At 48.5% G+C, this 144,179-nt stretch overlaps 2 protein-coding genes across 4 annotated transcripts in view; one reads left to right on the top strand and one right to left on the bottom strand.

Moving 5' to 3' along the window:
• Positions 1–57,079: 57,079 nt before the first annotated feature.
• GLRX3 (glutaredoxin 3) lies at positions 57,080–98,571 on the bottom strand. Of its 2 annotated transcripts, XM_036923823.2 has the most exons (11): positions 98,421–98,571; positions 93,178–93,286; positions 73,529–73,603; positions 72,268–72,469; positions 66,870–67,042; positions 66,572–66,633; positions 64,858–64,915; positions 63,111–63,163; positions 60,514–60,553; positions 60,331–60,423; positions 57,080–57,354 (listed from the first exon to the last, which is right to left on the bottom strand). In XM_036923823.2, the coding sequence occupies exons 1-11, from the start codon at positions 98,495–98,497 to the stop codon at positions 57,304–57,306; spliced, it is 993 nt and encodes a 330-aa protein (XP_036779718.1). In that variant the 5' UTR covers positions 98,498–98,571; the 3' UTR covers positions 57,080–57,303. The 2 variants fall into 2 exon arrangements, with proteins under 2 accessions (XP_036779718.1, XP_036779727.1); XM_036923832.2 differs by lacking the exons at positions 63,111–63,163; positions 64,858–64,915.
• Positions 98,572–117,641: 19,070 nt separating this feature from the next.
• C8H10orf143 (chromosome 8 C10orf143 homolog) overlaps positions 117,642–144,179 on the top strand; it is a 108,003-nt gene continuing 81,465 nt past the window's right edge. Inside the window, exons 1-2 of one of the 2 annotated variants that reach the window (XM_036923845.2) lie at positions 118,049–118,626; positions 119,493–119,532. In XM_036923845.2, coding sequence (XP_036779740.2) covers positions 118,532–118,626; positions 119,493–119,532 — 135 coding nt within the window. In that variant the 5' untranslated portion in view covers positions 118,049–118,531. Of the gene's footprint in view, positions 117,830–118,048; positions 118,627–119,492; positions 119,533–144,179 lie in introns of those variants that run through there. The other variant, XM_057506490.1, reaches the window with a different exon arrangement.

The raw sequence follows: 144,179 nt of genomic DNA, 5'->3' as shown, positions 1-144,179 counted from the left end.
ACAGTTTATTAAAAAATACGGGCTATGCCAGGAAAAAGTAATATTGTATTTTATGATTAGTTCGTACTGGGAATTGTTACATAGTTCCATGCCTGTTTATTATATAACTACAGATTGCAATGATACATTTTGTAGCTTATAAAGTTCTGAACAAGCAATTTTTACATAGCTACATTTAGTAGGTTGGTTTTAAAAAAAAAAAACTCATGTTAAGAAGAGAGAAAATAAGCCTTTGGGAGAATTACAACCACAATTTTTATCACATAATTTCCCTGGAACCTGACGGCACCTGTTTTAACAGTGCTTGCTCTGACACTCACATGTATCAAGCAGTTCTGAGCTTAGATCACTGGGTCACTTGCTGGAATTAATCCTCATGCGGCTTTTATAAAACCAACAGGCAAGTGGTCAGCCCCAGGGGCCCTCTCAGGATTACACAACTGTGGGCAAACGTTTCTGTTCATTCACAAAAGTCCTTGAGCATCTCCCATAGTTGGGCACCATGGTGGACACTGGGCACCTGATTCTGAGTGAAAAGGCACACAGGACCTCTGTCCTTGCAGACATACAGGTGGAGAGGGAACAAACAGCATTCAAACAAGTCACGCGCTGTCACGCAAATGTACAGCTGAGATCACTTCCAGAAGCAGATGCATGGGCCATCAGGACCCAGAAAAGGCTATCCGTCAGTGGCCAACCAATTCCAGATCCCCCCTGGACTCCATCCTTGCTGGTGGAGTGGAGTGTACGAGTCTACAAATGTAAAGCAGCTTACATGAACAGTAACGATTCAGTACAAAGTGGTTCGGTGCCCCAAGGAGCTAATTCTCTCGTGGCAAATACCTAACCTGTTTAGGACAGCATTGATGGAGGAGATAAGAACTGTATCACATCTTCCAACAGAGCCCTGAAGCCCCTGTCGCGGCGCACCCCGTAAGCCTGCTCACACTGCCGTCTCCAGAGCACTGCGGTTTCCAGGAGGCCTTTTCATAAGAAGTTAAAATGAACTACTCCCTTGGTCTCAGGATCAAGCACAGCACAAATAAGATGGTATCAGGCAATGCTCTGCCCTGAGTTTTAATAAGAAAGTCAGCTCTGTTTGTTGTAATGCCCATCTTGAGACACGTGAACTCAAATGGAAGATGATACACACATCGCCTTTAAACACACCCGAATGCCGAGGTCCTCCAGTCACACAGTATTGTTTCCTTCATGAAGGACAAACGCTCAGTTATCCAGGCAGCTCCCTGGGGGGACCTGGAGGGATGACAAAAGAGGGGTCCCTCTGGAGCGAACTCCAATAACAAGCATTTTATTTCAGGGCAAGTTTTGAGCAATCACCAACCATATTTTAGCAACACTGCCTCCCTCTTAGAGCTGGGTGTGCCCAATTCCAAACCCACTCCAGAGGTTATACACAGATTTAATTTGTTTCCAGAGAATCAGAGCTCCTTAGCCCCAGTGTGGGCCAGGAAGGGGCTGCAGAAAGTGTGCACAGTCACTTCCACAGTGAATACACTCACTTGGTGGGAGAGGACAGCTCTGACCTCTCTGTCCCTACAGCGCCCCAGAAACACAACTGGGGGGGCAGGGAAGGTGAAACCTGAGCCCTTAACACAATAGGAGAGATACCCAACCTGTGCCCAGCAAGACCCCAGGCCACATGTTCAGTAAGCTCCATTTCTGATCAATGGTCAGACCTAGTTGTCTCTGTCCCCTCAAATCAAGTGCTGCTCAAAAGTACATGAAAAAGAGGGGAGATCACCAGCAGATTTGTGATGCCCTGCTCCCCAAACCAGACTGACAGGCAGCCAGACTCCCATCATCCCAGGAATGGAGAGAGGCTGCATCTCGAATATGAGTCAGCCCTGCAGAGAAATTCAGAGGGTGACAGCCACTCTACTACTGTCTGAAAATGTGACAGCTGCTGGGGTTGGCACATCTCCTCCAAGCTGGGATTCACAAAATACAGGTGCATATTTACATGTACTTTCAAAAATAAAAGCAAAAATATGATAAAACCATTACTTTATCAATTATATTGTAAATGTATAATTATAAATAAGCTAATTTTACTACCCATAAAAAACATTGGCTCTAGGGTGGAGGTAAGAGGACATGAAGGAAGCAGAGAGGCAAGGTAGGCTTTTTTCCATATACCTAGTTTCATATTTGAATTTGGGACTATACAAATATTTTCTATTTTTAAAAGGATACATAAAAGGGTAAAAAGTAAAAACGTCATCCCTAAAAATCAAAACACAGAAACAAACTTCACAGTAAACTGAGTTGGTGGCATAACCACACAGGGGAAAAATTACTTCAAATGAACTTGAAGTACATACTTTTGACTATTCATGAGTCTTTAGGTCAATATACTGCCTGGGGGTGAGAAGGAATCTTGCCCTGCATTCAGGGTAAGATGTTTACTAATAACAGTTGTATTCATGGGGGATTACTCACAACTATTCACTTCCCCCACCTGCTGCTGGACATCCCTCCCTCCTCAAACTTAGGCCCTGGTGACATGGTTTGCAGGGTCCACCCTGCTGAACTCAGGATGGACCCTGCAACATGACTGATGTGACCAAAAACAGGTGGGTGGAAATGACATCTGTTTTTCTCCACCATAACAACTGACCATGTTCCGCAGAGGGCTGCACCCACCTGGGCCTTCAAGTGAAGACGAGGAGGAACAGAACCACAGCCTAAGAGACAGGCATGGTGTGGGAGCAAGTGATAAGCCCTCAGTACAGCAAACCATGGAGTCTGGGGGCTGTTCCCACCACATGACCTACCTAACTCTACATTTGGTTATGCAAAAAGTAGCATAATTGTTATACACAATAAGGAACATAGTATAATTGTGCTGTTAGGAACCAAGATTTCCAGTGCAAAAGAGATATACACGTATAATTCCTTTTGAGTAATTGAGTTTAAGACCTTGTAACTTTAATTTGAATTGCACATATTAGTATGAACTCAGGTTTTTTTCCTTCCTAAAAACTATTTCCTCTATTCTTTGAAAAGGCCTAAAATCAATGAGTACCAGTACCAATGAGCACCTTTAGCACTCAGATTATGGTCTCTAAATACCATTTCTCTCTGAAAAGAATCAAGGCTCTTCAGAAAAATGGCTCACTACAGGTCTGGAGCAAGAAATGTTCGAAATGAGTTTGAGAATATTTTATTGACCTTAAGGAACATACACATACACATACACACACACACACACACACACACACACACTCACACAGAGGTCACTGGGATTTCATCTTAATTATAGGAAACAGCTGGATGGGACTCTCACTAGCCAAAGAAGAAAAAGAATGAGCATCAGAAAGATTAACATTAAATGCAATGTAGTGCCTTAGAGTGAATATTACAAAAAAAGGATGCTGGTGAAAAAAACTGGAGAAATCCAAATAAAATCTGGAGTTTAGTTAATACAATCATGTGCCCATGTTGTTTTCTTAAGTCTAGCAAAGGTACCATGGAAATGTGCAGATGTCAGCATTAGGGAAACCATGTGAAGAGTATAGAGGGGCTCTTTGCACTACCCTGGCAACTTTTCTGTAAATCTGAAGTTATTCCAAAATAAGTATATTTTTAAAAATATAAACAACTATGATGGACTTAATTAAAATAGATAGAAGTTTATGGGACATAACTATACTGAAAAATATTTCATTGACCCTTTCTGAAGACTGATAGGGAAAACAACTCATTTGTGTGAATTTTAAGAAATAAAGGGAAAGAATAAAGCAAGTTATCTTACCTCATTTGTAGGACCTGGGTTTCAGGTGACTCAAGTAGTTGAACAAGATGTCTTAATTGCCAGTGCACAAGTTAGGAAGTGCAAAAGAAATGAAATAATTTTCAAATTACCATTGCCATTATAACTATTATGGAAGGTATGGAAATATGATAACATCTAGAAAAATTACAAATGCAATTATTTTTTGATCTATTGCATCTATAGAAATCTATTTTAATGCTTATGAGACATATGCACCAAGCTCTTTAGTGAAGTATAATTAGTAACAGGAAAAGACTAGAATTAACTTAAATGTTCATTAGTGGAGAACATTCAGTTGAACAATGGCACATTCACAAAATGGGATATGACACAGCTGTGAAGTAAAATTAGGACACTCTTTATGTACTTACATGGAATGATTGCCAGGAAATTATTAAGTGGAAAGAAAGCAAAGTGGACAAAAATACATATGGTATATTCTTTGAAGAGAGATGGAGACATTTTTATAATATGTAAACATATACTTGAACATATAAAAATAAAGCAAATAATAAACTTATTTAGTAAATGAAAGAAAAGGAGTGACACACAGCAGCAATTCACCGGAGAATTCCGCTTTATTAGGGAAAGGTGCTGGGTTATATAGGAAGGGGCATGGGGTGATTGAGGTGTCGCTTCTACGGGGCTGGTGGCTATTGGCTAGGTGCTGGGATTAGGGGGGCGAGGGGTGATTGGGGTTCAGGTGGCGCCAGCAGGAACCGAGGACCCGGAAGAGAAGCAGGAGGCTCGCCATCTTATGGGTGGGGGCCCTTCAGTAAATAAATGTTTCTCTTAATAAATTAGAACATTTAATGGCTACTTTTGGAGGGAGACAGAACAGATTGGAGGCAACAAGGAGAAAAGCCAAATTTTTATGAGTACATCTTATTTCCTTTGGAAACAGGTAAATATTTAATAAGTAAAAATTACATTAAAAATCAGTCCCTAAATTCCAAAGTAAGTTGAACCACATGAACATAACTGTTTTGACTGAATGGCATAACTTCTTTGAGGGGAATTATTTCAAGTAATTTTAAATCACAGCAAGATAACCATACATCCCTAATGGGATGTCGTCTATAGGCAAAATGCACCGCGGGAAACTCTTACGCTGGTTTTAGGAACCGGATGTCAGAGGCGGCACCAGCCCGGTGGGGGAAGCCGCCTGCAGCAGCGTTGCTCACGCGCCGGGCTGTACGTGCGCCTGTTGTGGAGCGAAGCACGTCAGTAATTTGTTGGTGTGACTGGGAAAGGACATTTTCAGCACTGGAGAAAGGGAGATACAGATAGAAGACTACAGAGGTTAAGTAAAAATTCTGTAGTTTTTCATTTTGATTGGAAGTACTTTATCATTTCTTTGTTGCTGAACACATTTGTGTGATTCCTGGCCAGACCACTGAAGGGTCTAAAAACAATGGCAACCCAGTAGCAGTATGTATCCCCACCGCCCCATCTCTTACAACGCCATGTCCCACTAACGCCAAACAACACCTCTTAGGAAAATGCTGATAGCTGAGGAGAAAATGTACATGCCTGGAACATCCTGTCTTAGCAGAGAGCAAAGATGTTTGTTATCAAAGACTGGGGTCACGTCCGCATACTCAGGGCCCGGCGTGAAGATGCTCCCATAGCCAAAGATGGGACAATTCTGGAATCAATAAAGATAACAACTGCAACAGTTTAAATGCGTCAAACTGTTGAAAGCCATAATTTTATAACAATGATTTTGTAAAACTCACTGGTCACCTTTGAAACATGCTGGAGAACCAAGCTGCTATTCTGAAAGCCCACAAACAGAGGGAAGGACTCAGGCACTGACACCACCCCTCCCGGGCGGAACCTCTCTCATGGTAGCTAAGTAGTTCATGAGAAGTTTCTTTTGTACAGGTAGCAACTGTGATGAGGGAAGAATTATCGCCAGGGAAGATCATCAATCCTCAATAAATTAATGGATTTGGGCAATGATCACCAGGGCTTATAACATCACAAAAAGAGGATCAGACAGCGTTGCCTCTTTATGGAAATGCACGCATCTCCCTATCACTAAAAGAAAAAAGAAAAGAAAAAAAAACCTGAGTATGATTGAAGCTCTAGATCTAGTTACCAACTTCCAGGAAGTACAGGAGACTTGCAAAACACATGCATACACAGTGCATAAGGTCAGCAAAATCCAAGCTGCTGGAAATCCTAGAGGCCCAATTAAATGGGGTTTTCAACAAGTCAGCAACCAGAGGTGAGAGGCAGGGAGGGGAGACCTGGGGAAGAACACGGAGGAAGCAGGGCAAAGAGAGGAACGAGGCCTCTGCAGATGGAATTTGATTTGCACACCACCCCTGGGAAGCCTCCTTTGCACAAAGGACAGAGGCGGAGCTGAATCCACACTAGACTCTGAGTCTAACTTCCGACCTGCAGGAGAAAGGGGTGATTACCGGGCTCACTCAACAAAACCACCAAACACAGTCACCACCCGGGAACGTGGGAGCTGCTGGAGGCCTGAGGTCCCAGTCCTGGCAGCACGTCCAGGGCAGGAATGATGGGCCAGGGGAGCCATTCTTTAATAAGCCCCTTGATAGACACGGCAAATAAATGCAACGTGGACACCATGCGTGGCTCCTGATTAAAAATAAACCAACTGTAAAAATACATTTTCTTAGGAAATCTGGGGAAATTGAAGAAGGTCTGGGAATAGATTACATTAAGAAATCATTGTTAATTCTGTTGAATGTGATCACGGAATTGTGGTTATGCTTTTGTTAAGACCTTATCTGTTAGAGGCAGATATTGAAGTATTGTAGGGAGAAACCACGACGTTGGAATTTGCTCTAAAATATTCCAGGAGAACGAACAGGCAAACAAGGAGAGCCAGTGCTGATGGGTGCCGGAGCCAGGTGATGGGGCAGGAGGGCCCTCCACCCGTCTCTCTGGAGGGGCCACGTGCAGGGCAGTACATGTCCACCCCTGTCCCCAGTTCTCACCTGGCCGTCAACTTGAAAACATCTGTAGCTCAGAACAGAGCTGCCTGACTCCTTCATGATGGGGTTCAGAGAGCACAGCACATATCTGGGGCTAAAGATGCTGTCCCTACAGCCCCAAATCCCACCATGGCTCACGTTCTCCTTCGGGACCTGAAGTTTCTCCTAGAGGGAGCCACCGAAGCGTAAAACCTGGCACAGCTCCTAACACTTGTGGAGGTGCCAGGCAGCAAGCTGAATGAAATTCCACTGAAAAAAGACTTGAACAGAGAGTGTCAGGGAGGGATCCCCGGTGGCAAGGGACACAGTCCTGCTCACTGTAGTCAGTGCAAAATCCACCAGAAGGAAAGGGATTCCTTGCAAGGAGCAAGGACACAGGTGTCCACAGAACTCCAGGGCAGCAGACAGGGGACTCTGGGCCCGGGACCATGCTGAGGTGAGCCCTGGGCAGCCGGGAGACGCCTGACCCTGGAGAAGAGTGCCCAGCCCCGTCTCCCCCCACCACTACCCTTCTCCTTCAGCAGCACTTTCCCCTCTGCCCCTGAGACCCAAATCCAAGCCCCTGCCCACACGCGTGCTCCATCTGCCCAAGTCCACAGTGAGAACGCAGGCCCACAGTCACCGCAACAAGACCCCACACCCCTTTCTGGGTGGAGCTGCTGACCGTGAAACACAAATCCAAAGGTTTGACCTCCTTACTAGAGGTTGTGACCTCCAGGAAGAGGTTACATGGGAGGTGGCAGGTGAAGGAGGAGGTGACTTAGGGGGCAGGTGAAGGAGTTAGTTTGCTTTTGTAATTCAAAGCAATTCTCAACTCTGCAGTTAGCAAACCTTCAAAATACACTGTGCCTGCCACCAATACCACAAACACTTCTGCAACAAAAAGCACACAGTTTCTGTTTCCCTTAAAATGTAGCCAGGCAGAGAGAAATGCTTAAGGAAGTAATGGACCGGGAAGTTCCTGTACCTAACACAGCTCTGCATTCCCTTCCTCTGTAGCGGTGTCTGCAGATTCCCGGACACGCACTGAGGCATCCGCTAAAAGCATATAAAGCTCCAGGAGGAAACGCCACACTGCCACGCAGGCCACCTCCTCAAAGACACAAATCGCCGGTCTCAAGAAATCCAAAAAGTCAGGAAAAGAGGCAGAAAGGTTCAAAGCACACAAAGAAGAGATGGGAAATAGAAGATAAATAAGACAGTAGACTAAGCCCAAACCTATTGATAACTGCATTCAATGTAAAAGGCCAAACACTTCTATTAAGGACAAACATGTTCAGACTTCAGGAAACACACAGACCCACCATATGTCATCCACCAGAAATCCCCATGAAACAGAAAGTGACCAGAGTCTGAGGCGTGCAGCCTCAGCTTGATTGCTCTCTCTAATGGGAGACTCACTACCCTCGAAGCGGTATGGGTTCACACGGCCAGTTGACAAGTGTCTCCTTATCTCATGCTTAAGTTCCCTCCTGGTTGCCTCCCCCAGTTTCCATGTTGGTCTTGACTGGTCAATGTGAAGGGAGAGGCAAACAGGGCAGGAAAAAGGAAGAGGGCCCAAGGGGAGCTCTGGCCCGGAATCACACCCCCAAGAGGAAGCCAATCGTGCAAATCCCAGCGGGCAGAGGCCAGGACAGGAGAGAGCATGTCACGCCAGGAGGGGCCCAGCACAGGCCTGGGTGCCAGGGCCACCCAGATTGCACGCCAAGGGGCCCGTCCTTCCCGAGGCTGCCGCTCTGCCCTCTGCCTTCCCCAGGCCGACTCGGTGAGACGTGCCCATTGCACAGTCTGACCGCTGCTGTGTGTGCACGAGAACAACTGGCCTGCAGAAAGCATGTGTGTATATATGATGCTTTCTTCAACTTTGATTTCTGTTTCCTTAGAATGACCTACAATACACTGAAAATATGCACCATGAAGGCCCAGTCTGCTTCCACGGTGTTCCAGCTGCTACAAATACCTGCAAACCTGGTTGCCAGAGCCAGTGCTCTGGCCAAGTGCCCATAAAGCGTAAGTGACACAAACGGCACCTGGGAAGGAACAGCACCCAGAGACGTGAGGCACATTCTCCTGAATTTGTGTCCCAGATGCACCCTACAGCCTCCAAGGACCAGCCGACGGCCGGGTATGCGAAGCCCCGGCCAGGAGTCCTGTTGCGGGTTGTGTCCATCTGCGGATTTGACCACAGGCTCCATCCCACACCACCACGCCTCCTGCATCAATGTCTTCCTCACTTTCTGGAGCCCAGATCGTAGGGGGTGACATTTAACATCGTCATTCCTGGGACGGGCCTGACTTGCTGGCCCAGCCCAGGACCCACCAAGGACCAGGCTCTGCCCGGGCTTGTGTGCAGAAGACCTGCCTTGCAGGACATAGTGGACAGGAAGCACTGAGCGCAGACACACGCACGGAATACATCCTGGCCCCTGGCACTGCCATCACTGCTGGCAGCCCTGCCCACCCACAGCCGGGCCTCACCATGGCCTCCACGACACCCTCAGAGGATGCCCAGCCCTCTGCTGGCTGTCACTGCAACCTGGCTCCAGGCCTGCCTCCACCTCTCCCTGCAAGGCTCTTACCCCGTCCCCTGGAAAAAGAATGCCAGCATCGACTGCTCTGAACTCCTGCTGGAACTGAGGGGGTGAAGGACATGAGTGTCCAGCTCTGTGACCGTCACACTGGAGACGCTTACGACACTCGCCAGACACGGAGCCTGGACATTTGTAAGCATGGACTGTGTTATGAGAGAAATTCCACAGCAAACCTCAGCCTCTGATGTCCTGTTAATTTTAAAAGCTCTTCTGTTTGTGTTTAGGAGACATGCCAGCTTGGGGAAGAGGCTCCTACTCCAGCATGAGAAATGTATTACAAATGATGGAGGAAAACGTGGTTTCCGACCACTAGGAAAACAAACTATACAACTGCCAAATACGAGATCTGGGACATTCCAATGCAGAACAGAGCAAGGAAAACAGTTTTTGTGCAAAAACTAATTTACTCTGTATCTATATGACCCCCTTATATGCATAAGCTTCAGAAGTGGGGGCCTCAGCGTCCCCATCTGTAAAATGAGGGGATGACAGTTTCCTGCCCTCACCACTGTAGCTTAGCATCTGACACACAGGCACAGGGCCATTCAGTGGGCATGGGAATCTCTTCGAAGCCTAACAACCTTGCCAAGTAGGACCACTGTCCACTTCTAACAAATCAGAAAGCTGAGACACAGGACATTAACAAGATCTCTGTGCCTCACAGAGTTATCACTTTGCAGAGAAAAACCAGGAGACCACGTTGGTCCAAGTCCCAGGGTGCAGACCAGGCCCACCTCTCCCTCCTCAAGGTTAGGAGTCGGTGGAGAGGTGCATCTGCCCACAGCCCCACAAAGTCCAGGATGCAGCAGCACCAGCTCCCCCGTGCATCCCCTGTGCTCCCCCAAGATCCGCTGCTGCCCCACTTGCTGGTGAGGGGAAATGCCATCCCTGGCCACCCAGCTCTGGCTTCAGGAGCAAACCCCTGGGGGCGGCGATCAGTGGTCCCAGCTCCACTTGGCCGGTTTCTGCGTCTCTAGGGAATAAGGCCGCCTCCAGACGGTCTCCTTCAGCCTCCCTCACACCCAACCCCCATCCCAGGTCTCCTATCTTCTATTGCCTCCAGGTGGGGGCTCAGCTTCCCCTAGACTGGCCTGGGCAGCAGGTCCCAGGGAGTGGGGACCAGCACTCAGACCCCAGGCACTGCCCACCGGCTCCCCTTCAGGTGCGTGGGAAAGCAAGGAAACGAGAAGGGGCAGAAGTGGGGGGATGAGGGAGCCCCCCACCCCACTGCCCACACCCCTCTGCACCTGAACAACTGCCTCCTTTCCCTGGGGTGCAGCCACCTCTCTGGGAAGTCCTACTGTGACCTGGTAAGAGGGACCTGCCTGTGAAGAGCTCTCAGTCTGTGTGGGTCCCAACTATTATGTGTTCAGCCCCAAATAAAACTAATGGGTGTGCATTTTAATTGGCAACCTGTGGGCCACAGGTGCAAATCAACTTCAGGTTAATGGAAAGGAAGAACTAAATGAACAGACCTATTTCTCACTCACTAAGACCCAACAGCATCCAGGCTGCAGCCCTGACTTACAAAACTGGATGGCCAGACAGAACCGGAAGGAGCCGGGACACGAACAGGTCCCAGGGCCTTGGCACATTCTCTGCCACAGCATTGGTGTTAGCTGGGCTCTCGCCCCACCCTCCTCAGGCCCCCAAATTAGCCCAAACCCTTGGTGATAAGGTGACTCACAGAGCTCTGGTTTCTGGATTAAGCTGACAAGTGTGTTTAATTTGAAAACCGGCATGAATTACTCCTGGTAAAACTTTCAGATGAATCCTTCTTTGATGATTAAGAATCAAAAGCTGATGGATAAATAATGCAGGTGCTTCACTGATACAAACCCAACATGAGAACATCGGACAATCATGTCAGGGAAGAAAGAAAACACGGCTCCTCAAGGCATCCCGTCACGTTTAATCAAGCCCTGACACCTGCCGAAGCGCAGCGGCCCTGCTCACAGCTGCAGGCAGACAGGACAGGCCCCAGGGCCACAGAGCCTGGACAGCTGACCCCAGCGGGCTGCCAGGTCCCACAGGGACTCTACAAGGGCCAGCCTTCCAGATTATGGCCTCTCCTCCCTCTGAAAGGCCAGCTGCTTCTGTGCATCAAGACATCTAAGAATTTCAGCTTCTTAAGCCGCAGTTCTGCCAAAACCAACTCCCTGAACCCATTAGGAGCGGCTGCCAGTCAGGAGCCACTCAGGGGCCCGGGGTTAAGGGTCAGAGAGTGGAGCAGGTCACAGCACTGCTGCCTTAGCTCTGCCAGGAGGCAGGTGCATGTGGTCAGCCGAACGAGGCCGGGCCTGTAGAAGAGCCCAGCCAAGGAGCCTTCCCAAAAGGGGCGGCCAGCAGTGCCCTCAGAATCGGGGCCAGTGCAGGGTCGGGGCGAGGCCGAAGGTCTAACGTGCTTCAGGGAGAACAAAGGGTGGAGACCAGAGAAAGGGTCTCAGGGCGAGAAATGCGTGAATTTCATGGCAGGTGGGATCATGTCCCTAATGTGTCCTGAGGCCCAGAACCAGCAGATATGGGCCTCATGTGGCAGGAGGGACCCCAGACGGTCTTCCTGGCCCCCCCAGCCCCCTGGGACTCCTGTCTGCCCCAGGAGCAGAGATCTTCTCTGGTGTCTATGGGACAGTTTCAGGGCCTGGGTGGCTGACGCCACTGGCTTGGACAGCGTCCTTTCCAATCAGGGGGATTCAGCAGGCAGAGCACTGGGTGGGGGGCTTCAGTGCCTGCGCCAGGAACCCAAGGCTGACACAAGGATCTGATGTGTGGTTTTAGGGAGATTGAGGCAGGGAGCCTGGGGGGTGCAGACCCTCCCCAGCCACGGGGTAGAGGTGAGTCAGGTGGACCGTGGGGTCTGTCCCTGGGTGAGCCTGGCACCCCAGCCCACCCTCTCAGCCAGCCCTTCTAATCTCTCCACTCCAGGCCCAGGGAATGTTAATGACACCAGCATCTGCTCTTTGGAGGAGAATTTGCATTTTAAAAGGCCCTGGGGACAGTGTTGCCTAAACCCCAAGAAGGGATCTCCCATGGGGAAAGTCAGGTGCCCAGTGCGCCTGAGAAAGAGGAGCTGTGCTGGGATAGGGCCTCCTTCGCCTCCGGATTCCACCCTCTGCTCCCCTGCCCTGCCCCTCCCCTCTCCCAGCACCCCCAGAGAACCCAGCGTGCCCCGGACAAAGCCCACCAGCCTGGACCCCTCCCCCAGCACTGGTAAACATGCTGGGAAAGCCAGCCCAAGTGTGGGATACCCACAGCCAAGACCCTGACAGTGCTATTGGGGCCTTCAAGGACAGCAATGTCTGGATGGTGGTCTGCTTTGGAGGCTTCTATCAAAACAGCAAGAATGAAATTAGCTGCTTAGTGGGGCAATATTAGTTCAGCATCAAACAGACAGACAATTGCCACTAGCCTTTAAATGAATGCTTTCATCCGGAGCCACTTTCCTGTCTGGATCTAAATAAGTGATGAGGGCGTTAATAAAAACACAGCTATTTACCTCAAAGAATAGAATTTCAAATCCCACAAAACAGTTGCTGGCATTTCAAGCTTTGATGAGAAAAGAACAAGTTTACACCAATTGTATTTTCAGTATGTGAATTAAACTAATAACAAGTAACTGTGTTTGAGTTTTCTAATCTAATAATGAAAAAGCTATGTTTGGCCAACTATTTAAAGTGCTTGATGGACTATTTTCTATGTTTTATTTGCACACTGAATAAACGCAGACTAACAATTCAAGGTTTTGTGAACTGCTCAGAATGCCATGGCTGATGAGCTCTGTGAACGTGCAGACATCCCACTGTCATTCACTTCTGCTGTCTAGAAAAACCAGGCCATAAAAGTCTACTTAATCAAACTTCCCTCCATGTGCTTGCTTTTTTTTTTTAATGACACTTAGGAATCTATACACTGAGACTCTCGTTTCAACCATCGATAGTGAGACCATCTGACTAACTTCCATCAGATAATCAAAAATTGAAAAGAAGACAATTAGCAAAACTGAATTCTGAAACTCACATAAAAACATCAGAGACGATTCGATTTGATTAATGGGCATTACTTTTTTTAAATCTGCCACTCCTAAACTCTGGGTCGTTTGGGCTCCGTGCTCCACGCTGCCTGTAATACAAGGAGCTCAAACTGCACAACCAACCATATTTCATTTCTTCCATCCGTAGCCTGAGCTTAAGAACACCATGCAATAAATCTTATTCCATTCCTTGAAGCTGGAGATAAAACAGTAGTTCTAGTGATCTATTGCTGCCTAGAATATCATCCCCAAAACATAGGGGTTTAAGGCAACAAGAAGGTTTATTCCTTAGACCCGAGGTCTGGAGGTTGACAGGGCTCAGCTGATGGTTCTCACTGGGGCCTCTGTGCTTGCTGCTGCATTCACAGCTGGGGGGACACCACACACCGCCTCTCCATGTGCTCTCCCTGCCCCACAGCGTGATGACCAGGCGCCAAGAGCCAGCTTCGCGAGAGCCGGGTGCCAGTCTGCCACTCTTGATGACGCAGCCTCCCAAGTCACAGAGTGCCAGTTCCACTAGACCACCATCCCATCCAGGGTCAAGGAGAGACCCAGGCCCCATCAGTTGATGGGAGGGCCACCCTCGCACGTCAAGGAAAATACGTGGGAGGGGTGGCCCCACTGGTCCTTAGCGTAAGCCGCCACTCCCAAGTTGCCAGCCCGTACCTCTGAATTCAACTTCAGACCCACAGAGCCACCATCAGTCCATCTCCTCATGTGTGTCCCACAGGCTGCTCAAACCCCACTCCTGAGTTAGGGGCTGAGCCATGTCCCCCAGAATTCATATGTCAAAGCCCTAATCCCCAGGGCCTCAGAGTGTGACTGCATTTAGAGACAGGGCCTTTAAAGAGGTGATTAAGGTCAAATGAGGTCATTCAAGTGGGTCCTGATCCAATACGACAGGTGTCCTTCGAGGAAGAGGACCCAGGCTCCCAACACCCGGGGCTGGAAGTGCAGAGAGCCCCTACCTACCAGGAGGAGCCCGGAGGAGAGTGCCAAGACAATCAGTAATTAAAATGGCAAAGAGTAAAGACAGAGAATCTTAAAAACAGCAAGAGAGAAACAGACAGTAACACAGAAGGGGAACTCCAGGAGGCTATCAGCTAATTTCTCAACAGAAACTTCACAGGCAGGAAAGATTCAAAGTGCTGAAAGATTCTCTGCCCAGCAGGACCATCACCAGAAGCGAAGGAGAGGTTAAAGTTTCCCAGATAAATGAAGGTTAAAAGAATTCACCGCCACTAAACCAGCCTTACAGGATACGTTACAGGGACTTCTGTAGATGGAAATGTTTTTAAGTCTACATATTTCTCATCAGTGGAAATAAACCTACAGTAAAGGTAGGAGACCAATTACTTACAAATCAAGTACAAAGTGCAAGAACCAAAAGGAGTTGAATCATCTAGGCGCAAAATCAGTCAAGGGACACACGAAGATGTAGATGATGGCATCTTACACATAGGGAAGTGTGAAGGATGCAGAAGAAGAAGGAAGTAGTACTTCAGAATGTGTTTGAAATCGAGAGACCATCAACTTCATACAGACTGTTACATGTTTAGCGAACTGTGTGAGCCCTGTGGTAACTACAAGCCTAAAGCCTATAATAGATACAAACAAAAAATCTTTAAAAAAGGAATCCAAGCACAATACTAAAGAAAACCATCAGATCACAAGAGTATAAGAGAGGAGGGAAGGCACAGAGAGGAACTACAAAAACAACCAGAAAACAATTAATACAATGGCAGTAAGGACAAGGACACTCACAGAGGGAAGACCCCTGAGGACAAAGGGAGGAGATGGCTGTGCGCAAGCCAAGGAGAGAGGCTCGGGGAGCCGACTTGGGGCACCTCGGTCTTGGACTTCCAACCTCCACGACTGGAGACAGTGCATTCCTGTTGCTTGAAGTCTCCGGTCTGTGGGGTCCGTTACGGAGGCCCAAGCAGCTCACACCACAGGCAAACCCAACTCTAGATGGCGCTGCTCCCCCCCACAGGCAGCTGACCCCCCGTTCCTGCAGCACCACCACCCCATGCTGCATCTGAGCCCGCCCCCCCACCAGAAATCCCTGCTGCCCAGCTCCAACCCAGACACAGACCAAAGGGGCTGCCCCTGCACCTGCTCCAATCCACCCAGAAGCCCACACAGCCCTGCTCAAAGGCAAAGATGACTGCAGCCCCCCTCTGATTCACACTGCTCCCCACTGCCTTTGGGAAACCTCCAGGCACCCGAGCCATGTGCTGGGGAGGTAGGTGAGCCCACCCAGGGCAACCAGCTCTGTCCCAGCCCCACCCCATGACAGCAGGCTCCTGCATGAGCAGCCAGACCTGGGAACCTGGGCTGCCTCAGCGATGAGCCCGCTGCAGAGGGTACCAGGATGATAACCATCCCACCACATTGCTCCACCTCCCCAACAGCCCCCCCATGCCTGTGCCTACACATCCTGCAAGGGTGGGCACTGGAAGTCTCTTGCCAGGCACGCCAGGATGAGTGAGCCCTGGGGCCCTTCCCAGCCCTCCACTCACTTCAGACCCGAGGCAGCCGAGCAGGGCAGCTCAGGCTGGGTATCCCCCCCACAAGCCTTCTTCTGCCCCCAGCTTCCCCCAAGTCATCAAGGCCCCACAGGCCCAGGCACAGCCCAGAGCTGCACTCACGGGCATTTATCCCACAGAAACAAAGACCTATTTCCACACAGAAATCCAGACAGAGTGCTCATAGCAGCTTTATTCACAATTGCCAAAACTTGGTACAACCAAGTTGCCCTTCAGCAGGTGACTGGGTGAACAAGCAGTGGTCTGTCCATGCCACAGGATCCTTCTCAGGGGTAGAGAAGGAACATGCTGTGGATCAGGCAACACCACAGGCCAGCCTGAGGGAAAGCAGGCAGACCAAACAGGCCGCATATTGTATTAGCATCACAAACAGGCAACAACCAGGGATGGCCGACAGGTAAGTGTGTCAGGTGTTGGGGAAGGACGGGGTGATAGCTACAAGGTGACTTGCAAAGGGTTGCAACTATTCTGGATGGAAAGCGAACTTCAGCATATGCAAATCTGTACAAATCAGTCAAGAGTATGGAGGATCCCAGATGGAAAGTCAGCTGTGACAAATATCACACTCGATATGATATGATGATACGATACAATACGATACGATACGATATGATATGATCACCAAGGGGAGGAAGGAGCTGACCTACAAAGCTCTGGAGAATGGGGTCCTGACTGGAAACTGTATGGCTCAAGACAAAAGGGACCTTACACAACACTGTACTCCACCTGGCAGGGGCATCTGCCCCAGGAGTTGGGCTACCAATGCTGAAACGGCTTCTCACACACACAGGAGTGGAACGAATAGATAAGTGGGCAGTGGACACACAGCCAGGGTCCTCACCGGCAGAGTGGAGAGCTACAAAGAAGCAAGGGAAGGGCCAGACGGACCAAGTGCTCCTGGACCAACATCTGAAACAAAACACTATGAGCCATGGGTAGGTTAGTACAGACCCAGGGGACACAGAAATAACTGTAGGAATGTGAATGTGCATGGGTGAGTCTAAGCGCATGCCTCCCCAGCTCTGCAACAGGACAGCCTGGGAGCAACAAAGCTCCAGTAGCAATAAGCACACTCAGTCTCCAGGTCTTGGTCTCTAAATGCCATCCCCCAATTTTTAAAAGGAACCAGGACTGCTTGGAGAAATGTCCAGTTCTAGAGTCAGGGTAGGGATCATATAAAATGAGCATGGAACATTTTATAGTGTCAGAAGGAAGTACTCAAAAAACAAAGGGACAGGAACATGTCAAAGTTCTCCCAATGGCCAAAGAGGAACCATTTGAACAAAAAATAATAAGACCAGTTGGACAGAACCAAGATGGTGGCGTGAGTAGAGCAGCAGAAATCTCCTCCCAAAACCATATATATTTTTGAAAATACAACAAATACAACTATTCCTAAAAGAGAGACCAGAAAACACAGGACAACAGCCAGACAACATCCACACCTGGAGAAACCAGCACCTCGCAAAGGGGGTAAGATACAAGCCGTGGCCCTGCGGGACCCGAGCGCCCCTCCCCCCAGCTCCCAGCGGGAGAAGAGTCGGAGAGGGAGGGAGACGGAGCCCAGGACTGCTAAACACCCAGCCCCAGCCATCCACACTGGAGCACGGACACACAGTGTGTGCGTGGGGGGCCCTGGATACTAGGGAAACAGGGCAGCAAGACCTGTGAGCGGGTCTTGCAGCCAGTGCCCCTGGGACAAAGAAAAGCGAGTGCTTTTTGAAAGTCTTAAAGGGACAGGGACCCCACAGCTGGATGGAAGCGTCCAGGGACACTTAGCCCAGCTGCTGGGAATCCTGGGGAACTCCGGGTGCCCTAACCCCCTGGGTGGCAGCGCAGCTCGGAGGCCCCTCACAGAGATAAACAGCCTTCCACCCGTTTCCCCTCCGATGTGGCTCCGCCATAGTGGAGAAGCAGCCTGAGGCAGCAGGGCAGAGCTTCTTTCACAGAGGCTGGGCAAGAATTAGAAGCCCTATCTGCGTGCAGCTGCCAAGCACAAGCCGCTAGGGGTTGCTGTTCTCCCAGGAGAGGAGGGCCACAAACCAGCAAGAAGGGACTTTCTCTTGGCCAACACATGCACCAGCTCCCCACAAATACCTCTATCACCATGAAAAGGCAGAAGAATTTGATACAGACCAAGATCACAGAGGCAAACCCTGAGAAGGAGATAGACCTAACCAATCTCCCTGAAAAATAATTAAAAATAAAGCTCATAACCATGCTGATGGAGCTGCAGAGAAATATGCAAGAGCTAAGGGATGATGTCTGGAGGGAGATTTCAGAAATGAAACAATCTCTGGAAGGATTTATAAGCAGAATGGACAGGATGCAAGAGGCCATTGATGGAATAGAAACCAGAGAACAGGAACACATAGAAGCTGACGCAGAGAGAGATAAAAGGATCTCCAGGAATGAAACAATGTTAAGAGAACTGTGTGACCAATCCAAAAGGAACAATATCCGTATTATAGGGGTTCCAGAAGAAGAAGAGAGAGGAAAAGGGATGGAAAGTATCTTAGAAGAAATAATTGCTGAAAACTTCCCCAAACTGGGGGAGGAAATAATAGATCAGACCACGGAAGTGCACAGAACCCCTAACAGAAGGGACCCAAGGAGGACAACACCAAGACACATAATAATTAAAATGTCAAAGGTCAAGGACAAGGACAGAGTTTTAAAGGCAGCCAGAGAGAGGAAAAAGGTCACCTACAAAGGAAAACCCATCAGGTTATCATCAGACTTCTCAACAGAAACCCTACAGGCCAGAAGAGAATGGCATGATATATTTAATGCAATGAAACAGAAGGGCCTTGAACCAAGGATACTGTATCCAGCATGACTATCATTTAAATATGAAGGAGGGATTAAACAATTCCCAGACAAGCAAAAGTTGAGGGAATTTGCCTCCCACAAACCACCTCTACAGGGTATTTTAGAGGGACAGCTCTAGATGGGAGCACTCCTAAGGCTAAACAGATGTCACCAGAGAAAATAAAATCACAGCAAAGAAAGCAGACCAACCAAATACTAACTAAAGGCAAAAAATAAAATCAACTACCCACAAAAGCAGTTAAAGGAAACACAAAAGAGCACAGAATAAAACAACCAACATATAAAGAATGGAGGAGGAGGAATAAAAAGGGAGAAAAATAAAGAATCACCAGATAGTGTTTAAAACAGCTCAATAAGCGAGTTAAGTTATACAGTAAGATACTAAAGAAGATAACCTTGAACCTTTGGTAACCACGAATCTAAAGCCTGCAATGGCAATAAGCACATATCTTTCAATAATCACCCTAAATGTAAATGGACTGAATGAACCAATCAAAAGACACAGAGTAATAGAATGGATAAAAAAGCAAGACCCATCTATATGCTGCTTACAAGAAACTCACCTCAAACCCAAAGACATGCACAGACTAAAAGCCAAGGGATGGAAAAAGATATTTCATGCAAACAACAAGGAGAGAAAAGCAGGTGTTGCAGTACTAGTATCAGACAAAATAGACCTCAAAACAAAGAAAGTAACAAAAGATAAAGAAGGACATTACATAATGAAAAAGGGCTCAATCCAACAAGAAGATATAACCATTATAAATATATATGCACCCAACACAGGAGCACCAACATATGTGAAACAAATACTAACAGAACTAAAGGAGGAAATAGAATGCAATGCATTCATTCTAGGAGACTTCAACACGCCACTCACTCCAAAGGACAGATCCACCAGACAGAAAATAAGTAAGGACCCAGAGGCACTGAACAACACACTAGAACAGATGGACCTAATAGACATCTACAGAACTCCACATCCAAAAGCCCCTATTTACAATAGCCAAGAAATGGAAGCAACCTAAGTGTCCATCAGTAGATGAATGGATAAAGAAGAGGTGGTACATATACACAATGGAATATTATTCAGCCATAAGAAGAAAACAAATCCTACCATTTGCAACAACATGGATGGAGTTAGAGGGCATAAATAAGCCAGGCAGAGAAAGACAAACATCAAATGATTTCACTCATATGTGGAGTACAGGAACAAAGAAAGACTGAAGGAACAAAAAAGCAGCAGACTCACAGAACCCAAGAATGGACTAATAGTTACCAAAGGGAAAGGGACTGGGAAGAATGGGAGGGAAGGGAGGGATAAGGGTGGAGAAAAAGAAAGGGGGCATTACGATTAGCATGTATAATGTGGGGGGGCACGGGGAGGGCTGTGCAACACAGAGAAGACAAGTAGTGATTCTACAACATCTTACTACACTGATGGACAGTGACTGTAATGGGGTTTGTGGAGGGGACTTGGTGAAGGGGGGACCCTAGTAAACATAATATTCTTCATGTAATTGTAGATTAATGACAACAAAATAAAAATAATAATAATAATAATAAATAAGTCACATAGGATAAAATTATAACCCAAAACAGGAAATAAACATGCAAGAGTCTCTACTGATGTAAATAAATGTTTGAATAAGTAAACACAAAAAAGATGTGTTCCTTACAGAAGAATTTCCAGTAACTCCTGTAGCTATCATTTCCCCCCCCCAGGAAGCTGAGCGTAAGTCCCCTCCCAACTCAGTGTGGCTGGACTTAGTCACTTGCTTCTGAAGAACAGAGTCGGGAGGGGGCAGTGACATCAGGAGGAAATGTGGCCAACGCTGCCCTAGACAAGAGTCAAGGCTACATCACCGAAGGGAAGTCGCATCAGAAGGAGGCGCCCTCGGCCATGGCGGGGTGAGAACAGCTCATCCTGGTGGCGGCTCTTCCCAAAAGGACTGTGATGCCCCATGACACGCGGGGAGAGATTCTGCAAATTACGCGGCCAATATCCCAAAACTGCTTAGATGGTTAAAAACAAGGGAAGTCTGGGAAACCACGACAGAGCAGAGATGGAGGAGCCGTGACACCAGACGCAGTGTCGCCGGCACATCCTGGGTCAGATCTTGGAAGGGCGCTCATGCAAACACCAGCGCACTCCGGGTGACATGCCCACAGGGACATCTTAGTCTTGACGAATGTACACAGCACAGCAAAGAGATGTCAGCTTTGGGGACCCAGGGTGAAGGGCAACCGAACTCTGTACTGACTCTGCAGCCTTTCTGTAAACCTGAAAGTGTTCCAAGGTGGAAAGGGAAAAGCACAGGGGTGTGGCATACGTGGGGCTTCTCAAAGGCTGGTTTTGATGAGAGCTGTTCTTGCCTCTTTCCCTAAAATGATCAAAGATAATTATCAGAGTCTCCGCTCAGCCCCTCCCTGCCTCTTCCGCATCCCCCCATGGAATGTCATTCCCTAAGCCGTGTTCACACAGGCCACTGGTTCAGCCGATGAAATCAGGGAATCAGGTAGACCTTTTAGAGAGAGAGAGAGAGAGAGAGAGAGAGTGTGTGTGTGTGTGTGTGTGTACTTTTGCAAATAATTCAATCAACTAGTTAAAGATGGTAGGTTCTGACACCACATCAGGCTAACCAACTCTTCCAGGATCTTTGTGAATGGATGATCAGGTGTAGCTTCCTGGGAAGATGGGTGTTTTAGTCCTTTTGGTCTGTGATAACAAAATACCAAGACAGGGTGGCTTATAAGCAACAAAAATTTACTTCACACAGTTCTGGAGGCTGGAAGTCCAAGATCAGGGTGCCAACGGCATGGATTACTGGGGAGGGCTCTCTCCCAAGGCACAGACAGCTCCTTCTTGCTGTGTCCCCACATGGCAAAGGGGCTGGGAGCGCTCCGTGGCCTTTTTTATTAGGGCACTAATCCCATTCACGGGGGCTCTGCCCTCAGGACCAAACCACCTCCCAAAGGCCCTGCCGTCCTCAACCCGCACCATGGGGCTAGGATCTCAGCCTGTGAATCTGGGGGTCAGCAAGCATCCAGAGCACAGCATGGGGGGAGGGGCACCAGTCCTCTCACGATGTGTCCTTGTCACTCAGCAAGCTCCTCAGGGACTCCGCAGTCACATCGGAGACGAGACCCAGGGGACAGGCAGAACTGGGGCAAGGGACAATTTTATAAATGGCACTCTAGTTTTAAAAGGATCTAAGATGTAAATTGCATGGTTGCAAATCTCTCTTTGACTATTTATAAAATGTGTGACTCAGAGCAAGTCTCTGCAGCCCTCTGGGCATCTGCTTCCTCGGTGGCGTGAGGACGCCAGGACCACATGCTGGGGCCCCAGGCGCCCCCTGCACACAGTGGCCCTGGGCATACGGAGAGCGGCTGGCGCTGCCCCCTGGGTGCAGGGCCCCGAGAACTCATGTGGACACCCCTTTTGTATGACATCTGGAGGTCAGCTACCTAAGAACCATGGCCTCCCAGAGGCCAAACGCCCGTGCAAGCCTCTCTGGGTGTCATCACCCCGCACTGAGGTTCCGGCTTTCGGCCACTGCAGGCCACCTGCCTGCCAGGTCATGCTCCCACGACCTGCCCCTGGACCTGGCTGTGCGAACACCTGGCCAGGTACTGACCACACGTGAACACAGCACAAACAGCAGGCAAGGGTCCGCACTGCTGTGTCACCAGGCAGGCCGTGACATCCAAACGGGGTCTCATCTGGAACCGCGGCAGAGCCGTCAGGAGGGAGTGCGCACCCCAGCAGGTCCCGAGTGCTTGAGGGAAACAGAACTGAGAGGGTCAAATAACCAAACAGAGACCAGTGAGGCCCGCAGAGGCTGGCCCGCAGCCATGCAGTTATCACCGCCAGGGCCAGGGCCAGGGCCGAAGCAACCTGGACTCAGAAGGAGGGGCTGCTCAGGGGAGATTCCGCCAGAAACTGGCAGGAAGGCAAAGCAGGAGCAGGAAGGACCACCCCAGCTGCTCTCTCCCCCCGCCCCCTAGTCTCCTGCGGGCCTCTCATGGGTTGCACCCAACTGAAAACTAGCCATATGGGGAGAAGCCCCAGGAGATGCCCTCTACAGTGGTCATCCTGCTGGGCACCAACCAGGGCAGAGAAAGGAGGAGGGGAAACGGGGCCGGGGCAACAACCAGTGCTTTCTGTGGGTAGGCGAGAACTGCCGACCGGCAGGGACTCAGAGCTGCAGCTGGTGGAGGCTGGCTCCGTGACAGGATGCGAACCAGTGGGCATAAAACACATACATCAAAAGATATGGGGGGTCATGCCAACAGGCTGAGGTCTCAGGATCCTTCACTTGCTTCTTTAAAGCTGTCTCTACTTCCCGAATTCTTACAACAGGTTATCATATTTTACAGTCAGAGAAAATAAATATGTCTAAAATATAATATAAAACATACACACAGGGCAACAGATATTTTATATTGAACCATATGAAACTGCTGTTTTTGTACATCAGGATGGTTGAATGTCCATTCAACTTACACACACATAACTCCATGCAGGTACACACACTCTCATGCACACACATATCCTAAGCATCCTAAAATCAAGGCTACTAAACAGAAAACACCAACCGGTGTCTACAGCTCGGCAAGCCAGTGTGGTTGTGTTTCTACAGATGCACTTGTTTAACCAAGACATTCTGGCCATTCAGCAAACCACTGGCACCTACGGGTAGATTCCAGAGCTTGAACTCCACATCACTATGCTGGCTCATTACCATCCTCCCCGACTTAACAGCTGCAATGACTCAGGAAATGAAACCTGAGCAAAGATGCCCTCCTCTTTAGCAGAACTGTGCTCCCCTTCTGCTGTGATAATTGGCAGAAGGTCCATGTTGTTCTCCAATGTGTCCGTGGCCCTGCTCAGAGCCACGGCCTGGCCGGCTGGCAGAAACCCCCACCAGGGCTCAGGGCCTTTAGGAGAGCCGGCCTTCCCTGCTCCACTCAGAGCATCGCAGCCAGAGTCACGGAAAACATCACATTATTAAAAAGATATACTTGTGACAGTAAGTCTATAACATCCCCATGATTTTGCAGGAAGTTTATGGCACGAATACTTTCTAAGCCCTGAACAAATGTCTCCCTGGTCACACATTGTCAGGGAGCACAGAGTTGCTCTGTTCAAAGATAGATATTCGCTTCAGAAAGTTCCCCGCAGAAGAGATAGATGGGCAGAGTCCCCGTCAGGCCTGCTGCAGGAAAAGCACCCTAAATCAAAGCCTCAACCCGGCCTGCCCACCCGCTCCTCCCCTGGCCCCGTGCTGTCAGATGGGCTCACAAAGGCCCATAGACTTTCCCTCTGAGCCCATGATGTGCACCAGTCCCCACGACGTGGAAAACTCTTTGTCCTCATTCGCATGTTTCTCTAAAAACACGCAGCACCGGCTCACAGCCATCTCATCAGATGCTCCCATCCCGGCCGACCACCAGCGACCCCCTGGGCCCCAGGCTGGCCAGGCTGGCAGGGCCACGAGCATCTCCCTGGGGCACCTGCCCCCTCGGCTGGCCTTTCATCATATGGCGTCTGGTCTCTGTTATCACCCCACGTTTGCTGTGACGCAACGTTCCTCTCCAAGCCCACCTTAGAGGATATAAACCAGCAGGAGGCCCCAAGGGCGACTGTGGGTTGTGTCTCAGGCAGTCAACTTCATTTTGGAGTCTAGAGCCCCCCGTGGCTGTGACAGGCTTGTCACTTTCCAGCTGTGTGACCTCCAGCCACCTCTCTGTGCAAGGCTGGCTGATGAACCATGTGCAGGGCCTTCCTGTGGGCTGCCCTAACCCTACTCACAGCTCTTAGTGACCTTGGACAAGCCACCGACCCCACATGGGCCTCAGTTTTATCATCAGTAAAATGGGGGGGTTTCTGGGGTTCCCTTCTGCTTTCCATTTCATCAGGTGTGACAGGATCTTCCATTTCAGTCTCTAGACCCACCTTGTTTAAGAAAAAAATAAAACCACTTTCCACACAACTGGGCAAAATCCAGACACCACAATTCACTGGGCATAGTCATGGGCCCAGGTTCAGAGGGCAGACAGCAGGACACCATGGCTGGCCACAGCTTCCCAGCCAGGGAGGGGCCAGTGGGTCACCCCAGAAGTCCTGATGTGGCAGAAGACAAGAGCCTTTGTGGGCCACCACGGTTTCAGCCACTCCCTATAAAATCCCACGGTGATACTCACCAAGCAGGACTGCCTAGGGGCTTCCAGAGCAAAGAAACTCCAATACTCACCAAGCAGAACTCCCCCGAGGGCTTCCAGAGCAAAGAAACCCCAATACTTGCCAAGCAGGACTCCCCCAGGGGCTTCCAGAGCAAAGAAACCCCAATACTCACCAAGCAGGATGCCCCCTGGGACTTCTGGAGCAAAGAAGGCCCACATGTGAGACAGCCCTCTGGGCCATTAGAACTGACCAAGTGTCCACTAAGCAGCACAGGGCAGGGGCAGCAAGCAGCCCAGCCCCAGCACACAGAGGAGGTCCTACCGGGTCTCAGCGAGGCCCCAGAGGAGCCAGCAAAGAACGCTGCAGCCCAGGAGGGCACAGAGCAGCAGTGGTGAACAGTGGAGCACCTGGCCACCAGACTCCCCCACAGGGCTGGCTCCAGACAAACACGGTGCAGCTCAGAGTCCCAGGGTCCTGGAAACTATGGGAGCCACTGGCTGAAGAGCTGGCAGCTCCCAATTATCAGAAACAACTGTGTCCAGCAAAGGAGCCTTTCGGCAGGGCCCAAGGACCTGGTGATGTGATGGCCTCCCTGGTGACGGTCCCACGCCGGTGTCGAGTCAAGGAGAGGGCGCCCCCTCCGAGGGCCTGGGCAAGTGACACACAGCCTCCACTCCACTCGGCCGGGACAGAGAGCCTGGGCATCAGCGCAGGAACTGGCACAGATGGCTGAGAAAACCCTCTGCCTTTCTCCGCTCTCTGTCTACTGCCCACACTGAACACTCTGACACCAGATGTGGGTTTTCCCACACCCTGCAATCCTCAGACCCCAGCTGGGTGTCCTGCAATGTGTAGGAGGATCCTATGTACTTGGAGAAGGTGTCACACCCCCAAAATTATAAAGCTCAGTCTTACAAGACAGCCCCTACTTCAGACCCCAAAAGCAAGTCCAGGTTGTCACCTGTGCTTCTGACCCACTGGGTACAAACGTCCCATGACCCCCATGTCTGGTTCCATAATTTACTAGCATGCGGCTCACAGACTTAGAGAAACATTTTACTTACCAGTTTATTATAAAAGGATGTAACTCAGGAACAACCATGTGGAGGAGATGCACAGGGCAGGGCACGGAGGGCACCACCCTCCCCACACCTCTCCGTGTTCACCAGTCCGGGGCTCTCCCAACCCCGCCCTTCTGGGGTTTCACAGAGACTGCATTACGTCAGGCATGATTATTAAAGCACTGGTCTTTGGTGATCAGTTCAACCCCCAGCCTCTCTCTGCTCCTTGCAGTGGGATCAGGGAGACTGAAGGGGCCCGCCCTGTGGCACCCTGGCAGCCAGCCCCCTCCTGCAGTTATCTGGGGTCCCTCCAGAGGCCAGCTCACTAACCAAGACCCAGGTGCAACTGAAAGGGGCACGCTGTGAATAACAAGACACCCATTTCGCCTTTCTCGCTCTGGAGCTATTTCAGGAACCAAGGATGAAAGGCAAACATTACAACAAAAGAGGCACCTATTGCTCTAACCACTTGGGAAATGACAAGGGTTTGGGGAGCTGTGAGTCAGGAACGGGATGCAGAGGAAGCCAAAATACATACTTCTTGTCACCGGACAGCATCACACAGGGCCAGGCAGCCCGGGCCTCAGGGACTCCCCGGCATGGTGCTCGGCAGCTGTGCCCTCCCCCTGCTCTCCTGCAAAGGGGTCACATTCCCCTGGCTGCCCGCCCTGTGCTCCAGTCTTCCTTTGGGATTCATCCTAGTGAAGGAAATGCCAAACCCAAGAAGAGTTATAGCTTCTTCGGTCCCAGAAACCAGAGGGCTTACCTAAAATTAGACTCCAGTTGGTAATAAGAATTGAGGCGGCCCTATTCCATCAAGATATGGGAGAAGCCCAATTAACAGTGGTTGTAAACCCTATGCTTTTATGTCCCAGCCATAGGTTGGTCCCCTGTAAGGCATGGAGACTGGTCAGATGGCGTCCCTGTCTGGCCCAGGATGGAAAGCTTGCTATAAAAGTTAGGGACCAAAAACACTGATGTGGGCATATTTGTAGACACGCACACGCTCACACATGCACACACAGGCACACTCACTAATGAGAGCCCAAGCCAGCCTGCTCCGCACCCTTATTCTTCCGCCTTCTCAGCAGTCCCTGGCTGCCTCAGTTTCTCTGTTTTGCAGTGCAGGGTTTAAGAATGTCAGGAAGAAGAGAGCTAGCTATGGCAGCAAGCCCAGTGGCTTTGCTTCTGCCAGGCAACGGCTCTGTGCTGGGACAGAAGAGAAGACAGGAGGGAAGGCAGGAAGCAGAGGCTTCCAAGTGAAGGCAGCTAAGAGTGGAACGCTTGCTATGGGGCAGCAGGTAGCAGACAGGAAGGGGGGCCGTGGAGACTTGCTTTGTGGTAAGGATGTCCTTCCCTCCTCCTGACGCTCCTGGTGACTTGAACAAACAGCCACCATAGTCTGTCCGTCGCATTCACAGGCAGGGTCTCTCTCACCCCTACCTGCGGGCTGGCTCGGAGGCGCAGAGAGGTCTGGAATGAGGCCACAGAGACCCCCAGCTCCCACCTCTGCTGTCTTAGCACGCTGAGACCCCCACACCTGGAGAAGTCTGTGCCAGCTTCCTGGAGAACAGGGGATTTCGTAAGGAAAGACAGGAGGGCCCCGCCTCTACCTGGGCCAGCGGCTTCATCTGAGCCCAGAGAGGTTACGTGAAACACACACCAAGTCAAGCCTGCAGGTGACCCACAGATGGACCGACCCCAGGAGACAGACTCAGAACTACCTGGCCAAGCCACAGAATCATGAGAAACACTAAGTCCCTGCTTTTAAGGCCCAATGAATGGACAGCAGGCATGTCTGAGTGCTACCGGCCCCACCAAGGCCCTAGCCATGTCGTGCGTGAGGCCGGGGACACGCGCCAGCCATGCCCAGCAGCCTGGGGCCATCTGTGCTCCCTCCCCCCAGTTAGAGGGCTCTGCTGGTGGGAATGGAAAATGGTGCGGCTGCTGTAGAAAACAGGATGGCAGCGCCCCAAAAACTAAACACAACTACCATATGAGCCAGCAATTACACCTCTAGGTACGCACCCAAAGAACTGAAAGCAGGGGCTCAAACAAGTACCTGTACATCATGTCAGAGGTCCACGAGTCACACCAGCCAAGGGGTGGACGCAACCCATGCATCCACAGACAGGTGAATGCATGAACAAATCCTGGCCGTCCGTGCAGCAGGATAAGGGATATGATTCAGCCTTAAAAACATGTGAAGTTCTGATACAGGCTACGACACGGAGGTGCCCTGAGGATGTAATGAAGTGAGGGAGTCACAGACGGAGAAGCACGTGCGATCCCACTCACATGAGGCACTTAGGGTCAAACTCACAGAGACAGAAAGTGGACCGTGGTGGCCAGGGGCAGGGGGAGGGGTGGAGTCAGTGTTAGCAGGGACAGAGCTTCAGTTTGGGAAGATGGAAAGTTCTAGAGACAGACGGTGGCGGTGGTTGCATAATGTGATTTCGCATAATGTCACTGAATGGTTAACTTAAAAGTGGCTAAAATTTACTTGTAGGATTACATTTTATATTTATATGTATCTCATCACAATTTTTAAAAAAGAAGAGAGAAATGGGAGAAAGGCGAGGGCGAGAAAGAAGAGGAGGCCACACCGGCTAATGCACAGAGCACAGAGAAGCAGCAGAGTTGGGGGGAAAGGAGGCGCTCAGCCCCGGGGCCCAGGAAACCCCAAGGGCGCCCCAGGAGAAGAGCTCCTCTCAGATGGCAGGCCCCCTCTTCCAAGCCCAGCACGAGGGGCTCCTGGCAGCTACCAGCAATGGGTGGCCAGAGACACCCGCCCCAGGAGCGGTGCCCCGGAGCCCCGCCTGCCCCCAGCGCAGAGCGCCCCCACATGAGAGCGCCCTGCCTGCTGCCCAGCACCCCCTGGGCACCAAGACTCTTCAAGACTAAGCAGAGTCCAGAAAACAACACCTACCATGGGTTGTCTTTGTATTATAATTTTTAAAACCTGCATTCTTATCATAAGAAAGGCTTAAAACACACAAGAAAATGGAAGTTATTAGTAACCTCACCACCCAGAGATGATTCCTCTCACATTTGGGCACATGGTACACATTTCTGGACTTCAAGAAACAAGAATATGTCACCCCAAAATATACCACTCCAGCACCCTGATTATTTTGAAGTAAAGGCAGTCAAGAAATATAAGGTGCAAGAGGAATGCGCTGAACCCCTACCTCTCCTCCTGCGAGGAGATAACCTTCCTTGTTAGGCGCTGTCCCTGCAAGGGGAGGAGGGAAGAAGCAATTCTCAGCGCCCAGCCTGGGAGCCGACCCCTCGTCAAACTCGCCCGCCTCTTCCTTCTGCCCTGACCACGGGAGGCTGAGCCCCGTCCTGTCACTGTCCGTGCATGTACGGCTCCTTTTTCTAAATGGTATGGAAGCTCCCTGCTCTGGTTGCCTTGGGGAGATTCCCACGTACATGTAAACAGCCAACAAATCTCCCTCCCGTTACTCTGCCCACGTCAGTGTGAGTCTGAGTCCCAGCCAGAGACTCAAAAAGGGTGGCAGAGAATTTTTGCTCCCCTACAAGGCAGACACGCACACGTACATAGACCCACATGCAAGTACCTATACACATATTCAGGTATATTTATGTCTCATATCTAAACAAAATAAGATTCACTAGATCTACTCTGATGCCTTTTAAAACTTTATCTGTTGTAAGCTTTTCCCATAGGATGAGCTCTTTTTTTCGAATGTTGTATTTTAATGACTGCATAATAGGTCATTATATGGCTCCTATTTCATTTGGACTAATCCAAATGGACAACACTTGGGCTGCTTCCAAGTTTCCAATATTATGGACACTGCAAAGATGTATATCCTTACGGCTGAATCTCAAGCACATGCTAAGACATTCCTAGCTGTGAAATTTCTAGGTCAAGGGGTGTGCACAGGCTTCTTGGTGTCTGCCACTAAGACACCCTCCATAAAATGGTCCCAGTTTACACTCCAACACCTAAATGGAAATCAGCTGTGACTCAATTAAATTTGCTGCACAAAAGCATATGAAGCATGGCACTGGAACAGGAAGCCACGGCCCAGGGCCTCTGGGTCTCCGAGGGTGTCAGTCCGAAGCTTACCAGATTTTGCCATAACCGCAGAGCCGACATTTAGAGTGGACACACTGCCACAAGCCTCGAGGGCAGGCTCTGCCCAGACAAGAACAGCCCTGAGGGGAGGATACACAAGGCAGCCGTGCCCCCAAGCACTCTCAGCCGCTGAGGGCCCTGAGCTGCTTGCACAGCACCGCCAGTGAGCTGGCAGGCGGCCAGCCCCAGCCCTCGGGGGCACATCAAAGGCCCACCTCCCGGCTGCTCCTGCTGGTGCCAATGGCATTGATTTTGCATCAGAAGCGAGCGGGATCCTGTTTTAATTGCTGGTCTTGCAGCTGACCCCTGGGATGCATTATTCATGAAAGCTCTTCCAGGGCCGGGAGAATCTCGGGGCCCCAGGGTGGAGGATCAGGAGCCAGGCAGGGTCCAGGGGGTGGCAGGAGTCTGCCAGGCGCCTACCAGACAGCAGTACGCCTGGGGGCTCTCAGCACCGTCCTGCCCATGCCCACAGGTCATCCTTGTGACCGTTGACAGGACCCCAGCAGCTGACTGTGCATATGCTCAGGAGAAGCGGCGTGTCCCACCAGCACGGGGGCCTCCGTGACAACCTCAGCCTGATGGGGGCGCCATCCACCCGCTGCTGGCGCCAGAGTGCCTTGGTGGGCGTTTGAGGGCAGCCTAGGCCCCACCCCATGCCAGGCCAACTCAGTAGCTCCAGGGGAAGACCAGGGACCTGCATTTCAACAAGTGCCCAGGGGGCCAGGTGGCCACTGAACTGGGCGACGCCGTCCAAGAGGGAAGCTGCCGAGTCTCAGCTCTTCCCTCCCTTTTCCTAAAACAAACACTGCCCTGGTTTTACAGACTCCCAGACCCCCACCCCCACCCCCGGAGTCTCTGGGGATGGGACTGGAGATGATGCTCGGCCCACATGGGGACCCATCTGTTACACGACAGGCCGAGTTCAGAGGTAAGATGCGTAAAACATGTCCTAACCACTCCCTCCTGAATGCGTAAAACACAGCTCCTGAGAACCCGCTGCCCGTGGCGCGGCTGGCAAGCATGGAGGCTCCAAAGGTGTGCATGTCACCAGTGCCCCCTGGGGAAGCCAGCACGCTCCCACTGCGCCTCCCCAGGGGCTGTGCTCACCCTCCAATCAGGCAGTGAGGTGCTGACGCACCAGCCTTCGGATCCTCCTTGACTCCCATAGGCAAGTGACCCAGCCTGAGGGTGATGTCTGGGCACACGCACGGCCACCAGCCCTGCCCTGCTTCGCATTCAGCTGGTCACAGCACACCGTCCGTCACCCCCTTCTCTGCTCACTGCTCACAGGAAAGCCCAAAGCGGAATCCGCAGCGTGAGTCGGACATTCCCATGTGGGTCCCCAGGAAGCCGCTGCTCTTGGAGGGAACTGGCACCGGGCTGCCCCCATCACCAGGCGCCACAGGGCTCCCACTGCTGACCTCAGCAGGAGAGGTCCTCGGGGTCCTCTGCCAGGGGGAGTGCCTGCCAGTGCTCAGAGCCCAGATGGTGACCAGGTCCTGTGGGTTTGACCACTTCAATCCTCAAGGTGTTCCGTCCATCTGAGGATCAACTCCGAATTCTCCCAGGGACGCGGGTTTACCTGAGGGCACCTGTCACCCGCCTGCGGGTCGGGGAACAGCTGCCCCGTGGCACCACTCTAGGAGGGCCTGTGTGCTGGAGAGGCAGCCCCTCCTCTGACCTCAGATGGGAAAGCTGCCCAGCCAGATGCCCCAGCAGCACCAGCTCCTCATCCCTGGTGAGCGTTTGCCCTCGGTCCTGAAGGGTGCGTCCTCGACCTCACCCGTTAGGCCCCCAGCTGCTGTGGCCATGGGCCATGGGAAGTCCCAGAGCACCGGCACCCTGGCCCCCAGGAGCTGTGGGGCTCGGGCAGGTGGGGAGCATGTGGTCCGGAGTCACTGGGACATGCGTCTTCTCCAGTGCACGGTCCTCTCTGCCCCACCCGTGCTGGGGGCAGGGGGCAGCGGGGACAGGGTGTGAGCACCGCCCTGTCACTGAAGGAGGCAGTGAGCGGGTGAGGAGGCCAGTGCCAGAGGAGAGGTGGGGCCCGAAAATGCTCCGCCTGCCAAATAAGCCAGATTCTGAACTTCTGCCCTCTGTTCCTCTTTACACCGACACAGTCGTAAAATAAAATGTCTGCTATGTGTTTATGGAGGAAGCGGCAGGGGAGGCAGGACATGCGCCCACCGGAGAGGAGCCTCCTTGGGGTGGGGTCCTCTGGCATGGGGGGCACAGGATGAGAGGGAAGGAGAGGCCTGGAAGCTGAGGAGCCGGCCCCTTGGTGGGCAGAGTGGGCAGAGGAGCCGTTGAAAGGGAGGGCTCAGGGTGGGTGCCGCCTTCCTGGCAGGGACCCCTGCGGCAGGCCCGAGGACCTCATGTCACCCATGAGACTCATGTCTTACACAGACCAGTTAACCCGCCTGTGTAGCCACCAGGTCGCGTGCAGGGCCACCACCCACAGCCCAACCCTGTCCCCCGAGTCCCCTGTTGGTTTGGAAGCTTCTCAGGAACCAACACGTCCACAGAAAATCCCCCTCAACTCAGCCACTTGAAGCCAGAGCTGGAATAGAGGGGAGAGAGCTGTCCACACAAATTCCCCTGGGGGACCCCCCACCCCTGCCACACCAAAGTCCAGCCGAGGGGAGGAGGGTGCAGGCTGGCACCTAGCCGTGGTGGGCGTCTGTGGCCCTCCGCTCCCATCACCTCCAGCTTCCCTTGACCGCAGTATCCTGGCTGCTTACCCTTTGACCTCCACAGCCTGATAAAGCCCACCTCCCTCTCATCCTTCCACCACGAAACCACCCAAACTCTGGGTGTCACTGAGTGTCTGCAGGGGGGTATGCATCTTGGGTGGCCTCATCCCAACCCCCAGAACCTGCAAATGAGGCCTTATTTGGATGTGGGGTCTTTGCAGATGTGCTTAAGCTACATTCTCTTGAGAGGAATCACCCTGAGCTATGCGGGTGGACCTAAGTCTCTTTAAGGAGACAGAGGAGACGGCACAGAAACCTGAGCAAAGGCAGAGGCAGAGACGGGGGAAGAGGCCACACACCCAGAACACCTGGAGCAAAGGCAAGCGAAGGCCCCCTGGAGCCCCTGGAGGGGCCTCCCAGCACCTTGACTTCAGACTGCTGGCCACCAGAACTGGGAGAGGATGAATTCCTCACCTTTAAGACCCCAGTATGTGGCCATTCTTCACAGTGACCCTAAGAAACTCATACAGTTGACAGATGTACGGCGTAGCTTGCAAGAAAGCAAAGAGCTGTTGTTATATTCCTGCCCCAACAAGCACGTCTAGGAGAAGAAATAAGAAGAAAGAGTAAGAAAAACTATTTATCCTGAGCCAAAGGCAAATAGGAGAGATTCCTGGAGCAACACTCATGCAAGTCAGGGCAGAGGATGGGGCTCTGGTTAAAGCAGGGACCTGAAAACTCAAACCCCCGTGGGACAAGATGCCAGAGACTCCTTCTGAACCGCCAGTGCTGAACATGCAGAATCCCTTGTTCCGAGTCATGGTTTCCATGTCGTGGGACGGGGCTCTTATCACAGCTGCTGAACCACAGACCAGTCGGCCCTGGGAGACACCCTGAACTCCCGAGATGGGCACAGGGCTTGGTTCTGCGGAACCCAACACCAGCAAAAGGAGGAGAGGTGGGGGTCCTGCTCCCTGGGGCTGCCTCCCATTGGCCAGAGAGCACGGGGCCAGCTGCAGACCACGGGGCCGGAGACCATGGCGCCTGGACCCAAACAGTCCTGTCTGTGAAACACACACAATCCTCTGAGATTCCCATTGGTTTCAGGCCCTATTACCTTTTCACAGCAACAAATTTCTATTTTTTTTAAGTGAATGATCTCCAACAAAAGTGACAATGAAATATACATGAACATTATGGTACATGGCTTTTTAGCTAGAAAAATCTCCTCATAGTTAGAATGACTGCTTCAAAGGGTTGTATAGCTAGGAGCCATTTGATTAGGTTATGACACAAGAGAAACAACATTTGCAGAAAGCACAAATCTGATAACCATGTGTGAACCAGGAAAAACACTGTATTAGTCAACAAAAAAATGACATAGCTGAGCCCAAATACCTCTCCAAAGCCATGAAAATACCCACAAAATGAGGAGGCAGTGCACCAAAACCAGGCCCTGGGCCCCAAGCCTGGCTGAACACAGTTGTCCTGCCTAGGGGTATGTATGTCCCCTGCCCTCCCGGGAACAATTCCAGAGCCACGTGAGGTGCAGAGCACTCTGTGGGTGTGTCTGTGGCCTCCGTAGTGGCTGCATCAGCATTCACCAGCTCCATCTGCCCTGCCCGGCCTTCATGCCCCTACGGGCATGGCTCTGAGAGCCCCCTGGATGAATGCCATGCACTAAAGTCCTTACCTCAGAGCCAGCTTCCTGGGAACTGGAACTGTTCTGGCTCAGTACCCTCCTGTTCCCATTCCCAGAATCCACTCCCTCCTCACTCTCCTGAAGAATTCTGAACCACCGTGAATTCTCCCAGCTTCAAGTTGTTTTCAGACTGTGATATTAGGTCTATTTCCTTGGGTGCATTCTCCCACTTGTGTGGGAGAAACTCATGGCTGTATCTTTCTGTGATTTATAACTTTCTTTGGATCTTTTTCTGTGGAAATGTTTCCTCTCACCTGATTCTGCAAAAGCCTTAGCCTGGCCCTTCAGATTGTGTGGTTAAAGCAGCTCTTAGAATAAGCATTTGGGGCTTGAAAAGCCTTGTTCCCACTGCTCCACCTGGTCACCACCCCCCTTAACCCTTCCCTCAGCCTCACTCGCTGCCCAGGCCTTCTCTCCACTCCAGGGCCTGGGCGTTTTCCTCTTGCTTTTGAACCTGGCCTTTTTAATTTATTATGTATTTATTTTTAATAGTTTGCTTATCACCCACATGTGTCAGGGACAGAGAAGGAAGGATCATTCCTGGGTCCACTCCCCATGCTCGGCTTGGAGGTCCAGCCCAACTCTTCAGTAGACAAATTTTCATTAAAAGGTCCTTTTGCTTTTGAGTTTAAATCAGCCACCTCTTGATGTATTCATTAGTCCTAATCCACCCCTGGAAACCACCTAGGAGAGGTTCCATTCTTCTGTGTGATATCCTTCTAACAGTCGCTGATAGTGGTCCCCATGTCTTTGCAAGCTTAACAGTCCTAAAACACCACTTTGAAGAAATCCTTTCCTGGATGCACTCTCATTTGTCAATTGATATTTAATTCTCTTAATACAATTTTCTCAAGATATTTCTTACCATTTCGTTTTGCCATTGACAAGTCTATTTAGACTCTTAATTTCACTGCCAAAGTTCTTCCATGTGCAAAGAGTGATGAACCCACAGCCCAGCAGTGCCCCAGGATACCCCTAATGGATGGCCAGCCTGCCCTCTTGGAATATCCCAGATACCCAGAACTTGCCAGCCAGTTCCCAGACCACTGTGCAGACGTCAGTGGCTTTTCTTTCATTGAATCGAAATCTTCATCCAAATGAAAGATGAATGTATGAGAATGTCTGCTGCAACATTCCTTCTAATTGTAAAATCAGGATGAAGACCAGACATCTCAATATCGTTCAGGTAAGGAAATGCTTAGTTTAATGTCACTCATGCCAGGGAAAAGACAGGCTTGTAAGGGCTGACATGGTGTGCCTAATGACACCAACCGGTCCGGGACACGCTGCTACAGGGATGGGGGAGGTCAGTATGTGAGCACTGAGTGACTTCAAGGATATAAACAATTATGTATGTGTCCACATTTGTAAATACATAGGAAAAACCACGTGGGAAGTTGCCTGCCAGCAGCTGGCAGCGGCTCCCCCTCCAGAGACTAGAAAGTCCAGGCACAAAGCAAGCTTTCAGTTGGCTCTGTAAGTAAATGCTCCTACCTTGTCTGAACTTCTACGAGCCTGTATTTTGTTATTTATAAAGAAGGAAATTATGTTCTCCATGGCCACATGCCGATGAACAATAGATCTAATAGCCCACATCTGCAAACCTGTGCTGAGAGCACCATGTGCCCGCCCTCACTGAGCCTCAAAGCAGGACTGTCACCGTCTCCTTTAACAGGTAGGAAGGCAGAGGCACAGAGAGGTCAAGTAATTTGCCCAGGCCACACAGCAAGAACAGAGCTGGGCCAGGGAAGGCATCCCAGGGTCTGACTCAGAGTCCTCATACCCAACCTGTACCCCAACAATAGCCTGAATGTGTGCAGATGACTTTTGAGAACAAGAAGCTGTTGAGTGTCCAGACTGCGGCCCCTCCTCATGGGGCTGCCCCCAGTGCCCAGACCAGCACACGCCTCCCCCAGTCCTACATGGGCCTCGAGGACCGAGGTGACTGGGTCTCACTCGCCCTTGCTCATGAAACTGGCACAGTGCCTGACTGTAGAAAACACTCAATAAACCCACATTCCAGAATGTTCTAAAATGCATTCTATCTACACATTGATGTACATTATGTGTTAAGCACAAGTTCTGGAATTTCTGTTGTTCCCGAATCTGAGAGATGCACAAGTACACAGCTTAGTTCAAGTCTCGGAAATTCTTTAACCATATTTCATCTTTCAAACACTAACAGCTCCGGTTGTTCTGAGTTTCAGCGAGAGCTGAGTGCATGAGAAGACAGCTCTGGCTTGGCCACACCGGATCCCAGTTACTCCGTGTGCTGGCGTTTATCGCATGTTTTCCTTTACCGCCTGACAGGGGCGGCAGCTGTCAGCCCTGCAGAGTCACTGCCACTTAATGACAAATCAGAGCCTGACGTACCACAACCCCAAAGCTGCCCCAGGCTGGCCGAGTCCCCCGTCTGGGTTGCCTGTCACACCAGAGCTTCTGCCCAGTGACCCACTGGAAGCTTCTCCCCATTGGCAACCAGGTCTGTGCAGTCCCCCTGATGTGCTACCACTGCTGCCACCAGCCCTTCACACGGCTGCTCAGGGCAAGGTCACCAGCGCCCGCTCACCCGCCCACTGCAGAGTGCCTCCTCGGGTGAATGCAGTGCCTGCACAGAATATTCCTGGTGGCTTTATAAATGCTGGCTGGCTGAGTTAATTAGCAGAATGAAAACAAGGGTAAAGACAAAATGAGCTCAGGCTCTCACCAGGGCAGCAGGAAGAGGAAAATAAAGCCCTTCAAAGCCCTGATAGGACTCCAGCAGACCCATTTATCAGCGTCTGATTAGACACCATTCCTTTGGAAAATAAATCCCCATAATTCTTTCCTTGACTAGACCAATAAACTGTTCTTAAGTGTTTTTTGCTTAAAAGTTTTCCTAGTTCTCTGTCTCAGCTCTGAAACTAAACACCTACATTTAGGAGCTCAACCAGGCATGGAAACAGATTTTAAATTCCCTCTGTCCTCTGTCCTGCTGCAGGCCCCACTCACAAGCCCGGTCCTAGCCCTTTCTTCCCTCCCGTCCACTCCCAGGGACCAGAGAGGAGGAGGCCTGGCATGAGCCACACCCCTCCACTGACCAGCTGGGTGAGCATAGGCAGCATGGAGCTTGAACAAGCCCATGGTGGGAAAACAAGACAAACCTGTGTTGCAAATAACTAAAGAAACACCGCCTCTCTGCTGTGCCTGGGCACGTGGGCTGCCTATGCCTTGCCCACCCCCACCCGCTTGACCCTGTAGGCTCAGGGAGACAGACCTGTGGTTCAAAGGAAACGGTTGGATCTGTAGGCTCAGGCTTCTTACCCCTCCAAGCCTGCTCCCCCCTGCAAAAGAGTCTCAGTCACCACTCAGCCCTGCTATGAGGCTACAGTGCACGTAACATGCCCAGCTTGGCACCCTGAACACCTGGCCCTGGAGTGGCCCCATCACCAAGTCTGTGTGCCCTAAAAGGCAGACACTTGTGGCCCGAGAGTGTGTGAGAGCCAGGGCCCCGTGTGCAGGCCTCAGCCACTTCCTGCATGAGTCCTTACGCTCGGCTGTCAACAGAGAAGAACGTATTAACCCATATGTGGTGAGGATGCTTACTTAAATGCCAACATTGATGCATCTTTCCAATATACTAAAACCCCTAATGAAGATGTGCCCAAGATGAACAGACGCAATTAGAAAGAGGGCCTTTTTATTTCATTCGATACAGAATCAGCTTTTTATTGCACAATTTATAATACCTTCGCATTTTCAAAGTCAAGGAAGACAGAAAGGGGGACTCAGCACACCAGAGTGTATCATGTGTAATTATCTCTGGAGGAAAATGAGAACAAAAGTATGACATAAATCTCTGAATAGTGAAAACCCACAAGAACCAGGAAGATGTCCGTAAGTTTGCACTCCTAACAAGCATCTTCTAAACTGGCTTCATCAACCCTTTGATCTTCCAGAATGTGGTTAAGTCTCCTGGCCAGCATCTTCGATGTGAAATGACAATATGTAAGGCATCTGTAAGGGGAGGCTCTCAAAGGGCTTTCGCGGCCCTGGCCGCCCCAGTGAGGACGCCAGGCAGTGAGGAGCAGGGGGCCGCCTGCATCTGTGGGAGGCTGAGGCAGGACGCCCTCCATGCCCACCCGGGATACAAAGGCACCCAGGATGCAGCCAGAAGCCCAGGGCTGGTCGGCGGGCCACACGCGTGAGCACCGGCCTCTGCAGGAAGGACACCCTCCCTACCCACTGTGGCCGAGGCACGGAGGACGGGGCTCCCAAGGCAAAGGAGGCAGTGGCCCAGAGAGCCACGGGGACCCCAGTCAAGCCAGCAGTCCTGGGCTTTGGGCCCTGTGTTGGGACGACGGGGCTCCTTTTGGGGCCACCAGCTCGACAGCTCGCAGCCCGTGAGTACCAATGGGCAGCCGAGAGCTGCTGCCTGAGCACAGGTCTGTCTGGGCCTGTCGCGGGCCCGCGAAGGGTGGCTGATCCCCCACCAACCACCGCACGGCCACAGGGGGCATTCACAAGCCTCTGCCACCCTGAGCACCAGGCACGAGGCACAGGACTGGGAGGGCCACGGTGTCGGCCACAGGGAAGCAGCAGGCACCCGGCCACCATCAGCCTGGGGCCGGGGACGGCTTTCCGGGGCCAGTGCACCACCTCGGAGCCTCAGGGACGGAAACCACACGCGCCGTCCTCCTGCGATCCCTGTCACAGAGCACCACAAAGGACCCGAGGGCACGACTGTGACTTTCCAGAAGCCCTCTTAAAGGGCTCTGCTCATGACAAGGTCCTTCCATCTATTAAAATCCGATTAAGATTAGGAACGGTCATTCTCAGTTCTCAAGTGGAAGAAGTTCACTGTGGACACATGGGGCACCCGAGCCTCATTCCTCCTCCCAAGACACTAAGGGCGCTGCCAGCACCCTCCCAGCACAGAGGCCCAAGGGTGAAGACAGGCAGGGCCGCTGCTCCCAGGGAGGGCTTTTACTCTAAGCCCCCAAACACCAGGGTGAGGTCACTGCAGCCAGGGAGGCCGCATGAACCCTGGTACCCTTTCTGGGAAGTGCTCCCAGCCAGCTGAGGTCATGCGCCTTCCCAGGTCTTCACTGTGGGCATGAAGGCCCTGCCCACCCCTCTGGAGGGCGCCTCATGTCAGCTCCCTGTGGGTGCACCAAGGCCTCTGGGGCACTTGTGGGAGCCCCCGTCTGCCTCCACCCTTCCTCCACCCCCATGCTGGTGCTCAGAGGGTCCCTAATAAACCCCCCCAACACCAGTCTCATGTCAGCATCGGCTTCCAGGGCATGGCCTCCCAAGGTGGACCCTGAGATGGGATTTGGGAGGGGGCAGTGAGGACCCAGCTAAGTGGAGCAGGTCACTTAGCACTTTCAGGGTGCGGAGCTGCTCGTGAGGAACTGTGCATGTACCAGTGGGAACGGTGATGAGGGGAGCTCCGGACAGGGCTCAGCCCCGCCCTGGGCAGGTGACCCCCACACAGGCCTCGGGAACCACTGTAGGACCTGGGGTCCTCAGATGCTGCCGGTGGAGTGGCCCGCCTCCCACTGAGGGCTAGTGCTCCCCCTGCCTGCAAACCTCCCGGCTTCTGCCCTGTGGGCATTGTGCCCCCCCGGGGCCCAGCCTCTCCTCCCGGCCTCAGGGCCCGCGAAGGGCTCGCCCCAAGGAGGCCCTGGCCCCAGGCTGGGGTGCAGCAGCCTGTCCGGTTGGAGCTGGCCCTGTCAGTGGCCCATCAGGGCAGAAAGGCAGGGACCTGCTCACATGGGAGCATGGCCTCTGGATACAGGAGCTGATGCCCTGGCGAGACCCCGGAGGATGCCAGGAGCTTACACTTCAAACAGCGTCCGAGTTCATGACAAGCCAGCCAGCAGACGACATTTGCAGTGGGAGCGCCCACGCCTCACACGCACCGCGGCTCCACCTAACACCTGAGGCCGACCATCCAGCTCTACCGCGGCTCAGGGCCAACCTGACGCAGAGTGGACCGCGGCAGAGGGACCTTTCACCTCGCTGTGGTGCAGCACAGAGAACACAGCCTGGCCATGTGCGTGTACGGCGCCATTAGGCACACCCACAGTGCCATGCAGCAGCCCACCCCACCCCAAACTCTGCGTCTTGCCAACCTGGGTTCCATGCCTGGCAACATCATGTCCCCCTGCCCTCCACCAGCCACTGGCCCCCACCATTCTGATTTTCATTACATTCATTTGACTATTTTTGATCCGTCCGATAAGTGGAATCATACAGTTTTGTCCTTTCGTCACTGAGCACGATGTCCTCAAGGTCCATCCATGCCACAGCCTGGGTCAGAGTCCCCCTCCTTTTAACACTAGATAATATTCCAGCACATGGAGGACATGGATTTGCAAAAACGTAAAGGAGTCCTCAGCCTACAAGTTGCCTCAAGGCTGGCAGCGTCCTTCCAGTGGAGAGGCTGGTCCTGGGGCAGGGCTGCGGGTCACGGCAGCTGCGACCTTTGGTGGGTTCTCCTCCCGTCTGGCCCACCTGCCTGTCCTGGGCCACTGCACACACGGCCCTGAGAGCAGCTCTCAAACTAATAAAAGCAAATGGAGTATCAGATTGCTCCTAATGAAATTATGGGACTTCAGATGTTCACTGGAAGGAGAAGTTAATTTGAAGGATGGTGCTAATCTCTGGTCACCCTTTCAAGCAGACTGGCTTTGCACAGGGCCCCAGCCCCAGCTCGCACTGTCCAGGCAGCATGCGGACAGGCGGGGTAGGGGGCTGGCGCTGAGCTCTCCGGGGCTGGCCCTTCTGCCCAATGCCCAATGCCCGGCCCTCCTCCAGGTGGTGAGCTGCCGGGCTGCTGAAGAATGCCAGACACCCAGGCAAGCAGAGGGGCATTTCGCACCTGAGCCACACAGGCAGGCACGTGCCTGACTCTAAAGGAAGCAGCCAGGCGGCCAGGGGTGGGGGAGTGGGGGAGGCTGTCTATTCCTGGAGATTTCCACATTTAAGAAAGCCCCATAAACCATAACCCCTGACCCCTGCAGACTGGAGTGAAGACCCCTGAGTGGGTGGGCATACAAAGACACTGACTTCCCCGCTACAAGGGTACCTCAGACGCCTGCCCCACGTGCACGCTGCCCAGAGGTGGTCACCCCAGTCCTATGCACGTCACTAGGGGAACCAGCTGAGTGGGGCCTGCATTGCCTGCTGCACCAGACCCCTGGTTCAAGGCTGCCTCTCTCGCCCAGCGTCCCAGGGAGGCTCAGCTCACTGCTGCAGTGGGACAGGAGCTTCCGAGGCCAGGGAGGGTATGGCTCAGCTCTGCTCTGTGCAGTCCACGTGGGGATCCTGAAGCCAAGTAAGTTCCCACTGCCCCATTCTCCACGACACCCTCCAGCACCTGGGTGTGGCATCGGGTGGGATGTGTGCTTCCTACCCAGCCCCGCCACTGGGAACCTGGCAGGCTTGGGACAAGCTGCTCGCCCCCTCTGCCCTCGGGTTCCCCACACGACCGCCTCATGTCTGAGACCCTTTGACAGCCTCCTCTACTTGGAATGGCAGAAGCCCGAATGCCATGCGGACATGCTCTGTTCTTCCCGCCAGGGCCGGTCACTGGGTCAAAGGGGCCTCTCTGCCCTCCTCCTGCCTAGACGCAGCTATGGGAAGACAGGAAGTCCCAGCTCCACCATCAACCCAGAACAATGACAACAGTGGCACAGGGCACAGGACGGCCCAGTCCCCGGGGACGCGGCAGGCCCACAGAGGTGGGAGCAGGTCTACCTGCGTGTCTGAGGCTGTAAGAACTGTCACCACTCTGCCTTGTGGCCAAGAGCAGCCTGCCTGGCCTGCCATTTGCTCAGCACATTATGGTTCGGCGAGCCACCCGAACCCCACTGCACTGCAGAGGCCCAGAGCAGCCCTCCAAGGCCCCGTGGGCTCAGCAAGCACAGCGGCCACCAGGCAGTGAGGCTGGTCCTGTCCCCACATCACCCAATGCTGGCCCTCCCGTGGGGTCCCACCACCGTCTGGGCAGAGCCCAGGGTTCTCTCTACTCCCCAGCCAATCTTCTCCTCTCCCGCACCCTGCCCTCCTTCCCCACCAGGCCCACTGCCCTCCAGAGGGCTGAGCCCAGGCGGCCAAGGGACACAGACATACCTGAAGACAGACAGCTGCTGGAGATGGGGGACGGAGACACAGGGCAGCAGACATGGGACTGAGGTCAGAAAGGCCTCAACGTGCAGATACCGTGAAACCTGACGCCCCTCAGGCACAAAGCAACTAAACCTTGATTAAAGGTCCCTGACTTCTACCTGCCAGTGGCCATTGTAAATCCTGTGGAGGACTTTTATAAAGCCCTAAAGTCTCCTTTCCAAGGAAAGGCCACACTGAAAAGCTGTGCTCTTTTCAAAGTGAGCTTCAAGAATGAAGCCACCTTGGCTTCAGATGCAGCCTTCAGGCACAGGCGGCCGGGCCTTTGGCACCCCTGGGCACTGCCAGTGGTCAGAGCTGAGAAGGGGCAGCCAGGCTGGTCCAGGCCACACGAGCCAGGATCCAGCCTGGAACCTGGTCCCAGGGGGGTCACCTCACGGTCAGCGGGGCTTCTGGAAGTCAACAAGTAAAAGCGAAAGGGTGTTTTTAGGGGGGAGATTTTTGTATTTCTGTTTATGGAAAGAGCACTGCGAATGTGGCCTGATTTGGAAAGGGCGCTTCTGTCTGTCCACTCACCCGATGCTCTTGTTTCTACCTAAGTCCGTCATGCACAGTGTACTTCAGAAGAAGGGCACCCACTGGGTTCTCAGTGTTCCCACTTCAGGCCTCACCAACAGCCGTGGGATTTTCCCTGCAGCTACGCCTCACGGAGCCCTGATTCGGGAGCGATGCCGTTAAACACACTCCCCATCTCCAGTTTGTAGCTAAAACAGGACACATTTCTCAGACAGGTCCAAGAGCTACCAGAAAAGACCACAAATCTCCTTTGGCCAAAGACTGGGTGTATTTTTACAATTTCTACTTTGAGCTATATTTGAAATCAATTTTTGCACAGGTAGACAGCAAACCTGTGAATGAGCAGCCAGCCTTGGTCACCGTGCTGACTGGTGCTTTGGGAGAAGATGCCCCACTGTGCCAGGGCCACGAGGGCTGGCCAAGCCCCTGGCACCCACGCCCAGGGCACTTCTCCACGGCACCTGCCTGGCACGGTGACACCCGGCAGTCAGGTTGCGCCGTCACCAGTGTTTGTGCAGGAGCCCTTTTCTCAACAAGGTTTATGTTGAGGGTCTTGGCCATAGAACTATAACAAATCCGTTCTCAGTTTTTATGTCCTAATAAAGATTCTCCGGCTCAAACTACCTCTCCACACCTGGTGAGAAAGCTCTATTGAACCTGTCTGGTTTCAGTCGACACTGACGGTTTGGGGCAGACAGGAAACACAGGGGGCCAGGGAACTTCCTCTCCCTCTGGGGAGGGACAGCCCTGTCAGTCTCAGTAGGAGCCCAGCCCACACCAGGAACTGAAAGAAGACATGTCCCAAAGGGGCTTGCCCCTTCCCAGGCACGCGTGCATGCACACATGCATGAGTGTGGGAAGATACAACACACATGCATGCACACACACACTCTGGGAACACGCACATGTGGCATGATGCACGCACACACACACGGGCCTCTCTTCCTGGACTCCATGACTCCAGTGCCAGTCAGCCTCCTGCAGCCTAGCTGCCCAGGTCAGGAGAGTGGCTCCCAGCCCTGCTGCCACCCCACAGGCACCCTGGCAGGCCCACTGAAGGGCAGAGCCTCTGTCCCTGGAGCCAGGGTGGCTCTGCAGCTACAGCCTGGAGGCGAGGGCACCAGCTCCACCTCGGCACTGCACACCCCCACTCGCTCTCAGGCACGGTGAGGGAACAGGCCCCGGCTGGCCACAGGAGCACAGCCAGGCCATAGAGCTGAGGCCGTGCCGAGCAGCCGGCCCCCAGCTGACCCCATGGCTGCCCAGCTGGCAGCAGACACTACAAGGAGCAGTCAGGGCCAGGGGCACAGAGCAGGGGACAGGGAGGACACAGGCTGCTGTGCTGTGGCCACACGCAGCTGGCACAGGGGTGACAGTAAGCTGTCCTATTAACAAGAAACATAATTAGTACTGAGCACAATCCCAGAAAGGAGCAAGTGTCATTGAATCACCAGGTGCACAAGGTGGGGTTGGCCCGGCTCCCCCACTCTAGAAACAGAATCCTGCTGGGACATCAGGTAAGTGCCACCTACACGGTTGCAGCTTTGACACAGCGGGGCCTGCAGGCAGCAGACAGGCCTCTGAGCACACCTGGCGCTCAGACGGGTCCAGCCGGCCACAATGGCAGGGAGGCGGCCTGCGGGGCCTGACACAGGTGCAGCCTATGACCCGGGCTCACACTCCAGCAGGTCCTTCATCTCTTCTGCCACCTGACCAGCAGGTCACCGAGGTTGCAGCCCTTGGGCGCTCTCTCCCCAGGCCCACTGCCACCACGAGTCCCTCCCACCTGCACCTGGATTTCCACCCCGCACCCCCACACTGTTCCTCCTGCCACCAGATCTTTGCCCAGCAGTTTTGCTCCCCTCACGCCCCCCCAGGAGCCTGCTGGGCTCCCTGTCGCTCTGCAGGTCAGGTCCAGCCCCACACATATGTGAACGAGCCTCCCACTGCGGCCCACAAGCACTGGCCATGGTGCAGCTCCAACACAGGGCAGCATCTCTGCGGCACAGCTTTCAGGAGGGGGGCGGCGGCCGGGGAGGAAGGAAGCCTTGGGGGCAGCCGACTCAGGACCCCCATTCCTTCCTGCTCCCACATCTCACCCACCCATGTCACACTGGTCTGGAGGGCCTGTGTTCCCCAGGTAACCCTTCTATGGCCACCTCCATGCCCACCCCAAGCAGCCCCTGGGGAGGGGTCCCGGTGCCCCAAGGGCCATGCCTGCCTCTCCATGCCTTGGGTCCTTACCTGCTGTACCGTGCCAGCCTGTGTGCTGGGGATCCAGAGAGGCCAGGCCTCCTTGCCCTCCTGCAGCCCCGCGCTGCCCTCCCCTCCCTCTCTCTGCCCTGTGCCCTCAACACAAACTCAACTGTACTGTGACCGTGACAGCAGCGCCAGGCCCTGGTGACAGCCCTGCAGGGACCACAGCTCCCTGAGGACTGTATCACGGGTACATCGATGGCCACGTGCCACACGTCTCTGCTGGTGGCCATGCCACAGGACACCCAAACTCCACCTGAGAGACAACTCATGGCTCTGCCTCATGTGCCAGCAGCTGGCTGCCTTGCAGAGGCACCTCCAGGGCCCCACGTCGCCCAGGACCCTGGTCACCACTGGGGCCCAACCTCAGGGGGCCAGAGTGAGGAGGAAGGACCCGAGGGCACAGGCAGGGGCCAGAGAGAAGGCACGGGGCCCCAGCCCAGTGTCCCCACGCAGAGTGAGAGGTGGCTCACACACAAGAGGCAGGGGGAGGGAGCAGGGAGCTGACCAACACCAAGTGTCCACCTGTGCTGGGGACGCAGGCGTGACAGAGAGAGACAGACAGAGAGAAACAGAGGTATAGACAAAGGCAGAGGCAGAGACGAGACACAGAGACAGAGAGTGTCACTCCCAGGAAAGGAGTCCCATCCCGTGGCCATGTGCAAGAAGGTGACATGAGGTGGGCGGCGAGGGCAGCAGCCACTGATTGATCTGGGGGATCAAGACAAGCAAGGAGAGAACCAGAGGGAGGGTCAGAGGGCCCTGCAGTGACCTGGGGTGGGGTCTGCGGGTAGGAGAAGGGGCACAGGAGGCCAGAGAGAGCCCCGGCAGGGGTGGTCTACAGCAACTCCAAAGCCACATCAGTGCGAACCTGGGCCTTCGGGCAGAGCTGAGGAGGTGGCCTGGGGGACTGGGGAGGGATGTGGTCCGGTTTGAAAAGGCCCCACTGTGGCCACCAGGCAGCAGGAGGGAGCCTCGTGTGATGGGGTGCTCTCTGTCCTGATGGCGGAGGGGGGCACAAGAGCTTACACATGGGATCAAGCCACGTAGAATCGAACAGGCCCACGAGCACACATGCACACACACGAGGGCACATAGGACAGAAGGTCTGACTCAGGCTAGTGGGTCACACTGGTGTCACGTGCTGCCATGGCTGCCTCGTGTCCCTTGGGGGAGCCAGGACTCCTGTGTTATTTCTCACCATTGCACGTGAGCCTACACTTCGCTCAGGAAGTCTGGTCCCTGCCACCAGCCAGCACAGAGAGGCAGCCAGGGGGCCCCTGCAGGAGGCCTGGGCCAGGGTGCACAGCCAGGTCTGAGGCCCCCGGGACAGTTGTGGGGCCTTTAGAAGCAGGACTGATGGCTCCTGGGACTCTCAGAGAGAAGAGGAGAGGGAAACGCAATCCCCCAGGTTCCAGACTGAATCCCCCGCCAAAACAGCAGACTCACATGGAAACGAACCAAAAATAAAGCTCTGACAGGTCATCTGAGTTTGGGAACAAGACCAGTTTGCCAAAACAATTCTTCCCTCTTTAATTAAAATCCTTTATTAGCTGCTAAGCTAATACTGTCCCCCAAGACAAACAAGCTACTGAGCCCACATCCCTCAGCCCCGGCAGGCAGCCATCCAAGCAGGCCAGGTGGGCTCAGGAGGGCACTCCACAGACACACCGCCCTCAGGCTGTGAGTGTGGCCCAAACCCTGGGCTGGGAGTCCCGCCTGGGGACAAATCACAGACCTGTGTGAAGTTCACTGTGGGAAACGTGGAGGCCCCACAGACGCCCTCCGGCCAGCGATGTGCAAAGCCACCTCTTCCCCAAAGGTGCTTTACTGCGGGCCAGTGGAAGGCACGTGCCCAGGGGACCATCGGGGAGAGCAGGGCCTTGGCCCAGCGAGTCCCGGACTTGCTCCCCATCTTGTTCTCCTGAGCAAGGACACCGAAAACTGCAGGTTTGGGGTGTCACCAGGAGCCGGGCCCGACCCCCAGGAGCCCTGGACGCAACCACAGATGAGACGTGGGTCAGACGTGGGGCTGGAACAGCCAGAGTGGCCACCAGTCCAGGCCCAGCCCTGCCTGTGCAGGATGCCATGGAACAATGCATGTCCACCAGGCCCCCAGTGGCGGCCATAACCCTACTTTTTTCACTGCGTCTCAAACATCCCAAATACAGACAAGAAAAGGGACCCAAGTAACAAGAGCCACATGCACGCGCCAGCCTTCTCCAGTCTCAAAACCATGCTCTCTCCTCCAAGTATAAAATAAACACCCACGAGTCCACACTTGATACAAGTGACTGAAGAGATAAGTAGATGGGAGAAGAGTGAAATCACCCCAAATCTCCAGACAGAAAAATTCCAAGTGGTTTTTTAGATACGCTCCCCAAAGGCGCCCCTTACGTGGGGCTGTGCACAGTGATTTCCGTCCAAAGAGGACAGTATGGAGGGAGCAGGGTGGTGAGCGGTGGAGACACACGCGACCTCCCAGGGGTCAAGACCAGCGCCTGCACCGACAGCAGTGCCGACGTGAGGACCTCTGCCGTGACGTCACGAGGTGGGAGCATGCTCTGTGCTCTTCCTCCCAAAGTCCCACCGCCCCCTCCAATCACAACAAAAACCTCAGACAAATCCCCAAAGAGAGGCGCCTTACAAATCCTGGCCCCCACTCTTCACGCCGCCAAGGGCACCCGAACAAGGAGCGTCCAAGCAGCCGCCACAGCAGAGACGGGCCTAAGGGGACAGGCCTGATGTCACATGAGCTCCTGGATGGCATCTGGGACAGGGGCAGGACATTAGGAAAACGCTAAGGAAATCTGAAAAAGTATGGACTTCAGCTAATAACGTATCAATACTGGTTCACTAATTGTAGGACATGAACCATGCCAGCCTAAGAGGCTCTAACAGGAGTAACTGGGTGTGGGGATATGTGGGAACCCCTGGAACACCTGCCGAGTTTTTCTGTGAACCTACAATTAATCTAAAAAATAAAAATGAATTTTAATAAGCCAAACCCCAATTGTCCCACCATCCCCAAGGTCCCACAGTGGTGACCCTGAAGGTTTACTGGGGCACGACATGAAACTCACAGGGGCGCTGCCCCCAAAGAGGCCAGAGGCCGTGTCTGCTGCTCTAGGGTTTGTGTTGTCTCTGTGCACGGCCCGGCCCGGGCTCAGGGACCCCGGCACGGGAGTGATCACACGCTTGGCCCCCTGGAGCTATCGGAATAAAACAGGTGGGCCCTGATGAGAGCACAGAGGCAGGGCAAGGATCCTGGCTGGGCGCCCCTCCCCCACCTCAAGGGGCAGGTGGCTCACCTGCAGGACAAGCCCAGGTCCCGGCACAAGGCCAGGACCCCCACAGGGAGCCCACCGCGCACGGGCGCCCCTGGCGGCCTCTCCCCGAGGGCCGGGCTGCCAGCCGGGCAGCTCCAGCTCCACAGCAGCACGGCCCCCTCCGTGTCCTGGGCTGGAAAATGAGGTCGACGGTCTTGCCAAGGAAGGGGCCTTAATACCGGTACCGCCCGGCCTAGCTACGTAAGCGACAGGTGCACCTGCACAAGCGCACGGGGCGCGTCTCCCTCTGAGCTCCTCGCTCCGGGGTCTGCAAAGGCGGCGCAGGGACCGTCCTCTCCTACACGAGCGCGCGCACGACACGGCCCTGAGTGCGCACATGGCACAGGCACGTAAAGCATTGAGCGCGCACACGGCAGGACGCGCGCTCCGGGGCCCGGCTCCCGGGCGCTCCTCGGTCCTCGAGCGCCCCCTGGCGTCCGGCGGCCGCCCCTGCAGGCGGCTTAGGGCGGCTCCGAGCGCGGTGCGCGGCGCCCTCACGCGGACACGCGGCGTCCCCGCCCACCCCGAGGCCCGCGGCCCGCTCAGAGCGGGCCCCGCGCGGACCGCCACGACCCAGCAGCGGCAGGGAGCGCGCGCGACGGCCCGGCCGAAGGGGCTGAGGCTTGCGGGCTGTGGGGTGACACTCCCCATGTGTGACAGTCCGCGCCCGGCTGGTGCCTCCGTGGTCGCCGCGGGCGTCCGCCGGGCCGTGAGATCGGGAAGCCCTGCGGCCCTCGCGGCCTTGAGCACCGCACGCCGTCAGCAGGCCCTGGGGCTGGTGGCATAGGGTCCCAGGACTAGCTTCTGCCCGCGAGGCCCGCGGGCCAGGCGAACGGCTGTGCGTCTCCCGGGGACGCTCCCCGGCCACCCTTCCAGAAGGGAGGTGCACAAACCTACCTCTCCAAAAGCGGGGCGTCGGGGCCGGCCTCCCGGAAGTGGGGTGCCCTGGGGTCGGCCCGTCTGGAAAGTCGGCGCGCCGGGTCTGAGGCCTCCAGGGGGGCCGTGCCCGTGCCTGCGCAGTTCCTCCCGCGCGCCCCGACGGGAACCCCGTGGGCGGGCACCAGGCGTGGGGAGCGGGGGGGTCGCGTACACACCTGGGCGGTCAGGCGAGGCCGCCTCACTACCCTGAGGCCCGCAGGAGGGGACAGGTGGGCCTCTCCCAGAACTGGTCATTCTCCGTGCAAACGGAGTCCTCGGGGCTATTGGCAGGTGTGTCAGATAAGAGGGCAGGACTGCGCACATTTTAAGTTCTCTTAACATTCTCCTAGCTCGGTGTAGAACCTCGGGGTTCTGGCTTTAGGAGGCTGCTCCGTGGGCCCCCGCCGAGGTGCGACATCGCCGCTCTGAGGCCCCAGGGGCAGGGCACGCGCCCAGGACAACGAGCTCCGCGCGAGCCAGAGGGACCTGGCCCTGGGCAGTGGGCAGGACTTACCCTCTGAGGCCCTGGTGCCCCCACCGCAGCCCTGAGCGCAGCTCCTGTGATGAGCACGGCCCCTCGCTGTGCCCAGATTTGAGCTCCGGCTCAACCACTCGTTAGCGACTCTGCCAAATCTTCGACCCTGTTTCTCACAGAAGAAGTAGCCCCCGTGACACATCCCGATGTTCTGGGTCCTTAGCAGTTTCTGAGCCACGCGCACTGTGCTCCCTGCAGCGCCCAGCCTTCGGCAGATCGCAGCTCCAGAAGCTGTTCCTCTCCTAAGAGGGGAGGCAGGTCCCTGAACCCCACTCCTGCACCCGCCAGGGGCCCCATTAGCACTGCGGCAGTCCCAGACCAGCCCTGCGCTACTCAGTGACTACACACACCTGGGGAGAACTCTGGAGCCAGGTGACCCCAGAGCCGAATCCCAGCTCCACCTGGTAGTGTGCGGTCGGGGGCAGTCGGTGCGTGCCCCAAGTGAAACGCGGTTAGACACACTCACCTCAAGTGATTTGCCCTGTGGGGTATTTAGGACTACCTGGGGAGTGGAGCACCAGACAAGTGTTAACTGGTGCTACGCCACACCATTCACACGGGAATGCCAACAGCTGGATCCAGAGGGCACACTAAGGGCAACCTGTGTGTCTCTAGGGAACAGCTCTGATCAAGTTCAAAGACTCATTCGCAGGAACAGTGCTTACACTAAGTGGTTCTTTAACAGAACCTCCAGGAAAGCCCAGTGGGGTCAGGTCTTGACCCTCCACCCCGTCATCCCCAGACCACACCTTCTGAAGCAGGTGGCTGCACAGGCCTGTGCTCCCGGAAGGGCTGTAATTGGATGTGCTGTCAGCATCCTTAAATCCTTAATAACTTATCTTTGGATTCATGTTTCCTAAGTGAAATCCAGTGGGACAGTAGAGCGAGCTCATGATCACAGGATGCGTGCAGTACCCGCGTCCGCCTGTGTTCCTCCCACCCTATTAGCACATGGCTCTGGAGATGCCTGGTGAGCACAGATCCCAGTGGCCCCCAGTGCCACTGAGTGGCACCCAGTGAGTACAGGTGGGTGTGTTACACTATGACCAAGGGGCAGGCAGCCCCCAGCCCCGGGCAGCCGTGCTGCCGTTCAGACCAGAACATGCCTCACACATGGAAAGAAGGCAACAAGGTTTGAAGAAACAGGAATGGCCAAGGAGCCTCTCTCCTGTCGGACTTGTCGCCCCCTGTACTAGCAGGCCACCTACACCAGACCTGACAGAAGCAAAGGCAGGAGGGCCCCCTGCCTCCCTCACTCAGAACTGGAGGCCGGGTGTTGAAACAATGTGCCTGTCACAACTTGTGGTGGGCCCTGGGCGCATTCTCTTCCTGACCCGGACGGGCTCTCTCCGTGAGACCTCACGGAGCACAGTTCGGGAACGGAGGTCAGGATGCGCAACATGGAAGCTGACCCGGAAAACCCGGGGCTGAGCCACGGACCACCTCCTGAACGCCGCCCTCCTCCTCGGCCGCTTCCCCTCAGCCAAGCCCGACAGCGGGGCTAGTGCAGGGCGCGCAGACTCCGCCCACCAGGCGCCGAGGACTCTGGGACAAGTGCCCCGGGTTGTGCGGGACACAGCAAGCCGTCCACTGCTGGCCTAGGGACACCTGGCTTTCAGCCTGCCCCACAGGGCCGTACCCTGGAGCCTTCCTCTAGGGCTGAGCAGATGGGAGGAGGATGGGGAGGGGGCAGGGACGGAGGAGCTTTCTGAGGGCCCCCAACCTCCATTTTTCTTTTTATCATGGTCCATTTTTAAAACACAAAGCAGAAGCTGTTTGAACTTATAAAAATACCAAGCTCCCCTTCTTCCTGCAGGGACATCCACACCCAGGTTCAAGGTCCTGGCCGTCCCTGAGGAGCGCACACTCCCGCAGAGAAGCCCTTACCTGGGCAACATGGCAGGCATCCCCAGGTGCCCCCAAAAAAGAGCAGGCTCTCCCCTACTTCAAGCAGAAAACCTGTAACTTTCTCCTAATAAAATGGGATGTTTTACAAAGAAAGAAAATTCACTATCTGCAAATAACCCTCTAGATGAAGGTGGGGTGGCACAAGAGAGGCCTTTCAGTGGCATAGTGCCAAGTCCTGCACTTAACTTTTAAAAAGCCCCAATACTCACCTTCGTGTTTACACGCCACATTTCTGCAGGGAGGGTGCCAGGGGATGCGCTGGCACGGCCTCCTGCAGCACGCTGTTAGGGGGCGTTGTGTAATTTCCTTGGTTCTTGTCCCCACTGCAACAAAGAATTGAAGGGCAGAGACACAGTAGTGAAGCACAGTAAAAGTTTTATCTCAAGTTACTTAAATAGAGAAAAAGTGCGGACGATCTCAGGAAGGAGAGGTGCCCTGAAAGGTTTACGTTTTAAAGAGAGAAAGTGCACACTTGGAGAAAGACGAGTGTGAGCTGCCTCATAGAAGAGGCGCACTGGAAGGCTGAGATGAAGTTTTAAGGCTACACACTTAGAAAGTGCAGGTGACCTCGGAGAGAGGAGTGCACTGAAGGGTTGGGAAGGAGTTTTATTAGTTACATACATAAAAAGCATGGGCAACCTTGGAGAGGTGTGCACTGAAAGTTTTGGGGTCTGGGGTTTTATAGGCAGTTGAGGATTTTCAGGAATGCGGACCTGCCAAATTGTCCCAGAACGTTCATCTTTGTTAAGACACTTTCTTTTTTTTAACTTAACACAAGAAACTTACTGCTTTGATTCCTTTCCAGGGTATCAGCTTCTGTCTGGAAGCATATCATTCAAGACTGTCTGCCCTGCCTCCAGTGTGGGTTGAGCCATCATCCGTTTGATTAAAATGCAATCTTAGGGCCTTTCATCAGGTACTAAGGTGAACCTTACAATGGTATGTGCTAACTGACACAATGGGAGCACAGGCTATGCCGGGATCCTTTTCTTTATCTGGGGAGTATTCAAACTTCTAGGCTAAACTTCCTGGCCTTCTGAGCTTTCTATTTTTAACTAGTTAACTCTGAGGTCCTGGGCTTTACTGGCCTTACTATCTCCACCCGACTCATACCTGTTTTCCTGCCTACCACTACCTTGCGGCCAAGACAGCAGCAGCGTCAGGCTGGGGCTGTGTCCCGGTTCAAACCCCAGCCCCAGCGCGAGAGCTTGGCAAAGTGACTCCTGTCGCCCAGAGGACGGTGGGGCCTGAGATGAGCAGGTGTGGGAAGCCTGGGCACACGCCCAGCACACAGGCAGCCCTGACCGCCCTCCTCACCAGATCGTGACTGTGCCGGAAGCCAATCATACTCATGTCGCCCGACTCTTGAGCAACCGTAGATGTGAAAGCTAGATGGGAAAAGCCCCAGGAGTCTGAGACCAGAGTGGGATCCCCATCACAAAACCGTGTTTGAAATCGCCCGTTCTGGTGAACAAGGCATCGGTAAGTTACTCCAGCTTTTACACATTCCGAGAATGAGATACACATTAAAAAGTGAACTCACCTACAAAGAACTACATTACTTTTATTTAGAAAAAAAAAAGGATTGGACATTAGTAACAAGTATCAATTACCAAATTTTTTAAAAACCGATTTCAATTGAAAATCAATCATAAAGCATGTTTCAATTTGTTAAGTGAAATGTAAGCTTTTACCTTCTAATCTGACCTTGGATGGGTCTTATTTAGGAAATTCTTTCCAAGGCAGGTAATGCTCCCCTCAACCAAGTGATTTGAACATACTACAGCTCTGTCTGCAACTAAAATCAACTGAAGTTCTTTTCATGACTAGAAAGTTACTAGAATGAGATTTTCTAATTATAAAGGCATGTTTACTATTTTTAGAAATTAATCTCAATTTCAAACTCCTCAGTAGGACTGTTACACAGGCTGACAATGAAAACTCATTTTTTTTCTTTCTTGAGCCAAGTTAATGGTCAGGACAGACAGGGCCTGCAGTTCCTGACAGAAGCCAAGCACAGAACACTCTGCAAGGCTCAGCTGTCACCAGCGGCCAGGCCCCGCCCCATCCCGTCACCTTCACAAGGGACACGTGCCTTACTTCAGCTGGTCCGGCACACGCACCTTCTCGGCCTTCCCCCAACAATCGTGTCTTTATTAAGCAGCAAGTCACGCAGAGCCCCTGGGCGCAGCAGGGAAGGTAGCCCAGGGGTGGTTCACAATCAGAGCAAAAGCGAGCGAGCCTGGCAGGTCCCCCCACGACATATCCTGGGCATAAAGGCCGCTGAACCCCACACACCATGGTGGGGAGGCCGCCCGGAAGGGGCAGACCTCAGGTGGGGCAGAGGGCCACCCTGGACATGAGTCTCTGCCCAACCCACACTGTGCCCTGGGGCAAGTCTTTATCTCCCCCAGTTCTCAACTGCACAGAATTCCCAATTCCTCTTGTTGGTTTTACTTTTTCTTTCCATTTTTGGTTACAAAACAAAATCAGAGTTTTAAAAACCAAGGCCCAGGCCTGCAGGTTTTTCCCCAAGGGGGTACCAAACCCCTAGGAACCCTTCCCTGGAAAGGAAGGCACCTCCAGGCTCAACACACACACCCTTGCTTTGAGGCCTTTCTGGTCCCTGTGAGGCCCCTCCAGAAGGGCAATCCTGACAGGGGAGGTGTGGGTCTGAGGGTTAACAGGCCAGGTCACAGTGCAGTGTCCTCAGCACCCTACAGCTTCAACTGCAGCTCTGCAGCCTCAGGGGCCACAGTGGACCCATAGGTGACTCAAGCCCAGGAGGCGGTGTAGTAAGTGCCAGGCAGAGAGAGCTAGGAGGGGTGCAGAGGGCCTGCTCCCCAAAGCCTGTCAGTGCATCTGCGCTCCTCCACCCAGACACAATCCCTCTCCTCCAAAACATCCAAACCCACTAGAACCCTCACACAGCCCCTACCCAAAGTCCCCACCCACCATGAGTTCACAAGCTCAGACCTGGGGCAACACCCAGATGACACGAGCATCCTTCCCTCCTTGTGGGCTGGACAGTCCCTCGCGTGCTGGGAACAAGAGCCCAGGAGTTGTGGATGGGAGAGAGGATGTCAATTTTGACAAAACCTAACTGTAAGGGCAGCTTGACATTTGTCAGAAAATCTAGCTGGGGACTGCCTATGAACTCGAAATTCAGCTGGGCCCAAGAATCACTTACCTCACTCCTAAATTACACCCAATACAATCAGATGAGGAATGGCTACCAATTCGTTTGCATGAACGAGACTTCTAACCTTCCCAATGTCAAGACAGAAACACCTGCAAAATAGGAATATGCTCCACTATCGTTCCGACACCCCTGGAGTCAGTGGCACAACTGACAGAACTTGAGAAAGGTGAACTCACACTCGACAGGTCACTCCCCGAAAGCTCTGAACTGTGACCCTAACTCAACCTGTGAGGCCCAGGCAAGGACGCTGTGGAAGCTTCGCATCACCCAAAGGGCAGGTCTCCCCACAATGCACTCAGTATTTACATCCCCAGAGAACGGCCTTTGGCTGGAAGAGTGAGACTCAGTGGGAGGAGGGCACTGGTGGTAAAGGTGCCCTGTGTTTACCTGAATGAGCCTTAGGCGGAAACTGGCTCCTGAAATCTGTGATAGCAAAGATTTACTCTTGCTTAGGAGAAGGTGAAGTTAAAAGGTGACTTAGTAGAAAATATAGTAGGACAGGTGGCCCTTGTGGACAGAGCAAAATCGTGAGAACAGTTCGCTATAATTAGTTTGGGATCAAATATACACGGGAAGTAGCCATCCTCCTCCCAGAGACCTTCGCTAAAGCCAACGGCCTAATAAACTTTCAGTCAGAATTCCACTTCCACCTGCATTTTAAAGTTTTACTTCTACAATGAGTTGTTTTAATCAGAAAACCAAAGTTCACAGACCAGTGCCCGAACAGCCCCATCTGATGACAGGGAAATCCAGCACAGTGGGTGTCCTCCCCCAACAGGAAGCAAGAAGGCCACGTCCGCCTTTATGACTTCGTGCAGACCCCACTGCACTGTGTAACCCACGCCCACCGGATGCCAGCTCCCCCCATGCAGTCAGCAGGGAAAAGCCTGATGCCCGGGGGGAGAAAGGCCGGCAGGTAAGGAAGGCGTCCATTTCCTCCTGCTGCTCTTGCCTGAACTGCTGACTTTCGAGCCCCTTTCCTCACGGCCACCAGACACCCGTGGGGCCTCACTGCCTCATCAACAAGCCGGGAAGAGTTCGTGCACACAGCACGTGCCGTGGATCCTGAAAAAGTCTAAGAACCATGGAGGTGGGTGCAGCTGTCCCGATGAAGGAGGCATGCCCGGAGCAACTACTATTTAAACATGTTAGATTCATGATCAAAAACACTGCTGAAATTTTCGTGGATCTCAGGATGTCCTCAACCTATTTAGGAGCTAAATCAATACTTTCAATACAGTGATTAAAATAAGTTGTGACACTTTAACCCGAGCTGACGACACTCTCCAGCTCTCGGTCACAGCTGTGCACTCTTCTGCCTGTATAAAAAGTGTGCTTACTGTGACACACTCCGCGAGAAATCACTTTCCTCTTAAGAGCTTCCTGTAATAACTGGTGCTTCCTGCCATGAGCGTGCCCCGCAGACACCCTACATCACCCCTGCAATCTCCCAGTGCCAACTCAGTGACACCATCAGAAAACAGTGGCAGGGGACTGTTTCCAAGCTGTAAAGAGATCTTTGGCCAGTGAGGGGCGCCAGTGGCCTGGTCTATGAGCTGTTCTAAATATTACTGTGGGTTAGACTCCAACAGAGTTCTCCATTTTCTGAAGACTGTGTTTCTTAACGGCTACAATGTGCCCACAGATTATGAAAAAGAGGTTTAAAGCAGGTTAATTTCAGTAACTTTATGTTTAACATCACTACAAAGATACTTTTTTTTACACAACTATTTTTAATTGAATTTAAAGATGTTTGTCATCAATTTTTGGTGAAAAAAACAAAACATACACATATTTAGCACAACCTTGTGAAAGACACAAAGCATAACCGGTAGAAGCACCTGCCCCTCCCAGCCCCCTCGGGAGGACTGAGCCACGAACTGCTCCGCTGTAGGTGAGTATCTCTTGCGATCGCTGGGCACCTAGTTCAATATTCATTAATTTTCTCCTTTCAGTATAGGCAGCAATTCACCGTTTTCTTTCAGTTCCTAGAAATGAAAGTAGAAAAGAGTAACATGTACATGTATATATAAAAAAAGGAGAACCTCTTCCAGTCGCAGACTGCATCTCTAGAGAACCAAAGAAACACCCCCTGGATCAAACGCCGATCGACCGACACACCCAAGCTGAATATTATGCCATAAAAAGTCCGCTGTCGGGTCACAAAATCAAAGGTAAAAGGGATTCTAAAACCAACAGATCGCTCAGCACCAGTGAGCACAGCTGCGGGGACGGAGCAGGGCAGGAACTCCGACGCGGCAGAACAGCCGCGGACGGGCGCCTGCTGCCCCCTGGGCAGCCGGCAGGCTTCCCCGCACCTCAGTCCCAGGACTGGCATGGAAACGTCAGGCCAGGATCCACTAGGACACAGTAATTCAGGTGTTTTTTGTACCTATCTTTCAGATTTAAAATTGGGAATACAAGGTTAAAATGTGACCAAAAACGATAAATGAGATTTTCCAGTTTAAGACAAACATTTAACTGATGTAAAATTTCAGGTTATTACTAAGCAGCACAAACATCAATAATAGCGCCACTAAAAGGCACAGGCCTCCTGTCTGGTTAAACCCACAAAGGCTGCCTGTCCTTCAACACCCACAGCCCCAGTGTGTCCTAGGAACCCACCCACCCCACCCACAAACAGGCAGCCTCCTGCTGCAGCAAAGGAGCAGCAGGACTTCCCGAGCACCGGGCTCAGCAGGCCAGCTGCTCGGAGAAAGGCCGGCCACGCTGGGGGAGGCGGGGCTCGTCGGCTGACTGGCTACGACAGCAGAGGGCTCGCACATCGGACGCCTCTGGGGCTGTTTTCTCATCTGTCCGCGGAGAACAAGGCTTCCCTCCCGGGCTGCAGGGCAGAGGGCAGGCGGGACTGAGGTGGCGCCCTGAGGCAGCGCCCAGGCTTGCTGTGGGCATCATCTGTGTGAGCCGCAGTTTGAATGGCAACCTGCTCTACATATTCTTACTCTCTGAGTACGTATATCAATTAGCAGCTAGTCCTCTCAGGACATGAGATTGACTGAGTCACTGAGTTGCTGGGCCTCTCAGTTATTCATCCACCCTCCAGACAAAGCACGCCATGTTCCTTCCAACAGACGCTGGCCAGTGAGCCCGCCTGGAACACACCTGCTGTTCTGACGGCACTGACAACGGGGGGGCTGCGTCGAGGGAACCAGGCCCAAATGGCGACAGAGCTACAACCATTACCTGCTCAGGAGAACAGGTACCAATATCACACGTTTCCAAATGTGTGAGTCATACAACACCCTGTTATATACTGAGAAGGAAGCTGCCCACACAGCTCAGCCTTAGAATTACATGAAATTTACTGATTCTATCTTCCCAAGAGTTAGCAGTGGCTAAGGTACAGGCTATAAAACATCCAGACAAGAACAGGCTCAGGGGTATTTGGGGTGTGAAGATTGTTTGTGTCTTACAAAAATAAAAAATATATATAAAATAACAGATGCAGATCTATTTTTGTTGTTTCAGAGCTATTCAAAACTATTGTTAAACCTTTTGTTTTCCTTCGGGAATGATACCGATTACTACGAAAAATGCCTCACTGGCTTGTGTAAGAAGTGTGATGTCAAACCCAGATGATATAGGAGACAAAACCTGCTTGGCTGAAGGACATTAGCAGCCAGAGGCGCTCAGGCCTGCATGTGCCAGCGTCCTGTCCACGGTGCTGAGCCACACGGCACTGAGCCACACAGTGCTGGCAGGGCTCGTCCACGTGACCAAAGTGGGAGCTTAACTTCACTTGACAACATAACTAGGGGCAGCGTTGCTTACCACTCGCTCTCCACCTACAAAGCCAGACATTGGACTTCAAAATTCTCCAACAAGCAAGGCAAGAGAAGGATTTCCAGAGTAACTCTGCCAGCCCGCCTGCCCTGGAGATCACATTGCCCAGGCAGAGCTCATGCCCTGCACAGACCCTCTCCAGTACCCGCCGCTCTCCTCCAACAGGGCAGTGCCCAGAGCTCTCAGAGCTGTGGCTTCCTGTAGCTGTGGGCCAGCAGCGAAGACAGCTATGGAGCACATGGGTGCTACCAGGTGTAAGCATGCCCATTTAAAATTCAGTTGAGTTCTGTTAAAGCAGAGGAGTAAACTAATCATCAAAGGCATATAAGAAACAACGTCCTCTCCACATGTGCTTACAATCCGACAGAGCTGACCGGTTTCTAGCATCTGAGAACCAAAGGGGCACTGGGAGCTGGATGGATGGAATTCTGCATTTTTCTTTTAGGAAACTGAGATCAGTGACCTTAGGTCTCTGTTGCAGAGCCAGCAGGGCCGGGCTGGCAAGGGGACTTGGGCTTCTGCCCACAGACTGGTGCTCTTCACCCCATCACCAGAGGCACGTAACTAAGGCAAAATAAAGTGACAGAGAAAACTGTAACTATAGTAACATAAACATAAAAGGACAGGAGAGCTGCAGGAGCAAAACATTTCTGGAAGAATCTGTAAATGATTCACAGACTTGTGAATTCAAGAGAGGCCTTGAAAGACATAGAAAACAGATGTAAACAAGGGACATACAAGGAGACTCAGAGCAGAGGGGACAGGGCAAAGACAAGCTGCAAGGAGGGACGTTCTACCGGAGTGAGCATATGGGAGTAAAAATCAAATTTGAGCTCAGCCGTAACCAGCTTGGCATCTCCAAATGCCAAGCGATGGTTTGGACTTTAGCTGGCAGTCCAGCCCCTCGGGAGCTGAATGGGACCCAGAGAAGCAGGAGAGGCCCTCTAGGGTGAGGGAGGGGCAGGCAGTCTGCTGCGGCCCTGACAGGGACGACAGAGTACTCTGGAATTAGAAGTGGTGACACTGGCCTAGAAGTGAGCAGACAGAAGACCAGAAAAGGCAGGATCAGCAAACCCCCAAGTCTGTCCAGTCTCAAGTCACAATTTTCAAAACGCCAAAATGCTCAGTTCTTTAGGGCACCAGACAGACGCTGACCTTACCTTAACAATATCCAGGCCTCCGACAAGCTCCCCTCTCACGTAGAGCTGAGGGTATGTCGGCCAATTTGAGTAGGTTTTCAATCCTTGCCGAACCTAAGGAAATGACAGGGGCCCTGAAACCATCCCATCAGACCTTAGAGATTAAAACTAAGGCGAAGGACAAAACATAAAACAAGAACTTACTTCTTCATCCTCCAATATATCAAATGTCTCATATTCAACACTACAAAAAGGAGAAGACATTTTAACAATTTCAAACAAAAATTGTACAACCTACCTGGTGCTTTAAAAATAGTCAAGAAGAGTAAACTATTTTGCTAACAAAATTTACTGTAGAAAATGGATATGACTACATCTTAAGTACCACACAGAGTACGTCATTCTAAAATACAAATTCATCTAGATTTTTCTGTACAGTATTGGGTTAAACGGGGGGTCAGCAGTCGTTTCCTTAAAAGGCGAGACAGGAAACATTTAGGCTCTGTGGGCCAATGAGTCTCTGCGACAACTGCTCAACCCTGCAGTGCGGCACAGGAGCAGCCAGGCGGAGATGAGCAGGCAGGGCTGTGTCCAGCGACGCTTACCCATGAGAGGCGGCGGCCAGCTTATGCTGCCCACGCAATCAGGCTCACAGTCACCGTTCACGTGGGCCTGTTGCCAATGACACTGTCACCCCACTTCCAGCCCCCACCCTAGGCTGCGGCTCCTGAGCCTGTGGGAAGCTACTTAGGCAGCGGGAAGGGGCCACGGACAGAGGCTGGGGCCCACCAGCAAGATAACCACGCTGCCCGTGAACGCCGCCTCGGGGGTGTGCTTCCACGAGGAAATGAACCTATTTCAGAACACAAATGCTGTTTTCAGTACACAAAACCAGTGAAAATGTTGTGCTCCTTGCCATGTACTGACCACCACTTGTGTAAGTGAATGAAGTCACTGCATGGAAACGCAACCACACTGACACTCATGGGGGCCGAACGACCAGCTTGGACGTGCGACTGAGCCCCCACGGGAGGCTGTGGGTACGTGCAGTCCCAAAACTGCCCAAGGAAAAATGCCACACATAAAAAACAAATTTCAGTTTCCGTAAAACTGAAACCACTCTCACAGGGAAATCTTGTTTACTTCACAAACAAGTTCCTAAGAACAGGTTCATGGTGCAAGAACAGTCAAAAAAATACAACACGGCAGCAAGTACTGAAAGAGGAATGTTTGAACAGAGCAAAAGACGACTTAAAAAAAAGATCCACTATAAGTCTCCCTTCAAGTTGAACTAAAGGAGGTGATCTCCTGACCTGAACAGGATGAACACGAGTTAGAGCACAACTGTCAGGGACCTAAGCCTATCAGGCCCAAGAATGTGCAGCACACAGAGTAGTGAGACACAACACACGTCCTGAGGGTCTCTGTAACGGGGTCTTTCACACCTCTGCATTCCCAGGACTCAGCCCTGCAAAGCATGTGCACTCTGGCTAGTACAGGAAAAGTGAAAAGTAGAGGAACAGGGAAGGGCAGGCGCTCCCCACGTGCTGATAACTCAGGAGTAAGACCATGAAAAGGCAGCAAAAAGCCTCACAGGGCCCGTGGCCTTGCCCGCTGCAGAGCTGACCAGGGTTAGCAGGTCTGGAGCTGGGCAGGCATTATCCTCCAGAGAAGATGGGATAACTGGTACTTCCAAATCCAAACAGGATTTGAGACAGAGTGCAGAAAGCTAGGGAGACTTTCCATGCAGCACGAGCCGAGATGGGCCAGGTGCTGTCCGGCCCGGCCTCCAGACCTCACAGAGGCCTGCCTAGAGGGGACGCGCAGCCGCCAGGGACAGGTGGGCTGGGGGCGCTCCTGTGGGGCTGTGACAGGAGGAAGATGGAGCAAAGGAGCCATAAAAATGACCACCACACTCAGCCAGACTGAGTGTGCACCCGTGGGCACCATGAGGAAGGAGTGGGCTGGAGGCCGCAGGCCCACATCCCCACAAGATGGGCCTCTGTGCGGCATCACAGTCGTTTAAAGAGGTCAGCCCTTTTCCTTTTCATGCCCCTGAAGTCACATTGAACCTGTGCTGCTCAACTGACTACTTTCAGCCCTGCCCGACAATGTCTAAATATTGCAAAGGGTGCTATCCCTGTAACTTCGGCAAATCAGCTAATCTACCTAAAGCTAATGTAAGTATGAAGAATACTTACATTAAAGAAAAGCAATTGTGAAGTAAGAAATGAGGAGAAATAAGCAGAAACATCCGACAAACCCTGTAGAACACATGCTAAGTTTCTCCAGAAAAGCAGTTTGTGTTTAAGCACCAAAATCGACCATGATTTCCTTACCTGGCAGCTTCATCACTGTGCAGATCACAGCGTGAGCCCTGCAACCTAGCCCTGCCAGCCCCCAACCCCGCCAACTTCTCAGCTCCAAACAAAGGGCCACAGCGCGTGCCCTGTGAACTGCTGAGAAACGAGAGTATTTCCTAGCAAATACTAAAAACCTGGACACCCTTTCACCATAAGGTCCCTGTGTGATGGAGCTCTGTCAGCAATGCTCCTCTGGGACTGAAGACAAACAGCCGGAAGCCGCTGCCGTGGAAGCTCCCTTATGACACCAACAGGCTGAACAGGCCATTAGCTTCTGTTGTGGTCAAAGTTAAAACACTCACAAAACAGCGCAGCAAAAATTGGTAAATAGATAAAATGCATGACTAGTTAGAGACTTAACAACTGAGAAGCATCAGTGGCAAAACTCAGAAGTTAAAATTTCTTAAATACACTGCTTTGAAAACAAGATTTACATACCCAATACTATTTAGTATTTCCAGAATTTGCTTGCTGAATCCACATTTTGCTTCCTGAATTTAGAAAAAGAGAAGTTTAAGGTAGGTGACATTTTCTGCACGGTTCCATTTACTGCTTGGTCAGCGGGCCCAGCGCCTGTAAACAGTGTGGCGGCGAAGAGGAGCCTCCCGCATCCAGTGCCTCTGCCCATTGGAGCGTCAGGGCAGGTGAGCTGTCGGGAGGCCACCGCCACCCTCCTGCCCCGCCGGGCACTGACCGTCCAGACATTATGCGGACACTTGGCCCAGACCGACTTCGGTGTGCAGCTGCTGGGGCCGGTTTGTTCTGGTATCTTAGAGTCTCTGTGGGCACCAGTTCAAGACTCTGGTTGCTTCTCTACTTCACTCAGACAGGCGATCTCAACGCATTCAACCTTTTCCCAATGAACAGGACCACCACCTTCCTGTTCCCAACTGGACTTTTACTCCCACTGGTGCATTTACCTTTACATCAGAGGGTCAAACTTTTCTGAGGTTGGAGAAGCTACACTTTCCCTCATGGTATGGGAACCCAAATCCTGTCAATCCCAGAGACAAGACCTCGCACCACCTCAACTTCTCAGTAACACTAACAATTCTGCTCCCCAGATGTACGGATACTTCCTGGGCTTCCAGAAAACAAAATTAATAAAAATCTGTTTTAAACAATCACCAAGAACTAAAAAGATGACTTTTTCCCTCCTGGGAATTATTAACTTCCTCTATTTTGTTTCAGTAAATAGTGAGCCAGTCACAGAATCTCAGTTCTAATCTAGTGATTCCAACATGCAGAAGTCCTTATTACCTTTCCCTAGTTATTATTTTCATTAGTTATGCTAACTAACTGGTTTCATTACCTTAGTTATTTCACACCAGTTACTGCAACCTCATTCGCAAAATGTCCCTGGGAGGCATTATGAGGCCCCTCACAAAAGGCGGGAAGTGACAGTCCTGAATGCAGCTCAGCGCCGAGCGCCTGTGCTCTGGCGGCCCAGGGGGCAGGCGGAACCTGACCGCAGCACCTTTACCCTGCCGCCCTCCCCTCTGCTTCAGTCTCCTCATCCCCGGGACCAGCCAGACTGTCCAGCCTTTCTCACCTCAACAACTGCTTGAGAATAAAGTCAGATAACAGAGGCTGGGTTTTGGAGATCACCATTCTAGTCCAATGACAAAGGATAGTTAGTTTAGTTCAAACTATTAAACCTGATCGTCAGAATGATGCGCATCAATATGCACTGCCATCAGAAAAGCCGCCACCGCCGCCCACCATGGGGGAGAACTGCAAACTGTGTCCCGCTTTCATCAGAGCACCTGCGCTCGCCCTCCATCGCTGCCCTGGAAGGGATGAGGTGGTGCTGCAGATCCGAGAGCCGTGAGCTCCCCTGCACCCGGGGTGCAGGGACCAGAGGCACACGCTACGGAAGTCAGCAAACTCAGGTGGTGACAGGACAGCGACTAGCAGGGCCAGCGAAGTGTTAACAGTGCCGACCACTCAGCTGGCAAAGTTTGGCAGCAGAAAGAAAGGCACCCACTGAGATGCTGATGATAAAGTCAGGCAAAATGGAGATTACCCTGTTTGATCTCCACAAGCACCAATTAAGGCAGGGATAACTTCCAGATACCACTACAGCTCCATCAGCTAGAGCTCGGAGAGAAGATGTAAGTGTCCCCTTGTCGCAGATGTTAGCATCAAAAGAAACTGCAAATAAGCCCATTTTTGAATCCTTTACCTGTTTGCTTCCTTTCATAAAGAGCATCACAGAAGCTTTATTTGTCAGTACTTTGAGCCTAAAGAGAGAAAATTGATATATAAGATGGCTCAGCTCAATTATTAAACACCACTTTTGCTCTGCCTCATGAGGAACATGCCTATTTGGGGGAGCAGGATGACAGTTCTCAGCTCTGAGTGGTATTAAACAAGCAAATGCATAGATACCTTCCTTTATTTCATTCTCTCCCTAAGCCACTGTAAAATACAACATGGCTTTTTAAGGCAACCAATGTTCCTTCAAGTTGCAACTGAAGCCTGTCAACTCACAGTACTAAAAACAATAACCACCAATCCAGGAAGGAATTGGCCCATTTGGGGTCCATATATGAGCCCATTCAGAATGTCCAAAACTAGACCATGTATTTTCCCTTTTGCGTCACGAAGCCATGCACGGCTTGAAGCCTGTATCCCCAAGGCCATACCCGGAGGGGAAGTGTGAAGTGCTGGGACTCAAAGAGCACTGGCTGCTAAAATCAGATGCTCTCATCTTAACTCCGTGTTTCACATTTTACAATCTTCCAAACCTGCTCTAACTTGCTGGCAGGAATGGGAACCATCCACATAGAGCCTACAGCTCAGTCACAAACCTCAGGAACCATGGGCATGAGCACAGCAACCTGCTGCTACTGGAACCTTTGAGCCCCAAGGTGGCCATGTCACTGTGGCCTGGACCATTCACAGATTGACAGCTCCACGGAATGAAGTTAACACAAGTGAAACACACAAGTCATGCTCCAAGCTGTGTCATGTACACTCTCAACAGAGTATGATTAGCTAATTCCCAGAAAAACCACCAGAAATCAGGAACATGTTGCTGATCACTCACCTAGTACCCCAACAACCTGGATCCAGGGGGCCAAAACAGAGATGCCATGGAGCCCAGGAACTGGGGCTCCTGCACTTTGCTTACCAGGAGCCCTTTAAGTGATTACTCAAAATAGAATGAATTTTACTCTCTCTATTAATTCTAGCCAGTTATCTTCTGAAACCATAGGCGACAGACATGCAGCACATTAGGGAAAGAGAGAAGCAGTCTGACTGACACGGGGACATACACAACAGGAGGCATATTCAACAGGAAGAACAGAGAGACAGACAGAAGGCCAGCACAAGCATGAGGAAGCACCACAGCCTTCTGAGGCCACACAGCCTCCACAAGCTGCCCAGGTCATATAGCTCAGAATGCACCCAGGAGGGCAGGGTCACCAAGGGGCCAGAGCATCACCTTCTCATCAAAAAGGCAGGAAAGGGTGCAAATCATCTGAGACAACGTGGCACTTAAAAAGCAGTATGACATATCTATTTAAGAGGATTACTTTATTAATCAAGGACAGATAAATGAGATACTATTAAACACTTTTTAGAAATTCTCAAAATGTTCAATGGCAAGAAAATCACAAAAGGAATCTTTACCTTACAAACTCAAGCCCCAACTATGAATGACTGATATGCTGACATATTTCAAAGTAAATTCCTTTTTAAATGCTACATTAATTCATATGTATTACAATAAAGGTCCCTTTAAGTCTCCTAAACAGGTCGAAGTCAAATTATGACCTTGGCATAAAAAAAAAACCCTGGATTCTATAAACAGAGAATGCAAACACTTGATAATTTAAAAATATTTTTTAAATTATAAATGGTAAACTACTTACAGGTTTAAAAACACTTACCTTTCCTCTAATTTGGGAGCTTTGGGGCAAATTGTATCTAGTTCTTCAGATGCTTCTAGTTCCTGAAATACACACATTAGGTCTAAGAAAACATTCATGGCCACATGAATCTCCTCAGTCATACCATGATACAGAACATTAGTCAGCCATCCCATCAGAAATATTCTGTATTATTCCAAATCCCTATTTGCAAATGTAGAGATTCTTTAGAAATTTATACTTGAGATTTATTACAGCACTTATAAAAGTATGCTGTAAATGCAAATTTTTTACAAGGAACAGACTTCTCAATGCTAACCTTAATTATGTCGAGTCCTCCTATGAGCTCTCCAGAAACATAGAGCTGGGGATAGGTGGGCCAATTGGAATAGGTTTTGAGGCCCTGACGAACTTCTTCATCTGAGAAGATATCAAAACTGCTAAACTGAATATTATGTTTATTAAGAATTTCCACCATCTGCTTGCTGAAACCTGCATAAAGGAAAAGAAAATACAGAGCTTAGCTTCTCTCATACACACATATGACTTTAAATTAATCCAGACTACTTATTATCTACTGTACATAGATGTCTGCCTCTCTTTCACCAGCAATCTGTTAGCATGGTTGCATATTATGAAACAAGAAAACAAATTCCAAGAACCCTTTACCTGACCTTGAACAGCACCACATGCTCAGGTATGGCTTACCTTTTAACACACTTATGGAGTAAGAAAAACATTTGTGTATTTATCCAAGTTCCTCTTCAATATTAGGTTTATTTTCTGTTATAGGAGAAAGAATGCTGGCCAAAACACCCCAACACCTGCTCCATCCACCAAAGGGATGCACAGTTAGCCCTGGACAGCCACCTCCTCTCCCAGTACTCCCCCATCCGTCGGCAGACTGACCCGGACACCTGGGACAGCCCCTCCCAGCTGGTCTTTGCCTCCATGAGAACCAACACCAGGTAGAAGAAAACACTCTAAGACAGGAATGTTTAACTACTACTTGACCCTCCTGGGAACCCAATTATGTTTGGTTTCTGTTCCCCTTTTTACTACTTCCTGTGTATCCACTTCAGTAGTTCTCAATCTTTACCATTTCTAAATAGAATCCATTAAAAATCGGGAAGGAATGTGTTCTCTTTTAGGCTAAAATGGATATAGCACATTGAATCCGGAGCCATCTTCTCTGTTGTATATGAACTGTTAATAGGCTGAGTGTTCTTTCTCATCTGGCGGTGTAACTTGACAGTCTCTTTTTTAAAACTATTTACATTCCCCAAAGTATGTAATGTGATTTTTTTTTTTTACTGCACTGTAGTGACAATCTTATGTTCCATGATTTTATTACACTTTTGTGACACATTTTAGCCCTATACTTTTTTGACATCATTTTCTTATTATGACATTAGTACTAAAGAATGTGAGTGTGAATATCAGTCTTTTTAAATAAATCTATCACTCTTGTCTGGAAAGAGGGTATTTTTCTTTCCATAAGCTAATCCTTCCCCATTGTTTTCCAATACTTTGTAGCACTCTGCTCTTTCACACTCCATCATTCTTCTTTTCAAACACAGTTATAATTCACTGGGAAATAACCTGTTCTTCAGATTCAATATTCCTGTAAGATTTAACAGCATCTGCAATTATTTCTAAATAAAACTGAGTCCTAAAATTCAGTGAAAGATTAACTGCAGGAAAAGGCTTCATCTGATGTCATGCAAAAGCACTTGTACTATTAAAACATGGATCTATTACTGAGCTCGGAACACTTCCAGATCTGCAGTTTATTGAGATGAAGCACTCGCATTTATTTGTATAGCATGTAAGTTGCCTTTCCTACAACTGAAGTGTTAAGTTCATGTACAGCCTGAAGTAAAACACTGATTCTGAAATTTTTTCATTCATAGGGGAGTTCATTAGTAAACAGCTAAGGGATGATCGCTGATGGTTATTCTGTCGCCAATATATTAACTCATTTCTACTGTAACAGGCTGAGGAAAAGCTTTATTTTAGCTTTAGGCAATTACATGCAGACTAGAAAGATTGATTGGTAGTGTTTCATTTTTAAGGGTTAAAGTGGCAGACTGGAAATGTTATGCTTAAGGATAAAATAGTGAGGCGGCTTTATTCTTAACAAAGTATTCACACTTCTTTTTTGTAAGAAAAATACATGAATGTAATAAAAATATTTAAAAGTAGAAAAGCCATGTTTAAGTGTCGAAGAAACACAATTTCTATCCACAGTCATTTCTTCCCATGACAGAAAATGTGAATAAGCCAATCTGCCAGATTTCATCACTATATCTAACAACAAAACCCTAAAGAACACTTGTGAACCCACAACGTTTCTGTGTCTGATTTAAAAGTAAAACCCAGGTAGATGACTCTCACCACAGGAGAAATGTCAGTACAGTGGCTCAAATACCTTACACTCTGCTACAAGCTTTGCTAACCGAAAGGGATACAGGAATTCCCAAATAACTTAATTAACCTGCATATTCAAGGGTTTTACATTCTATTTAAAAAGATGTACATGTCAGTGTTCTTGAAACTCTTCCTTGAACAGGGCAGCCCTTCTTATCCTGTCCTCCTGAGGACAGACTGAGGATAGCCTGATTCTTGGATGACAGAGGCCCGATCAACATGTCAGGCTCGTAAGGGGCCACCCGAGTCTGCCGGCAGAGTCCGAAAGCAAAGGGTAAGATGAAAGAGATGTGAAATGTGCAAGGGCTGGGACGAGTCCAAGCTCCAGGGCACACCCTGAAATGATTTTTCAAGGTTCCTTGATATGAAATTTAAATGTTACTCATTCATGTTTTTCTGATTAACTGAAAGCAAGGTGGGGACCAGTTACTCGAAAATCAAATGTAGCTCTATTCCACAACGGGAACCCCGTGGGCACAATGGCTGCCCCTGGCAGTAGTGTTTTCAAAGAGGACCCTGTGCCGAGCATGTACACACCAGTCACTCAAGCTCAGGGGCATTGTGGCCATGGATTTCATAAGGAAGGCTTTGCCTGCACCTCATCTCTAATGTGCCAGCAGGAGAGTGAAAACACTTGTCCCCTAAACAGGCTCAGAAAGGAAGAAGGTGGAAGTCATGTATGTTCCTATGAGGAGAAAGTTTATAAAGACGGTGGAGACGGTCTGTGTGGCTGTGCACACAGGAAGCAAAACAGCCTGAGCACAGTCAATGCAAGAAACGGCAGGGCAGTCCCAATGAGAATACCTCCAGTTAATCCTTGAGTAGATATTTTATCAAAGAATTCCAACAATCTAAAAGGAGCTACTTACTGTATGAGGTAGAAAGACATGTTGTGACAGAAACCAAAATATCAGGGATCAGAAAGCCTATTAAAAATGTAGTTATATTTTAAAGCTATTTTTCTATTCTAACGTGTTATTTGTATAGTCTTCTAAATGCCACACAGCTTATATAAAAATGGTTTAAAAAACCTCATAAATTCAGTCTAACGAATAAAAGGTAAGCAGAAAAATTATTTCTAAGTGTAATTCTAATTTATTTGAATAATCATACATCTGATTTGATAACAATCTCCAAGATTGCCTCCAACCCCCGACACCACCAGGGAAGGACTGAGGCTCTGGGAGGGTAACTGGCTTGTACCTTAAGCTTCCGAGGCATGTGGCACAGGGGGCGGAGCTGGGACTGAGCCGGCCCTGCGTGGCGGGCATCTAGTCTACACTGCTTTCCGGGACCCCACACTACACCCTCCTCAAGCTTCAGCTCAATCACAGGCCAACTGCACCAGGTCATCACTCAGAGAAGATTAAGAGATCGCTATTGTCCAGTCCCAAAGAGGAGTATTTTACTGGTCTTGCTACTGTAGGATTACTATGTACAGCCCGTCACACAGGTTCGTCCACATTTTACAGTCAGTTCCACAGCACTTCCGACTTGGTACTGAATAAAACCCACTGGATGGATGTTTTTAGGTCACCAAATAAAGCACCAGAAATGATTTTCACACCTGCTGGGAGAAAGTGAACCAGACGCAACCTGCATTAGAAACAAGCACAAGGCAGACTGCCTGCTGCCGTCTCCTGTGGGCTGTGAGCACTGCACCACACTACTCTGCAGTGCACCACACTCCACTCCACTCCATTCCACTGCACTACACTGCACTTGCACTAAGGCAGCTTTCCGGCCCTACAGTATGGACAGTCGTCCAGACCCTCACTGGAGTAAAGGCACTTGACTAAAGTAGCCGTTTTAACAGGCAGACTGCAGGACGGGCTGTGCTCCCAGGGGGGAGGCACTGCTCCCCAGCCTCAGCCTGCAGGCTGGAGACACAGGACCACAGAACGTTTACCCAGTGCCTGGACACACAGGAGAGGAAGAAGCAGCTCCGAGTTTACCTGCTGCCCTGCACGAAGCCCCCTTCCCTGTTCCCTGATGAAAAACGAACCTAACGGGCGGTGGGCGGTGACTTCAGGGGGCAGCCGCCCACATGCCGTCCACCACTCTGTAAGTAACCCCTTCATAAAACTCACGGACCCCCAAAGGGGGTTGTCCTGGTCTGTTCTCAGCCCATAGGGCTCCCTCACAATTCAGGGGAAGGTGTTTCTTTCACATCCTTCCCTCCAGGAAATTCTCATAACAAATAACATAAACAGCAGGCATTATCTGACATACAAACACTGGCAAGAAAATTTTTCAAGTAGAACTGAGAGATAAAGGAACCATTTCTTTATCTTTTTAAGACAGAAATCATCATGAAACTTTATTTTTAAAACTAGACTTTTTCATAATTTATTATGTAATTTGCTAACTACAGGGAAGAATTTACAATTAAATTTGTATTGAAAGCTTGTCACACTGGACATGCAGTAATCATATCAACAGCACACCCAATTTTATGCCACCTGTCTTAATAAATTCCCTCCTGTGCAGCTGAAACAAATACACTTAGATTCTCCACAGCATCATCAAAAGGCATTAAATGTTCAATTATGCAACATTATAATGTTGTACTAGGGATCTTAAAAAGAAAACAACATCAATCCAATACCAGAGGGGCCAAATAACTGTAAAACTTATTTAAGGACAAAATTACAAGCATATATGTGTACAGAAAATAGGTGTGACTATATAAGCCATAGCATTAAGACTCCTTAAACCACCAGGAGCCATCAACTGGCAATGGCTGCAATGGGTGAATCACAACCACCAGACGCTGAGAAGACAGGAAGGCGGTACACAGGGCAGACACTGGAACACCACCAATGCCCTGTCAGTGTCTAAGCTGCTGAATCTGGACTAGGTGAATAAAAGAAGGCTGCCAAAAAAAAGACAGGATAGCTGTTAACAGAAAAATTAACTGAACAGCAAAAAAAAAAAACCATAAATGGGGGCAGCAATATGGTAGCTGGAACCTAATCCAAATGCTGCTACCAGGTGACCGAGTGAGTCGCCCTCGCATCTTTGGGTACTTATGGATAAAATGAAGATCTTGAATTAAATGATTTCTAAGATGCCTTTTGGTTCCAACATTCTCAGTCTGTAAGTACAAGTCAGTTCTCATCACCTAAAATTAAATATACCATGGGGAATTACAACCTTTCCAATTTTCTAAAGCTATCTGAACCCAAGTAAAAGAGGCCTGGGATAGCTCAAAAAGAGCGCATCCATCGCTCTGTGCCCATCCTGGTAAAATCCCCATGTCCGTCATCTTCAGAGCAGCTTCTTACCACAGCGCGGCTCCTGAGGTGTTCCCTTCATGAACAGCATGCATGGGGCAGCGTGAGTTAACTTCTTCAAGCGCAGGTTGAGATCTTCTTTGGGATGCTCAGTACCACTGGGTGCGAAGGAGCTGCTAGATGCATGTCGCTGAACCTTTTTGGTCAACTCTGGGGCATGCGCACCATCTAATCGGTCAATTTTCTGAGAATTCTGAAGTGAAAAAGTCATTTAGAATATATGTGGCATTCTTTCATCAACTTCTGTATTTTGGGCTCCAAGTTCTAAACAATTTTTAAAGGGGTCAACACTACTAGAGAAGTTTTTAAAAATCTAATTATCTCAGAAGATTGGAGACTGACGAAAATTAGGCTTGGGGTGGATTAATGATTGTGCATTGAGCATTGACTCCCCTATACAGAATTATTATTGTCGTTAACAACCATTTGATCAATAAATATGAGAGATGCCCTCACAAAAAAAAAAAAGGACAGACTTCCAATGGTAAAATAAATAAGTAACCGGGATGTAATGTATAGCATAAGGAATATAGTCAAGTTATTGTAACAGCTTGGTACGGTGATAGCTGGAACCTAGAATTATGTATATAAATGTTTTATCACTGTGTTGTACACTTGAAACTAATGTAATGTAATACTGTGCGTCAACTACCCTTCAATAAAAAAATAATTATCTAAAAAAAAAAAAAATCTAATTATCAATTGCCAGAATGCATCTCAATTTTAGAAACACATCATTGTTTTCCTTTCTGGGAACATGCTAAGAAGTATCACTACTTCCCAAAAGTGAAGTCAGATCAGTCTAAGCTAAAACAAAGGATTTCCCCACCCTTGCTGGGATGAATCTATTAGAATCACTGTGTGGTCACGCCCAGGGGTGCCCAGAAGCACAGATTTTGCACTCCCTTCCTAAAGGAGCCATTAATCAAACCAGAACCAGCCAGCTATTTTACTGTGTCCAGGTACGTGCCCTAACCAACCAACTTCTGCCTCAGCTCAGGAACAGTTTGGGTCTATTGTCAGGTATCTGGACTTTTCTCAAGAAGCTCCAATTCTGGTTGCTGGACCACCACAGACTATGTCACTTTTCCAAGACCCCCAGGCCACGCTTCAGCATCAGGGCCAACAATGAGACTACAGAAACAGACACAGCTGGGTACAGCCAGATGCCTGGAACAGGGTAACGGAACTAAGACAGATGGGCCACCGCCCACTACAGATGGGTGATCACCTGTGCCCTCTTCAGCCTTACCTTGAAAAACAGAAAGGTGGGAACAGAACTAATTTCATATTTTTCAGAGACTTCAGGAACAGCTTCAGCTTCCAACTTTAAAATAAAAGAATTTAAGCTTGATTATTAAAGGTCCTTTTTTACTACCTTGCTATGTAAATCAGTTTCACATGCATTATCCCTTCAAGTAGTTGACGTTTTTAGAGAGTATGGTACAAAAGTTTATGACACATTTACATTTAAATGAGACTCACTGGGCTGGCATGTCACCTACTGAGTCTGCAGTGTCAAAACAGGTTCAGAGGTTTTTATTTTGTTGCACATTTCAAAAGATGCCTGGAGGCTGTGAATAAAATTTTTGGTGCACTAGTGACCTAGTAAATTTTCAATCATATGCAGCTACTACTATATTGAAATCCATAAATCACTGACCCCAGTTATGTCATGATTACAGTGCTTATTTTCTGCCCACAGCAATCTTGCTGTTTGCGCTATTGACTAATTCCACAGGGCAGTACATCATGACTGACAGTTGCAGCCTTCTGCAGACTATGAAGCAAAAACGAGTATTTCTTCAATAAGCTACTGATGTCTGATACATTTTACTTTAACTCCTGCAAGGCTGCTGGACATTAAGCAGATCCCTGGCCAGGCTACTTGCTTGTGGGTCTGTTCATACATTTAGATGCATTTTAAATAAGATGACTGCATTCTGCTGATAATTTCTTTCAGACCCCTCAACAAGACATGATGTGGTATCTGATACATGAATTTAAAACATATTTAATAACACAATTTCTAAATAAAGGAACACAATTACCATAAGCTGTTTATGTAGGACTTTATAAATGTATACTTGCAGAAAAACCAAGATATATCTTTCCCTCACAGGACTGTCAATTTAATATAAACTTTTTAAAATCAATAAAAATCCATATTCAAAGTATACCTGTAGGAAATCAAATTAATTGGTAAATTACAACAAAGTTTTTAAATATATACACATTGTATTCATCCATGAGTGAAAGAATGCCACTGGGCTTGAAATATTACTTTTACCTAGAGCTTCACCCAGTCCAGTACACACACACAACCCCCCAAACGAACCTCGGCAAGAAGCAGGAGGCAGAGCCGTGGGTCGTGCACCTTTGGTCTGTATCTTCCATCTCACATATTCTGGGTATTCTTTTACTACCTTAATTTTTTTTTTCTTTAGAACACCCTTTTGAATTTTTTTATTTATTTTCATTTTTTTAAATGTATGTGAAAATTATAAACATTTTAAATCAACTGTCCAAGAAACTGAAAAAAGAAAGAGAGAAGACAAAGCGTCCACAGGCATCTATTTAGAACAGACTTCCTAAAGTTTTAGCAACTTTTGTGCTGTTCTCGTCCACTCAGCTCCACACCCATGCCAAGCAGAGGAGATGATGATAAAGGCAGCCTGTTTTCTTCTTTCTTCTGACTCACAGCTGAGTGTCCACCTCACACTGGGTGTCGGGATAGCGTCAGTTGAAGTCCCTATCTTTGGTACTACTGGATTCTAACAGAAAAGTAATATAACGTTTTAAAGGGGGCAATACTATGTAGAAACAAGGTGATATGGTTTTAAAGCAGAACAAAGCAGGCAGTTCTGCTTCAGACTCATAGAAACCAAATGCTACACTTTTTAAAAGCTGCTCTCTTCTGTTCCTGCTGGTTTCCAGTCGTGTCCTTTAGTGGTAACTCTTCTGGGATGCAATGACCCTCCTGAAACTCCTGCTGAAGCAGGAAGACCACATCCAGCCCCTCACCCCGGCCCCTAGAAGCTGAGGTCCCGCCGGGACAAAGGCAGTGGTAGCAGGTGAATACTCCAGAGCCAGGGCTCGGAGACCATTCAAGGCAGGGCCACGTCCCAGAACATCACGGGCATCTGAAGCCCTGAAGCCTCTGTAGCACTGAACCTCTTTGACAATATGTTAGCTGGATGTGAAACAACACAACAGTTATAATAATTAAAATAGAAAATAAAGAGATAAATGTTTAAAAACTGTACTCAGAGGAGGAGCCAAGATGGCGGCGTGAGTAGGACAGCAGAAATCTCCTCCCAAAAACATATATTTTTGAAAATACAATAAATACAACTATTCCTGAGAGACCAGAGGACACAGGACAACATCCAGACCACATCCGCACCTGAGAGAACCCAGCGCCTCGCGAAGGGGGTAAGATACAAGCCCCGGCCCCGCGGGAGCCGAGCGCCCCTCCCCCCAGCTCCCGGCGGGAGAAGAGCAGGCAGAGCGGGAGGGAGACGGAGCCCAGGACTGCTGAACACCCAGCCCCAGCCACCCGCACTGGGAGCGCAGATACACAGTGCGTAGGGTGCTGGATACCAGGGAAACAGGACAGTAAGACCTGTGAGCGGGTCCCCACAGCCAGCGCCCCTGGGACAAAAGAAAAGCGAGTGCTTTTTGAAAGTCTTAAAGGGACAGGAGCCTCACAGCTGGACGGAAGCGTCCCGGGACACTCAGCCCAGCAGCTGGGAATCCCAGGGAACTCCGGGCGCCCTAACCCCTGGGCGGCAGCGCAGCTGGAGGCCCCTCACAGCAATCAAGAGCCTCCCGCCCGTTCCCCCTCCAGCGCGGCCCCACCAGAGCAGAGGAGCAACCCGAGAGCGGCCACGCCCACAGCAACTGCAGAGCCTAGTCCACAGGCAGGCAAGAACCATGGCAAGGCAAGAATCAGACCCCGTCTGCGCGCAGCTGCCCAACACAAGCCGCTAGGGGTCACCGTTCTCCCAGGAAAGGAAGGCCAGGAGCAAGTGGAAAGGGACTTGGGTCTCCCAGCTGACACATGCCAAGTGCCTACAACGACCTCTATCGCCATGAAAAGGCAGAAGAACTTGATACAGACCAGACTAACCCACACACCCTACCCTGAGAGGGAATCTGGGAGATAGAGTTAACCAATCTTCCTGAAAAAGAATTCAAAATAAAGATCATAACCATGCTGATGGACTTGCAGAGAAATATGCAAGAGCTAAGGAGGGAGAATACAGAAATAAAACAATCTCTGGAAGGACTTGAAAGCAGAATGGACGACATGCAAGAGGCCATTAATGGAATAGAAATCAGAGAACAGGAACGCAGAGAAGCTGACACAGAGAGAGATAAAAGGATCTCCAGGAATGAAACAATATTAACAGAACTGTGTGACCAATCCAAAAGGAACAATAACTGCATTATAGAGATACCAGAAGAAGAAGAGAGAGAAAAAGGGATAGAAAGTGTCTTTGAAGAAATAATTGCTGTAAACTTCCCCAAACTCGGGGAGGAAATAGCCTCTCTGACCACAGAAGCACACAGAACTCCCAACACAAGAGACCCAAGGAGGACAACACCAAGACACATAATAATTAAAATGGGAAAGATCAAAGACAAGGACAGAGTATTAAAGGCAGCCAGAGAGAGAAAAAAGGTCACCTACAAAGGAAAACACATCAGGCTATCATCAGACTTCTCAACAGAAACCTTACAGGCCAGAAGAGAATGGCATGATATATTTAATGCAATGAAACAGAAGGGCCTTGAACCAAGGATACTGAATCCAGCACGATTATCATTTAAATATAAAGGAGGGATTAAACAATTCCCAGACAAGCAAAAGTTGAGGGAATTTGCCTTCCAAAAACCACCCCTACAGGGTATTCTAGAGGGACTGCTCTAGATGGGAGCACTCCTAAGGCTAAACAGATGTCACCAGAGAAAATAAAATCACAGCAAAGAAAGCGGAACAATCAAATGCTAACTAAAGGCAAAAAATAAAATCAACTACCCACAAAAGCAGTCAAAGGAAACACAAAAGAGCACCAAAAAAAAAAAACCTAACATACAAAGAATGGAGGAGGAGGAATAAGAACGGAGAGAAATAAAGAATCATCAGACCGTGTTTACAATACCTCAATAAGTTAGTTAAGTTAGACAGTAAGGTAGTAAAGAAGCTAACCTTGAACCTTTGGTAATCACGAACCTAAAGCCTGAAATGGCAATAAGTACATATCTTTCAATAAACACTCTAAATGTAAATGGACTGAATGCACCAATCAAAAGACACAGAGTAATAGAATGGATAAAAAAGCAAGACCCATCTATATGCTGCTTACAAGAGACTCACCTCAAACCCAAAGACATGCACAGACTAAAAGTCAAGGGATGGAAAAAGATATTTCATGCAAACAGCAGGGAGAAAAAAGCAGGTGCTGCAGTACTAGTATCAGACAAAATAGACTTCAAAACAAAGAAAGTCACAAGAGATAAAGAAGGACATTATATAATGATAAAGGGCTCAGTCCAACAAGAGAATATAACCATTATAAACATAGATGCACCCAATACAGGAGCACCAATATATGTGAAACAACTACTAACAGAATTAAAGGAGGAAATACAATGCAATGCATTTATTTTAGGAGACTTCAACACACCACTCACTCCAAAGAACAGATCAACCAGACAGAAAATAAGGACACAGAGGCACTGAACAACACACTAGAACAGATGGACCTAATAGACATCTATAGAACTCTACACCCAAAAGCAACAGGATACACATTCTTCTCAAGGGCACATGGAACATTCTCCAAAATAGACCACATACTAGACCACAAAAAGAGCCTCAGTAAATTCAAAAAGACTGAAATTCTACCAACCAACTTCTCAGACAACAAAGGTATAAAACTAGAAATAAATTGTACAAAGAAAGTAAAAAGGCCCACAAACACATGGAGGCTTAACAACATGCTCCTAATTAATCAATGGATCAAAGACCAAATCAAAATAGAGATCAAGCAATATATGGAAACAAATGACAACAACAACACAAAGCCCCAACTTTTGTGGGACGCAGCAAAAGCAGTTTTAAGAGGAAAGTATATAGAAATCCAGGCATATTTAAAGAAGGAAGAACAATCCCAAATGAATAGTCTAATGTCACAATTATCGAAATTGGAAAAAGAAGAATAAATAAGGCCTAAAGTCAGCAGAAGGAGAGACATAATAAAGATCAAAGAAGAAATAAATAAAATTGAGAAGAATAAAACAATAGAAAAAAGTCAATGAAACCAAGAGCTGGTTCTTTGAGAAAATTAACAAAATAGGTAAGCTCCTAGCCAGACTTATAAAAAGAAAAAGAGAATCTACACACATCAACAGAATCAGAAATGAGAAAGGAAAAAACACGACAGACCCCACAGAAATACAAAGAATTATTAGAGAATACTACAAAAAACTATATGCTAACAAGCTGGAAAACCCAGAAGAAATGGACAACTTCCTAGAAAAATACAACCTTCCAAGACTGACCAAGGAAGAAACAGAAAATCTAAACAGACCAATTACCAGCAAAGAAATTGAATCGGTAATCAAATAACTACCCAAGAGCAAAACCCCCGGGCCAGATGGATTTACCGCAGAGTTTTATCAGACATACAGAGAAGACCTAATACCCATTCTCCTTAAAGTTTTCCAAAAAATAGAAGAAGAGGGAATACTCCCAGACTCATTCTATGAAGCCAGCATCACCCTAATAGCAAAACCAGGCAAAGACCCCACCAAAAAAGAAAATTACAGACCAATATCCCTGATAAACATAGATGCAAAAATACTCAACAAAATATTAACAAATCGAATTCAAAAATACATCAAAAAGCTCATCCATCATGAACAAGTGGGATTCATTCCAGGGATGCAAGGATGGTACAATATTAGAAAATCCATCATCATCCACCACATCAACAAAAAGGACAAAAACCACATGATCATCTCCATAGACGCTGAAAACACATTTGACAAAATTCAACATCCATTCATGATAAAAATTCTCAACAAAATGGGTATAGAGGGCAAGTACCTCAACATAATAAAGGCCATATATGACAAACCCACAGCCAACATCATAAGTAACAGTGAGAAACTGAAAGCCTTTCCTTTAATATCCAGAACAAGACAAGGATGCCCACTCTCCCCACTTTTATTCAACATAGTTCTGAAGGTCCTTACCATGACAATCAGACAACACAAAGAAATAAAAAGCATCCAGATTGGTAAAGAAGAAGTTAAACTGTCACTGTTTGCAGATGACATGATATTGCATATAAAAAACCCTAAATAATCCACTCCAAAACTACTAGATCTAATATCTGAATTCAGCAAAGTTGCAGGATACAAAATTAATATACAGACATCTGTTGCATTCTTATACATAATGATGAACTAGCAGAAAGAGAAATCAGGAAAGCAATTCCATTCACAATTGCATCTAAAAGAATAAAATACCTAGGAATAAACCTAACCAAGGAAGTGAAAGACCTATACTCTGACAACTACAAGACACTCATGAGAGAAATTAAAGAGGACATTAACAAATGGAAACTCATCCCATGCTCATGAGTAGCAAGAATTAATATTGTCAAAATGGCCACCCTGCCTAAAGCAATATACAGATTTGATGCAATCCCTATCAAAATACCAACAGCATTCTTCAATGAACTAGAGAAAATAGTTCTAGAATTCACATGGAACCACAAAAGACCGTGAATAGCCAAAGCAATCATGAGAAGGAAGAATAAAGCTGGGGGGATTACGCTCCCCAACTTCAAGTTCTACTACAAAGCCACAGTAATCAAAACAATTTGGTACTGGCACAGAACAGACCCATAGACCAACGGAACAGACTACAGAGCCCTGATATAAACCCAAGCCTATGTGGTCAATTAATATACGATAAAGGAGCCATGGACATACAATGGGGAAATGATAGCCTCTTCAACAACTGGTGTTGGCAAAACTGGACAGCTACATGCAAGAGAATGAAACTGAATCATTGTCTAACCCCATATACAAAAGTGTTGGGAGCCACACAAAGACAACAAGATGGCCACAGTTCATGAGGTTCCTGCTTCACTTCCTGGAGATTAGCTGCGAGCCCGCGCGCGCCAACAAGGAAGCCCGCGCGCGCCAAGAGATACTCTTCTCCCCCTCCTTCCCCATTATCATATACCAATCAGAATGTAACTCGCTGCGCCTGCAGCCAATCCCCTGCTTACAAGTATCCTATGGTCCACTCTGCCCCTGAACACTGGTGTATATCTACCCCCGTCTTACAATAAAATTTGAAGGCTTGATCAGAATACTGTCTTGCCTTCGCTCTTCTCTCGCCCCCATTTTCTTTCAGGTCGGATCCCCCTCGTCCCCACAAATAACTAGGTCCCGCTGGACGGGACAAGTGGCGCCCAACGTGGGGCTCGAGGCGCGGATCCTTCGCAGGCGGACCCCCGAGTAAGATATCGTCTGGCCAGACCCCTTCTTGATGAAACAATAGGAGACGCCTTTCGCCGCTCACGGAGGTCGTCGTCCCTGGTGAGTACCGGCCGCCTTACAAGAAAATGGGAACTAGATTAAGTAAAGAAGCGGTCTTCATAAGAGACCTAAAAAGTTCACTTAGGGAGAGAGGAGTTCGAGTTAAAAAGAAAGACTTGGTAAAGTTTTTTATTTTTGTTGATGAAGTCTGTCCGTGGTTTATCATTAATGGCCCCGAAATTCATCCTAAAAAATGGCAGAAAGTAGGTAGAGATTTAAATGATTATCTTATCAAAAACGGCCCTGACTCTGTTCCTGTTTCAGTATTTTCCTATTGGGGTCTTATCAGAGATATTGTTGAAAATACTGACCCTGATAAACGTCAACTCTTGTCAGTGGCAGAATATTGCCTCCGCCCCCTATCTCGGGCGGCCTCAAAATCGTCTCTTTCGAGTGATCCCCCTGCCCCAAAATCGGCTAAATCCCCCTCCCCTAGCCCGACACCATCTTTGCTCGGTGCCCTCCATGATACCCCTCCCAAATGTTGCATTTATCCGCCTCTCCCTCGAGATTCGGACTTTGTCCATACACAAAAGGTTTTTCCAGTCGTGACTAAGAGCCAAAATGGCGAACCTTTAGATCCGGGAGACGCGGCTGAACTAGAAGACGAGGCGGCCAGGTATCACAACCCAGATTGGCCCCTTGCCGCCCCGTCGCTTAACCCCCCTTCTTACACACCCCCAGTTTTGAAAGGAGCCTCTTACACTCCCCCTATTCGGCCTCCCAATGTTTGCGCCCCGGCCTTTTTGCCCCCGTCGGCCCCTCCGCTACCCCCTCCGGCTCCCGGTCCTGTTGGCCCCCCTACCAGCACTGAAGACCTAATAGCACAGATAGTAGAACAAAGAATAACTTGCCATCTCCAAAAATTAGTTGTCTCCCAACCAGTTCGTCCCGCATTATATTCGCAAAGGGGCCTCTCTAAGAAACCGCTTACAGCCACACAACCTAAAAAACAACCTAAAAAACTGCTCTTTCCTGTTCTTACCCGGGCCTCCGCCCGCTCTGGCCCCACCTCCACAACACATAGCCCGGAGGAGGGCGATCTTGAAAGCGATAGCGAAGACGCCCCTGCTGCTCAGGAAATAGAAAGTGAGGGAGAAGAGCAGGCTGAGCCAGAGCCGGCCGAGCCTGCCGATGGCCCTAGAGAATTTCACAAAATCCATTTCAAAAGCTTAAAAGAGCTGAACGCAGCCGTCAAAGCTTATGGCCCCAATGCCCCTTTTACCCTTTCTGTTCTTGATTCGCTGTCTCGAAGAGGACATTTACTCCCAGGTGAATGGCTGCGTATAGTCCAGGCTGTGCTTACCCGTGGTCAGTTTTTAACTTGGAAGGCAGATTTTGCTGACCGTTGTCAGACCATCGCTGCTGCCAATGTAAAAGACCCTCATTCCCCAACAGCGTCCTGGACTTTTGATAAGCTTACGGGACAGGGCAGATATATCTCTGAAACCAGGCAGCAGCGCCTTCCCCTTGGTCTTTTATCTCAAGTGAAAGATGCCGCCTTGGGCGCTTGGATATCACTCCCTGCTTCCGGGACTGCTAACACTCCTCTAACTAAGATCACTCAAAGCTCGCAAGAAGACTATAGCGAATTTGTTAGCAGACTGTTAGAGGCCGCCGAAAGGACCCTTGGTTCCGCGGCTGCCAATGATAAGATTGTAAAACAGCTAGCCTATGAAAACGCCAATTCGGCATGTCGAGCCGTCCTCCGCGGTAAGACTCGAGACAAAACTCTTGATGAAATGCTGAGAATGTGTAGAGATGTCGATCCTTTTACATCCAAAGTCCAAGCCCTTTTAGCTGTAGGTGCCGCTGTTCAAACTCCCCCGGCTTCTTATCCTCCTTCCTTCCCCAGGGGCGCACCGCCTATGCGTAACTGCTTTAAATGTGGACAGCCAGGCCATTTCGCTCGCCAATGCCCTACCACAGCTCCTCCTCCTAGAGTTGGGTCAGTCCCCGGTATTTGCCCTCGCTGCCATAAGGGGCGGCACTGGGCCAAAGAGTGCCGTAACAATCCAACAAATCCTTTTTACAGTACCACAAATCCTTTCACCCCCCCTTTTCAGGGAAACGGGCTGAGGGGCCAGCCCCGGGCCCCCCAGCCAATTCCATTTCAGCCGGCCTCGGGGAACAGCCTAGCTGTAGCACTCCCGCCCTCTATCGGGCCACACCCGGGAGTGCAGGACTTGACCTCTGTGCCTCCTCCTCAACAATATTAACGCCTGAAGAGGGAATTACAATTATTTCCACAGGAATTTATGGCCCACCTCCCAAAGATACTTATTTTCTAATTTTAGGGCGAGCTTCCACCACAATAAACGGCCTTATTGTCCACCCTTCCTTAGTTGACAATGACTATACTGGAGAAATAAAAATTCTTGCTAGTGCCCCCCAGTGCCCTGTCAGCATTATGAAAGGTCAGCGTCTTGCGCAGGCGCTCCCCCTCCCTTTAAGTACATCTCACCCTGCTATTCATAAGCAGCGAGGCTCCTCTACCCCAGGTTCTTCAGACTTATATTGGATCCAAGCTATTACTAAAGAACGCCCCACTCTTAAACTTAAGATCCAAGGAAAAGTATTTGAAGGAATTTTAGATTCGGGGGCCGACTCTACGGTCATATCTCAGGCTTCATGGCCCTCCAGCTGGCCCTTACACGCTTCCTTGACCCATCTACAAGGAATTGGGCAGTCAAGAAACACCTTACAGAGCTCACAGTTATTAAACTGGGAAGATGAAGAAGGAAATACCGGATTCATTCAACCCTTCGTAGTTCCTGGGTTGCCGGTAAATCTTTGGGGAAGAGATATCCTCTCTCAAATGAAGGTCATCATGTGTAGCCCTAATGAAGTTGTAACACAGCAGATGCTTTCACAGGGTTACCTCCCTGGTCAGGGGTTGGGCAAACTAAAACAGGGAGATCCCAACCCGATACTGGCCACGCCTAAGATAGACCGCTCAGGTTTAGGGTTTGAAAAACATTTTTCGTAAGGGCCGTTGCTCCTCCTGCACTCCAGGCAGACAAGATTACTTGGAAAAGTGATGTTCCTGTCTGGATCGATCAATGGCCCCTTACCACTACAAAATTAAATGCAGCCATAGAGTTAGTGCAGGAACAGCTGGCTGCTGGACATATTGAACCTTCTACATCCCCTTGGAACACCCCAATCTTTGTAATCCAAAAGAAATCAGGCAAGTGGAGGCTCCTACAAGACCTCAGGGCGGTTAATAAGACTATGGTCTCTATGGGCGCATTACAACCGGGAATTCCCTCTCCAATAGCCATCCCTAAAGGGTATGTCAAATTAGTAATTGATCTAAAAGATTGCTTTTTCTCCATACCTTTGCATCCTGATGATTGCAAACGTTTTGCCTTTAGTATACCCATTACCAATTGTGTAGGGCCTTCTCCCCGGTTTCAGTGGAGAGTTCTCCCACAAGGAATGGCCAACAGTCCTACTCTTTGCCAAAAGTTTGTAGCCCAGACTATAGACCCCTTTAGGTTGCTCTTCCCCACTTTGTATATTATCCATTATATGGATGATATTCTTCTTGCCGGTCCTGACCAGCAACAGCTCTATGCGGCCAGTCAACAGCTAGTCACTGCCCTCCGAGATCGAGGACTACAAATTTCCCCAGAAAAAGTCCAGGTCCACCCCCCCCAACTATTTTTAGGCTTTGAATTATTTTCTAATAAAATCCTCACTCAAAAAATTCAGTTAAAGAGAAGCTCCTTAAACACTCTTAATGATTTTCAGCGTCTGCTAGGAGACATCAACTGGCTCAGGCCTTATTTAAAGCTGACCACCGGAGAGTTAAAGCCCTTGTTTGATGTCCTACGTGGAGACCCTGATCCTTCCTCCCCCCGCTCGCTTTCATCAGAAGCACAAAGGGCATTAACCATTGTAGAGCGGGCTATTTCTGAACAGACCATTAGCTACTTCTCTCCACATCTAAGTTTGTGGCTGCTCATTTTCCCTACCCCCTTCTCCCCTACAGGAGTCCTTTGGCAAAACCATCCACTATTTTGGGTTCATTTGCCAGCCTCCCCCCCTAGAGTCTTAGCTACCTATCCTCAATTAGTTGCTGCCCTTTTACGTTTAGGCCGAGAGGCAGCTCTCAAGTTGTTTGGGAGAGACCCTGAAGTTATAACCCTCCCATACAATACATCTCAATTACAATGGCTTATTCAACATGATGATGATTGGGCAATTAGCTGCACCTCCTTCCAGGGGACAATAGACAATCATTACCCTGCAGACAGATTAGTCCAGTTCCTTCAAAAGACCCCGGTTGTCTTTCCCAAAAGGACTAAAACCACGCCAATTGCTGGGGCCGTAATGGTGTTCTCTGATGGGTCCTCCTCCGGTATAGCCGCTTTCAGTATTAATGGGCAAGTTACTCGAATACAGACAGACCTCTCTTCTGCACAACTTGTTGAACTAACTGCAATAATCAAAGTTTTTGAGCTTTTAATAGATGCCCCCTTTAACCTTTACACTGACAGTGCCTATGTAGCAACCTCTGTTCCCCTATTAGAGACAGTGCCTTACATACGTCCCTCTACAAATGCTTCCCCCCTATTCGCAAAATTGCAAAAATTAATTCTAAACCGCGATGCCCCTTTTTTCATCGGGCACATACGCGCTCACACTGGCCTTCCAGGGCCGCTTGCCAAAGGCAATGACAGAGTTGATCTGGCGACTCAATTAGTAGCCTCTGTCACGTCAGACTCACCCTTGGCTGCAGCCCAACGGGCTCATGAACTACATCATCTCAATGCTCACACTCTTAGACTCAAATTTTCAATCACCCGAGAACAGGCCCGCCAAATAGTTCGGCAATGTCAAGGATGTCTAACTCTCCTCCCAGAGCCTCATAACGGAATCAACCCCCGGGGGTTGGTTCCAGGAGAGATATGGCAAATGGATGTCACTCATTACCCTCCCTTTGGTAAATTAAAATATATCCATGTGTCTATTGACACATGTAGTGGTTTCCTATGTGCATCCTTGCAAACGGGAGAGGCAACTAAAAATGTTATTACCCATGTTCTCTCATGCCTGGCATATCTACCACAACCTAAAATCTTAAAAACTGACAATGGGCCTGGATACGCCAGCTCTAGCTTTAAACAGTTCTGTGCGCAGTTAGGTATTAAGCACATAACAGGAATTCCCTATAATCCCCAAGGCCAAGGCATTGTTGAAAGAGCCCACTTAACCCTTAAAAACATGTTATTCAAATTTCAGTCGGGGGGAGAAGTACTCTATCCGAAAACAGGTAATGCAAAGACACTCCTAAATCATGCACTGTTTGTTCTTAATTTCCTTACTTATGACTCCGCAGGTAAAACCGCTGCTGATCGCCTTTGGCATCCCTCCACGGCAGATAATTATGCACAGGCTATGTGGAGAGATCCGATGACCAACACATGGCACGGGCCTGACCCTGTGCTCATATGGGGGAAAGGACATGCTTGTATATATGATGCTAAGGCACAAAATGCCCGATGGCTCCCAGATAGGCTCATTAAACTTCTAGACACATATAGAGGCAAAAACAATAATAATTCCAGTCCAGGGCATATTAACCCCTGAGAAGCCTTCCCTTTCTGTTTATTTTCAGGAAGCAAAAATGAAGATATGTACACTATTGACCCTCGTCATGACCTTTCGCCCCGTTTGGACCCATCAGATTTTCAATTTCACCTGGACAGTCACCAGTGAAGCAGGAGACGTCGTTTTCAGTTCTTCCACTTTAGCAAGTTCCCCCCCATGGCCTGTTCTTGCCCCTGACCTCTGTGACTTGGCCGCTGGAGCTTCTGCGGCCTGGGGGACCCCAGACATTTACTTTCCTTTTTCCACCTCCCCTGAGACCTACCCTGAGGGACAATCTACCACCTCTCCTGGGTGTAACAACACCCCTAGGAGAACCTACCTCAGAGAAACAGAATTTTATGTTTGCCCGGGAGCTCATAGAGATCGAGCCCTTAACTATAAATGTGGATATAGAGACTATTTCTGTGACTCCTGGGGGTGTGAGACTACAGGAGATGCTAGTTGGAAGCCTAGCTCCACCTGGGATTATATAACTGTAAGTAGGGCTTGGAATCCCAAGCCTAACTCAACTGTTACCCCAGAATGTCAAAGCACCCAATCCACAAGGGGGCGATGTACACCGCTCTCCATTACCTTTACTGACAAGGGAAAAAGGGCCCCTATTGATGGATGGCTCAGGGGACATGAATGGGGGCTAAGGCTTTATGTTTCAGGAAAAGACCCTGGGCTCACTTTTAAAATCAAATTAATTCGATCCATTCCAAACGCCAACAAGCACGTTGTCCTTGGCCCTATTGCCCCTAAGGCAAGAGACCCAAGACCTTCTAACCCTTCTCCCCTGTCTACTAGTACTGTTTTCCAGGCCTTGCTCCCCCCAGTTTTACCCTCTACAGGCGAAATCCTTAAAGGCCTGGCTAATGTGACTGCAGAATCCCTTAACTCCACTGGATATAGCGAGTGCTGGTTATGTTTCTCCCCCGTTCCCCCGTTTTACGAAGGGATAGCAGTTTTAGTAAACACCTCAGCAGACCTCATACTTACCAATGACTCCAGCAAGACTCGCTGGTCAGACCCCTCCCGTTTTTCAGAGACCTCTCCGGGTCTCACATTGACGCAGCTTTCGGGAATAGGCCTCTGTATACATAGCCCCCTCTTGCGTCTACCCCCTCAGCTAATACCCATTTGTAACAGCTCCTTCTCACCCCCGCTGTCCTATGAATTCCTTGTCGCGCCCAACGGTACTTATTTTGCTTGCTCCTTTGGCATAACGCCCTCTGTTAACCCGCGCTTGCTAATATCTAACAATGAATATTGTGTTTTAGTCATGCTCATGCCCAAGATTTCCATACATCCCACCGAAGACCTCCTTCCATATTACTCGGGCTCTACTCGCACTAAGCGTGAGCCAGTAACCGCCATTACCTTATCTGTAATATTAGGATTAGGAGCAGCTGGGGCTGGAACAGGCATTGCCTCCATAATTACTTCCAAACAACAATATTATGCTCTTAGTCAGGCTATTGATAAAGACATACAAAATCTGCAAGAAGGTTTAGACAGCCTGAAAGAATCTGTTGTCTCTCTCTCTGAGGTAGTGCTCCAAAATCGCCGAGGGTTAGACCTCCTTTTCCTGAAAGAAGGAGGCCTCTGCGCTGCTCTTAAAGAAGAATGTTGCTTCTATAAAGATAAAACAGGGTTAGTGCAAGATAGCATTGATAAAGTTAAGAAAAACCTAGAAGCCAGGCAAAAACAAAGAGAAAAGGATGAGGCCTGGTATAAAAACTGGACCTCTGCCACCCCTTGGTTAACTACTCTGATCCCCACCATCCTTGGACCCTTGGCAGGATTCTTCCTTTTAGTGTCTCTTGGCCCTTGGGCCTTAAGAAAACTGACAGTTTTTATTCGAGAGCAGGTTGACCAGCTTGTCAAGCCAGCGGTTGCTGTTCATTATCACAGACTTACAGCCTGTGATGAAGAGTCTTACACCGAGCCAACCAATGCTCCCGGTCTCCGGTTCTCAACTTTACAGGCGCCTCAACCATGGTACCATCGATTCTGGCACCGTACTTAATGTGGCCCATATGCTGGTCAGCCAGAACCAGACATACCCCTAACTATGAGGGTATGGGCATCGAGATGAGTGCGAGACAAAGTACCGCAAGGGAGGGTTCTTCCTAGAACCTCTCTGGTCCTCCCTGAGAATACGCCTGGCTTGCATAGAGGTTGGTATCCATATGTACATAAAGCCTTGATATATTAAGATCAATTTGGCTTTCAGCTCTGCCTCTCCTCCCTAAAAGATACCGAGAGCATTTGCGAAATGTTACCCTGCTGGAGGAGCCAGGCCTCTATTCCCTCACTCGATTAAGGCCCACCTTTCTGAAATAAATAGAAAGGGAGGAGATGTTGGGAGCCACACAAAGACAACAAGATGGCCACAGTTCATGAGGTTCCTGCTTCACTTCCTGGAGATTAGCTGCGAGCCCGCGCGCGCCAACAAGGAAGCCCGCGCGCGCCAAGAGATACTCTTCTCCCCCTCCTTCCCCATTATCATATACCAATCAGAATGTAACTCGCTGCGCCTGCAGCCAATCCCCTGCTTACAAGTATCCTATGGTCCACTCTGCCCCTGAACACTGGTGTATATCTACCCCCGTCTTACAATAAAATTTGAAGGCTTGATCAGAATACTGTCTTGCCTTCGCTCTTCTCTCGCCCCCATTTTCTTTCAGGTCGGATCCCCCTCGTCCCCACAAATAACTAGGTCCCGCTGGACGGGACACAAAAGTAAACTCAAAATGGATCAAAAACCTGAATGTAAGTCATGAAACCATAAAACTCTTAGAAAACAACATAGGCAAAAATCTCCTGAATATAAACATGAGCAACTTTTTTCTGAACCCATCTCCTTGAGCAAGCGAAACAAAAGCAAAAATGAACACATGGGACTACACCAAACTAAAAAGCTTCTGTACAGCAAAGGACATCATCAACAGAACAAAAAGGCATCCTACGGTATGGGAGAATTTATTTGTAAATGACATATCCGACAAGGGGTTAACATCCAAAATATATAAAGAACTCACACACCTCAACACCCAAAAAGCAAATAACCTGATTAAAAAATGGGTGGAGGATATGAACAGACAATTCTCCAAAGAAGAAATCCAGATGGCCAACAGGCACATGAAAAGATGCTCCACTTCGCTAATTATCAGGGAAATGCAAATAAAAACCATGAGATATCACCTCACACCAATTAGGATGGCCAGTATCAAAAAGACGAACAACAACAAATGCTGGCAAGGATGTGGAGAAAGGGGAACCCTCCTAACACTGCTGGTGGGAATGTAAGTGAGTTCAACCATTGTGGAAAGCAGTACGGAGGTTCCTCAAAAAACTAAAAATAGAAATACCATTTGACCTGGGAATTCCACTCCTAGGAATTTACCCAAAGAATATAATTTCTCAGATTCAAAAAGACATATGCATCCCTATGTTTATTGCAGCACTATTTACAATAGCCAAGATATGGAAGCAACCTAAGTGTCCATCAGTAGATGAATGGATAAAGAAGATGTGGTACATATACACAATGGAATATTATTCAGCCATAAGAAAGAAACAAATCCTACCACTTGCAACAACACAGATGAAGCTGGAGGATATTATGCTCAGTGAAATAAGCCAGGCGGAGAAAGACAAGTGCCAAATTATTTCCCTCATTTGTGGAGTATTAACAATGAAGCAAAACTGAAGGAACAATACAGCAACAGACTCACAGCCTCCAAGAAGGGACTAGGGGTTACCAAGTGGAAGTGCGGGGAAGGGTGGGTGGGGAGGGAGGGAGAAGAGGATTCAGAGGTATTATGACTGGCACACATGGTGTGGGGGTGTCATGGGGAAGACAGTGTAGCACAGAAAAGGCAAACAGTGACTGTGGCATCTTACTACACTGATGGGCAGTGACTGCAATGCGGTATGGGGGGGACACGATAACATGGGTGAATATAGTAACCACATTGTTTTTTCATGTGAAACCTTCATAAGAGTGTATATCAATAATACCTTAATTCTAAAAAGTCAATAAATAAATACACACAATTTTTATTTTTAAAAAGTTAAACCAAATGTAAAATTTTAAAAAATAACCTGCCTCTCCTATACAAAACATATTTGATCTGAACCCCAAATTCAACGAGTGTTACCAAATCTTTTCAGCATCCATGAAGCCTTGCACTATTGTTCCCTCTCACCCCTCTACCAGGATAGGTCTTGAAAGATTCTGTCTACCAAACAACTGATCAAATGATAAATGTGTATTCTCAGTTCAGTGAAAAATGAAGTGCTAGCAGACTGACTTTACATAATTTGAAAAGCAAAGGCACCTGACATTTTAATTAGCTACTTAATTTTATTTTGAGTAAATCCATGTTTTCCAAAAGACTTTTAGCAACAGAAATGACTAAGCCCTCAGAGGTGGAACCCGGAGCCTCGGGACCCGCTGAGCGGCGCCGCCAGGGCAGGTGAGGGAAGCACGGGCGCATTCCACCACCCCACCGTCAGTACAGGCGAGGGGGGCACTCGGGTGGAATAAATGTGAAAGGCTTGCAGCTCAGCAATCTATTCTGATGAGCACAAACTACCAGGACCAAAACCATATGCTAACTTTCCTCAGGCATTATTTTAACATCTTCTACAAAATTAAGAAATTGTTAATGGTTACAAAACTTTACAATCAAAGTACTAAGATTGTCATGTTTAAGATTACCTGCATAACGATTTTGTAAATCTAAGTCATGGAATAGATTCATCTCTATACTTCTCCTGACAGAAATGCCACAAACTATGGCAGACAATCCAAAAATAAACCCTCTTATTAATGATGCACGCCGCATGCTCATCTTCCTACTGAACGCCTACTGATCTCTCAACTGTTTATTCTCATCTGCTCACTATTGTTCAGCCACTGTCACCTTTTAAATCACTTACCTTACAACTCCACGCCAATTAGTGTTGCCCTTGATCGAGTCTACCCAAAGAGAAGCTACTCCACAGAGTGAATTTCCAGAAGGAACTCCCGGAAGAACTCCCCATCCAGTGCTGTCACCTCCCGGGGCACAGCAGGTGCAGTGGGGCTCAGGTGTCCCCTGCAGGTAAGGACTTCCCAGCCCTTGGCTGGCTGAGACACTTAAGCACCTGAACAACTTAGAATCTCACTGCCAAGTCTGGTACCAATGTGAGAAGTAACTGTAGAGTCACTTTAAATAAATCATTCAGATGACAACGAAGAAGAATGTGCTACCTAAACCAGTAACATTATACACACAAAAGCAGACTTACAACAATTACCATCATCTTGATTAATCTTATGACTGAAATGTTTAATCATTCATTCCACTTGTAATCATTATCTTTTATCACTGACCAAACATGCAGTTTTAATGTCTCCTTCTATTATTTATATTGGACATTTTAGGGTTACATTCTAAGGTTACATTACACATTTCATTGGAATTTTAAATAAGTCCTTAAATTTTAAAAAGCTAACTATTATATGCATACTTGCTCTATCTGCATAAAGAAACACTGGAGGGATTCATACAAAATTAATACTAGCGATTACTTATGGGCTGGGACACCAGGGCTGACTGGGAAGGAGTGGGGTGAGCACCCTCAATGTACGTCTTTTTACATGGTTCTGATTTGTTAGCCATTTAAGTGCAATAGCTACTCAAAGCACACTTATCTATACAGCAACTGTCTGAAAATTGTATCACCTACTATACAAATGAATTAGCCTGTCAGAATTCCGTGTTTGCATTTTACATAAAAAGTGGCTAGAAATACAGCTAATGCCATTTTTAACTCCCAAAATGGGTATACTTGCCAATACGTCTCATGAACTCACAAATTCTGGTTTAAAAAAATAAGGCTTTTGTTTTTTGTTTGAAATCCTAAGGATTCAGGCTTTTGAAAACAAGGTGTGTTTCCCTCCCCCATAAGTCATTTCTAAAATTTTCAACTCCTGTCTTGGCCCTGCTGCCTAACCCAGTACTAAGTCCTGTGACACCCCTGAATGTGCTAAACCGAGTGAGGCAGTAAGCAGTCCACCGCCACCACTCCACTTTCCTCATACCTGGCCACCCACCGGAGACCAGGAATGGGGGGCAGGCAGTGCCCCAGCAAACACAAGGCTGCCGGGGTGCCTCCTGGCCTCCCTTCTCCTCGTCAGGACAGGACAGCGGAGCCTGCTGTTCCCCTGCAGCTCTGCTTTGACCCAATCCCCAATCCCGACAGCAACCCCCACCTGCCCCTGGCTTCCAGGGCCTTCAGGCGCCCTTGCATCACCCCTGTCCGCATCACTCCCCACTCCTCACCGCCCTGCGTCTAGTCAGCATGTTCACGCTGACGCCGCGGGTCCACAGCGGGCAGTCTGGCTGGCTTCTGCTCTCAGACGCTCCCCTCCACGGCCCCTCCTGCTGTCTACTGGCCGGTCCTCCCACCACAGCAGGTGTCAGGGAAAGGACTGTGATTTTTACACTACACAGTACTTGAGAAATGCAAAACTATTTTAAGACCAAGAATAATCTACTGCAAAACACAGACGCTAACCGTGATTATCAACACACCGCTCCTCCCTGTGTTAATAAAATGCAGTCTAACACATAAATCAGAGTCGAACTCATAAAAGACAGGACACTGAGAAGAGAGTACCTTCACAAAGGACACCTGGGGGTGCTCTTTAGCTAACTCTGCCATCACGCCATTCATCTGAGTGCATTGAGGAGCCCAGGGTGCCCAGAAATGGACCACAACGAGGGACCTGGAAGTCAAGAAAACGCAGTTTAAAAAATTATAGTATCTTTAGAAATAACCATGATATACAGTTGACCTTGGAACACGGGGGTTGGGAACGACGACATCCATACATATTATAACTTTTGACTCTTTAAAAAGTTAACTACTAGTAGTAGTTGACTGAAGCCTTACCAGTAATATAAACAGCAGTTAACACATTTTACATAAGTATTATACACTGCACTAGCATAATAAAATAAGCTAGAGAAAAAATGTTTTTCCAAATTGTCACAAATCTCAAAAATATTTTCCAATACATTGAAAAAAATCCACATATAAGTGAACCCACAGAGTTTAAACCCATGTTGTTCAAGATTCAACTGTAGATTAAACTCTATTACCAAAAAAAAAAGCCTTCGTAAGAACTGCCTGAATTGTTTTCTACTGCTACGTCTGTGCTGTATTAAACACACCAACATGTTTATCTGGTATGTGTTTTATACGACACATGTTCATATTTCTTAAGACTTAGCTCACATACGTGGTTCTGAATACTCATCCATCTCAACTAAAAGTCATGTAAATCAAGCTATAGTTTTGGACCATTAAGAAAGGGGGAAACTGGAGTTTTGTAGTTGAGGCACAGTATTTGTGAAAAATGACTAGATACATTATTATTTTATTAGTATTTTCTTTTTAAACATGTGCTGCCACAAAGGGACATAACCCTAACTGCAAGGACAGGCATAAAAGTTGAAAAGGAAGGCATGCAACCAGAAAACAAAGGGCAAGGAGCTGCTGCTTACAGAGACAGACGTTTTTATATTAGGTTACAAAAGGTTTTCTAAAAATTGATAGTATGAACAGACAGAATACTGGATTTAAAAACTGTTGACTAAATTCTTAGGCATCTCAGTACATATTCATCAACTACTTTCACATAAAATCATCTTGGCAAAGCTCTACCTCATACCCAACTGAAAGACCCACCCGATCTTAAGTTCAAATATACTCCCCCAGCCAAAAAAACCTGCAAAGTCAGGAAGAAAGCACATTAAAAACTACACTGCATGAGACGCACCAAGGACGACAGAGCAGGACAAGGAAAGGATGTCAGAAGGAAAGCGGCGAACTGCCGCCCAGAGTTCCCCGTCCCGTGTCCGGAGCAGAAGCAAAGGGAGGCCCTGGGGGCATCAGAGGCGGCGCTGGAGGCCTGGCCTCAGCCGACTCCACCCTGCTGGCTCGGTGACTGACGCCCACGAGGAACCGTACCAACGCTGCCGGCCTGAGCACGAGGTCAGTCTACGGGCTGTTAGTGACAGTCTGCAGCTCAGGAAAGAAGTCCGCAGATTTGGGAGTCAAGAAACAGACAGGACAGGGAGGGAGGGAGGCAGACAGAAGGCCGAAGAGGGGAGGGGGGAGAAAAGAGGAGAGTGCCAGCTTCTCACTCACCAAGCAAGCAGTAGAGGAGACTGAGGGCAGAGCCTCGGGGGCTCATCAGAGACAGTGAGACAGTAAGGAGGGAAAGGGGCTGCAGACAAGATGAACGGCCTCATAGAAATCAGGAGAGACTGTCAGGAAGGAAGGAGTGACAACCATCAAATGCAGCAGCAGGAAGGGCAACCAGCAAGGGAGAGAGTACTTAGCGGGGGAAGCACAGGACAGGTGGCAGCACGGGGAGGGCAGAGTGAAGACGGCAAGGATCTACTCTTAAGAAACGGCCGTAAACATAGCGCTATGCAGAGGGAAAGGCAGCATCAAAGGGTTTGCTTTTTTCTTGGTTCAAGAAAATCTTTATGTGTTTACTTTGTGAGGGGAGAGTGCAATTGGGCTTACAAGAAACACTTCAGGGAGCAAGCTTCAGAGGAAACAGAAGAGGAGAAATCCACTGGACAGAAAATTCACCTTGGGACAGTTTCCTCTGGGTCAGAGACAAAAGAACCAGAACGGGTAGAGAAGCAAAGAAACAGGTGTTAGGAGGGGACACTGGAAGGGGAGCTCCGGAGATGCTGCCTGAAGTAGTCTTGTTCTCCCAGATAGGAGGTAGGGTCATTTACTGAAACGCGCGGAGGCCAGGGCATAGACAGGCCTGAGGAGGAGAGCGAGCTGCCCAGGGGGAAAGAAGAGGAAAGCAGGAGGCTCCAAAGGAAGAGCCGCCAAGGTGGGGAGGGACACACTGTGAGGTCCCATCAAGGGGTCACGTGCGCACAGCACAACTTGGAAGTCAGTGAGTGAGGAGGTGGGCCTCAGCACCTACGCAGAGACACGGCATGTTTCACCAAGCAGTGCTTCCTTCTCCTCCTGGACGTACAGCTAGACCGCCTTCCTCGGTCCTCCTCGGAGCTGTCTGGGGCCCTGGAACCAAGTTCTGGCCAGCAGAGTGCAGGCCGAAGTGATCCACCTGCCCCTCAAAACCTTCCCTGTGAGCCTCTGCAGGGGAAGCAGGAGACGTTCTGAGGCCGAGAGGCTGGCAAGAAGGAAAACAGGCTCCAAAGGACTGGCAGAGGCATGTTCACAGCAGCCTCAAACAAAATCACCACAGACTGGATTAACCCAGATGTCCACAAAATGGAAAACTGTTGTGTAGCCACACAATGAAATATTACTCAGCGATAAAAAGGACCCAGCTACATAAACATGCAACAACACAGATGAATCTCAAAAATAAGCTGGTGAAACAAGCCAGACATAGAGGACCAGAGCTGGGTGACTCCATTTACATAGAGTCCAAGCACAGGCAAAACAAATCTATAGGGAGAGAAAGCAGATCAGTGGTAGGGATTACTGGAAAGCTGCTAAAGAACATTCTGGGCTCTCTCTTCTTGTTCTGAAAGATGGTTACTTGTGCGCACAACTGTCAAAATCCATCACACCCAACTATTAAGATCTGTGCACTTTATTATGGTATGTAAATAATACCTCAATTCTTTAAAAGTTGTGATACCACTTTTCAATAATTGGAAAAGGATTTTTTAAATTTTAATACTCAATGATAAAAAAGGATGGAGTGAGAGAAGCACTTTCATATCCTGCTGGTAAAATTTAAATTTTCATAAATTTCTTACACTCTTTCAATTACCTATCTTAAGGAAATAATTAAAGAAACAAAGATTTATGTGTTTCACCACTTCCCTATTATTTTACATAGCAAATAACTGGAAAAATCCATTGTTCAACAATTTACCTTTTTTTAGTGGTCATATAACAAAATATTACAAAGCCATTAAAATCATGTATCCAAAGAATTTTAATGACATGGGAAAATGTTCATACTACATTTTTTTAACAATTAAAATAGGTTACCAAAGTTTATAATAGTATGAGCAGAAGAATGTAAAAATGAAAGATGCACACACACATAACTTAAATTCCATGATTACTAACATGGTCTTGATGAGCAGTTTAAATCTGCATTTCAACGTGGAATCTTAACTTCCACATTTGTAAAACAGCAATAATGTAACACCATGGGATGTGGAGAAGATCAAAAAAAATTATAAAAGCACTTTGAAAACATTAAATATGACACTAGCATTAATAGCTATTTTTAATTATCCACAATATTCTCATATTTAGATGAGATTAACTTCCACTTTCCAATTAAGTACACAATGCCTAACATCACTGAAACAAATACAAACGCTGTCATCCTCTCCATCTTCATGGAACAGCCCCATAGGCCCGGTGTGTTGCTTGAGGAAAACCTTTAAAGACCAGGTTGGAATCCTAACTAATGTGACTAGACACTGTAATGACCCTCAGTTCTTTATCAGTAAAATAAAGCTCAATGGTTGTTTCTTTTATTACAGGTGTTCTGCTCCTACAGTTATTTATCCACAGATAACACCAGCTGCCACTTACTAAACACCATCACAACCTGAGTCATTCTATAGACCAGCTGAAGCTTCACTGACATACAAGCATGGTTAGATGACTTAAGAAGACAGTTCTTCAAACTTTAAAATGGAGAAGTGATACTTGGAAAGTAGATTTTTTAGTAATTACGTGAATGAGTACTATTTAATATTCTTAAATGCTTCCATTTTCACAAAAATCAGCAGAGATCTGTTCCTTCCCAGCATGTTACACGTCATTTCTCATGTGCCCACGTAAACTAATCACTGTTCTCTGGATCACCGTTTTGCAGGCTAGTGACAAGAATACATCCAAATAATACATGGATGTGAAACCTTAAGAATTTTAATGTTTAAAAAAGAAACATAAAACCAAAAACGTGCCACACACGAACAGCCAGTCTTCCAGGTGACAGTAAGGTCAAGGCACTCACTAAGGGCGCGTCCACACAAGCCCTGCTCGTGTGGGGTCACCTCTGGTGCCCTCCCGAACAGCGCTGCCTTGGACCGGAATCCCAGTATCAGTGCGTAACCGGCATTTCCCCTGTGGTGTTTTGTTTTTCAACAATTTTTCAAATAAACCTGAAATGGCCAGAAGAGCTGTTCTGGTGAACACTTTTACCTCTACCACCTCCTCGGCGACCCAAAAATAAGAGAGTTAGTCTCCCCCTCCTCCGTTTTCCACAAAATCGCCTGCTGCCAACCGGAGTACCACCGGCCTCCAATGCAAATTCGGCAGCAAAATTCCCCCGAGTTTGGGCCAAGGACCGTTTACAGCTGGCGGGCCCCGCGCAGGCGCGGTTCTGCGCCGACAGCACCCAGGGCCGACCCGGCGGCGCGGCTGACGGCGGCCGGTCCGGGGCCGTGCGGGGCGGAGGCCGGCGGGGCAGTCCGACGGGGGCTCACCCCACCCGCACCGCCGCGGCGCCCCCGTCCCCAGGCCGAGGAGCACGCGCGCGAGCACGAAGGCCCGGCGGGCGGCGCACCGGCCGCTCCCCCGAGAGGGCGGCCACGCCGCCGGGCCTTCCTCCTCGCCTGCCGGCGCGGCGGGACGCGATCTCCGCGCCAGGCTGGGGGCAGGGCGGGCCCTGGGCCTCGGGGCGCTGGGGGTGGGGAGGCGGCCGGGCGGGCTGCAGGCCAGCACGGGGCGGCAGCCCGGCCGGGGCCGCGTCGGGCCGCAACCGCTCCCTTCCGCGCGCGGCCGCGCCCGCCGCTCCGCCCAGGTCCGCCGAGCCGGGAGCCAGGGGGCCGCGCCGGAGCCGCCCTCCGCCGCGTCCCCTCCGCCGCGCCCGCCGCCCCGCTTACTTGGCTCCGAGGCGCAGCAGCTCTTCGAACTGCCCGGCGGAACCGACCTCCGCCACCTCGGCCGCCCCCGCCGCCATGCTGCCGACGCCAGACAGGAGCAATCGAGCGGGGGCGTGGCCTCGGGGCTGCGCGCTGAAGCCCCGCCCACGCCACTCCCCGGCCTGCTGCGTTTCTAGGGACCCTGCCCCTTACCCTGAGCAGAGTGCGACCCCACCTTCTGCAGCCTCGCCCAACCCCGGCATGGGTGGTCTGCTCCAGGCCGCTAGCATCTCCAACTGCCAGTGAAACTTCAACCTCAAGCCTGGAGCATCCCCTGCCCCAGCGCCGGGCACCAGCTGCTTTGGAGGGGGACCCTTCTCCGTTTGGATGTTTCCTGCAAAGCGCTCATCCTGCTGTAGCTCCTGGGTCGCTGAACCCTTTCGATCCCATCTGGGCACGTAGCGCTCCTGGGCGGTCCTCGGGCAGTCAGCTTTGAGCGTTGACCCGTGGCCCCTTCCTCTCCGTGTCCCGGCGCCTGTGCGCGCTGGCATCACATACCTATCTAAGGGAATTAGACTGTACCTTCTCCTCCAACAGTTCTCAAGGGAGGAATTGTGTCTCTAAGCCAGTCCTACATTAGAAGCAGGCACATAGAAGGTGCCTAGTACATGTCCACTACATGCAGCTGGTGGAGAAGTGGGCTCGTGGAGTTTCAAAGACAGTACAAAAAAATGTAATATATCTCATTATAATTTTACATTGATTGCATGTCAAAATGACAGTATTTTGGATATGTTTGGTTTTGTGGAATATATTATTAAAATTAAATTTATCCCTCCTTTTTAATGCAGTTACTAGAAAGTTTTTAGTTCTGGCAAGGACTTTCACTTGTGTCTCACTTTATATTTTCTCTTGGGCAGCCCTGCTCTAGTGATTGGAAGGCCTATAGGAGCCACCTTACAGGTGTACCTCACCCTGAGAAACAGGTGTTACCAAAAATAGTAAATTGCTCTATTTAAAATGCAAAAAGGTTGCGAAGAACTGTTTTGTGTCTTGACTGGTGGTAGATACATAAGCATAAACATGTGAAAAAATTGCATGGGACAAAATACACCCTGAGCACAAGTAAAACTGAAGAAATCTGAAAAGGCTAGGTCGGTTGTATGAACAGTGACATGCTGGCTGTGATACTGCACTACAGTTTTTTAGATGTCATCTTTGAGAGAAAGTGTACAAAGATTCCCTCTGTATTAGTTCTTATGGCTGCGTGTGACTTGACCACTGTTTTTAAATAAAAAGGTTAGTTTTTTTTAAAGTAAATAAAATCTAGAGATTACATGAAAAAATACAATAGAAGAGAGAAGAACAGAATGTGTGCTCAGATAACCCTTTTAACAGAATTACAAGTAAATAAAACCTATAATTATATGTAGCTGAATGTAGCATCAAAAAAGTTCAGACGGAAGTGCCCCAAAGTGTTGGGAAATTGCCCCCAGAGAGTGAAATGGGAGAGTTTTAAATGGAGGACCTTGTCTTTCTACATCACACACTTCTGTGTGTTATTTGCATTTTTTTCAAAGAACGTGGACTGGCTTTGTAATTTAGAAAATAATGAATTTGTAATGCACTAGGGAAATGTGCTATAGTGAATCTTTTTCCCAAAAGTGGTAATCACCCCTCTAATGTGCCTGTATTAAAAATCCTGATTCTGCCTTTAAGTGGAATTTGCTGAAAACAGCATATGCCCACTAAATAGCACACTTCCTACGTAGAAAAAAAAGCTAGGAAAACTGGGTAATATGTCCAGTCTGCCACCTGACTTTCTGCAGGCATCACTACTGACATCAACAGGCCTAATGGCCAGCAGGTGACCTCAGCTTTGAAATGCTCTAACTTCAGCAGCAAAGGCACCCCACTTAGCCCTGAGCCCATACAAATGGGGGGAGCTGTCACATCTGAATGCAGGTACACAAGGACACATACGGGGATTCAGTGCTCCTCAGCCGGCCAAAGCCCTCACACGCCTGTCTGTACTTACCTTTCTGTGCTCCCTCCAGCTGACAGTATAAAAACACTGCCTACCCCCACTTTATAGCCAAGGAAACTGCCCAGACCCTCAGCAGGGAAGGCGCAGGCCAAGACTCCCCCGGGGGCCAGGCCACCCTTAACCGCCTCAAGCGCTCAGGCCCCACCACTGCACCACATCACACATGCCCTTGATGCTCTGGAGGGCCCAGTCCTCTCTGAGCATGTTTGGGCCCAGAAGGAAGAACTCATCCTCATGATATTAAACTGGTTTGCTCCATTACACCTGGCTTCCTCTTAAGCCCCCTTAGCACTCAGAACTTTGAATACACAAGGAAGCAAGCTACATGGCTGATTTGGGCCTTTGACCCGATGTGGGCTCATCCCAGGCACTGCCATTGTGCCCTCCCCAGGGAACCACTTTGCCCTGAATGCCCTCTGGGCAGGAACCTCTCCTGGGCTCCCAGGCCCCACTTGGTCAGGAACCAAAAACAGCCCTCCCAGGACAGCCAAGAGAAGGATGGGAAAATTAAGTTTTCCCAAGGGTGCTTCCTGGACTCCAGGGGCCAGGAGTGTGGGGACCAGGAAGCTGAGGTTCTGGGTCCTGCAGGCTGAAGTCCGCACCTGGGAGAGCAGAAGCTCCAGACAGGTCTGTGGGGTCTCCTGGCAGCAAAGGAGCTCCACCTATGCCTTTGACCCCATTTTAAAGAGGGGTGTGTGTGTGAGAGATCGAGGTGTAATCATTTTTCTGGGTAATGCCAGCTAACATTTTCTGCTCCTAAACAGGTGAGGAAGTGTTTCAGCCATGCACTTGTGATGACATATCATTCCTTCTGGGGCCAAGTGTCACTGCCCACAGGGTTCATGTTGAGTATCAGGTAGGCACAAATGCCCTATGGGGGGGGTCAGTCTAGGTGAAGACTGGGAATCGAGTCCCCACCTGGCAGAGTCTTTGCAAACCTCCCCAAGGAGCTGAGACACAGGGGACACCGAGAGAGAGAATAAGGGCCTTTTAATGGGCAAAGTCTGGCATTAAAAAGTGTTGTTATTCAAGTCGAGTGGCCAACGTTTCCTTCCCTTGTAAGAGACTCTTAAATTCCAATTACTCCGCCCCCAAAGACCAGTTGAGAATAACCCCAACTGGAGGGAATTAATTTCCTCAGGAATTTCACTGTTACAAGATTAATGGAGACCACCTGCAGAGAAACAGTAAAACTGTAAGTACAGTAGATTTGCACCTGAAGGATACATAGTTTAATTTCTGTTCTCAAGCTGCGATAACATCTTCTCAAGCTACTATAAAAAGCATAAATGAACACCCGCGTCTGCTGAGAACTTGCTAGCACAGAGAGCCCCAGGAGGAGTACACACCTGGCCGGGCTCAGGGGCTCCCAGAGCGCCACTGCTGGTTCCTGCTCTGTCCACGCGCTGCTGGCCTGTGGGTTGACGCCACCAGCACAGTGACCACCACCAGGCTCACAGCTGGGAAGGGCCCCAACAACAAGCCTCCCTAACTGGTCGGGACCAGGGTGACCCAAACCCAGAGCAGACTCCCTGGACTGGGTTCTGCTAAGTTGACCACCATCCCCATGCTCCATCCCTGCCACCCACCCTGGCACCACCCTTGCCAAGGGACCACAGGCCTGAACACAGAATGAGGGAACCAAGAGGTGGAGGGTCTGCATCTTGCCCTCAGGAGCCCTCCTGAGAACTTCACCCCACTGTCCATCAGCTTGGTGGCCCCCAGAATGGGCTTTGGGAAGGGTGTTTCACAAAGCAAGTTGAGATAAACTGGACACTGGGTCCAGCCTGGCCACCAGCCCTTCTCTTCCTCTAGCCAAAGGGCCACCTTAGCAACTGGCAATTGGGGTGCTCCAGTGGCATCCGGATGGCCAGAGGAGTCCAGGATAGGGAAGTGGAGGCGCTGTGGGGGTCTCCCTGGCAAGCCTCAGGAGCTGGAACTTGATCTCAGCACAAGTTGGCCAATTTTCTGCATTCCCTTTCTTACCAGGAGCTGCCTTTACTGGAGGAACTCTATGGATATGCTGGCTATAAAGGTTGTTTATGCTGTCATAGCCAGATTTTTATTGGTTGTATTTTTGCTGCACTTGCTTGAAAAATAATTATTTTCAAAGAAAAGAAGAATTACATATCCAGTAAACTAAATAAGACTCATGTTTATTAGGGACCTCTGACAGCTCCTCAAATGTGAAAAAAAGATTTCGAAGCAGTGAATGGACAATTTATGTGCAAGTTTATTTGTAAAACAGATTTCAAGACATACTTCATCTTGGCTTCACCAATAAAAATACATTCCATTTCTTTTCAGAAGTGTATGTTATCAGATGGTTTCACAGTAATCCGGTTTCCCCTAAGAAGATAAGACTATGTGGATAAGCATGTACCCACTAACCTAATCTACTGTTGGTTTGAATGTTTTGGGGGGTGCTACATTCAGGGGGAAAAAAAGATGTGAACACATCTTCTTCTAGAAGAAATATATTTATAAGAAATGTAGTTCACAAATCTTAATCCAATTGCAGCAATCTCCAGAAACTCTTCAGTCAAATAATTTTTAAATACATTTTTTAGTTGTTTACAATTTATCGGGAAAACAAAATTAACTTGAAATTGCTTGCTTGTTTTCCCTGCCAATTTTATCCCCTGCATAAATTCTAATTATCTCTCTTCCACCCAAGACCAGACAGGGTGGCAGGAGCCTGTTGTAGAGCCAGTTTCCAGGCTGTAGGTGGCATTAGCCACCTCTTCAGGCGGGGGAAGGAGCATCCTTTGTTGAATGGTTTCTTTATTCAGCCTAGAGAGGCCACAATTCAGAATTTACATGAACTGATGCTATGTTTGTAGAACTCTGCTGATCCACCAAATATCTGCCTTATCCCTGACCCTTGCCCACTTTTAACACTTTTTTCCATCCTTCTCAGTACAACAGCTGTGTACTTGAGATCCTATAAAATTACCAAGTCTGCAGTGTATATAAGAAAGCATGCTAGCTCAGGGGGGGGAGGGGCGATGGGGCTGGCGGCGGCTGGTTCTGCGTGTGGTCACTTGCGCACACACTTTCTGGGGTCTCCTTGTCTCCCCAGAGGTCTGGTGCCCTGCAGGATCCCCCAGATGCAGGCTAGAGGATATGCTGAGGACCGTGAGTGTATGTAATCCCTGTGTGGTGGGGTCATGTGCCTCTGAATGTTGTCTGGAGGTTGTTCAGGGAAACAGTGTTGTCTGTGTGCATGTATGTCTGTGTATTTATTCTCCGAGTCCATTTGGCATTAATTTTCTGCTCCTATTTGGAATTCTTTTGTCAAATTTGCAAAACCAAGGACACAGGTGAGCTTGCCTCGGTGTCACTTGTGAATCAGAGGTGGTTCCTAAGAGAGCTAATTCCTCAGCAGCCCTAACCAGGCAATCTCCTCCAGACGGTGTGGCTCCTGGAGCTCACGTCTCAGCGAGGGCCGTTCCAGACACTGGGCTCACCGTGCTGCCTCCACCGGGCCCACGGGCCCTCAGTCCTGATGACTCGGCACTCTCACATGGCACAGACATGCCACCTCCCAGAGCGGGCATCTGCAGTGCTCAGTGGGCACCATGAGCGGTGCTGGCCATTCCTACCTGTGGAAGGGGTTCAGGGTACAGAGGTCTGGAACACACATGCCCCTTAAAGACACAGCTCGGTGATACACAGTGAGTAGTCAGTCACCAATTCTCTGACAACTGGCAGATGCCATTCCAACCTGGAAAGCTCACCCGTTTAACTTTGGTGAGATCAATGACCACAACAGTCTTATGCTTGCCAAAATTCCTCAAAAATCTGCCACACCAACACTGGCTTCTTTCCCATTCTCTGTCCCCTAAGAGATAACAGTCACATTTTCTCCCAGGTGCAGGACAAAGGAACTAGCATTTCTTTCCAACTTCTGGAATCTGTGTCCTTGCACCTCTGCAGAGCTGTTCAGCCAGGCGGTGGGGCCCTGGCCTGCCGCACAGCCCCCGACGGAGTCTGGTGGGCAGATCAGGGCAGGAAAGCAGATGCTGGCGGAGCCCCTACTCAGTCCAGTGCAGGAGCCCCGTGCCTGTGTGTCAGCAGCTGCTCTCAATGCAGCACAGGGGCCATTTCAGGAAGGCAGTGACATAATAAAATGACCTGGGTGAGGGGAACAGATTTGGACTCACTTCAAATTCTGACATGGTTCACAGTTCCAAACTGGCTTCCTGCCTCGGATTCTGATGGCTGGGTTGATTTTTCTGTAAAGCAATAGCTGATTTTAGTCATTCCTCCAGAACCAAACAAACCAAAAAGAGAAGAAAAACACACCACTGATTTTTAAATGATGCATAGACCCTATTGCTCTATAGTGTGTCTATAAAATAAATAACAGTATTTCATGTTCTCATGATAAAGTAAAGTTTAAACCTCTGGGGTTGAGTTCTTCTATCAGAGTAAAGCAAAACTTGGTGATGACTCCATTATTGGCCTAAGTTAGTGCTAATATCTATTTATTCATTCATATGAAATATGATATATTTTAATCAGAAGAAATCACTCAAAAATGTCGATGCCAACACTATCTTCAGACTTTCCAACTGTGACTTACATTCCTTTTTCAGATCACATCTGTTGAACTGACTAAGAAAAGAATAATGGGAGATATAGTAAAAGTCTCCTTCCTGGGGTAAGAGACAGATACAGATATTCTAAATGCACAGGTCTTTATGCCACCGCCTGAGGGAGGGAGACTGCCCGGCCAGGACACGGCTGCTCTGCGGGGCCCCCAGGCCAGGGTGCAGCTGCAGCCACTCTGGAAGGCTGAGCAGGAGACGGCAGAGTGCTCCGGGACCTGCCAGGGCCGCCTTCGGTGGGGACCTGCTGCCCTGACACCTCTGGACTTCTGTGTGGGAAGCTGGACACGGCCCTGCTTCTAAACTGCTCTATTTTTTCTGATTGTCCTAAACTCTCAGGCGTCCTTCCCAGACTGGCAAGAACCAGGAGCAATGCTCTCTGAGTCCCACGTGGATGGAGTCCTTACCTTCTTGTGTCTGCACACTCTCTCTGCTTCCCTGCCGGACGTGGCTGGACCTCTCGGCAGCATGTACCTCACGGAGGGTCCCACCGCCCAGTTTCTCTCCCCTTGAATCAGGTGGCTGTACCATTCCTAACCAGGACCAGTTGTTATTGGCTGTAACGGTATTTACCCTACAGAAATGTGTCCTTTTAGGATGGTACACAAAATATTACACTACAGTGTTCTGCAATACCTGGTCACTAACATGGCATGATAAAGTTGAATTCCAAACAAATCCCGAGGCTTAATCATTCCCTTACATGAAATGTTCTGCTTCTGAGAGACAGCTAAAAACCCTTAACACTGTTTAGCCATCCTTTGGAGGGGGGTGTCTTATTTTCCAGAAGATGTTGTATGTGAGTTTGTGGGCCTTTGCTTTGGCTTTCCAATTTCAAATAGTCAGAAAATATTACATTCACTGGCAATCAATTTATTTTGATTGATAAAAAGGAGTTAATAAAAACACCCTTAGAAATAAAAAGAAGGTGAAGAGCAATCTATCTTTCACAGCGCCTTCTTCATGTGTTCATAAAGAGAGCCAGCTTTTTTCTTTTCCCCAATAAGCCTTCTCCCCTTATTTCCTATACCTAGTGAGTCATTTATAATCCTTATTACCTTCAACCCACACACTAATGTGGCATCACTCATATTCCCACATGCTGGGGGTTTTCCTGACTCTGTTGTGAGAGCTCAGAGGCAAAAACACCCTCTAATTTATATGAAAACAAATGCCAAAAATGGATTACCAAAGATAACCAAAGGGACTTGACACACTTGCAAATAAAAAAATTTTAGGATGAAATATAAAACATCGTGCTAAAATTTCAATCTATTGTGGAAGCCCAGGGCAGCATAGAAAGTGCCCTGGTGTCTGGCATTTGACAAACATTACCAAGGGATCAGGAGCAGGGATAGGTTAAAATGAGATACAATTAATACGTTCTGTTCAAACATAAAGCTGTTGATTTTAGAAGGTACTTTGTGGTTTATTAATATTTTTATTTATCTGCAGCACCTATGAAGAAAAAACAAAATGAAAGACTATAAAAGCCTTGCCTTCTGTATGTAGCACATGTTTACAGTTACATTATGAGATGGAATGGGACGCATACATTGTACAGTATCATATAAATCTCTAATTTGCACTGGCCACAACTCTTTCAGTATTAAAGAATTACCTATTTTTGGCTATCCCTGAAGAGCACATTTACAATGTCAGGAAATCATTTCAGGAGCTGGCTTAGATCACAAAGGTCTCCATGTAGAGGTATTATTTTAAAAGTTGAAAATGGTGGGTTATTATTATTTTTGCCTCAATTAAGTAATCCTGGATCATTATAAGTATTGCATTTGGAAAAATCTTATAACCAGAGTGCCATGAAAGGAAATGTAGCCTGAGCTAAGATGGCTTTGGAACAAAATCATGACCCTCAGCAAAACAAACATGTGAGGGGCATCCTTCAGATTCTAACCCTCTTGGGCTAGAGAAACCTGTCCACAGGAGAGGGCCATGTAAGCTCCTGTGAGCTGCAGAGCTAAAGACTGAAGTTAAAGATGAAGCCAAGGGGCTGTAGAGCTTCTCCGCTTAACATCCCACAGACGGTAGTGGGCCTTAGCGACAGCAGCCCAGGGGAGCCACTAGGGCAGGGGCACCTCTTCTGAAGGCCTCCCAGTGGCCACTGGAGCAGAGGCCTTACAGCAGCCTCTGCTGCACACGCAGTCAGTGGCCTCGCGCCGAGGACCCACTCGGGGCAACCCTGTGCTGGGTGCGAGGGATGCAGAGATAAACACACTCCCGGAGCTTCCAGTGAGTGGAGGGTCGCCACCGAGTTCACGGATGACAGACCGTGTGTACCTCCTCGGAGCCTTCCACTCCACGGGCACCCAGCGTGACGGCTGTGAACAGTGAATGACCTAACGAGTGGGTGAGCCTTGGGCCCCTCACCGGTACAGGAGGCTCTTGCCCTTCCAGGTCTGACACTGGATGCCTATTCGGTGTGTCAGAAGTGGGCTCACCTGTAAGATAGCTTCTTATCACAGCCTCAAAGGAAAGCATTATACTATAAAGCTTCCTAGGCAGCAAATTGTCCTTGTTAACCCACCAATAAAGAACGTTTGTCATGTATGTGCCAGATCTGTGCAGAAAACAGCTAAGTCAGGGGCCCCTGTCACAGATTACTTGAGACCCTTGGTAAGTGCAAATGGATGCAGATGAGAAATCTGGGCCACAAGACACACAGGGGACAGGCTCTTTGGAGGGCCAAGGCGGTCAGAGGGGCAAACCTGAGCTGTAAAGGGAAGGTCCGTGGGAGAGATGGGCACTGTCTGGTCCTCAAGCAAGAGGCCACGAGGAGAAAGAGAAAGGCAGGAAGAGAGAGGCCTGGCAGGCAGAGGGCCCAGGGCGGCAAAATCACAGGCCTGGCCCAGGCTGGTGGTTGGCAGAGACCTGCCGGGTTCTCAGGGAGGAGCCATTACACTGCAGAACCCACGCAGAGACAGGCGTAGGGATTAAGGATTACTCACCCTGTGCACAGCAGAGGGTCACCTAGAGAAGGCCACTCCCGGGCTGCTCTCTCCAGCAGGCGCAGGGAAACTTGCCAGTGAAATTCGGGTCTTTGGGACAAATGCAGGAGCAGAGCTGTCTTTCTGTCTGATGGAACTCACGTGGTTTCCAGGTAGACCTGCAGCTTGGTAAGGAGGCTTCCCAAGGGAAACAAAGGCTGCGGGCTGTGGGCAATCCAGACCGAGTTTTGTGTGAATTCAGGTCTGCCGCTTCACCCTTCCTGGGCCCTGGAGCACCCTGGCAACATCTCGGAGGCCGTTTCTTTTATGAACAGGGAGACAACCCTGCAGCGCTGCTGTGAGGATTAAGTGACGTCAAGGATGCAAAGTTCCCTACGTGGCTCCAGTGCCCAAGTGACAGTTCTTTCCTGAGTGCCGGGGGCAGGCCTGGCTCTGTCCCTGGACAAGCACTCTGGTGGGGGATGCAAACATCAGGCGACAAACGTGAGCACTACGCCAGTGAGGAGCCCGGGAGGATGGAGATCGGCTGCTTGAGATCCGCTGTGAGCGTGGCTTCCCAGAGCAGGGTCTGGTCAGTCAACATCGGAAGACCGAGGAGCAAGCCATTGTGGGTAGGAGGAAGCGCCTCCAGGGAAAGAGGATAGCTGCTATTGTTATTAGAATAGCTAAAGAAACTGTGAACTTCAAAGCAAAAAAGAACTTTATACTTGCCCAGGCAAGTGCTGGGGATTTTTTTTTTTAATAATAAGGCAGGAAGGCAGGGAAGGAGTATCTGTCAAACCCCTAGTGTGTGCCAGGCTCTGTGCTAGAGGCTTTACACAGTCTCTCTTTTGCATCCCAACAAGATAGGCAGAGGTACTGATTTTTAAAAGAGGTCATTGTGAGACAGGGACTGTGGGTGTAGTCAGAGTGGGGGTGAGGGCCTCCGAAAAAAGTAAGGTGGGATATTTGCAGTCAGAGCAATGTAACTACATGCAAGGAAACTCCCCTACCAAAACTCTGTGTTAAACATTAAGCTCTAGAGTCATTCTTCAATGAGATCAGTTAATATTCCCCAGATAAAGAAGAGTAGCACGTTTTTATTATGCTAATCATTTGTAACCATGTGTAAGATTCACTTTAGCATGCTAAAGGCCCAGGCCTATGTGCTGTCTTTCCTCCTTCAGATCAGATGAGGTGATTTTGCAAACTAGGCAACTAATTTAGCAAGTAAGCCCAGGCATAAACAACATAGTAAAAGGCAAGAAGGATTCCACCTTAAAGATAAGATTGCATTTTAATACCCAAGAAGTTAAGAAGTTAGAAATTCTTAACTTACTCTAGCAAACAATACCTCAGCCCACCTTGAGGGCTGGGCAAATGGCCTTGTTTGATATTCTCCCAGACCAAGATGCTGGTATCTGAGGGAGAAATCATCAGAGGAAGTTGCTTGTGTTAAGTTAATTCTAAATATTCAGGGACCACTTAATAAGTCCACACCCCTAAGCTTTTGTACATGTTCTTGAAAAATCCTCAACTGCCTATAAAACCCCTAGACAATGCACCACCCCAGACTCTCTTGTCCCCTCCTGGCGTGAGCCGGGAGCTCTGTCCTTTCACTTTATCTCTAAATAAAAGCCTGTATCTTGCTCTCCTACCTTGCGTGTTTGTGAAGCTCATTCTTCGGCTTCATGAACAAGAACCCCGGCATCAAGTGGAGAATGAAAGGGGGAAGTTTAAGTCAATGGAAAAAGAGAAGTAATGGCTTTGCGAGAGGTGAGTAGACACTCTTACTCAACCCCTCCCCATACACTTCGCCACCACACACACACAGATGTCCCTGTGCCAGGGACAGAGCTGAGTGTGTTCAAAAAGGCAATCTGCAGTGACTTCTGCTGACTTCCCCACAAGGCAGGTGACAGGAGCAGGTTGTTTGATTCCTTTTACAGATGGGAAAACTGAGGCTCAGTGATGAACACTTTCCCAAGCACACATCATTAATTAAGTTCTGCACAACTGTAAAGAAGCCAAAACCTCTCCAGAAATTTGCTGGACTCCTAAATTGGCCAGTGCTCTGCTGGGGAAGGAGAGAGAGGGGTGCCATCTGTGATAAGCAATGAGCTTCCTGTGTCCCAGATGTCACGCTCAGCGCTCCACAAACTGAAAATTCCCACTAAAACTCGCAACGCTCCATTGAGATAGACACCATTATTAGCACCCCAATTTTATACACCAAAAAGGGGTGGGGACTGAGAGGAGAAAGCTGCTGCCCAGGTGCTGGAAACAGAAAGGGTGTGATTGGATCTAAGGCCACCTTCCTCCTGAGAGCCACTTTCCCGGAACGTAGAGCGCAAGGTAACGGTAAATGGTGCAGAGAGAAACAACTTTTCTATTAATATTTAATGCATTTATTTTATTTTTCTTACTGTGGTAAAAATATACATGACATAAAACTGACCATTTTAACCTCATTTACATGTGCAGCTCAATGGCATTAAGCACATTCATATTTTTGTGCAGCCATCACCACCATCCATCTCCAGAACTCTCTTCCTAAACTGAAACGCTGTCCCTATTAGACACTAACTCCACATTCCCCACCCCCACCCCCTAGCACCCACCATTCTCTGTCTGTCTCTAGGAGTTTGACTATTCCAGTGATATAGGGCAGGGACCTGAGACAAGCATCATGATTAATTTTCCAAACAAGCTAAGATATAAACAGTGTAGTAAGAACAGGAGAGATTCCATCTTAAGGCTAAAATTCTATTTTAAAAGCCAGGAAGTTAGGAAGTAAGATTCCTAACATATTCTTTAGCAAACAGACAATAACTCAGCATACCTTGGGGGCAGGGCAGGCAGTCCTGAGGGATTTGTTCCCAGAGGGAAGTCGCTATCCTGGGAAGGAACCAGATCAAGAAATTTCTTGTGTTAAGTTTATTTTGCAGAATTAGCTGGAGGACTGATAATAGAGGAGAGGAGGCATGGTGTCTCTCACCGGAGATAAGCATCTTGAGACCACCTGACAAGTACACCCCTGGCCCTTTGTCACATTCTTGAAAAAATCCTTAGAAGAGGGAACCCCCAGCTTTTCAGTGCACCTCCTCTCTGAGGACGCCTGCACTTTTTCTCTCTTTAAGTGTGTATCCTTAAATAAAACTTTCTCACTGCTCGAGGTAATTGCGTTTTGTCTCTCTGCGCCTTTTCAGTTATAAGCATCTTCATTTCTTTGCTATTTCATTCTGTTTCCAAGTCTCTGATTAAGTAGGTGGAGCTGCTGAGAGCACAGATTTGGGCCTGCAAGTTCCCATCGCCTTGGTGACCCTGACAGAAGTGAAGGTGCCGGAGCCTGCCTGAAAATCTCTCTTCTTTGGAATGTTTTCAGAATATAATCCCACTCCATCCTGTGCTCCATGACTCCCCAAATCCTGGGGTGGTAGGGGCTGGTCCCCATGTCATGCAGATCCAAGCAGACAAGAGAAGCCAGGTGACCCTGGCCGCAGGAGCTAGCGAAGGAGACTTCCCTAGGCTTGGGAGGTCGGCAAACTCCTGCTCCCTCCTCTGCACTTTCTCGCCCTCAGCTGCCTGCAAAGCCACTGCCATTCATTACTACCCTCACTTTAATAAATTCCTCCTTTACCTACGCTCTTCCGACCTGCTGGAGAATTCTTTCACATTCAGAGTCAAGAACCCTCCCCCGTCCAGGTTGAGGTTTCACCTGGTGCTCAGGGAGAGACCTATTGGACGCAGCTGCCCAGCAACACCAGGACTTAAGGTAAGTGGAATTGCTGGGGGTTCAGCTTGTTCTCCTTGGCTCTTGTCCCCACTGCAACAAAGAATTTAAGGGCAGAGACACAGTAGTGAAGCAGAGCGAAAGTTTTATTTGAATATGCTGCAAGGAAGGAGCAGGCCACAGTTAAGGTAGACAAAGTCAGGTTTACTTGAATAAAGCAGAGCGTACCTTTAAATAAAGTATCTTTAAATAAAGCTTTCTCACTGCCCAACCTAATTGCGTTTTGTCTCTCTGTGTCTTTCCAGTGGGAGGACTGTTTCTCCTGAGAGGAAGGGAAAACAGAGGAAAGGGAAGCTCCCTGGACTCCTGCTCAGCCTTGGTCATGTCCCCTGCCAACTCCTAAAGCCAGGGTCACCTGGCGTCCAGGGTCTGCTTGAATCTGCAAGTTGTGGGAATTAAGCCCCTACCACCCCAGGATTTGGGGGAGCTGCAAAGCACTGGATGGAGTGAGATCATGTTCTGAGAACTTCCCAAAGGCAAAAGGAGATTTTCGGGCAGGTCACTAAGGAGTATGACTGACTGTAGGGCTCCAGTTCTGTCTGGATCACTCAGGCAATGGAAACTTGCAAGCTCAAATCAGAGCTCTCAGCAGCCCCTCCCTACTTATCTGGTGGGACAGAGAGAGTGACACACACGAAGAAAGGCAAGTGCAGGCAACCTCAGAAAGGAGGCATGCTTAAGGGTGTAAGGCCTGGGGTTTTATAGGGCCTTTTAGGTAGAAGTCAGCATAAGGCATGATGTACACAGGTGATTCGTAATTCCATTGAAGTTTTGTCTTAAGAATAGGGTTATTTAGGTGACTGTGTTGGTCTGGATCTCAGCATTCTTTGTCCACATAGGCTTATTTACACTTCAGAGGTCTGTCTCCTGTCCTGATTACAGTTACTTGACTAAAGGGCTAGAAGAAGATGCAAAAACAGCATATAGGTTAAGTTAAAGAATACGCTGAGCCTTTTTGCAGGCTAAGTAGATTTTTCAATGGCGTGATCTACTTGGTGCAATGAAGACATGGGCTGCTCTTGGATACTTGTCTTTATCTGGGGAATATCTGGACATTCCAAGTTGCTCCTGGCCTTTGAAGCTTCAATTAATTAACTCATTAACTCTGTGAGTCCTTTCTGGCTCTCTGGTTTTATCTGGTTAACTCTTTGAGTCCCTTTTAGTGGACTTTATTGCCTTTATTCTCTCTCCACTCCACTCATGTCTCTTTTCCTGCCTAATAGAATTGTACTGTATTTGACCTTTTGTGTCCGCCTTATTACATTTAACGTAATATCTTCTGGGTTTATCCATGTTGTAGCATGTGTCAAATTTCTTTCCTTTTAAAGCTAACGTTCTCTTGAATGTGTATTCCACATCTTGTCTCTCCATTAATCTGTCTGTGGACACTTGGGTTGCTTCCACCTTTGGGCTATTGTGAACAGAGCTGCCACAAACATGGAAGTCCAAGCCCCTGCTTTTGGTTACTTTGTATACCCAGAAGTGCAACTTCAGGATCAAATGATAATTTAATTTTTTTGAGGACCTGCTCTCCTGTTTCTAAGAGTGGCTGTGCCATTTTACATCCTTACCAGCAATGAACAAAGGTTCCACTTTCTCCACATCGTCACCAACCCATTTGTTTTAATAACAGCCTTCTGAATGTGTGTGAAGTGATATCTCACCGTGGTTTTGATTCCCATTTTCCTAATGAGTAGTGATGCTGGGCATCTTTTCACGTGCCTGTTGCCCGTTTGTAAATCTTTGGAGAGATGTCTATTCAACTCTAATAACTTCTCTGGAGTTTTACTCTAGTATTTTCTTTTTGACACAATGACTGTGCTTTTGGTGTCATATGCAAGAATCCAATGTCATGAAGCTTTCCTTGTTTTCTTTTTCTAACAGTTAATGTATTTACTTTAATATATTAAAGTAATAAGCACTAAAATCATTTTATAGATTTTTTTGTATTAGGGCTTTACAAAACTTAAGCTTTTAAGAATTTTAATAACATATACATAAATAATAAGAGATTTGTATAGATCTTGCAGTTGGTACCCAAATGACTGACATTTGGTAAATGGTGTTGGATTAAATTGCATCCTATTAGACATAATATACCTATTGCTTTACATAGTGTTAAAGAAAAAAGTATTCACAACAGTTGCTAAAGAACAGTCAAACTGACTTTGTTCAGGGACCATATGATGATGGTATGGAGACTGCTGTGAGAGAGACTGGGCTCCACTCCAAATACAAAGAAATGTGGAAATTTACAGCCAAGGAGAGTGATAGGGGTGGGTTGACAGGATTCTTGCTGAAGGCAATTTTCAAATCTCACCTGGGGTTGGGGCAGGGGGGTGGGGGGGAGAGAGAAACCACATCAGATATCACGGTGAGGAGTTATCAAGGTTGGCGGTGGGTGGAATTCTAGGTACTGACTTTGCAGGATTCTTGCTAAAATTGGACAATGCAGAGATGAACATGGTAGTCCACAAGTCAAGAACTGGTTGAGAAGAAAGTTCAGAGGAGTCTGAGTAGAGTTGGGTCGAGACTGTCTGCCACCAGTTCCCAGGCCAAACACCCTGCCCACCCTTACCAATGGCTGGCCTGAAAGGGTATCTCGCCACGACCCACCTTACCCCAGAATGACTCAGGAGACACAGGCCCACGCAAGATTTTATTATCTGAAAGAGAAAATGGCTGCCCCCAGAGCGAGCGAGCAGCAGCTTGTGGGTGAGGAAGTGCGTTTTTAAGGAGTAGGGGTAGGGGGTGTTCTGCGTTGGTGATTGGATCTTAAGGGGTGGGGGTCTTAGCGCACCAGAATTTGCCTTCATGGCCAAGCCGTGCAAAAGCAGCCCTAAAGTACACAGCCCAGTGACACTGCAGTAGCAGGGCAAACAGGTGCTGTAAGTTGCAAGAACAAAAAGAAAAAGTTTTTTAAAGTAAAGGTCATAGTATAAGTCCACAGTGCTACCTTACTTTCAATTCTGAAATGCAGTAAGTTCTAAATAGTTGATGTTTTTTCCAAGTTTTGAGTAAACTCATTTGAACTGATAGGAGACTATTTAAAACTTTTATATACCCCACTTAGGGTTATTTGTGAACATTCACACATTTCTGCTGCAGAAACATTGATTATAGTATGTTGTTCCGGATTCTGCTGCAGGTACTTCATTACAGTATATATGTACATATGTTGGGTGTGAGGCACTGTGGATTTTCCTGGGTTCTTGTCCCTGCTGTGACAAAGAATTGAAGGGCAGAGACAAAGTAGTAAAGCAGAGTATAAGTTTTATTTAAAGTTACTTAGAAAGTACAGGTGACCTCAGAGAGGGGAGCGCCCTGAAAGGTTGGAGAGAGAGTTTGATTAAAAGCTTACACACTTAGAAAGTGTGGGTGATCCCAGAGAGAGGGGAGCCCTGAAAGGGTGGGGGTTCCCCGTTTTAAGGATTTTTTTCAGGAATGTGACAAGGGGCTGGGGTTGTGGACTTGTTAAGTGGTCTCAAGTATCTTTGATGAGACAGTAAGTTTCTTATCAGTTCTCTAGGTAATTCAGCAATATTAGTTTAACACAAAAAATTTACTGCTTAGGTCCCCTCCCAGGATAACAGCTTCCTGGTTTGGGAGCTTGTCAATCAAAACTGTCTGCCCTTCCTCCAAGGTGGGCAGGGTTATTTGTTTGCTAAGCAGTATGTTAAGAATCTTTCTTCTTAAACTTTCTGGGTTTTGTTTCCAAAATGCAATTTTGGCTTTAAGGTGGGATATCCCTGCCTTTATTATGCTGTTTATAGGTGGGCCTTTTAGCAGGCTAGAGTAAATCTTACCATGATCTAATTGACACAGTGAAGACATGGGCTGTGCTCAGATATTTCTCTTTATCTGGGGAATATTCAAACATTCAGGGCCAAGTTGCTCTTGACCTTTTGAGCTTTAACTGATTAACTCATTAACTCTGAGCCTTTTCTGGATTTCTAGTTTTAACGGTTAACTGAGTCCTTTCTAGGGGGTTTTACTGACCTTGTTCTCTTTCCACCGGGCTCATGTCTACTTTCCTGCCTAACACATATATATACTGCCCTTTAAAAATAAAATCCTAAAAATTCTGAATTCCACAAATACTTCTGGTCCCAAGCTTGAGATGTAATTTTCAACATTGTGTAAATCTAAGGTACAAAATTATTTGATATACATACTGTAAGTCTGGGGAGAGGAAATACCAGGGCAAAATACCTCTAAAAACCAAAATCAGTCAAAAGGAGAAACAAAGTTTAAAATCCGTTTATTGCTTACAAACTGCAGTCTGGGACCTTCTCTTTCCTGCTCCAGCAGAAGCAAAACCAGACCTTCCCCTCACCTCTCAGGTACTGATATTCCCTCCTTGCCCAGGTAATTACCCATTGATATGGAGATGAACTTCTCTCCACCCCTGAGGAATGATGCAAATGCACTAAAGCCATCCATCTCTCCACCTCTGAACGCCTACTGATACGCAGATGTACTAAAGCCCGGCGAGATATTCTGAAAATGTTACAATTTTACCCATATATATATATATATATATATATATATGGCAAAATGATTACAAGAGGGTTAGCTCATCCGTCACCATATAATTTTTTTATGGTAAGAACTTAAAAAATCTATTCTTCTAGCAACTTTCAAATTTGCAATACAGTATTTTAACTGTAGTTACCATGCTGTACATTACATCCTTAGAACTTAGTTTATAACTGGAGGATTCCAAGGGTTTTTGATATAGGATTGAGTAGCAGTGACAGCATTAATATAGCACTACTAATAGTAATATACTGTGTATTGTGTACTTTGTGTCAGGCATTGTTCTAAATACTATATATATAAATACATTTAGTCCTAATACCCCTTGAGTCATCATTATCTTTTATAAATAAGAAAACCGAGGTAGATTAGCTACCTGATTTGCTGAGAATCATGCAGCAAATAGCCCAACTGAACAGGGTGTCATCCTTTTCACCATGATTAAAAACGGGGCTTTCTAACACATGGTGTCTTCGACTGCGGCAGAACGGCAGCCTCACAGAGACAGACGAACAGCCTGGGGCTGGGGGGCGTCCGCAGGGGTTCAGAAGGTCGTGCTGCTTGGATCTGGGTGCTTCCCTCCTTCCCCAGCCTCCCCCGAGCGGCCCTCCTGGGGGCAGGAAGGCTGCAGCAGGTGCAGGGAGCAGCAGGGACGAGCGCGGTGCCCAGCCACACACCCGCCCCTTTTTCAACAGGAAGGAAAACCATTCCCAGAGCCCTGCCCTCAGCGGACCTCTAGTTCCCACTTGCCACCGCGGGCCAACCCGGCGAGGAGCGGCTGAAGCGCATCTGTCAGTCAGGGAGGGGCCCCGACTGGCCTCCCGCGGAAGCCCCGGTCCCGGAGGCGGGCGCAGCTGCAGCGGTTCCGAGAAGCGAGCAGAATCGTGTTACCCGAGGCGCCCGGCCAGACCCGTCCCCGGTCTCCGGGTCCGCACGCCCCCCGGCCCGCAGAGAGCCGGGCGCTCCCGGACCTCGCACAGGGACCTTCCACGCCCCGGAGCAAAGCCGGCTGGAGCAGCCGGGTTGCTCCTCGGCCGCCTCAGGGACTACGACTCCCACAAGGCTCGCCCATGCCGATTGGCCAGCTGCGCTGTCTATCAACCAACCGGCGCGAGGTCTGTACTTCAAGTGTGGCGGGACCCCGGAAAGAGCAGGTTCTTCGGCGCCCCACGGCTGACTCAGTGACCGGAGGGCTGACATGCCGGCTGCCCTTGTGAAATAACGGCCGGGGACAGAAGTCCGGCCTGCCCAGGGCTCCGGTCTCCGCCCCTCCTCCTCCTCCGCCCCATATTCCTGCCGGCGGCCGGCTCGGGCTCTCATTGGCTCCTCCTGGGCACGTGGGGAGAGGGCGCGGATGCACGGCGTGGGCGGGGCGTCCGGCCCTGACTGGACCAGAGGCCGGGTGGACGCCGGCCCGGGGCTCCATGGATACCCTGGCGCAGGGCCGGTGGCGGCGGCAGAGGCCAGACGAGCTGCAGGTTCTGGGGGAAGCGGTGAGCTCCGTGGGGGCATGGACGTCAGAAACGGGAGAGCGGCGGCCCAACTGGGCCTCGCATCTACCCGCGGCCCTGGGCAGAGAGAGGCCTGGCGGGAGAATTTGCCCAGGCGGGGCGTGGGTGGGCGGAGCCTTGGGGAGGGGCGTGGGTGGGCGTGGCCTAAGCGGGATCGCCTCTCCTCCCCGCTAGGCTCCCCTCGGCCGCGCCTGCGCAGAGGTGAGGGCCAGCCAGTAGGCATCCCTCCGAGCCCACGCTCTCGGATCCGGGACCAGGGTCTCCGGGTTGCGCGCGGCCTGACGTGCAGGGCCTAGGCCAGCGGGTGTCCGCCTGCGTTGTGCCTCCGCCTGGGCTGAGAGCTGACGGGACCCCGATCAGTCGGTGGGACCGCAGGGAAATAGAGGACAGGGACCAGCCCAAGGTGGAGCTTTGCGGGGAGCAGGTGGTGGGGCGGGAAGGCTGCGCCCTCTGGCCCTGTTGAGCGCAGCAGCGGCCCCAGCATCTCGGAAGCTGAAGGTCCCCCTGCCTCTGGACCCACAGGTCTGACAAGCATGAGGCTGTCTTTCAAGTTAAGGCGTTGACGTTTTTCTCGAACGTTTTGCACAGCATGACAGAGGTGACTAGCTTTCTGCGCCCCTCCCTCTGCCTGGCCACGAAGCCACTGTCCCGCTCTGTCACAGCAGCACCCTGCTTCCAGGGACCATGTCACTAGAGCGCAGGTTAAGCTGTAGCAGAGACTTCAAAGCACAGTGGCTCAAGCGAGGGGAAGTTTGTTTATCCTGCGCAGGACTGTGGAGGTGAGCAGTCCAGGGACCCTAACACAGGTATGGGGCTGGTGGTACCAGATCAAAGACATCCAGGGACCTTGATTTCTTATTTCTGTGGCTCTGGCACTTGCTGCTTGTTGTCCTCTTCAAGGTCAACGCTGACTCATCACTACAGTGCTCACATTCTAGGCATGTATAGTGACATGATAATACATTTTAAGATCTTACCCTGAATGCTCTGTGGAAAATGAAAGGATGCTGGTCAGAGTGCAAAGAGCATGTATATTATGAGAGGTAGCCCGACCTGGACAGAGGACAGGGAGCTGGGGAGAGTAGACAGACTCGGCTTCATATTTTGGAGGAAGGACAGGGTGCTGGTGTGGATGTGGAAGGTCGTGTAAGGGGAGGAGTCCAGGATGACTCCCGGGGCTGTGACTTGTCACCTGTGGGCAGTGCTGTCACCGAGAGGAGATTGATGTGGAGCAGGGGTGCGGAGGGGCCCCAGGCAGGCCGTGCTGAGTTTTGTGTCTCTGAGACGCTTAGCAGACATGGAGGACACTGCCAGGTGTTGAGTGGTTGCCTGGTGGGTTTTCTGAATTTCCAATAGCCTTACTACCATGAGGAAGCTGAGGTACAGAGAGGTCAGTCAGCTGGCCTCAGGATGCACAGCTGTCAGTGATGGAACTGCGGCGTTCAGAGCCTGTGTTCTCATCATGCAGCTTCTCATGCGGGGCTTGTGGAACTAAAACATGAGGCTTCACAACAAAGTCCCAAAATGATGAAAAGTGTGATGGCGTGGGCTGTCAGGGTGGGGCCGGCGGTGATGTGGGTGAGAGGCGCAGCAGTCTCTCAAGAAGCCTTGAAGGAGCTCTCACGTTGGAACTGCTGAATTTAAGGGCCCAGCTGGAGGTTGCAATACTTCCCGACTGTTACCAGGGAAGAGTGGGTTTGGTGTCTTACAGCTGTGGTGCGTATGGCCTCTTAATTTGATTATGTGCTTGTTTATGTTGTGGGCTAGTCTTTGATCTAATAATCCAGACTGAGTTCAGTAAAGCATCTAAATTCTTGTCTCAACTTCTCTGCTCTCTCTCTCTCTCACAACCTCTAGAATTTGGTTACCCGGGAAGTGCAAATTGATTCCTTCCTGTGTTCACAGACTAGTTAGTGTATTATAACCATCAGTGGGGTTCTAGAAACTAGAGCTGCCAGCATCCATCTCTGTAATAGCTTTGTAAATGAGTCTTACCAGAGCCAGTCAGGCGCCTCATGTAGTCCTGTGAATGTCCTCACCCTGCGAAGGTTAGTTAATGTGGGAACACATGGAGCAGGTAAGTATCAGCACTTATCGTTCCCATTGGGAAGACATATTTGGAGCACCTGTTGTATACCAAGCATTGCTCTAGGCTCTGGCATAAGGAAAGTTGGTGGTTAGGTTGACCCAATAACTCGGGGGAATACAGTACCTGGTTCTTTTCAGGACTGTCCTGCCAATGGGTTTCAGCCCCAGGCAAGTTTGCTATGGATTCAATGTGACCAAGGAAAATGACAGCAAAAGGTTCTTGGGGTGAAAGGGTTATACCCAACTTTGTTTCCAGGTGGCAGGTCAGTCACTAAAATCCCGTTCACTCAGAGCAAGTCTGAATGCAGCAAGCTGGTTTCTGCCTCTGGGCCCCTCGGTCCACACAGCAGTCCCACACAGCCATCCTCTGGGCCTCTGTCCTCTGCTCTGCTCTCCTGCAGCCTTGCAGCTCTGCCACTGTGTGGTGCCCAGAGCACTGGGTGGAGCTCTTTTTATAGAGTCAACAGCCATGTATTGCTCACAGGTGTGCCCTGAGCTAGTCAACCAGGGCCAGGTGAGAATCCTGGCCACAGGAGCTCTCATTTTATCCACAAGGACCCTGCCCTCGACTCACTCACCACATGTTCCAGAATAAATGTTTGTCCAGAACACCTGAAGAACTGTGTCCAGGCAGCCTTTCCTGTCTGCAAAGACTCTTCCTAAAGAGTTCTGTAAAGAGCAAGTTCTAGATGGGCATGGGGCAGCACCTGAGGTGCCTGGGCTCACAATAGAATTGGTGTGTTTTCTGATTTCATCTGGGTTGACCCAAGATCCCTTTTTCCACCTTTTGATTGCTAGGGATAAGTGGCCATTTCCTCTGTTCTAATTTCTTTTCATTCTGTAACTGTCCTTTAGAAATAAAATATAAGGATGGATTAATAAATGGCTATTAGAGGTTTCTTTGTTTATCACTTGGGTCTTTTTTTTTTAATACCGTTTTTGTGGTACAACAAACTGCATGTATTTAAAGTGTGCAGTTTGACTTTTTGCTATTATAAATAATGTTTCTATGAACATTCATGGACAAGTTTTTATATGGGCATATGTTTTCATTTCTTTTGGGTGTGAGCCTAGTTGTGCCTTTCTGGGTCATATGGTACTATCTTTAACCATTTGAGGAATGGCTAGGTTGCTTTCCAAAGTGGCTGCACCATTTTACATTCCCACCAGCAGTGTGTGGTGTGAAGGTTCCAGTTTCTCTGCATCCTCACCAATGCTTGTCTTTTGTCTTTTTAATTATAGCCATCCCATGTGGATGTGAAGTGTAATCTCTGAGGGTTTGATTTGCATTTTCTTGATGCCTAATACTGTTGAACATCTTTTCATGTGTTTCTTGGTCATTTGTGTGTTTTCTCTGGAGAGGTGTCTATCAGATCCTTTGCTCATTTTTTAATTGGGTTGCCTTTTTATTGCTGAGTTGTAATCTTTTTTATTCTAGATACAAGTACCTTATTGGACATGTGATTTTCAGAATTTTTCTCCCATTCTGTAACCTTGTTTTCTTCTAAGAATCTTAGTTTTAACTCTTATATTTGGATTTATGTTCCATTTTGAGTTAATTTTGTACAGGTGTGTGGTAAGGTTCCAACTTCATTCTTTTGCATGTAGATATTAGTTGTCCAAGTACCATTTGTTGAAAAGACTATTCTTTCTCCCCATTTAATTGCCTTGCACCTTTGTTGAAAAGCAATCCACTGTTTTTTTCTGGATTCTCAATTCTGTTTCCCTGATCTGACCATCCATATGTCAGGTCAGTGCCACACTGTTTTTACTGTAGATTTATAGTAAGTTTTGAAAACCTGGAAGTGTGAGTCCTCTAACTTTCTTCAGCATTATTTGGCTGTTCTGGGTCCCTTGGATTTCCATATGAATTTTAGGATCAGCTTGCCAGTTTCTCCAGGTAAGTCAGCAGGCATTTTAATAGAGAGTGTGTTGCTCTATAGACTAATTTGAGAAATAATTGCCATCTTAATAATAAAAGGTCTTTGATCTGTGAACATGGGATGTTTTTCTAAGTTTCACTGATTTTTCTCTATTACTTTTCTATTTACTTTGCCGCTAGTTTTCACTCTGATCTTTATTATTTCTTTCCATGTTGGGGTCAGTTGTTTTTTGTTTCTAGTTACTTAAGGTGGACACTGAAGTCATTGGGTGGAAGCCTTTCATTTTTTCAAACATAGACATTTAGTGTTGTACATTTCCCTCTAAGTACATCTTTAGTGTAAATTTTGACATGTTTTCTTTTTTCAGTTGAAAACTTCTTTGATGCATTTGTTATTTAGAAGTGTGTTAGTTTCCAGATATTTGGGGATTTTTCTAGAGATCTTTGTTATTGCTTTCTAATTCCACTGTGATCAGAGAACATAGTTTGTATGACTTAAACCTTTTTAAGTTAACGTAGACTTTTTTTCTAAAATCTAATTTTTTAATTTTATTGTAATAAGATCACTTAATATGAGATTTATTCTCTTAACATATCTTATGTGTACAATACATTAATGTTGACTCAAGGTACAATCAATATTGGGCAGCAAATCTCTAGAAATTATTCATTTTACCTAACTGAAATTTTAAGCCTGCTGATTAATAACTCCCCATTTCCCGTCCCTGCTCCTCCTGTTAACTAGCTTCCAGTCTTTTATTTTTATGATTTTGGCAATTTTAGATACCTCATATTAATGGCATCATGCATACTTGTTGTTCTGTGTCTGGCTTGTTTGACTTAGCCTAATGTCTTCAATGCCCATCCATGTGGTCACATTTGCAAAACTTCTTTTTTGCAAAACCTTTCTTTTTTAAGGCTGAATAGTATCCCATTGTTACATTTTCTTTATCCATTCATCTGTGGATGGACATTTAGGTATTTTTACGTATTTGCTATTGTGACTAGTGCTGTAGTGAACATGGGAGTGCTGATATTTCTTTGAGATCCTGATTTCAATCTTTTGGATATATACCCAGAAGTAGGATTGCTTGATCATATGGTAGTTCTATTTTTAATTTTTTCAGGTACCTTCGTACTGTTTTCCATATGAGATGACTTCTTTTATGATCTGAAATATGGTACATCTTGGGAAAAGTATAAGCAGCTATTGTTGAGTGTTCTGTGTCAATTAAGATGAATTGGTATATAGTTTGGTTTAAATCTTCTATATCCTTAATGATTTTCTTCATGTTCTCTCAGTTTTTGTGAGAAGGTATTGAAATCTCTGAATATAAATATAGATTTGCCTTTTCTTCTTGCAGTTCTATTGGTTTTTGCTTAATGTATTTGGAAGCTCTGTTATTAGGTGCATATGTGTTTATGAATTGTATGTCCTCCTAATGAACTGATGCCTTTTAACACCATGAATATCTCATATCCCTGATAATATTCTCTACTCTAACGTCTATTCTGTCTGATGTTAACAACTCCAGTTTTCTTTTGTTAGTGTTAGCATTGTATATCTGATTGCATTCTTTTACTTTTAATCTAATTGTATCTTTAAAGTGAATTCTTTCTTGTAGGCAGTTTATAAATGAGTCTTTAAAAAAATTCTGTCTGATGAATCTCTGCCTTTTCATTGGGGTATTTGGTCTATTTACATTTAATGTGACTGTTGGTATAGTTAGTTTAAAATCTGTCATCTTGCTGTTTGTTTTCTGTTTGTCCTACCTGTTCTTATCTTTTCTGCTTTTTCTCCCTTGGTTTAGTGTGATATTTTTTGTGATTTCATGTTACTTCCTTTGTTGGTTTATTAGCTGTAATTTTATTTGTTTTATGATTTAGAATGTACATCTTCAAATTATACAGTCTGTCTTCAGATGGTATTATACCACTTTACATATAAGAACCTTACAGTAGTGCACTTCCTTTTCTCTCAACTTCTGTGCTGTTGTTGTTTTACTTTGCATGTATTATAAATCCCATTATATATTTGACATAAATTGTAAAAATTGTTACTATTTTTTTTTTTTTAATTTTTTTTTTTTTTTTTTTTAGATAATTATTTTTTATTGAAGGGTAGTTGACACACAGTATTACATTACATTAGTTTCAGGTGTACAACACAGTGATTCAACATTTATATACATGATAATTCTAAGTACCAGCTATCACCATACCAAGTTGTTACAATATTTTGACTATATTCCTTATGCTATACATTACATCCCGGTTGCTTATTTATTTTACAATTGGAAGTGTGTACTTTTTCTTGGTTGTTGTTGTTAGGGCATCTCTCATTTTTATTGATCAAATGGTTGTTAACAACAATAAAATTCTGTATAGGGGAGTCAATGCTCAATGCACAATCATTAATCCACCCCAAGCCTAATTTTCGTCAGTCTCCAATCTTCTGAAGCATAACGAACAAGTTCTTACATGGAGAACAAATTCTTACATAGTGAATAAGTTACATGGTGAACAGTACAAGGGCAGTCATCACAGAAACTTTTGGTTTTGCTCATGCATTATGAACTATAAACAGTCAGTTCAAATATGAATACACATTTGATTTTTATACTTGACTTATATGTGGATACCACATTTCTCTCTTTATTATTTTTAATAAGATGCTGAAGTGTTACTATTTTTTTAAACAGCCATTTTTTAAAGAGGTTTCAGTAACAACAAAAAAGCTTAATACATTTGCGTACGGTTACCATTTCCTATGCAAATGATTCTTTTGTATAGGTCATATTTCCACTTGGTATCATTTTTTTTTTCTTCCTGAAGGAATTCCTTTAATATTTCTAATGGATAGGCCTGCAGGTGATAGATTTTTTTCCAACTCTGTATTTCTGAGAAAGTCTTTATTTCACCTTCATCTTTGAAAGATATTTCCTCTGCACATGGAGTTCTAAGTTGACAGTTTTTCTTGCAGTACTTTAAAGATGTTGCTCCACTGTCTTCCTGATTGAACAGTTCACCGTGGGCAGTGTGCCGCTGCCCTGTCTTTGCTCCTCAGCAGGCAGTGTGTCTTGTCTCTAGCTACTTCTAGTTTCCCTTTATGAGTGGCTCTGGGTAATTTGCTCCTGATGTGCTTTGGTTTTCTCCATTTTCTTTTTGTGCTTGGTATTATTGAGATTCTTGTAGTTTTCATCAAATTTGGGACATTTTCAACCATTATATCTTCAAATATTTTCCCGAGCCCCTTTTCGTCTCCCACTGGGACTCCACTTATACATCAGTTGAGCTTTTCGAAGTTGTCCCACAGCTCACTCAGGCTCCGTCCATTTTTAACATTTTTTTTCTATATTTTTGGGTAGTTTGTGTTGCTGTGCCTGCAAGTTCACTTGTCTTTTCTTCTGCAGTATCTAATCTGCTATTAACTGCATCCAATGCATTTTTTTTTTAATAAAGACGTTGTAGCTTTCAACTCATAATATTTTATTTGGATCTTTTAAAAATATCTTCCATGTCTCTTTAACATTTTGAATACATGGAATGTAGTCCTAATAACCTTTCAAAGTTTACATCTGTGTCAGTTCTGGGCCAATTTGATAGATTTTCTTCATTATGGATCGTGTTTTTCTGTTTCTCTGCTGGCCCAGTGATTTTTGATTGGATGTCAGATATTATGGATTTTACCTTATTGGGTGATGATGTTTTTAGATTTCTGTACATGTGCTTGAGCTTGTTACTTGGAAACAGTTTGAGTTTTTGGGGGTCTTGCTGTTAAGATTTGTTAGATAGGGCTCAGTCTGGGGCTCATCATTCCCTACTCCTGCAGGAAAGCCCTTCTGTATACAGCCTACATGTCATCAATCGTGAGGTTTCCCAGTTTTGCTGGTAGTCAGGCAGTATTCCCAGCCATGTCTGAGCATCAGGCACTGCTGTTTCTTTCAGGTGGTTCTCTCCCTGCCCTGGGTTAATCTCACACGTGTGCAGACCAGCAGTCAGCTGGGTACCTGCAGATCTCTGCACTTCTCTCTGCTTCTGTCTCATCTCCAGTGCCCCTCCTGGTTACCTCTGCACACTCAGCATTGGGTTCTCAACTCAGGGAGTGTGCCGGACTCTGCTTGGTTCTCCTCTCTCTGCCGCAGCCTGGAAACTCTCAAGGCAGTGAGGCTGGGCAGATGTAGGGCTCGGCCCATTTGTATCCCATATCTCAGGATCACTTAACTTTGTTACTTGTTGAAATCCGTTGTTTCATTTATTGTGTATATTTTTAGTTATATCATACACGTGGTGAATCCATTCACTGTTCCTTAATCTTGTTCTGAAGAGCTAGTTGGATTATTGATTCAAAGTCTAGAAAGAAGTTGAGACACACACAAACATCCAGTAAAGCTTGAAGGACTCCTTAGGAAGTTCAAGAACATTAACTGTATGTGCCTTCTGTCTTGTTTTGATTTACAGAATTTTACAGCTGTGTGTGTTGTATACTGCAACAGCATCAAAAGACCACTGGCAGTGTGAACGTTGCCACAGAGTTTGGTTTGCCAGCCGTTAGTGTGACTGTGTGTGATTGTGCTGGGCTCTTCTGTATGGCTCTGTACGGGGCCTCATGCACATTCTGTTGGCGACATGCTTCTCCTCTGCTTTCCACCCCTGCATAGGTCTCGCTGTCAGTCCCGAGATAAGCAGGCTTGAGCTTTACAAAAGGGCAGGTAATTTTGAGTTGGAATCTGGAATGTTTTTGTGCAACTGTGGAAATTTTGATGTGAGTGAATTGTTAAGTTCCAGTCTGCCATTTTCACCAGTTCTTGCTTTTGTGAATAGCTGCCCCCAAATTACAGGGCTGAAGGTATTTCATATCCACTCTACCCTGTGCCTAGCTTTTAGATCTACCTTTACCATCACTTGTGAGATCCTCCAGTAAAGCTCATTGCCGATCAGCAAAACCACTTAAGCATATTGATGGTTTTGACTCGATTCAAGTGACCTCAAGGGGTCTGGCTTATAAAGTGAGGAAATTCAGAGCTAAATTTGCTTGTTCTACCCTGTAGGGTGTGGGTTTTATAGCTCACCTGCTGCCTGAGATCCCCTCTGTGGGAGCCTGATGAACACTAGCTGGTGATGTGGCCCTGGACAGAACCTTCCAGCCGCCTTTCTGCGGTCACTCTTCTTCCTAAATAATCACAGCCCACTCCTGAAGAAACAAGTTATTTGAATCTCTGAGTCCAAATTTTAGGAGTGATCTGTTGAGCTATTTTTACTGTCTGTTTTATTCAGTTTAATTATAGTTAGCCGTCCCCTCATCTAGAAAAAGGAAATGTGTCAATACTAATTCCTCTTCAGTTATAACTCTAACACTACACATGCTTGCACTGCCAGCTACACATAGCCTTCACTTCTTTGGCTTTTAGAAGATTTCTTTATTATATATGACACAGAAAAGTTAAAATGAGGTGAAGGTTGGTCAGGGAGCACTTTTCCATGCTGGAGGGATCTTCTAGGTGTCTTTGGGCTCAGTAGTGATGCTGAAGGGACTGTGATTTGACTTCTGTTTCTTTAATTACCTGGTGCCCAGAGCCAAGTCAGGCACATAGTAGCTTTTATGCATACAGTTTTTGGTTGATTAATATGTGAGGGTGTTTGTGTATTTAACCGGAAAGAAATGAAGGGAAGGTTACACTCATGCATAAAGTTGTTGGCATTTTCCAAATATCATTTATTTAGGGAAAATTACAATTTGACTGGTAAAACCACAGCAACACGCCTCATTATTACCCTTTGTGCCTGTGACACTGGCTTGTCTTGCTAGATTTCTGTCTTGAATTTATCATCCAGACCATAATGGTGTTAGAACCACCACCACCCAGCTCTGGAACATTTCCATCACCTTGGAAAGATCTCTTGTGTCCATTTGCAGGCACTTTGTCCCTGCCTCTAGCTCCAGGCAATCACTAATCTCTTTTCTGTTTCTCTAGGTCTGCCTTTTCTGGACACGCCATGCAATGGGGTCACACAGTGTGTGGCCACGCATCCGGCTGCTTTCACTCAGCATCCTGTCTTTCAGGCTAACCCATGCTGCAGCGTGTATCTATAGTGTGTTGTTCTTATTGTGAGTGACTGCCTTTTGTTTACCCATTCATCATTTGATAGACAGGCTGTTTTTCCCTTTGGGCTATAATGAACAGTGCTAGAAATTTGGGAAATCCACATACAGGTCATTTGTGGGTATGTATGTCTTCATTTCTGTTAGTTAGACATCTAAAGCTGGAATTTTTAGTTCCTGGGGTAAATTTATGTTTCACTTTCTAAGAAGTTGCCAAACTGTTTTCGGAAGCAGCCACATATTCACGTCCCCATCAGGAGCCAGTGAGGGCCCCAGTTTGTCCACATCCTCGCAACGTTTGTGTAGTGACTGTAGTCGCTCCAGTAGGTCTGAAGCTAGGTATCTCACTGCAGCTTTAGTTTACACTTCCCCAATGAGTGATGATGCTGAGCCTCTTTCCACGTGCTTACTCACCACTCACACCTTTTCTGGTGAGCTATTCAAATCTTCGCCTATTTTAAAAAACAGCTTTATTTATGTATAACTTACATGCCATAAAGTTCTCTCTTTTAAAGTGCATAGGTTAGTGGTTTTTAGTGTATTTACAGTTTTATAAATATCATTGGAATTTAATTTCAGAATATTTTCATCACCCCAAAAAGAAAGCTGGTACCCACTGGCAATCTCTCCCCATCCCCTGCTCCCTCAGCCCTAGGCAGCTACCGATTTACGATCTGTATCAGTTTGCCAATTCATATAAATGGAATCACACTGTATTTGGTCTTTTGTGACTGACTTCTTTCTCTTAGCATAATAATGTTTTTGAGTTCCATCCATGTTGAAGCATATATTAGTATCTTATTCCTTTTTGCTGCTAAATAGTATTACATTGTATGGATATACCACACTGTTTGTTGATGTATTATTGGTTGATGGACATTTGGATTGTTTGCACTTTGGGAATTTTATAAGTAACACTGCTATGAATATTCATGTGCATGTTTGCTTGGGCACACTTCTTAATTTCTCTTGGGTAGATAGCTAGTTGGGGAATTGCAGGGTCAAATGCAGTTAACATTTTGAGGAGTCATCAAACTCTTTTCCAAAGCAGTTGTATTTAAATTCCCTGTAACCATTTAAATTCCCTCTAACAGTGAATAAGGGTTCCAGTTTCTCTACTCCTTCAGTACTTGTTATTGTCTCTTTTAGATCATAGCCATTCTAGTGGGTGGTTTTTAATTTGCATTTTTCTAATAACGAATGATATTGGACATCTTTTAATGTATTTGTCTTTTGTATATCTTTGTTGGAGATTATTCATTTCCCTTTGTCCACTTAAAAATTGTGTTATGATGCCTTGTTGGATTGAAAAACGTCTTTATATATTTTAAATACAAGTCTTTTAACATACAGATGATGTTTATACATTTTTGCCAAGAATATGGCTTTTTGCTTTTTTAATGGTATCTTTTGAAGCCCAAAAGTTTTAGATATTGATGAAATACAATTTATCAGTTTGTTTCTTTGAAGGCTCATGTTTGGTGTCATATCTAAGGAATCTTGGTTTAATGAAAGATTATAAAAATTTCCCCCTGTGTTCTCCTCTAAAAATTGTATGCTTTTAGCTCTTACATTTAGACTTCGGATCCATTTTGAGTTAATTTTGTGCATGGTATGTGCTAGGGCAACTAAAGTCCTCCTTTGCACGTGGCTCTGTTGAATCATGCCAACACCATTTCTTGTAAAGATTATTCTTTCTCTGAGTTCTCTAGGCAGCCTTGTCTAAAGTTAGTTGACCACGAATGTGAGGGTTTCTTTCTTTCTTTATTCTCAATTCTGTTCCACTGGTGTGTATTCATCCCTATGCTGGCCCCACACTGTGTTGGTTACAGTAGGTTTGTGTTAGTGTTGAATTCTTTTTCATACGCGGTTTCATTTTAGAGCTTTAGTTGTGCTCTTCAGCCTTGTGTCCTCTGGTGGAGGGAGGGCACAGTGGAGGTCCAGCTCTGCCATTTCAAATCACTAGACCTCAGGCACGTTAGTTAAGGTTGTTGGATTTTCCCCAGCTACAAAATGGAAATAAAATTCCTTGCTCTTCCTGCATCACAGGATTATTGTGAGAATCAGTAGAAAATGAACATGGAAACCTCTGAACTGTAGTTTTTATAATTGCAAGGGATACTTACTAGGCTCCACCTGTGGTCAGTGAATTTGTATACCTGCTTTCCTTATCATCCTTAATTTTAATCATAGGTATAAGTTGGGGCTAAGTGTACTTGGTAAACCTTGAAAGCCTAAAGTTAATCCTCAGTAAGCATGTGCATTTGTGTCTTGATGCTTTCGCTGTAAGTATGGGACAGCTGCTCTCTGCTCGTCTCATGGGACCGACTCGGCACCCCTCCTCCCAGCCATCAGTCTGCCACGAGTGGCCTTCTCTCTGCCAGGCTGGCCGTGGTCAAGCATGTGGGCTGGAAGGCCCTGCCCAGGGAGCCGAGGAGCCTCCTGACGGTGATCAAGGCTGAATGAAGCTCAGCATCGAGATGTTAAGGTCCCCTGGCGAAAGTCCTGGTTGTCCTGGTAACACGGGAGTGGAGAGCAGGAGCCCTGGCTTCTGGGCTTCTCCGTGACCTCACTGCCAGAGTTCGTCGTGCTGGAGAGGGCAGACCTCCTGGGAGGACAAGGCCATCTCCAGGTGGAGACATCATCGAGGAGGGGTCTTTGCCTGATGGCAGCCGTGCTTGTTTTCTGGATGGCAGCCTGTGAGGCCTTACAGATCCTGCTCAGCCAGCATTAATGGCTCTGTTCAGAACTGATGGAATTCATGTTAGCTACTCCAGCAAAAGAGCCTTTCTTTACTGCGGTAGAATTAAAACTAAACTAAAAAACTTCCCTTAGCAAACAGTTTCTGGTACCTAGGACTCAGTTAAGCAGCATTACACACATGGAATACAAATGATCTTTAGAATAAAGGCCATTAGTCGATAAAAATCCTCAAATACCTTCAAACTTACCATTACCTGCAGTGCTGAGTTCTAACGCTTTACATTACTCTGCTAATTTACAGTATATATGCTTAACTCATGTTAACATATATATTACATATGCTTAGTTCAAGGTGTTTAATTTTGAAGATCATGCCATTTCCTTGCTATGCTGATTGAACAGAATACATCGCTTTTCTGTCTTAGTGCTCAAGGAAGTTGGCATCTTTTTGCTTTACTGTCTGTGTTCTCCAGTGAATGTGGAGAAGCGGTTTCCGGACGTGGCAGTGTGTCCGAGTTCAGCCCGAGTCTGGGTGTCACTTTCAATAGAGGGAAGAAAGTCCATGGCGACAAAGGTGTGATCGCACCTCAGTGGAGGGCAGCTTGTCTTTCCCAGACCTGCCAGCTTGGTTCCATCATCCAGACAACATGATACTTATTTCCTCTTTTAATTGATGCATCTTATCAAATGTCTTCTCTCACTCACACATGGTCCTGATTCATCTATTCTCTGGTGAGGCTGCTGTTCACTTATCTGTTATTGTTAAGTAATGGTGTCCTTGTGTACACTCGGGATTTTAATTTGTGTATGCAGTGCACTGTGTCTCAGTTGGGTTGTGCATCTTCCTTTATCTGCCTTTACTTAACAGATCCTTTCTAGAAGGGAGTGAAAGATGACACATGCACTGCAAGCATCCAGAACTAAATGCCTCTACGGCCTGCATTTTCCCTGGTCCAGGCCCAGTCCATGATAGCTGGGCTGGTTGCCAAGCAGGTGTGCAGGTCAGTGTCACGAGTCAGTTCCCGATGCGCAGTAAATAGTAAATCTTCCTGGGAAAGGCTCTTCCCTTCGCCTGCTACAGGGTATGGGGACCTGACTTCTAGCCACCTGAGCCACTGGACGAATGTCACTGTGGATGACAACCGACAACACCTGCTGACTTTGATGTGCCAGATGTCATCTGATCCCTCACAGACATGCTGAGAAGTAGTTCCCTGGTGTTGCCGATTTCATCCAGAAAGTATGGGGTCTGGCTCGGCGGCATCCGTCTATGCCCCTTTGCTCTCCTTTTTGGCAAGTCTGGTGGTGGTCAGGAGCAAAGGAAATGGAATGATTGCTGTTAGTTGGCTCTGATGTTACTCTTGGGGGAGAGTTAAAACCCGTGAATGACAGGAAACATGTTTAACATTTTCATTTTTTCTCTTTAGCCCAGATTATTGAAAGTTGACAGCAAACCAATTTTACAGAGCAAGCATTTTTTTACAGTAGAAAGATTGAGCTGGTTCTGAACAGCCAGAAATGTGGCTCCTTGGTCATTTCTTCTCCAGTACCTTTATCTGACTTAGGTGAACACATAAAGCTCTCATCATTTACGAAAGTCATGAAGATGGTTAACATGATTACTGCAATCTTTGGCAGGATACAGACTGAATATATTTTAATATGCTAGAAGGAAACATGGACATAAATTAAATTTAGTGATGGAACACAGGAGAGCCTAGAGTTACATTTAAAGGGCACTCAGTACATGCCAGGAGTGGGCGGTTGCTTCCTGGGAGAAGAGGCCGGCCTGTGGGGGAGGCTGGCCTCTCCTGGACCATGGTGTCATGTGGCTCTGAGAACATCTAGCTAGGGGGCTGCTTCTGTGCACACGCAGTGGCCAGGTCACGGCAGGTGGCAATTCATCTCTCCTTTGGTGGTCACATGGCTGTGGAAGTATTTTGCATGGTCATTTTAAGAGGGATACTGACAATTTAGAAACTGTGGAGCCAGGGTCTAGGATAGGAAGAGTCGAGAAAATATCTCAGATACGGGATAGTGAAAGATGTACGTGTTTGGTTGGAAGGAGTGAGGCTCAGAGGTGCCTGGGAGCTGTCTTCAAACATCTGAAAGGATTTTTACCTTATCCATGAGAGACTGTTTATCTTATGTATCTCAACAGAGAAGAGTTATAATCAGTGGGTTGAGATTCTGGGAAGGCAGTTTGGCTGAAATCAATATTTCTGTAATTGGTATACATACCACCAGTAGTACAAGAGAGATTTTTCTTCATTTTTAAAACTTTATTTCAAAATATTTTTAGACTGATAGAAATGTTACAAAAAATAATGTAGAACATCCATCTACATCTACACACCCTAGGTAATCATAGTATCATTAACAAACCATGAAACTATCATTCGTTCCAGTCTGTGAACTAAACCTCACGCCTTGTTCCAGTCCCACCAGTTTTCCCACTGGCATCCTTTCTCTGTCCCTGGATCGAATCGAGGCCCCTCACTGCAGTAGCTGTGCTTCCTAATCTCTTCTGATCCGTGAGACTTCCTCAGTCTTTCATGACCATGACGTGCGTCCTGAGCAATAGACAGTTACTCTGTAGAATGGTGCTGTACTCAGGTTGTCCAGCACTTTCTACGTTAGATTATGGCCCTGTGCTTTTGGCACAAATCCCCCAGAGGTGCTGTTTCGTCCTCCCAGGGTGTCCCATGGGATTCGTGATAGCAGCCTTGGGTGGGTGGTTTCTCCCGCTGTGAAGTTACTTTTCTCTTTGTAATGAATGAACACTTGAAGGAGACACTTTGAGACTTTTCCGGTAGCCTGTTCCTCCTCAGACTGTCCCTGCTGATTTTAGCATCTATGGGTAAATCTTGCTGAAATAATTTTCACTGTGCTATTTATATTTATTTAAGGGTGCTTTTGTATTTCCCTCGTTCCTTTTACACTTTTCATTGGAATTCACTGTAAAGAAGAACAGTCCCTCTCCTCCAGTTTTTACCCAGCTGTCATGTCGGGCAGACTCGTGGGTAACTGTGTGTCACGTGGGTGACCATCAGTGCTGCTGTTACTAGCCTTACTCCGCCTTTAGGAACCCCCCGAGTTGGTGCCATGTCTTTTTTTTTTTTTTTAGCTTTTAGGATATGTCACATAAAATTCTTTTTATTTTTTTATTTTGGTATCATTAATCTATGATGACATGAGGAACATTATGTTTACTAGACTCCCCCCTTCACCAAGTCCCCCTCCACATACCCCATTAGTCACTGTCCATCAGCGTAGTAAGATGCAGTAGACTCACTACTTGTCTGCTCTGTGTTGCTGCCATGTCTTTTTGATCCTTCAAAAACCTTCCTTTTTGGGTGCCGCAGGCTGTTTCCAGCTCACCTTGTGTTCTCGCTCCATCCCTGAGTCAACCGGGTTACAAGGAGCCCGGCTTCCTTTGTGGAGACTGGCACTTAGAAACCAGTGCCTTGGTGCTGGCCTGGCCTTGCTCCCAGGATGCCGTGTTCCCAGCAGGTACAGCTATGAAACGTGCACATTTGGTCTGCCTGTGCACTGGTGTGCACATATATGTGTATACTTTATGTTTGTGTACATACACGTACATCTGCATATATTACTATGTTTCTGTCTGGCTGTGGATTAAAACTGCGTGCATTCTAGTAGTTCGTCCTAGTCCAGCGCCACTGCGTTCACTGTAGCCTTCTCCCTTTCTTTATTTTTAACTTTATGTATTCTTGCATTCCTCAACAGTGAGAAGCCCTGTTCTCACTTACAAGATATTTTCCTATTTATTCAATCCTAGCATTCAATAGTTTCAAAGTTGCTGATCTGCTGGAAACAGATGTACCAACTGCAGTCAGTATTTGAGTCTTTTTGTCCTTAGCCTTTAGTTCCTGGTCAGAGCACGGTTGCCAGAGTTGCTTGGACTTGTCCTGCCCCTCAGTTGGCTTCGTTGTTCATTTGTGGCACAGCCAGCTTTTTCGTGTTGGCCTGCTTTCCCTTTGGGTCCCTCCTTCCGACATGCAGTTGATAGAAATTTTATACTAATTTTGCATATGTGAACTGTGCCTGGTTCTAAGACAGAGCGGCCAAGGGATGCGGGCAGGGATGTGTGTTCCTGATTTATTGCGTTCGCTCCTTGTGGCGGTGACGACAGCGATACGTACACAGACCTGGTTCACTTCAGTTCTTTATTGTTGCTCGGAAGGTCGGGAGAAGGTGAGTGAGAAGAAGCAACAGCCGGAGAGAGCGAGTGAGAGGAAGAATGAGAGGAGAGAGACTCTCCTTCTCTTTCCTGCTTGTGCCTTATATAAAGGAAGCTGGCCTATGGTGATCAAGATCATGCGTGACCTTTAAGCTGATTGGTAGCATGCCTTCTGCATGAGTTGAGCACGAGCGCGGAAGCATGGGGCAAGCCTATAGGAGCAACTTCCTTATGCTAATGCCACCAAACCAGGAAGGGTGGCGCCCAGGAAGCGGGCGCCATCTTAGGGCATTGGTCAGCTACAGTGGAAGGGCGGTGTTCAGCCATAGTGGGACTCAGCCTCGGCCGTAGGCCGGCCCCTACATCTCCCCCTTTTTTGTTTTTTAACACAATGAGGCTCGGGGACCATGCCTGTCTTAGGTTGTCAGGGAGGCGCAGCATCCTTACCCGTCATAGGGTAACAGACAGCTAAGGTCTGCGCCCTGTCTTAGGTTGGTATGCGTACCTCCTGATCTTACCCGTCTTTGACTACTGGTCCAACATATTGAGCCACACCTTAGGGGAGATGCCTTCCTCTATAGCTGCCATGGCCTGCACCAGAGCCATCTGCACTTCCCGATGTTGCCGTTGCATGGAACAGACTTTTCTCCCAAGTAGGAGAAGACCTACAAGGAGTAATATACCCATAACACCCATGCCTGACCAGGCTTTGGTGGCATTTAGCACGGCTTCAGCAAACTGAGCTACAGACAGCGCCTCTACCTTTTAGGAACTAACGTTCAATATTTCTAGCCGTAGCTGAGTGGTGAGCACGTCAAACTCACTGGACCAATTGGTGGATAACATCTTGCCTAATTCCCTGGACAGATTGGCAGCTTTAGAGAGGTTATGAAAAGGAATGCCAGTAACACATAGAGCTGTCAAAGGGCAGATATGGGAGATTAAGTGTACTACAGGTAGAGAAAAAGGCGGGAAAGGTATGTGCAGTTTCAGTCACCGGGAGTGGTAGAGGCCAAGCCTTCACTATACCCCATAGTTCTCTGGGTTCCGCTATCGCCTGCTGAAGGATCAGTAGCAGGATGAGCATCAGTGGGGTCGGCATCTCACACTTCCGGTTCTGGTCTTGCCACTCTCCGTGTCAGGCGTTCAGGCACCCAGATGGGATTGTTTCGGTCCTGTGGGAAAACACAAACAGAGCCTCGGTTCCAGATTAACACTGGATCCGGGCCTTTCCATGATCCTTCCAATACATCCTTCCACATAACTGCGGGCATGTCTTTAGGCCTGGAACAGCGATTATGCCGCTCTGCTGCACTGTGGCCATGTTTGTCCAATGTCAAAAAATTTAAAATGAATAATATGATGTTAAGTTTGTCTCTGGGGGATCTGAAGTCTGCCCCTATTCCCCCTTTTTGTTTATAGAGAGCATTTTTAAGGGTCAGGTTGGTGCGCTCTACCACGCCTTGCCCTTGAGGGTTGTAGGGAATACCTGTGGTATGGGTGATATCCATTACCCTTAAAAATCTAAGAAAGGATTGGGATGTATATGCTGGTCCATTATCAGTTTTTACATGCTTGGGCTTTCCCCAGGCCGAAAACGCCTGAAGGCAGTGAGTTATGACGTCTCTAGTTTTTTCCCCTGTATGGCAAGAGGCGAAAATGATGCCTGAGCAGGTGTCAACAGACACATGAATATATTTCATCTTGCCAAACTCTGGAATATGAGTGACATCCATTTGCCAAATGTGATTGGGTAGTAGTCCCTTTGGATTGACTCCCTCTGAAACGGTGGGTAAGAGTGTAACACACCATTTACAACTTACTACTATGGCTCTAGCTTGGTCTCTAGTAATATTATATTTTAAGCGAAGGGTGTTTGAATTCACATGAAATTGTTTGTGAAATTGTGTGGGTTGTTCTACATGGTCAAATATCACTGAGATGTTAGACTCACAGGTCAGGGCATCGGCACGTCTGTTTCCCTCAGCAATGGGTCCTGGGAGGGAAGTGTGGGCTCTTACATGTCCAATAAAGAAAGGTGTTGATCGATCCCAGATCAGTTGTTGTAGCTTTCTAAAAATACTGGCAATGGGGGAGACTGGCTAATATAACTTACATTCTCTAAGATGGACACAGCATTCACTACATACTGACTATCTGCTAAAAGGTTAAAAGGTTCCTGTGAGAAAAGTGTAAAGGCTTGTGCTACAGCCAACAGCTCTGTTTGTTGGGCTGAAGTGGTTGGAAAACTGAATGTCCAAGATTGGTCACCAGTGACCACAGTCCCGATGCCATTCTTTGACCCATCAGTGAACACCACCTTAGCTTTGGGTATGGGATTACATCTTGTGTTTTTAGGAAAGATGACGGGATTAGAGAGGCAGAACTGTAGCCAAGGCTGTTTTGGGTAGTGGTTGTCAAAGGAAGCATTGGTGATGGTGTAAGCAACAGCCCATGCATCACAGCATGCAGTAAGACATTCAATCTGCTCAGCAGTATAAGGTGTTATTATTATGTTTGGGGGAATCCCAAATGTTTTTATAGCTGTCCTGATTCCCTTGATGATCAAATCAGCTATACTCTGAGGATACCATCTTAATGTTTTTCTTGGAGAGTGGGCCAGATATACCCAGAGAATTGGCCCTTCCTGCCAAAGTACCCCTGTTGGGCTATTATTACTGGGTATCACTATAAGGAATAGCAATTTGCCATAGTCTATTCTATCTACCTGGGCAAGCTGCAAGCGGGATTGGACTAGGCTCAAGGCTTCCTTGGCTTGCTTACTGAGAGAGCGCGGAGATGATAAATCAGAATCGCCCTTCAGTGTCTCATATAATGGACTGAGCTCTTCATCTGTAAGCTTTAGGAATGGCCTTACCCAATTTATATCTCCAAGTAGTTTTTGAAAATCATTGAGGGTGCTTAAATGATCTGTTCTTATGATCACTTTTAATGGTCTAACAATAGTATCTTCCAATTTTATTCCTAAATACTGTTTGGTACAAGTTACCTGTACCTTTTCTGGTGCTAGTTCTAAGTCCCATTGTTTAAAATGTTCTTGCAAGAAGCAGAGGCCTTCTTCTACTACACTGTTCCTTTCATGACATAAGAGAATATCATCCATATAATGATAGATAATCACTTCAGGGAACCTTTTCCTAACTTCTGCCAGGGCCTTATGTACAAACAATTGGCACATAGTAGGGCTATTCGCCATGCCTTGTGGCAACACCTTCCATTCATACCACTCATCTGGGTGACCATGATTGACGGCTGGTACTGTGAAGGCGAACCTTTTACAATCCTCAGGATGAAGAGGGATGGAAAAGAAACAATCTTTGATATCTATTACAATGGTCTTCCAATCTTTTGGCAGGGCATTAGGCAATGGTAAACCTAATTGTACTGATCCCATGAGAATCATCTGATTATTTACAGCTCTTAGATCATGCAGCAATCTCCATTTTCCTGATTTCTTTCTTATGACAAATATGGGTATATTCCTTGGGGAAGTAGAACTTTGAAGATGCCCTGCGGCAATTTGCTCTTGCACTAATGTGTGGGCTGCTTCCCTTTTCTCTTTAGTAAGGGGCCACTGAGGAACCCACACGGGCTCCTCTGATTGCCATTGTATTTTTAGTTCTTGTCTGTCCTCAATGGCCCCGAGGAAAAACCCAGTCCTGGACCTCCGAACCTACTGGGTATCACTCCTGAGAGTGGGATAGGTGTCTCTCTGCCAGTCAGGTTTTTTCCTATGCCTCCGGTCCCTATATAGCCCTGCTTCCGCATTATGGATTTTGCCTGATTACTATAGAAGGTTTCTGTTGTTAGTTTAAGATTCATCTGGGTCAGTATGTCTCTTCCCCAGAGAGACACCGGTATGCTCAGCACATAAGGTTGAACTACTCCCTCATGCCCTTCTGGATCTTTCCAGGGGAGTGTGGCAGCACTACATAATGGGGCTTGAGCTATGCCCAGCCCTCTTAGAGTCTGAGCAGCTCGGTTTAGAGGCCAATCTTTAGGCCACTCAGCTTCCCTTATAATGCTGCGATCTGCTCCTGTGTCTAATAGTCCTAAGAAGTTCCTATCTCTAATCTTCAGGACAAGCATAGGCCTGTCTCCCAGCTCCATTGTGAAACAGGTCAGAGGGGCCCCAGATGATCCAAATCCTGATTGACCTCTTTTCATGTTTTTATGTCCATATTTATGCTTACTAGGAAGCATAAGAATTTGAGCAATGCGGTCTCCAGAATTGATGGCTGTAACGCCTCTTGGGGAGGAGACCATAATCTTTACTACTCCCTCATAATCTGGGTCAATAACTCCTGGGTGTACTATCAATCCTGCTTTGGTTGTGGAACTCCGGCCCAATAGGAGTCCCACTGTATCCTTAGGTAATGGACCTTTAAAATCTGACTCTACTAACTGGACCCCCATCTCGGGTGTCAATACGAGTCTGGTGGTGGCACGGATGTCCACTCCTGCGCTCCCTGCAGTGGCTCTCCTTGGTTCTTCAACTCCAAGCTGGATCCTTGATCTGTCAGATGAAAATGTGTCCTGGGAATTTGTTGGATCACCCCCATACATTTGAGGGCCCTGAGGTGGGGGGCCCGGCCTCCCGTTTTTTGCCTGCTGCGGGGGTAGTGGGTGTCCCTCCACATCTACTACTGATCTGCACTCTCTTGCCCAATGGTTTCCTTTTCTACATCTGGGACATAATCTCGGTTGTGGTTTGATGTTGGTCACACTGGCTCCTCCTCCGCCTAATTTTGGGCAATCTCGCTTTAAATGACCCATCTGCTTGCAATGGAAGCATGCCCCGGGAGGGGTACCCCTGCTACGCGCCTGTTGCATTCCCTGAGTTATGGCTGTGGCTATCACTTGTCCTTGCACTACACTATCATTGATGTCTCGGCAAACTTTGAGGTACACATTTAAATCTTTATTTTTCCAAGGCCCGATAGCTTCTTTACACCATTTATTTGCTTGCTCATAGGCCAACTGTTTTACTAGGGGCATGGCTGTGTCAGCATCTCCAAATATACGGCCTGCGGTTTGCATCAGTCTCGCCAAGAAATCTGCGTAAGGCTCATTGGATCCTTGGAGTACTCTGGATAGTTGACCCTGTAAATCACCAGAGCCCTGGAGTGTTTTCCAGGCCTTGACAGCTGCTGTAGCTATTTGCCATATACACTGCAGGCGGGTAATTTATCTGATTATGCTGTCCTAAGTAAGGTCCTGTGCCCATCAGCATCTCTAGGTTCCACTGATTGTTCCCTGCAGCAGCGTTGCGCCGGGCAGTGTATTGAGAAAGCTCTGCCCACACAGTTTTGAATAGCAGGTACTGACCTCCAGTAAGGCATGCTCTGGTTACATTAGCCCAATCATCTGGTGTTAGATTCTGAGTGGCTAATGACTCCACTATGGCCACAGTGAACGCTGCTTGCACTCCATAGGTGGTGGCAGCTTCCTTTAGGCTTTTTACAAGCTTAAAATCTAGGGCTTGATGGTATCTTTGCTGGGTGTTTGGATCTTCTATTACTGGGAAGGCTGCATTCCCCTCCGTGGTTAGCCATTCCCTCCATCTATTCTTGCCCAATTGTTCTTGGCACCCCTGGCCACCACAACATGAGTAACTCTGGTAAGGGGGTGGCTCTGCTCTGTAGGTTGGAGAGCAAAATGGATGATTTGGGGCAGTTGGCACAATCTCTTCTACCTTACTGCTCTTATTGGGGATAGGGGCCGAACTAGTCTCTCCTTCCTCTCTGCTTATTCTCAGTTGGCTCAGTGAGGGGTACAATGTGGGCCGATGTCCTCTCTGAGCAGCCCTAGCCTCTAACTCTTCTCCTGATAATTCTTGGTCCTCTTCCTCATCAGAGGACCCCCCCTGTGTAGATCCTCTTTCAGATGCTCTCGCAGAGGCTCTTTCTTCTTTCACTTCCTCAAGAACCTCCTCTCCTTCCCTTATGGCCTCTCTACAACTAGGTTTATTCTCCTTTAGGCAGCTCCTAACCAGCCCCCATATGGGGAGCGTCCCAGCCGGGAGCGGCTCCCTGCGATCTGCATTGCGCAGATCCTCGCCTAACTTTTTCCACATGGGGGTAGTGATTCTTCCTTCATCTAGGAACCACGGTGCATGCTTCTCTACCGTGTGGAGGAAAGCCCTTGCAGTTTTTGTTTTTAATGGTGTTCCGTTGGCCCTCAGGAGTGCTCTCAAAGGCTCTTCTGCTCTCAGTCTAGACCCTTCAGACCCCATGTTAATAGTGAAGAGATTAAGATATACTCCTGATGTCTATAGGTAGGGGGTACTCTTATCACTAATTTACATTCGTCGCTATACCGCGAACTTTCCTTGCTTCGTCGCTATCCCGCGAACTTTCACTGGTGCCCTTACTTCATCTAACATACTTAGCAACAACAAACACAATAATAAGCACAAGGATGAACAAGTCGAACAGACAGAATAGAAATCCCCACCTCGGCTGCTTACTTTCGTTTTGCCTGTTGATCCACTCACCCTCCTCTTTCGAGGTGCCCTCCCGAACGATCCTTCCGAATGGAGTCCACTGGTACTGCTTCAGGGTAAGAAGCTCTATGGCGTCCGGGTCCGCCAGTTTCTCCTCTGGGTGGTTGGAGAAAAATTCCCGGGTTTCGGCACCAGATATCGCGTTCGCTCCTTGTGGCGGTGACGACAGCGATACGTACACAGACCTGGTTCACTTCAGTTCTTTATTGTTGCTCGGAAGGTCGGGAGAAGGTGAGTGAGAAGAAGCAACAGCCGGAGAGAGCGAGTGAGAGGAAGAATGAGAGGAGAGAGACTCTCCTTCTCTTTCCTGCTTGTGCCTTATATAAAGGAAGCTGGCCTATGGTGATCAAGATCATGCGTGACCTTTAAGCTGATTGGTAGCATGCCTTCTGCATGAGTTGAGCACGAGCGCGGAAGCATGGGGCAAGCCTATAGGAGCAACTTCCTTATGCTAATGCCACCAAACCAGGAAGGGTGGCGCCCAGGAAGCGGGCGCCATCTTAGGGCATTGGTCAGCTACAGTGGAAGGGTGGTGTTCAGCCATAGTGGGACTCAGCCTCGGCCGTAGGCCGGCCCCTACATCGATTCATTCCTGCTGCCACTCGCTTCGTCCCAACCCTTTCCACCCACTCCCCATGGAAACCACTCACCTTAGCTTCTGATACATCCTTCCTGTCCTGCACATGAGAGAGAGAGAGAGGTGTGTTTTTCTGTCATCCCCTTGCTTGCATGAAGGATAACATGTTGCTGATACTGTTTTACACTTTGTCTTTTTCATTTCAAAGTGTGTCCTGGAATCACTGCAAGCCAGGCCCTGGGACCCCCTGCCCCCTCTCGCAGCTGTGTGCCACTCCACTACTGGGGTGCACCCTGCTTGTCCAGTGGCTGTCCTGCACATGCGCACTGGGGTGGGTGCCGGTCCCTTGCAGTTTAGCCGGTGCTGCGGTGGCCCTTGTGCAGTGTATTTTCACACTGTTGTAGGTATGCCTGTGGGTAGATTCCTAGGGGTGTAATTTATGGATTAAAAGGTCTGTTTGTAGCTTTGGTAGGTGTGGCCAGATTTCCCTGCGGGATTTGCATTCCACTAGGGCCACTGAAGATTTGCATTCCGCTAGGGCCACTGGAGATGCGCGTTTCCCTCCAGGCTCCTCAGCAGAGTGCATCATACGTGAACTGTCAATCTGAGAGATGACAGATGGTATCTTGATACTGTCTTAATTTGCACTTCTCTAAATAGGAGTTTGAACATTTTTCATGTTTGGGGGCCACTTTTATAACTTCTTTTCAGCGATTGTTGTTCTTGTCATCTTCTCCGTTTTTCTTTCATGCCCTTGGCCCTTTACCCGCCAGCTTGTGCAAGTCTTGTATGTTAAGGGTATTAGCCCTCTGCCTAGGTGGGCGTTGTAGGTATTTCCCTCCAAACTGTCCATTTTACCTTGTCTTGGGGCCTTTTGTTTTGTTTAGCTCTGCAGATGTTTTTATTTTCATACAGTCAAATTCATCAAGTTTTGTTTTATTGCCTCTGGACTTTGAATCATAGTTAGAAAGTCCCCATATACCCAGGTTCAGAAGCATTTACCCATGTTTTCTTCTAGGAATTGCACAGTTTCATTTTTTTACACTTAGATCCCTCCTGCAGTTGAGATTTGTTGTTGTATATGATGTGAAGGACCCCCACCCATAAGATGGCAAACTTCCTGCTTCTCTTCCGGGTCCTCGGTTCCCGCCGGTGCCACCCCTCGCCCCCCTCCCAATCCCAGCACCTAGCCAATAGCCACCAGCCCCGTAGAAGTGACACCACAATCACCCCATGCCCCTTCCTATATAACCCAGCACCTTTCCCTAATAAAGCGGAATTCTCCGGTGAATTGCTGCTGTGTGTCGCTCCCTTCCTTTCATTGGTGCCAACACCCAGGAGACGGGACACCCCAACTGGGCCCCGTCTTCCCCGACACCAGCAGCAGCTTGCCCTCGTCCTCTTTTTCCGGCACTGGCTCCTCACACTCACCACTCCTCTCTGGCCTTTGGGTAAGTTTTCCCCCAGAGTGGGCCGCTCTTCCCCGAGCTATTGCAGCGCCATTGACCGTGATCGTCCGGCAAGGCCCTGACGCTCGGGGACGAGGAGGGAACTCTCCCCGCCTCAGGCCTTCATGGCTGCGGTGGATAATCAGGCCCCTCCTCCAACAGCCATAAACGAGGTGACTCCTTTGCAGATGAGAACGCCCCCTTTCTCCCCCCACCCCCTCCTTCCGTTCCTTCTGCCGAAAACTCCTAGTACTAGGTTCCTCATGACTCCGGCACTCTGCCTTCTTAGAGAAGTCTGGGTGATGACCCACACTTCCTAAGAAACCGACTCGGATACGAGTTTCTGCAGACCCCCAAGGATCATCGGGGACGCCCTTTGTCTCCTTGCCGTCTGCTCCCAGTCCGAGGATCTCTGCTCGTCTTCCCCTGTGTGTCTCCTTCTCTGTCCTTTAGCCATGGGAGCCTCCTCATCCCTCCCTGGAAGTTCACCTCTTGAATGCCTGCTCAAGCATCTAGCCACCCTCTCCCTGACGCCTGATATAAAACCAAAACTTCCCCGTAAATACTGCTCCCTAGATTGGCCAACATACCCCCTAGACAATAACAACCAGTGGCCCACAGGGGGAACTCTTGATCCTGACATCACTCGCGATCTCTTTACTGCCAGCACCTGAAAAAATGGAAGGAGATTCCCTATATTGAGGCTTTTCGCCTCCTAGCTCAAAATCCCAGCCTCTGCACCACCTGTTCCCCGCCCCAAGTTCTCCTAGCCTGCAGGCCGCCTCCCTCCCCTCCACACAC

This window comes from Manis pentadactyla, chromosome 8 (genome assembly GCF_030020395.1).
Source record: "Manis pentadactyla isolate mManPen7 chromosome 8, mManPen7.hap1, whole genome shotgun sequence".
NCBI lineage: Eukaryota > Metazoa > Chordata > Mammalia > Pholidota > Manidae > Manis > Manis pentadactyla.
This window is presented reverse-complemented; position numbering and strand designations above follow the sequence as displayed.

Bases quoted from the DNA above. Each gene is read 5' to 3' on its own strand.
- GLRX3 (XM_036923823.2), bottom strand. From the start codon at position 98,497: ATGGCGGCGGGGGCGGCCGAGGTGGCGGAGGTCGGTTCCGCCGGGCAG. The intron at 73,604-93,177 runs GTACTCTCTTCT...TTTATTTTAAAG, and splicing joins CCCAGGTGTCCTTTGTGAAG to TTGGAAGCTGAAGCTGTTCC. The intron at 57,355-60,330 runs GTAAGGTCAGCG...TTTCATTTCTAG, and splicing joins GAGGCCTGGATATTGTTAAG to GAACTGAAAGAAAACGGTGA.